Source organism: Diceros bicornis, chromosome 20, assembly GCF_020826845.1.
Source record: "Diceros bicornis minor isolate mBicDic1 chromosome 20, mDicBic1.mat.cur, whole genome shotgun sequence".
In the NCBI taxonomy this organism is placed as follows: domain Eukaryota; kingdom Metazoa; phylum Chordata; class Mammalia; order Perissodactyla; family Rhinocerotidae; genus Diceros; species Diceros bicornis.
Genome location: NC_080759.1, coordinates 4,344,675 through 4,484,176, shown reverse-complemented (window position 1 = coordinate 4,484,176; position 139,502 = coordinate 4,344,675). Strand labels below are relative to the sequence as shown.

General features: G+C 52.4%; 6 protein-coding genes across 12 annotated transcripts in view; 1 reads left to right on the top strand and 5 right to left on the bottom strand.

The window, feature by feature from the left end:
• Positions 1–40,785: 40,785 nt before the first annotated feature.
• On the bottom strand, positions 40,786–69,380 carry AP1M1 (adaptor related protein complex 1 subunit mu 1). Its single transcript, XM_058563607.1, has 12 exons — positions 69,262–69,380; positions 62,392–62,548; positions 60,212–60,279; positions 58,496–58,626; positions 57,640–57,787; positions 49,414–49,540; positions 48,254–48,396; positions 47,724–47,795; positions 46,911–47,069; positions 42,051–42,176; positions 41,356–41,431; positions 40,786–41,235 (listed from the first exon to the last, which is right to left on the bottom strand). The coding sequence occupies exons 1-12, from the start codon at positions 69,301–69,303 to the stop codon at positions 41,213–41,215; spliced, it is 1,272 nt and encodes a 423-aa protein (XP_058419590.1). The 5' UTR covers positions 69,304–69,380; the 3' UTR covers positions 40,786–41,212.
• Positions 69,381–71,577: 2,197 nt separating this feature from the next.
• FAM32A (family with sequence similarity 32 member A) lies at positions 71,578–77,099 on the bottom strand. The gene is made up of 4 exons (XM_058563608.1): positions 76,996–77,099; positions 76,747–76,888; positions 73,054–73,107; positions 71,578–72,750 (listed from the first exon to the last, which is right to left on the bottom strand). Exons 1-4 carry the CDS (start codon positions 77,067–77,069, stop codon positions 72,682–72,684), a joined length of 339 nt encoding a protein of 112 aa, XP_058419591.1. The 5' UTR covers positions 77,070–77,099; the 3' UTR covers positions 71,578–72,681.
• A 13,029-nt stretch (positions 77,100–90,128) lies between these two features.
• On the top strand, positions 90,129–96,228 carry CIB3 (calcium and integrin binding family member 3). 2 transcript variants are annotated; one of them, XM_058563458.1, is made up of 6 exons: positions 90,129–90,179; positions 90,391–90,425; positions 92,110–92,221; positions 93,210–93,357; positions 94,825–95,020; positions 96,207–96,228. In XM_058563458.1, exons 1-6 carry the CDS (start codon positions 90,129–90,131, stop codon positions 96,226–96,228), a joined length of 564 nt encoding a protein of 187 aa, XP_058419441.1. The 2 variants fall into 2 exon arrangements, with proteins under 2 accessions (XP_058419441.1, XP_058419442.1); XM_058563459.1 differs by lacking the exons at positions 90,391–90,425; positions 92,110–92,221.
• Positions 96,229–97,787: 1,559 nt separating this feature from the next.
• HSH2D (hematopoietic SH2 domain containing) lies at positions 97,788–106,124 on the bottom strand. Of its 4 annotated transcripts, none has more exons than XM_058563602.1 (7): positions 106,036–106,124; positions 104,777–104,967; positions 103,942–104,086; positions 102,410–102,499; positions 101,205–101,370; positions 100,690–100,824; positions 97,788–98,453 (listed from the first exon to the last, which is right to left on the bottom strand). In XM_058563602.1, the coding sequence occupies exons 3-7, from the start codon at positions 104,064–104,066 to the stop codon at positions 97,914–97,916; spliced, it is 1,056 nt and encodes a 351-aa protein (XP_058419585.1). In that variant the 5' UTR covers positions 104,067–104,086; positions 104,777–104,967; positions 106,036–106,124; the 3' UTR covers positions 97,788–97,913. The 4 variants fall into 4 exon arrangements, with proteins under 4 accessions (XP_058419585.1, XP_058419588.1, XP_058419586.1 ...); XM_058563605.1 differs by having other exon boundaries at positions 100,690–100,821; XM_058563603.1 differs by having other exon boundaries at positions 104,858–104,967.
• Positions 106,125–111,668: 5,544 nt separating this feature from the next.
• RAB8A (RAB8A, member RAS oncogene family) lies at positions 111,669–129,364 on the bottom strand. 2 transcript variants are annotated; one of them, XM_058563601.1, is made up of 9 exons: positions 129,206–129,364; positions 124,652–124,712; positions 122,713–122,773; positions 120,425–120,502; positions 118,835–118,924; positions 118,158–118,223; positions 116,568–116,618; positions 115,601–115,622; positions 113,438–114,276 (listed from the first exon to the last, which is right to left on the bottom strand). In XM_058563601.1, exons 1-9 carry the CDS (start codon positions 129,327–129,329, stop codon positions 114,080–114,082), a joined length of 750 nt encoding a protein of 249 aa, XP_058419584.1. In that variant the 5' UTR covers positions 129,330–129,364; the 3' UTR covers positions 113,438–114,079. The 2 variants fall into 2 exon arrangements, with proteins under 2 accessions (XP_058419583.1, XP_058419584.1); XM_058563600.1 differs by lacking the exons at positions 113,438–114,276; positions 115,601–115,622 and adding an exon at positions 111,669–113,109 and having other exon boundaries at positions 129,206–129,354.
• A 2,869-nt stretch (positions 129,365–132,233) lies between these two features.
• The window catches only part of TPM4 (tropomyosin 4), a 21,913-nt gene continuing 14,644 nt past the window's right edge, over positions 132,234–139,502 (bottom strand). For both annotated transcript variants that reach the window (XM_058563599.1, XM_058563598.1), the window contains 3 exons: positions 138,148–138,210; positions 137,993–138,062; positions 132,234–133,653 (listed from right to left, as the gene is read on the bottom strand). In XM_058563599.1, coding sequence (XP_058419582.1) covers positions 133,571–133,653; positions 137,993–138,062; positions 138,148–138,210 — 216 coding nt within the window. In that variant the 3' untranslated portion in view covers positions 132,234–133,570. The remainder of the gene's footprint in view (positions 133,654–137,992; positions 138,063–138,147; positions 138,211–139,502) is intronic.

Below are 139,502 nucleotides of genomic sequence, written 5' to 3'. Positions count from 1 at the left end.
CATTTTTCAAAATAAAATGTCAAAAAACACAACACAGAGGTTTTCGGGCCCCACTGAGCCCAGTTAAGTCGGATCCTTGGGTGTGGGGCAGGCACCAGAATTTTTCAGAGCGGCACCCCGGCTTCAGAATAGGGTTGAGGAGACATGGAAGCACCCACAGTTGCAGCAGGGGGACAGGGCAGGGGTCCCTGGGCTGCCCTTCCTCCTCCCTGCCGGCCCCCTCGCCCGTCTGGGAGAGCTCACGTCCACTTGGCTGTCTGGTCTCCAGGGCCGCCCTGGTGAGAGCGCGGCCGGCTCCATTTTGCAGAAGTGGAAGGTGACAGGTCTGGTTGCCATACCCAGCGGTGCCGCGTGTGCCCGAGTGCGGAGCGACGCCGTGAGCAGTCACTCCCCATGCCTCTCCCCAGCCGCTGGCAGCCACCAATCTGCCTTCCGTCTCTAAAGATTTGCCTCTTCTGGGCATTTCACACAAATGCAATCATACCACAGCCGGCCTTTCAGGTCTGGCTGCTTTCACTCAGCATGACGTTTTCGAGGCTCATCGCGTTGTAGCATATGTCGGTGCTTCATTACTTTTTATAGCTGACCAAGCACATTATTTTTTAAAATCAGGGCTTTGCTTATAGAAATGCAAAATGCTATATTTGGGAAACATCAAATGATGTTTGGTTTTATTTTTTTTTATCCATTCCACAAATAGCTCAAAATTGATTCAAGCTGCCAAACACCACATAGTCGCAATGCTTAGCCGCCAGCCCTGAGTCTCCTGCTGACGGGGCCCTGGGCTGGGGCAGCCTCGGATGGCCCCCTCGGGAATAACGTTTTAATTAAAAAGTCGTCCAATGACAGACTTGAAATGTAAACTCCAGGCAGCGAAGGCCCGGGCCTGGTAGGGCGAGGACCATGCCTAACATTCCGGGCCGGCCTCCTGGAGCCCCGGCAGCCGCAGAAGTCCCCACGCCGAGCCAGGAATAGTTCTGCCTTTTATTTGGAAAGAGAATTACAGGGCACTCAGCCCAGCCCCGGCTTGCTGCTTCGAAGCCGTATTTTTGAACACGACCGTAACCACACACTTGTTTTCGATTGTCCGTGCCAGGCTAAATGCTGCCAGCTGCTTAGATGCTCAGCTTGCAGCTCTAAACACAGGTTCTTTTTTATTCCTGTTTTAAGGTCTATCCGACTATTTCTGTGCAAAAACAGATTTTTTTTTTAATTTATTTTTTTGTGAGGAAGATCAGCCCTGAGCTAACATCCGTGCTAATCCTCCTCTTTTTGCTGAGGAAGACCGGCTCTGAGCTAACATCTATTGCCAATCCTCCTCCTCCTTTTTTTTCCCCCCAAAGCCCCCGTAGATAGTTGTACGTCATAGTTGCATGTCCTTCTAGTTGCTGTATGTGGGACGCGGCCTCAGCATGGCCGGAGAAGCGGTGCGTCGGTGCGCGCCCGGGATCCGAACCCGGGCTGCCAGCAGCGGAGCGCACGCACTTAACCACTAAGCCATGGGGCCGGCCCGCAAAAACAGATTTAAAACCTTGCTGCCTCAAGAGTCCCCAGCAGCCACCAAGGCCGCCCTCTTTTCTCCACTCCCCCCAATCAGGTCTCAGGTCTGCCTGTCTGTGGAGATTTTCCTAGCTGGAGGAGGAGCTGTCTCTGGTTCCCTAAATCTCCCCTCACCCCAGCCCGGGCAGTGTGGGACTCTGGGATCAACAGGCCCACTGGCCAGGACGAGATGAGTGATTCCTGGAAGGAGAAGTGGGTGCTGCTACCAGAAAAAGCAGGATGCGTGATGGGAAGGAAAAGGATCATGTGGTCACAGAGGTTGAGCAAAGATTTGAACTTGGGTCCTAGCTGAGTGAAAGTCACAAGGGTTAAAAAATGCTGAGCCCTTGCTGGTGGGACTAACATGGTGAAGTTGCTGAAGTTTGGCAGTTCCTCAAAAACTTAAACAGAATTATGATATGATCCAGCAATTCCATTCCTAGGAATACAGCCAAAAGAATCGAAAACAGGTGTTCAAATAAAAACTTGCACACGCATGTTAATAGCAGCACTAGTCACAATAGCCAAAAGGGGGAAACAACCCAAGTGTCCATCAACAGAAGAATGAATGAACAAAATGTGGTCCATCCACACAATGGACTATTACTCAGCCATGGAAAGGAACGAAGCTCTGACACACGCTACACTGTAGATGAACCACAAAAACATCATGCTGAGAGAGAGAAGCCACATAGCGTACGGTCCCATCTATATGAAACGTCCAGAACAGGCAAATCGATGGAGACAGAAAGTAGATTAGTGGTTTCCAGGGGATGGGGAGTGGCTGCTCATGGGGATGGAGTCTCCCTTGGGGTGATGGGCTCTTCTGGAATTAGGTGGGGAACTAGAGGTGATACCTGCACAACATTGTGAATGCACTAAATGCCACTGAATTGTTTAATTTAAAATAGTAAATTTTATGTTATGTGAATTTCACCACAATTAAAAAAAAAACGTGCAGCTCAGCCCTGCCCTCGGGTTCAAGGAAAGGAAGTGTCCAGGAGCAGGTGGGGAGATAGCGGCGTGTCAGCAGCACCTGTGAGAAAAACGTCAGGGTTCCGTTGGGTTGATATGACTCAGCAGGGGGAGGAGGGCGGGGCCCGGGATGTGGTGAATCTCTGCCACCTCAAGAGACGTGTGGGGTCCAGAGGGAGGGCGGTGGGCGCCCCGGCCAGACCACAGCTGAGGAGTTGGGCTCATATCTGGTGAGGAGGGGCAAGGACAAAGTCGGGGTTTGGGGAGGGGCTCAGCAGGGCTAAGAAAATGTGAAAGGCCATCCCTTCGAGGAAAAACAGTGTAGCGTGAACTCTAGAGCTGGGCTGACTGCATTCAAATCCCAGCCCTGCCACTTACCAGCTGTGTGACCCTGGGCAAGCCACTTAACTTCTCTGAGCCTCAGTTTCCTCATCTGTAAAATAACATAACATAACAATGGTGCCTGTTCCACAGCATGGGTGTGAGAATTCAGTGCCTTGTAGTAAGTGCTACATGGGTAAAAGTATTGTCTCAGAGAAGAGCAGGTTCAGAGGGACCCAGATAATGAATAACAACTTAAGATGATTGGGCTGTGTCAGTGGGAGAGGTGGATCGAGGCAAGACGGTGGGCTGCACGGGGGCAGGGACTGTGTTGTCTCGGTTGATGCATGCCCTGTGTAAATGTGTGTGGGGTGAATGGATAAACGAATGGGAAAAAGCAGGCGTGGCCTCACAGAGGAGGAGGTTTTGAACTGGGTTTTGACAGATGAGTAGGAGTTTTCTGTGTTGACAGTGGAGCAGGTGAAAAGGCGTTCCAGGCAGAAGGAACTACGTATGGAAAGCCATGGAGATGTGAAGCAGTGTGGCAGAGGAATGAATTGTGAGCAGATCTGGAGAGAGCCTGGGCCTCCACCTCAGAGACACCAGCACACAGTAGGTGATCAGATGGCTTCTGAGGCAGCTGCCCACCCTCACCAGAAGAAGCCGGCCACTCCCGTCCTCTGTGCTTTAGAGTGGCCCGCAGGAAATAAAAACACTTTCTAATCCAAAGAAGATATACAAATGGCCAACAAGTGCATGAGAAGACGCTCCACATCACTAGTCATCAGGGAAATGCAAATCAACACACAAGGAGATCCCACCTGTCGGGATGGCTACCACCAAAAACACTGATAATACCAAGTGTTGGTGAGGATGCGGGGAAACTGGGACCCTCGGGCACTGCTGGTGGGGATGCAAACTGGGGCAGCCACTGTGGAAAACAGCGTGGGGGTTCCTCAAAAAAACTGAACATAGAACTACCATATGATCCAGCCGTCCCCCTTCTGAGTGTGCACTCAGAAGAATTGAAAGCAGAGTCTTGAAGAGATGTGTGTGCACCATGTTCACAGCAGCACTATGCACAATGGCCAAAAGGAGGAAGCCGCCCAAGTGTCCATTGACGGATGAATGCATAAACACAATGTGGTCCATCCATACATCGGAATATTATGCAGCCTTAAAAAGGAAGGACATTCTGACACATGCTACCACATGGATGAACCTTGAGCACATTATGCTAAATGAAATAAGTCACACGCAAAATGACAAATACTGTGTGATTTCACTTACGTGAGGTCCCTAGAGGAGTCAGATTCATAGAGACAGAAAGTAGAAGGGTGGTTAGCAGCAGCTGGGGGAGAGGGACGGGGAGTGATTGTTTAATGGGGACAGAGTTTCAGATTTGCAAGATGAACAAATTCTAGAGATGGTTGGTGGTGATTATTGCACAACAATGTGAATATGCTTAATGCCAGTGAACTTAAAAATGGTTAAGATGGTGAATTTTATGTTATGTATATTTTACCACAATTTAAAAAAATAAACAACAAAAAATCATGTTCTGAGGTGTGCCTAGAAGAGAACAGATAATTCATGCATACCTGGGGTAGGGCTCCCTCTGCCAGCCTGCTGGGGGTTGCTGGGCGCACATCTCCCCCTCTCTGTTCCTCAGTTTCCTCCATTGCAGACTGGGGTGTGAGGCTATGCTCTGGCATCATGAGAAGGTCAAGATGCCAGGAGGGGAAGGGGTCCTGGCCCAGCCACCTGTCCTGCTGTGGAAATTACACCCTGTGTGTTCTGTTTGGCTGAGGGAGCACCCAGCCTGCCCTTTACTGCACAGAAAGATGCCGAGGTCTTTGAGTGACCGTAAAACCAGAACCTGCTGGTGTTCGTCAAGTGCCTGCCACGGGCCTGGCTCGTCCTCTCATGCAGCCCGCATTGCATCCGTCCATTTGACAGAAGAGGAACCTGAGGCTTGGAGAGATGAGGTGACTTGTTCCAGGTCACACAATGGATGCAGCCAGGGGGGACTAGAAGCCCTAACCTGCCTCACTCCAGGCTTCTAGTCACACAAGCGTGAGGCTTGGGGCCACGGAGGGCCCAGAGGACCCAAGACGTGCCTTCCGGGAAGGTGTGCTCCTGAGGGTTCAAACCACCGGCGCTGGTTAGGCTCTTAGATCCGCCACACGCGCTGTGCTTGTGCAAGATTTCACCTCCAGGGAAGCTGGGTGAAGGGAATTCAGAACTCTCTGTTTTAGCTTTGCAACTATTCTGTAAATGCAAAATTAATTGATTTTCTTGAATGTGGTGGGGAAGGGGGAGAAAGCGCTGTTTAAAAAACTGCTGCCTAGAGGATCTGAGCAGACATTTTTCCAAAGAAGATATCCAGACGGCAAACAGGCGCAGGAGAAGATGTTCGATATCGCTAATTCTTAGGGAAACGCAAATCAAAACTGCAATGAGACATCACCTTACACCTGTTGAAATGGCTCTGATTAACAAGACAAGAAACAAGTGTTGGAGAGAATGTGGAGAGAAGGGAACTTGCATACACTGCTGGTGGGAGTGCAAACTGGTGCAGCCACTATGGAAAACAGTATGGATATTCCTCAAAAAATTAAGAATACAACTACCATAGGATCCAGCTGTTCCACTGCTGGGTATTTATCCAAAGAACGTGAAAACACGAATGTGTAAAGATATATGCACCCCTATGATCATTGCAGCATTAGTCACAATAGCTGCGACTTCGAAGCAACCCAAGCGCCCATCAACAAATGAATGGATAAGGATGTGGTATACATACACAATGGAATACTAAGCCATACAAAAAGATGAAATCTTTCTGTCTGTGACAACGTGGATGGACCTTGAGGGTATTATGCCAAGCAAAATAAGTCAGATGGAGAAAGACAATTACTGTACGACTTCACTCATATGTGAAAGATAAACACACACACACAGAGAACAGATTGGTGGTTACCAGAGGGGAAGGGAGTGGGAGGGTGAAAGGGATGAAGGGGCACATGTGTATGGTGACAGATGGCAATGAGACTTTTGGTGGTGAACACGATGCAGTATACACATTAGTTAAAATATAATGATGTACACCTGAAACTTATAGACTGTTATAAACCAACGTGACCTCAATTTAAAAAAATTGCCACCTAAATGCAATGGTGTGTCACAGATGGGATCCTGAACAGTAAAGGGAGACCTGGGAAATCTGAATAAGGTCTGGAATTTGGTAAACAGCATTGTCCCAACGTTACTGTCTCCATTTAGACGAATGTACCGTGTAGGAAGTTGGCATCAGGGGACGCTGAGGGACAGGGAGATGGGAGCTCTCTGTGCCATCATGGCAATGTTTCTGAAATCATAATCTCCAGGATCTAAAATTATTCAAAGTGAAAACTTCCTTTTTATAAAATCGCCGTAGTTTAGGCCCAGATGGGGATGTGCCTGTGGGGGAGGCTTCTGCTTCTGGCCGGAGGGGACACAGAGTCTTGTCCCCATCAGAATCGGTGGCATTGGATCAGACTGCCACGTTTCATTGGGACTTGGGTCTGTGGCCACCCTGGGCCAAGAGAATTGGAGAGGAGCAGCCTCATGGAAAGGGGTCTTCCCTGCAGAGACATGAGGGGCAGGCGCCCAACCTCCTTCTTTCCTCAAGCCCGCTAGTCCAGGCCATCAGAGAGCCATATTGGCTCCACCTCCAGAGCGTTTCCTGATTCTCTTCCTTTCCTCCACTGCCCTGCACTACCCGGCCTCCATCACCACTCCTCGCCACCCTTCTGGCCTCCCCACCCTCATCTCCATCTCTCCCTCCATCACTCTGTTCCAGCCACAATGGCCTCCCTGCCCAGGGCTTTCCTGCCTCAGGGCCTTTGCACTGGCTGTTTCCTCTGTGCAAAAACCCTTCCCCGAGGAAGCCCCATGGCTCCTCCCTCACCTTCTTCAGATCTGTGCTCCAGTGTTGCCTGGGTGTGGCCACCCATCCACCCTGGCTTACATAGCCCCTCTCGTTAGAGCTGCCTTGCTCTATGGCCTGCCTGGCCTGCTGGAGCCTCAGTTCCAGGAGGGCAGGGGATGTTGGTTACCACTGGATTGCCATACCATGGATGTGCCGTAAGCTGCACTTATTTAAAGTGTCGATTGGATGGGTTTTGAAAGAACTACACACCCACAGTGGAACTGGTGAACAGATCCAACCCCACAAGCTTCCTGGGTCTCTTGGTAACCCCTGTCCCCCTCCCAACCCCACCCTCAACCCAGGCGTCCGCGGTCTGCCTCTGTTGCTATAGACCACAATTTCTATAGCTCTCTAGAATTTCACCTAAGCGGAATCACCCAGGAGGTGCTCTCCTATCCGGCTTCTTTTGCAGAGCCCCCTCCACGCTGTCCCACGAGTCGGCAGTCGGTCCCTTTCAGGGCTGAAGAGCGTCGTGTGTTTGGGTGGATGCGTTTTCTCTGTTCACTGGTTGATGGGCATCTGGATTGTCACTGGTCTCAAGGATTATGAATAAAGCTGCTGTGAACATTCCTACGGAACGACACATGTTTCTATTTCTCTTGAGTAAATACCCGGGCAGGACGGCTGGGTCAAGTCCAACTGGTGTTTAACTTTTTTTTAGTGGAGGTGAAATTCAAATGACGTGAAATCAACCATTTTCAAGTGAACGGTTCAGTGCACTTGGTACATCCACGTTGTTGTGCAACCATCACCTCCATCTAGTTCCAGAACATTTCCTTCACCCCAAGATGTTTAACTTTTCCAAGCTGCCAGGCTGTTTTCCGAAGTGGTGGTACCTTTTACCTTCCCTCTGAAATGTTTGCGAGTTCCAGCTGATCCGCGCCCTTGAGGCAGGCATTTTTATCTGTCTGTTTCACCCAGAGCCAGCCCTGCTCCACCAGGTGTCCAGTAAATATTTGATAAATGCGTGAGTGAATGAATGAGCACGACGACTCCTTCAGATGGCGGTTTCTGAAGCACACGGACAGAAGGCGGAGATGACCTCTGAAGCTTGGAGATCGCGGAACGTTCGGGTCACAACAGAGCTCCATGTGCTGAGCACCAGACAGTCCTCAGTCCATCGGCAGCATGTGTCCCATCTTACAGAGGGGGAAACTGAGGTTCCGAGAGCACCCGGAGGATGTGGCGTTAGCAAGGACCCTGCAAGGGCCCCGGGGACGAGGCAAGAAGGCTCAGGCCGCAGAGGGGGCGGGCAAGAGCAGTTGGCTTGGTGACAGGGCTCCGGGCTCGAGTCTCAGCTCTGCTGCTGTTGCTGTGAGAGCCTGGGTGGGCCAGCCACCACCCTGAGCTCCTCTCTCCTCTTCCCTGAAGGATTTATGGAGGGTCTCCTGTGTGTAGAAGTCACAGCTGTGACCAGGACACTTGGTCCTGTCAAGTCAAGTTCCAGGAGGTGAGACCAAGGAGGAGTGGTGAACTGGGATACCGACAGGGGCTGGTTTGTCTCTTTCTATTGATTTTTTTTTTTTTTTTTTTTGGTGAGGAAGATCAGCCCTGAGCTAACATCTCTTGCCAATCCTCCTGTTTTTGCTGAGGAAGATCAGCCCTGGGCTAACATCTGTGCCCATCTTCCTCTACTTTATATGGGACACTGCCACAGCATGGCTTATAAGCAGTGCGGACGTCCACACTCGGGATCCCAACCGGTGTGCCCTGGGCCGCGGAGCGGAGCGCACGCACTTAACCACTATGCCGCCAGGCCAACACCTCTTTCTATTGTTTTAACAAACATCCAGGGCTGGCCCCGTGGCTTAGCGGTTAAGTGCACGCGCTCCGCTGCTGGTGGCCTGGGCCCGGATCCTGGGTGCGCACCGTTGCACCGCTTCTCTGGCCATGCTGAGGCCGCCTCCCACATACAGCAACTAGAAGGATGTGCAGCTATGACATACAACTATCTACTGGGGCTTTGGGGGAAAACAAACTAAATAAACAAAATTATAAAAAAAAAAACAAGCATCCAGCATCCCTGACTTTCTTATACATATATTTATCTAAATAAATATATTTTAGTAAATATATATATATATATTTTTTTTTTTGTGAGGAGATCAGCCCTGTGCTAACATCCGCCAATCCTCCTTTTTTTTTGCTGAGGAAGACGGCCCTGGGCTAACATCCGTGCCTATCTTCCTCCACTTTATATGGGACGCCGCCACAGCATGGCTTGCCAAGCAGGGCGTCGGTCCGCGCCCGGGATCCGAACCAGGGAACCCCGGGCCGCCGCAGCGGAGCGCGCACCCAACCGCTTGCGCCACGGGGCCGGCCCCAGTAAATATATATTTATATGAATAAATAGATAAGCAAATATATTTATGTATCAATAGTTTTAATATTTTTATATAATTTTATATATTATATACAAATATATGCAGTCAATCCTCATTATTTGCAGATTCTGTGTTTGCGAATTCTCCCATTCGCTAAAATTTATTTGCAATCTTCCAAGTCAGTCCGCAGAGAGGCGGCGCGGCGGACACGTGGGGCGGCCGCGGGCCCCCCCCGCCGGGCCTTGGCCCCGGCTCTCGCCGGGCGGCGTGCGCCGCGGGTGTGCCCTGCGCTGGTGCCCCGGCTGTGCAGGCAGGCCTCCGAGCGCGGTGCCGCGTGCCGTCTGGGGTCCCCGCGTGTGAGGCGGGGAGAAGGCGCGCGCCAGGTGAGCTCGCCCCGGCGCCGCGGGCCGCCGGGTCCTCGGGAGCGAAGCCGCAACACGCAGCAACAAGGGGTCTCGAAACAGACACTCGCGCAAACGGGCTTGTGCGCTGACCGACGGATGAACATGTGACCAGAGGGTGGTGGGACCCTAACCCCGTATTTCCTTGAGGGGCAATGGTCCAGTATTGGGCGAATAATGAGAATTGGCTGTATATGTATACACATATTTATATATTATACGCAAGTATATGCAAATATATTATATATGCAAACAAAACATGCAAATATGTTATATAGGCAAATATAGTATATATAACTATAGACTTGCACTTATATATGTATATTTATTTATAAATTTTAAAAATGCACGTTACATATACGTTTTTTTGCTGTTGGTTGTTCTGGATCCTGCTCGAAGCCGATGCGGCGCTGGGGTGCAGCATCCCTTACGTGTCTTGAACCTACCTCTCCTGTCTCTTCCTTTTCCCTCCTTGCTCTTCATCCGTTGAGGGACTGGGCTCCCTTGTCCTGCAGCCTCCCGGAGCCCGGATCCGGCGCCTGGCGTCCCCGCGTGCGGCTCACGCCCCGCCGTCGGGCCTGCGCGGTCTCCGCCGGGGCTGGGCGGGGAGCCCCACGGCTGTGCCCCTGCGGCGGCCCCCGGGCGCGGGCGAGGACGGCGAGGCCGAGCCCGCCTGCACAGGGTCGGGCCGTCTTCATTCAGAATGGCGATACTTTGTGCATTATGGATGTTTTTGCGCTCATTTTGATTTTCAAAAATACTGCATTCCGCATTCTTTATCGTGAAGACGGAGTTTTTTGGGGCACTCTGGGCGGCTGACTTTGTCCCTTATCTGCACAAGAGAAAAATAATAATCCCTCCTCGCCGGGTGGGGTCAGGGAGCCCGAGAGAAAGCCCAGCAGGAGAGCATTTTTGGCTCCCTCCCCCAGGATGAGGAGGCCCTGGAAGGGAAGAGGCTCCAGGGGAAACGGAGACAGAGGAGAGTCAGTGAGGTCGCTGGGGCAGCGGGGCGGGAGGGGCAGAGGACCTGGGCACGTGCCTGCGGCCCTGGCTCTGTGGCTGCGTTTGTGGCAAGAGGTGGCAGACATGTTCTTCTGGTCTCTGCCTCAAGACCTCAGGCTCCCAAACCCGACGTCCTCTGGTTCTGAGTCTACTGAGCACCTACTGTGTGTCAGGCTCGGTCCTGGCCTTGGGGACACAGGACCGACCCAGTCCTGCCTCACGAAGCTGCCAGTCCAGGGGGAGCAAGTCTGATGACTTGATTACAAGTCATAATAGAGATGAGCAACTGCATAAACAGGTGTGTGAGAGAGGGGAGAACTGGGGCTACCTTAGTCTCTGGGGGCGTCTGAGGGGCCCTCTCTGAGAAGGTGACATTTCAGCTGACTCCTGAAGGAGAAGAGGGAATGCACTGTGTGAGGATCTGAGGGAAGGGTACTCTGGGCAGAGGGAACAGCACGTGCAAAGGCCCTGGGGTAGGGAACGAGCTGGGCTTCCAAGGAGCAGTGGGGCTGCAGAGTATGTAGCCCAGGCAGAGAGGGTGAGGTGGATGGTGCAGGCGGAGAGGGGGTGGGCAGAGAGGCGGGTGGAGGCTTGCCAGAAACTTAGGGGAACCAGGAGACGGATTCAGAGGAAAAAATGCTAGACTGGCTCCCAGATGTAATTTCTCCTAGCATCTGCCCTTCTGGGGCCCATCGGCCATCTTGTGCCTCTGAGCACCGCCAGCCCCACCAAAAGAAGGGCCAGCCTTCCTCGGAAGAGAGAGCATCTAACAGATAACACTAATAATAGTGGTAATGATGACACAAATGCACAAGCTGGGAGCAGAGGCAGGATTTGCACCGGGGCCTTGTCTGTCAGCTGAGGGCTTGCTCTTGACTGTCCCTCAATCCTGTCCTCTAGCCCAGGCCCCTCTATTCTCTCGGCCTAGATGGGGGAAATGCTCACACCACTGTCCCTCGTGGGGCTGTGTATTGGGAAACAGAATTGTCTCCACTGGCCTTGGAACCAGCTGTAAATGCTCCAGGGTGGGGGCGAGGGAGGCGGGGAGCTCTATGCCACCAAGCCCCCCAGGTTTCAGGTGTTGGGATGTTCGGGAACCAAAGGAGAACTCCAGAGACCCCTAACCTGGCCCAGGATGGGTGTAGGTATCCTGGAGGCCTTCTTGGAAGTGGCCTCCAGACAGAGGCCCGTTCCCAAGCAGCCCTACTGGGCAGGGCCTTGCTAACCGCTCTATCCCAGGCCCTCCCCGGAGCTGCTGTTGGCCCTCCAAGGCCTAGAGTTTCATGTTTCCTCCTCCTCTCCTCCTCATAGCCACTTCTCTGACCAGGCCCAGGGCTCCAGGGATGTCCCTGGACCACCAGGAACAGAGCTCCTGCCGGCAGCGCACAAAGGCCTGGGGGAAGGAGTCCTTTTCCGTGTTTTTTCTTCTGGTTTTGGGACTAGCTGAAGGCAGGAGGCAGTGAGCGAGGGGGATGGGGGCCAGGGCAGGCCTTGGGGTCCCCAGGGTCCTGCTGCTCAAATTTTGCCCTTGGAAGTGGGAGTGGGCTGGACCCAGCCTGACCCCTCCCCAAGCAGAGAATTTCTCGGAGGTTTCAGGGTTTATTCTGAAAATTCACTTGAATTTTTCACTCAACCTCATGACATTTTCTTGTTAACTTTGCTATAAAACCACATGCAGTTTTCCTCTTGTATCTCTGGGCACAATTCTCCCAGACTTAGTTCTCTCATCATTTCAGGAGCAGTCACTGAGCCCCTGTGGGCACTGGGACAGACAGACCACCTCCCTGTGGGGTTCTCGGGACAGTGGGGGACGAGCGGTATCCTGGTAAACAGACACAAAATAGAACTCCCGGTACTGAGGTGCTGGGGAGAAGAATGAAGTCAGGCGAGAGGGAGAGGGTGCCTCTGTGCATGGGGTGGGGGAGTAAGGGAGGGCTTTTCCCAGGGGGGTGAGAGAAGCCAACGGGAACGGTGCACCCGGCAGAAGGAACAGCCAGTGCAAAGGCCCTGCACCTCACAGCCAATGCCCTGTGGTTGGTGATTTTAGCCCCATTGCTCAGGTGAAGAAACTGAGGCTCAGCTATCCTGGAGGCCCCCCAGGGGTCAGTGGCCAAGCGGGCTCTGACTCTGGACCCCTCTTTCTAGGAAGAGCAGCTGACTGGGCCTCCTTCCCAACCCGTCCCAGATTCCTTGTGAGAGGTCCTGCCTCTGTGGACCACTCACAAGGAAGCCGGGGCGGGGAGGATGCGGGTGGGCGAGGGAGGGCTGTGCCGGGCGCTGGGGAAGCCAGGTGCTGGGTGAGCAGACACACAGGCAGGCAGATGGCAGCCTGTGGAGGAAGTGGCTTCGCAGGTAGACAGGTAGCAAATGTGTGGGAACCCCAGGCTGGTGGGGCATCGAGGGAGGGTGGGGGGCCCGGCGCCCAGTGCCACATCTGAGGGGCAGCCCCTGGCACCTGTCACACCAGAGGAGAGGGAGGCACAGCTGGGGTGTCGGGGTTCCTGGCGGAGGCTCACCTGGGCCCAGCTTGGGTGATGGGGAGCTCACTGCCTCCCTCCCTCAGCACCCCCCAATCACCTCCTCCAGGGAGGGAGGCTCTGGGCTGCGTCCTGCACTTTCCAGCTCTGAGGAGGAAGGGCCTCCTCTGCTGTGCAGTTTTATTGGGGTATAAATGCACGTGCCATATAATTCACCCATCGAAAGGGGCCCATTTGGTGATTTTTAGTATCTTCACAGAGTCGTGTGGCCATCACCACAGTCCATTTTAGAACATTTTCATCGCCCCAGGAAGCACCCCACACCTTCATCCATCGCCTCCCCACTCCCTGCCCCAGCCCTAAGCAACCACTGATCTGCTTTCCCTCCCTGTGGGTTCCTCATTTCCCGCCCTCTCACCCGGCCGCGTGGTCTCACTTTATCCTCACCACCCCCAGGGGAGGGCTCCCACCGTGCCCATTGCGCGGATGAGAACACGGAGGTGCAGGGAGCGGCAGCTTCGTGTCCCATCCCAGGGCAGGGGCAGAGCTGGGATTTGAACCTCCCGCCTCTCCAGCTTAAACCCTGCGAAGTCCCCACTGCCCTCAGATAAGCCCCAGCTCGTGAACCTGAAGGTGCCAGGTGGTCCTCACCTCTACGCCTTTGCCCGTGCCGGTCCTTCTGCCTGGAGTGCCCTTCCCGCTTGCTGCCCTTAACCCTCCCTCACTCTCCCAGACCCCCTTCCCATGTCCCTTCCTTCAGGAAGCCTTCCAGAAGCCCCCTGGCACAGCCAGCCCTGCCTCCCCTCTCCCCAGCTCTGACCCCTTGGTTGTGAGACCAGAAGGTATCTGGCCAAAAATCTTAAAAATAAGTCCTGTAAACAAGTCACCGGGTGCGTGAAAGGCTCTCCCCGGCTGGGACCGCGATGAGGGGCCTGATAACCTGGCTGTTTTGTGCCAACCACGCTGTGGTGACATGAGCCGGCTCTTCTGAGAAGCGCATGCACAGAGAGGCCCCGAAACCACCCTCGCCCGCCTGCGGCCGCGGAGAGCAGATAACAGCCCCTGAGCTGTGGTTTCGCAGTGATCAAACTTGTGGCACCAGGTCGACCGAGCAGAGCGCGATCAAAACACTACCTGGCCGGCCTGGTCAGGGGCGCAGGCCCACGCAAGGGGTGAGGGGCGAGGGGCCCAGCTCTTGATGAAAGCGGTGGGTCGGTATTATGCACAGCGGGCTTTTTCCATCCATTTCAACAGATGGGGAAACTGAGGTCCAGTTGGTTTCCACGCCCCATTTCCTGGGTCTGGTTTGGCCAAGTGGGTGTCCACATGGGTCTCAAACACCCTCTGCTTCATGGAAGGAGCAGTGGCATGAGCCCCTGTCAGGCCTGGGGCTGTCCAGGGGAAAGGTGTGGATTGTCTGGGGGGCTGGCAGGAAGTGCTAGCAGCTCAGGGTCCTCTGTCCAGGATCGTGGCGTCTTTTCTGTCACAAAGTCAAGTCTCTGGGAAGGGGCATCTTGTAGGGGGCAGTTCAGCCTTCCTGGGTTCAGGCTTGAGGCTGGCAGGCGTTGATCAATGACTCGGGCCCTGGAGAGGCTGACCTAGCTCTGCCCTGCTGGAGACAGAGCCTTGGTTCCAGAATGCATCCATGCTATTCCATGCAGTTTCACACTGTTCCAGCTTCCTTCCCCAGGCCTGAATTCCCTGCAGAGAGCCTCAGAGAGCAGGTATGAAGGCCCTGAAGCTCCAAAGGCAGGGCTGGGTCTGCTGTATGTCTATCCATTTTTAGCAAATGTTCAAAGCATCTGTACTGGGCCCTGCCCTGGGTATGTTTAGCATAAAATCCAAACCCCTCACTCAGGCCCACAATGCCCTGTGGTCTGGCCCCGGCTACCCTCTGACCCCATCTCCTCCTGTTCCCAACACACCAGGCTCCCTCCTGTTTCATGACCACACTGGGCATGGTCCTGCCTCAGGGCCTTTGCACTGTCTGTTCCTTCTGCCGAGAATGCCGTTCCCTTGGCTCACTCCCTCACTTCCTGCAGGTCTGAGCTCCAGTGAGGAGGCCCTCCTTGACCTTCCCAGGTCAAATCACCATCATAGTCCCACCCACCTCCTTACCCGGATTCATTTTTCTGTATCACAAAGATTTTACCCATGTTATTTTGCATGTTTGTGCGTTTATTGTTCCTCTCCCCATTGGCAGGGGTCTTGTCTATCTTGCTCACTGTGGAACCCACTGCCCCCCAGACTGGGCACCCTGCAGCAGCACGATAAACAGTGTGCACAGATGTATGGGGGCCAGTGGGGGTGTGGGGGGCTCGGGGGCTCGGGGGGCCTCTCTGAGCCGACATGGAAGACAAGCATTGAAGAGCTTGCTCCCGGGAAAGTCGGGGCAGGCGTGACCCAGCCGGCGCAGGGCCGTCAGGAACTGCAGGGTGAGGGTCGCATGTGCTGAGATGATTCTTTTTCTGCCTGCCTGTGGGTTTTTGGGAGTTCACGTCCCACTAACTCTTTAAGTAAACTTTTTATTTTGGAATAATTTTAGGCTTCCTGACCAGTCACGTGGACAGCACAGGGAGCCGCGTGTGCCCTCCCCAGTGGCCCCCATCCACGTTCGACATTTTCCCGGGACTTCTGCCGCATGGAAGGAGCCACCGCTGCTGCGTTCACGTCACTGCAGACAGAACGCCGGACTCATGCACGCCTCCAGCTTCCACTTGTCTTTCTTCTGTCCCAGGATCCCACACTGCACTCAGTCGCTTGGCTGGTTTTAGAATAAGGATTTTATGTATATGGGAGACCTGGTTGTGAAGCTGGAGAAGGCGTGAGTGGGGCTGGGGGTGTCTGGGAGGCCGCCCCTGAGCAGAGTTCCCCAAGGTCCAGGGCAGGCTGGTGGGGCCAAGGGAGAGTTGAGGCTCCATCTGAAAAGGAATCTCCTAACCCTGGGGGCTCTCTGGGGCAAGGGTCCCAACAGGCTGCCTTGTAGGTAGTGAGCTCCCCATCATGGGGCATGCAAGGAGGTTCTGTTTGGGTTCCTGGAGGAGATTCCATGGGGAACTTGGGCCTGCAAAGGAGAGTTAGATGGGACAACCTCTGTCCCAAAACTTGCTGTCCAGGTCTCTGATTCCCGTTTGAGGAGAATTCCTTGGGGCTCGTCTGCCCCATCTCCCAGTGATTCACTCACGTCTGCCTTCGAGTCTGAGGAGCTGAGTTTTCACGTTGGGCAAGCAGGTCCCCCTCTCTGAGCCTCAGTTTTTCTGTGTGTAAAACAGCTTCCACGTCACACCCACTAGGATGGCTGTGATCACAAAGACGAGGAGGAGCGTGTGTTGGCGAGGATGTGGGGAGCTGGGGCATCCTGCACTGCCGGGAAGAATGCAAAATGGTGCAGCTGCTGCAGAAAAGAGTTTAATGGCTCCTCAAAAGATTAAACACAGAGTTACCACGTGATCCAGCAATTCCACTCCTGCGTAGAGACTCAAGAGAAGTGAAAACGTGTGCACAACACAGCCGGTACACAATGTCCACACAGCACTGCTCACAATCGCCCAAACGTGGAAACAACCCGGTGTCTACCAACGGACGAAGGATGAGCAGACTGTGGTCCATCCACACAGTGGACTATTACTTGGCCAAAAACAGGACTGAAGCCCTGACACGTGGTATAACATGGATGAACCTTGAAAACCTCGTGCTGAGAGAGAGAAGCCAGACACAGACGGCCACATAATGCGTGATTCCACTTGTATGAAACGTCCGAACAGGCAAATCCACAGAGACAGAAGCAGATGAGTGGCTGCCAGGGGCTGGGGGAGGGGGATGGGGAGTGACTGCTCATGGGGACAGGGTCTCCATTTGGGGTGATGGAATGTTCTGGAACTAAGTAGAGGTGATGGTTGCACAACATTATGAGTGTGCTACAAACCACTGAAGTGCACACTTTAAAATGGTTAAAATGGTAAATTTTATGTTATGTGAATTTTATCCCAAAAAAACCAGCAGAGCCAGGCTCTGTGATCACCCCCAAAGCAGAGAGACTGGGCGTCCACACATACTGCTCCCTCCCCCTCCCCCGGTCCAGCAGCCAGGGCAGATCTGGGGTCCCAGACACTCAGAGCAGTTCGGAGCCGGGTGGGCGCCGGCAGCCAGGCGGTGGGGTGGCCGGTGTCCCCCAGCCCCCCACCCCGCCCAGGTGGCTGCCGCGCAGGCTGGGGGGTGAAGGGGGAAGTGGGGCCTCTTGTGGTCCCCGGGCCCCTGGATTTGCATCCGCCACTTTTACATAAAAATCTTTCCAGGCTGTGCCCAGCGGGCCCTGAAGCCGGCCGGGGTCGGGCCCCGCCTGGGGGCGCCTCTGCCGGAGGGTTCTGCAACGCCCGGCGCAGCCCGCGGGTTCCTGTTTTGGGGGAATGTTACCGACACCGGCTTCGTAGAAAGAGCCCGGGGCGGGGCCGCCGCCCGCCGCCCGCCCCGCAGCCCCTGCGCGCTCCTCCCGGGGGTGGGGACCCGAGCTGCGGCCCGGGCTCCGCAGACCGGCGGGCCCGGCGGGAGCGGGGCACGGAGGGGCCGTCCGTCCAGCGCCTCGCGCGTCCCTGGTGTCTGGGTGCTGTGGGTCACCTCCGGGGACCCCCGTGAGACTGTCACCCGCAGACCCGCCGCTCAGCTGAGAACACGGGTTCACAGAAGCGTGGAGGCCGGACTGAAGCCGGGCCGGGGCCGGAGGCGCGGCCGCGGGGCTCCCTGCGGGGCTCGAGGGCTCCGGCTCCGCGGGGCTCTGGCCCGCCCCGCCCCGCCCGGCCGGCGTTTGCATGACGGGGCGGGGCTTCTGCTGCCGCCCGCGCCCCCCGCGCAGCCCCCGGCGGCCGGGCGCCGCCCCCGCGGGCAGAGGCCTTCCTCGCGCCTCCGCGCCTCTCGGAAAAGCCGCCTCTGAGGTCCGGGTTATGAGATGCGCCGGGCGCGTGGGCCGCGGCCTGGATGGGAGGAGGCCCGGGGGGAGCCCGCTCAGCTCCTGCTGCACCTCCCCGCCTGACGGAGAGCCAAGCGGCCTGGCCTTGCCAGGCCTCAGTTTCCCCCAGTGGCAAATGGCTGAGCCTCCCGCACTCTCCATCAGAAACACTCCTGTCTGTGCTGGTGGTGGCCTTTGACCGTGTCCCCCCACCTCGTCAGCCTCCACTCAGGCCTCTTGGTGGCATCACCTCGGTCTCAGGTCACGTCCACGCTCTTGGCAGTGGCTCCTGAGGCTCTGTGTGGCCAGGCCTTGCCCTCTACCCTGGCCACACGGGCCTCTCCAGAGCCTCACGTGCACCAGGCTCCCTCAGGGCCCAGCTCCTCGCGCTGCTGTGCCTTCTCCTGGAACACCCTTCCTGGTCTATCTGCGCTTTCTACTCCTTTCTCACCCCTCATTTTTCTCGGCCTGATGTCAAACTTGCTTTCTTTCCTTTTCTTCTTTTTAAGTGTTTTATTCAAGAATAACATACAGACATAGAAATGCCTAAATCCTAAGTATACAGCTTGATACATTTTCACAAAGTTAACACACTCATGTAACCAGCACCGAGATCAAGAAACAGAACATTCCAGCCTCACCCTCTCCGAACAGAGCTCCCTTGCAGGCTCAATATATTGAACTGATGATTAATGATTACATGAGAGGCCCTCTGCCCAACAAGCTGCAGGGTCCATGGGTCACATTAATGGAGGTAAACACTCCAGGATGAGGGAGGTGATTTCCCTCCTCATTCTGGGCTGGTCAGAGCAGGCAGGCAGCTGCCCCTGCCACTTTGAAATAGGGCAGGCAGATGGCAGAGGGTTCAGGGATGACCACCCTGGTATGTGTGTGTGTGTGTTTGTGTGTATGTGTATACACTTCTGAGTGGTGCCCTGGGAGAAGGCACTGGAGGCTTTAAGGCGTTTAACCTAGAGAAGGACAGACCCAGGTCCCTGTCATCTGCTCCAGATGGCAGAGCAGGGTGAGGTTGAGGGAGGCACCAGCTCTCAGCAGCCAGCTTCTAGTCTCCCGACCAGGCTGCTTTGAGCGGTCACGAGCAGCCCGTCAGGAGAGAGATGCCAGCCCAGTGCCTCCTTGGCCGCAAAATGAGCAGGAGCCCAGGACTGCAGGCTGACCGGGGCAGGGAGTCCTGCCTTTGACCTCCCACCAGGCCTTGCAGGGAGGTGAGTGACAGGGAGAACTGTGGGGACATGTGGCCACGCTGAGACCTTTCTCAGGGGGACGTCGAAGCCCAGAACTGGACAGTGACCTGCCCACGGTCATTTGGCCAAAACTGGCTTTCCAGGCACAGGCCTGGCTTGGAGCTCCGGCTTTGGGTGGAGTTCAGGTCGGGTTATATCTGGCGCGGCCGTTCCCTCTCGCCGGCTGCAGCTGCCCGGGGTGGGGACCGCGGGGCATGCTCCACCAGCCGCACTGGCAAGCAGCCCCCAGGTGCCGGGCCGGCCATTTACATAGCCACGCTTGGTCTCCCCCGCCTGGCTTGCTGGCCTGCCCCCTGGCCTCTCACCAGGAAAGGGCCGGGGGTTCTGAGAGCAGGAGCCGGCTCCAGGCCCCGTAAGCTCGGCGTATTTTTATTTCACTTCTGCGTTTCACTTTTACTGGTCCCGGATCAGCCCCTGAGAGTGGTTACCGGGCCTAGGATGGCTGCGTCCTGTGCCAACCGTGGTGGGGGCGGGGGAGCAGGCAGACCCTGGTGTGAATCCCAAGCCGCTGGCTGGCCGTGTGACCCCCGGAGCCACTCGACCCCTCTGAGCCTCCTGTGGGGTGCGGGGTGTGGGAGGAGACCCCAGGCCTGAGTTTTGATGCGGCCCTGCCTCTGGCCTGCTGTGTGGCCTCAGGCAAGTCCCTTCCCCTTTATGGGCCTCAGTTGTCTCCTCTGTAACATGGGAATAACCACAGTCACATCCCGATACTGCTGTCTCTCTGAGCCAGCGCTGGTGCAGGGTCTGGCCCAGTACTTGTCAGGGCATGCTTTCTGGGGCTGGGGGGGTGAGGAGTCCTGGAGAGGCCTGGGATAGAGGGGCTGCACCAGTTGTTTGTCCTTGAACTTGCGCAACCTCAGCTTGTGTGAGGAGCTCATTATGAGGCTAGTTTAAAATGCAGATTCCCGGGCCCTGCCCAGGAGTCAGCAGGAGCCACGTCAGGCCCAGAAACTTCAGGAAAGGCTCTGGGGCCTGTGGGCGTGCTTGGTGTGAGTCTGTGTTTCTTGGGACAAGACCAGGGGAGGGCTGTGGACGGGGGAAACTGAGGCACGGAGGTGCAACCACTTGCCCAGGGTCGTTCAGCAAGCAAGTGGCTGCACTGGGGTTGAATGGGGGTCAGCTTGATCCAGACCCGGTGCCCCTGGGCGCGTAGTGGCCCTTGGACGGGTCTGCGGCTTGGGCCCAAGTCCCAGCCTCCGCGGGGCTGGCAGGGTCTGCCGAGGAGCGTGAGGCCTCCGGCTTCCCCTAGGAACAACTCGGAGCCGAGTCCGGGTTTATATAGTGGCTCCCAAAATATCTGGTCGCCGATAGGCCGAGGCTGGCGAGGGCGCGGCTGGCCAGTGCCGTGGCTTCCTGTCCTGCCAAGATGTTTCCTGCCGATAGCTGGGCCCAGTGGCCTTATCTGTGACCCAGGGCCGCTGGGAGGACAGCCCCCCCCCACCAGGGGACAGGCTGTTCTGGCCACGGCAGGGGCTGCAGAGACCCAGGAAGGGGTTGGGTGAGCAGCCCCTGGGGGTGGTGGGGCATTTGGTCAATACATGAGTTTTGGGAAGGAGCACTGTACTCAGAGTCCAGCTGCCCCACAGTTGAGTTGTGGTCCTGGGGCCAAATGGCTGTGTGACCGTGGGGGGCAGGGCCCCTCTTGAAATCCCTCTCGTCCATCAAGTGAGGAGAGTGGCATCTCCATTTTCCTTCAACTCTCCCCACCCCTGGTCCCTCAAGAAGCCCCAAGTCTGAGTGAGACAGAGCTGAACACGGGTGCCCCCAGCCCTGCAGCATCAGGTTTGGCTGGAGGGAGGCGGAGGTTGGAGGAATCCGGGTGTCTGTCTGGTGCAGCTGCCTGGAGGAGGGACGTCACAGCTGGGGTTTAGTTGTTATGTAGGAGCTCATTAGGCAGAACTCAGGGAAGGGATGGCTAGGCTGAGGGAACAGTGTGTGCGAATGCCTGGAGTCAAAGTGCCACTCTCATTTCACAGAGGAAGAAAGCGAGATTTTCAGAGGAGGTGATGCTGTGGCTCTGAAACCTGGCTCTTTCTTCCCCTGGACCCACTGACTAAGACCCGAGCTCCCAGAAGGGGGCTATGTTCCCCCTCAGTTGTGACCCTGGGACCTGGAGGATTTTTATAAATTTCAAAATTGATTTTATTGCAGCCCAAACAGTGGAATTAACTCTACGTAATAAACTATATGTGTGTGTGTTATGTACACGCGTATAAATGCCTCTGTATGCACACACACATTTTAAGTTATAGGAAATAACTTAGAGAGAATAAAATTTCTAGGAAATAAGGTTGTTTTGGCAGATGGTATTAAAATTAAAGTTGCTTATATTGGGGACTCAGCATCTTTAAGGGGCGCGAGCGTGACAGACTTTCCTGTCTCCCTGCGTCTGCCGAGCCGCCGGCCCAAACCGCCTGGCAGCGACCTGAGACTCCGACACAAGATGCCCTCCTCCCGCGGGCTCTGATCTGAACAGGGGCTTCGCCTCCGTCTCTCCTCAGCTCCACGGCGGGGCTGGGCAGACCCTCGGGCCCTGGGGGCCGGGCTGGGGTCCCACCAGAGCCGCAGGGAGGCGTCTGGAGACCGGGTGGCCGGCCGTGCGGCTTCAGGGGGGCGGGCCACACTCTCCCTGCCCCCGGAGGACCCAGCCCCGCTCACACGCCCCGGCCCGCCCTCACCGGCTCAGGTTTGGGGCTTTGTCCCCAATACAGGGAGGGTCAGTGGGGCAAGAGGTGAAGGAACCCCTGGGGTGGGTCTCCTCTTTAATATTTTTCGAGGGGTGTGAGCAAAACGTGGAACTTGGTTCAGTCAATCAGCACTGCCCCCACGGGGCCTGAGCCACGCAGGTCTCCTGGTCAGAGGACGCATGCACGAGTGGCAGGGGGATGGAGACACACACGCACGTCCACAGCAGCCGGAACGCTGCTGCCAGGCGGCGCATGCACAGAACGTGGTCCACGCACGGAGTGGACTAGCTCCCAGTCCCAACGAGGACTGAAGCCCTGACACACGCTCAACGTGGACGAACCTCGAAACCTCACGCTGAGAGAAGCCAGACGCAGACAGCCACACAGTGTGTGACCCTATTTATACGAAATGTCCAGAACAGGCCAATCCAGAGAGACAGAAAGTGGATGGGTGGTTGTCAGGGGCTGGGGTAGGGGGACGGGACTGCTCATAGGGAGGGGGTTTCCTTTTAGGGTGATGGAATGTTCTGGAATTAGATACTGGTGGTGGTTGCACAACTTTGTGAATGCACTAAATGTCCCTGAATTGTTTACTTTAAGATGGTTCACTTTATGTTATGTGAATTTCACCTCAACTGAAAAAAAAAGATTTCTAAAACGTGGCATTTTCTCAGAGGTGGCTTCTGGGTGGTTTAAAAAATTTTAAATGGTGAACCTCTGTGCTGCCTATTTTCTGACTCTCTTGGCCGAGAGTGGGATTGGCTCCCTCATTAAACACAGTCAGCGCTCAGTAGGAAGACCCATTGCTGGCGCCGCAGGGGGTCCAGCCCCCACCGTAATGAGGGCCCTGCTGACGCCCACGCCTACGAGAGCGTTAGCTCTTCTGGCCTGCTGGACCCTGGCCTGCACACGTCCCAAGTCCCCCACAGAATCCTCCCTGAGAGGCGGGGGCCACTGAGCCCATCTCCCAGATGAGGAACTGAGGCTCAGATGCCCTTGGTCACCCAGCTGGCGCTTGGCCAAGCATGGGCCACACTCAGGTCTGGCTGGCTCCAGCACGCCATGCTCAGCACCTCCCAGGCCTCCTCTGTGGGGTCTGGAACACAGGGCCCCTCTCTTCCCGAGCAGTGGCGTGGTGGGGGCTGCAATGTGACCACACACCCACTCATGTGGCCAGGCTCCTGCTGCCCAGGGCCTTCTGGGAAGTGGTGCCAGGTGCAACCTGTTTCTCTTGGAAGGGAGCAGAGCCAGAAAAGGGATGGGAAATGCTCTCAGTCTGAACTCAGGCAGGGGTGGGGCAGGCTGTGCAGGAACTGCTGAGAGGCTGGGAACATTCTGGGCTTCGGGGGAGGGGGGTTCTTGGGAGCTGGGACATTTGCGTCCCTGCTGGGTGACACTGGGCATGTCACTTCTGCTCTCCAACCTCAGTTTCTTCTATGAAATGGGCTTTATAACAGTCACTGCCTTGCAGACCTGAGGGATGAATGAAACAATTGAGGGGTTCAGCTGAGGCGGAACCCCGCTTGTCAGATGGAAGTGGGGACAGGGAGGGCTGTTTGGGTCCTAGATGGATGATTGAGAAACACTCTGGGTTTAAAAGTAAACAGCCAACAGTATGGCAGTTCCTCAAAAAATTGAAAATAGAATTGCAACAGATGAATGGATAAACGTAATGTGGTGTACACAGACAATGGAATATTATGCAGCCTTAAAAAGGAAGGAAATTCTGACACACGCTACAATGTGGACGAACCATGAGGACATTATACTCAGTGAAATAAGCCAGTCACAAAAGGACAAATACTGTGTGATTCCACTTATATGAGGTCCCTAGAGGAGTCACATTCACAGAGACAGAAAGTAGGATGGAGGGTGCCAGGGGGAGGGGGAGGGGAGTTAGTGTTTAACAGGACAGAGTTTCAGTTTGGGATAAGACGAGAAAGTTCTGGAGGTGGATGGTGGGGATGGCTGCTCACCAACGTGAATGTCCTTAATGCCAGTGAACCATACACTTTAAAATGGTGAAGATGGTGAATTTCATGTTATGTGTATTTTACTACAACTAAAAAAAAAAAAAGGCCAACAGCCCACTGATGATCCCTGCTGTTGGAGCTGCTCTGGGCTCAGACCGCACTAGAGGAAGTTACTCAGTGTGTCCCGAGTAAGCTCCAGCTTATCCTACAAAACCCAGCTCCAATGCCCGTCCTCCAGGCAGCCCTCCCTCATCTCCCAGGTAGGTTCTAGCTCTACCTTTGGCCCCCCAGCCCTTCCTCTGGCTCATCCCTGACCCCTCAGACCTGGGGTGTGAGTGTCGGCTCGGTTGAGGGGTGAGGCAGAACTGGGACGAGGGGTCGGGGAGGGGGAGGGCAGCAGCAGGGGAGGGGACACTCGGGGGCCCAAGACCCCTTTGCTCACTGGGCATTGTTGACTCCCACCCACACGGCCCAGCGCCCTGAGGAGCCCCCAGTGGGAGACAGAGCGGGACACACGTCTTGTGGGCAGGGCTGAGCAGGGGCTGAGGGACATGTGACCCTTGCTCGGGGACACCGGACCCGGCTCGGCCCTTCAGGGGGACTGGGGGCCCCGGGGGGAGAACCAGGAGAGGTAGAAGGAATCGTCCCTTCAAAGGCCGGCTGCGAGGCAGCGTGTGTGTCTGTGTGCTGTGGGCGTCTGCATGTTGTGTGTCTCTGTCGTGTTGTGCGTGCGTCTGTGTGAGGGCTGCACCCGTGTGTGTGCACGAGAGTGTGCGGCTGTTTTGAGGAACTGAACCCCCGGGTCGGATGTGTCTGCCGCCCCCCCCCCGCCCCCCCAGCTGTCCCCAAGCCTTCCAGGCTCTCTCTGGCCACAGCCCAAATCCCACCTCTTCTTTCCGTCGCCCACCCGCGGCCCCCAACCTCCCTCCTGCCGACGCTCCCCTCTCCCGACAGCCACGCGGGAGCCAGGAGAGCCCGGAGCCCTCCAGGGGTCTCCAGGGTTCGCCCGCCCGCCCCAGGCCTGGCCTCCGGGTGCGCGCTCCGGGACGTCCCCCCGAGTGGGGATGGGGCCTGCCCGCTCAGCCCCACAGGCCACGGCCGACCATCTGCCGCCGCCATCCCCCGCGCCCACGGGTGGGCTCTCGACCGTCTGGTCGCGTCGCCTCCCCGCAGAGAGCAGGGCGCGCGCGGCAGGCGCTCAGGCGACACCGCGCGGGCGCGGGGCGCGGGGCGGGCCGGGGGCGTCAGACACCGCGGGCTGGGCACCGCGTGCTCTCAGCGGCGCCCCTTCCCTTGGGTGTGAGCGGGACGGAGGGCAGGCGCCCCACGCGGGGGTCGTGGGGAGAGGGGCGGGGGAGCCTCGGCTCCCCCCCCCGGGCCGCGCTCGCCGGCAGAAGGGCCCCCGCCCGGGTGAGGAGGAGCGCAGTGCCCGGTTCCCCGGGGCCCTCGACTCTCCGGCCATTTCCCAGGAGGCAGGAGGGCCTGGGGACATCCTCGCTCCAAGAAGAAGCCGAGAGAGGGGAGCCGGCCGAGGGGCCGGCGCAGAGCAGCGCGGGGCGCAGAGGGGCACGGACGCCGGGCCGGGCCGGGCGGGGCGGAGGGGCGGCTCCGGAAGGGGGCGTGGTCCGCCCCCGCTGGCCGCCGGCGTGCGGCCTGGCGGCGGCGCTGCGGCCCCGCTGCAGCGGGGCTGGGCCGTGCGCGGACCAGCAGGGCTGAAGCGGAGAAGTCGTACGACACCAGGGGCTGGTGAGCATGTGGAGCGGCTGGAACTCGCGCTCGCTGCTGTGGGAGGCCCAATGCGACAGCCACCTTGGAAGACTGTTTGGCACTGTCCACTGAAGCCAAACACAGGTCTTCTCTTTCCTATGACCCAGATGTCATACCCCTGGGTATTTATCCACGAAAGACAAAAACGTGCCTTGGCCACGAGACCTGGACATGAGTGCTCGGGCAGCTTTGTTCCTAACAGCTCTGGACATAACCCAAACGCCCCTCAGCTGGAGAAGTGGGCAAACAAATTTCATTACAGTCACACTGTGGAATAGTATACAGCAAGGAAAAAGGATGAAGACCGTGGGTGAATTTTTAAGGGCATGATGCTGATCAAAAGCTGCCAGCTCCCAAACGGGGCACCCTGTGTGATTCTGTTTATGTGAAGTTCAGGGGCAGGCAAAACGAACCAACAGTGTTAGCCGGCAGGACGGTGGTTCTCTCTGCGAGGCGGCAGGAGGGGTGGAGGGGTGTTATGTGTTCATCTGAGCACACACATAGGGAAAAATGCATTAGGCTACACACGTCGGCTCTGGGTGTTCGGCACATTGTGCTGGGTGTTAAATCTCAGTTCAAGAGTGAACACAGTCAGCCTTGCTTAACAATGAGGACACGTTCCAAGAGGAGTGTTCTTAGGTGGTTCCATCGTTGTGCGGACATCATGGTGTGCACGGACACAAGCCTGGATGGTCTGGCCCGCTCCACACCGAGGCTCTATGGCACTGATCTCACGGGATCACCATCGTCTACGAGGTCCGTTGTTGACTGAAACGTCCTTGTGTGGTGCATGGCTATATTGTACTCATTAAAGCAAAAGAATCTGGGCAGCACTTTAATCCACGAGCTACCAGTAGCATTAAAAATGTGTGGGTGAGGAGGATGTAAGCAGAGTGTAGACGCTCTCTGGGGTTTGGGGGGCAGGAAGGCTAGACCGCTGGGGTCTCTTGTAGGGAGGGCCGTGGTCAGTCAGGGTGGAGGAGCCGCTGGTGGGAGGGGCAGCTTGGCACAGAGGAAAGTGCTCATCGAAAAGAACTTGCCAGAAATTTCCAGGCATGGTACTCTCAGTTTGGCCAGGAGCCAAGGCCTTTTAGCCTTATTAAAAACAGTGAAATTCCTTAAAAAGTTAAACATGGAACTACCATATGATCCAGCAATTCCTCTCCTAGGTACAGCCTCAAAAGAAGTGAAAGCAGGGACTGAAAACAGATAATTGTACACCATGTTCACAGCGGCGCTGCTCACAACCCCCAAAAGGTGGGAGAGCCCTGTGTCCATCAGCTGATGCCAGAGGAGCAGAACGTGGGCTGTGCACACAGTGGAGACCACTCAGCCACAGAAAGGATGACGCTCTGACACACGCTCAGTGTGGACGAACCAAGAAAACACCATGCTGAGTGAGAGAAGCCAGACACAGAAGGCCACCTACTAGATGATCCCAATTATATGAAACGCCCAGAACAGGCAAATCCACAGAGACAGAAAGTGGATTAGTGTTGCCAGGGGCTGGGGGGGGTGGGGCAGGGGGAGTGACTGCTCATGGGGACAGGTTTCCTCTTGGGGTGATGGGAATGTTCTAGAATTAGATTGTGGTGATGGTTGCACAATATTGTGAATGCCCTAAATGTCATGAAATTGCTCACTTTAAAATAGTTAACTATATATGTTATGTGAATTTCACCTCAAATTAAAAAACCAATGGGCCGGCCCCGTGGCTTAGTGGTTGGGTGCGCGTGCTCCACTGCTGGTGGCCCGGGTTTGGATCCGGGCGCGCACCGACGCACTGCTTCTCCGGCCATGCTGAGGCCACGTCCCACATACAGCAACTAGAAGGATGTGCAGCTATGACATACAACTATCTACTGCGGCTTTGGGGAAAAAAAGGAGGAGGATTAGCAACAGATGTTAGCTCAGAGCCGGTCTTCCTCAGCAAAAAGAGGAGGATTAGCATGGATGTTAGCTCAGGGCTGATCTTCCTCACAAAAAAAAAAAAAATAAAAAATAGAAAATAAATAAAAATAAAACCCAAAAACAGTGAATTGGCGACCCCAGGGTCTTTGCACCTTCTAAAAGGATCTTGGCTCCTAGAGAGGGCAACTGAATAGTTCCCAATTGGTGGACAACAACCTAAAACTTCCTTCTTCAAGAGACACTTTCTTCCAACAAAGTGGCATGTGGAAGCCCCATGTGGACATGGAAACAGGCCCAGAGAGGGTAAGGAGCCTGCTCAAGGTCACACAGCAAAGGGAACTAGTGTGTGGGGCTCAGCTTTGGGCTGGGGCTCCTGGGTGAGCCTGGGTGGGGGACAGAGCCATTTCCCCGTCTGTTGAATAGGGAGCTGGGAGGAAGTGGGTGAAGGGCACCCTGTCTGCTCTCCCCACTAGGACCCCAGTCCCACCCCAGAGGGCAGCTGCAGGGGCTGCAGTGGGGAGTGCTGGGTGTGGGGGACCTGCCGGGTCCTGGTGCCCTGAGGACTGCTCCGCCTGTCTTTGGGCCTCAGTTTCGTTGTGTGTACAGTGAGGGCTGTGGGCTTAGTCAGGGAGAGGGCAACCTACTGTGAGCTGAGGTCCCTGGAGTTTGAGGGGTCAGCCTGACCCCTAGCTGGCCAGTGGGCACCACCTCGAGAGCAGGGCCCCAGCACCCCTGCCCGCCCTCATCTGTAGCTTCCCTAGTGGTGGCGAGGGCTGAGAGGGCACAGCTGGGCAATCAGGGGGGTTCAGAGCCTCGGTTTCCACATCTGTCAAGGTCTGGCTGTAGAGAACCCCCAGGAGGGACAGCAGGGGTCTGGAGCCTCCCCTGGCCAGGCCTGTCCCACCCACCTCTCCCTGTGGCCTGGTCCTGGCCCAGCCCTGGGTCCCCAAGTGTTGATTTCTGACCCGTGGGCGCCCCCTGGTGGCCATGACGGGCAGAGGCTCGTGTTTGTGTCCACAGATCCAGTCCCAGCCCAGCACTGCCCTGGACCCTGGGGACACAGCAATGACAAACGAGACAGGGGACTCTGCCCTTGGGGGGATTCTAGGAAAACAGGGACACAGGAAAATGTGGAACAAATGACAATTGCATGTAGGGACAAGCTGGAGTGGCCAGCGGGAGATGACATGTGAGTTGAGCCGTGGGTGTCAAGGCGGCAGTGCAGAGAAGGCTGAGTGCAGAGGCTCCGAGGCAAGGACGAGCGGGGCAGGGCGGTGACAGGGCAGAGGGGCAGGCGAGAGTGGAGGCCAGGGAGGGGACGGGCCGGACCCACAGTCGAGGAGTGGGGGTTTTCCTCTGGGGCACTGGGGAGCCATGGTAGGATTCTGAGCAGGGAGGAGACATGATCTGAATTTCAATCTTTATTAAGAGTGATCTCAGGCCGTCGCAAAACCACTGGTGATAATCTAACACATATCCATGTACGCACCACTGACCAGAAGAAATAAAAGTTGAAAGAAGCAATTGAGGCCCACGGTTCCCAGCGAAGCATTGTCCATCCCCAGCCCTGGAGGGTTGTCCGTCCCTGGCCCCGGAGGGCACCTTGTGTACAACTTGGAGCCAGTCTTTCCTTCAGATGATTTCATATTTTATTACATACTGCGAGGCCACAAACAATCCGGAGTGTTCCATGTGGTTTTAAACTTTGTATCAATTACGGGGACAACACCCACCTGCAGTTTGCTCATTTCACTGACGTTGTTTATATACTTTTAGCTATTAGTATTTTTATTTTATTTTTAAGCTTTGAAAATTTGAGGTGTAGTGTACATCCACAAAGTGTGTAAGGTGCACAAGTCTTAAGTGTGTGGCTGGACGCATGTTACCTACATGCACACGTGTGAGCAGCACCCAGACTGCAGTGTGGAACTGTCCCATCACTCGAGAAGGTCCCCTCCAGTCAGCAGCATCCTGCCCCAAGCAGTGCTGCTGCTCTGTGTGTGGGGGCGTGGGGGCGGGTCTTTGTGCTTTTTCATCACTGTGTACTATTCCATGTGTGGCTCGCCCACCACTTGTGTCTCCAGTTTGAGGCCTTCATGAACAAGGCTGCTGTGAGTGTTTGCGTCTGCGTCTTTTTGTGGTCACGCGTGCTCAGTTCCCTTTCAAGGATGCCCGGGGTGGAACTGCAGGGTCTCAGGTCAGGTGAGTGTTCTGCTTTGGTGAAAACCACTGAGCACAGCCGTGAGACATGGCTGCGTCGGCAGTCCAGCCCTGGACCATCCGCTGAGCGAGCAGAACATTCGCCCGGATGAACTGACAGCTGTTCTGCCCTCCTCCACTGGCTGCCCTTGGTGGCTTCCCATTGTGAGCTCCAACAGAGCTGTCGGAACAGTGAGCGTTCCTGATCACGTCTCTCTGTGCGGGGTGCTAGGGGTGAATGGAGGCCTGGGGCTGTGGGAAAACAGTGACATCATTACTTTCATTAGCCTCTCACTGAAATTCAGCATCCCCTGGCCAGGCCTGTGAACTCACAGGGGCGTCAGTCCCTGGCCCTTCCTGCCTGCTGTGCGCCGGCGTCAGAGAATGCCCTTACCAGAACCCTCCTCCGTGCTCGTCTACTAGAACCTCCAAGAGCACCTTCTGATGCTTGTTGAATGGGGATCATTTGTGATGGGGAAGTAGCTTCCTTCTCGCCCTACGCCTGCTCCTATTAGGAACGTCTGCTGCGTCTTAACCATTCCTCTCGCCTTTACTGCCAGGGCTGGGTCTGGTGGTGGGATGGGCTGAGTGGCCTCCGTGGAAGCCATCCATCTTCCTGGAATAACCCACCCCCCTTCGCCACAGCCTATGACAGTCTTGACTCGCTGCTTGATTCTGGTTGCTAATATTTTGTTTAGAAGTGTTGCTTCTTTATTCTAAGATGAACCTTCTAAGTAGGGTTCATCCTGATTTCCTTTTCTCTACCATCTTTAACTTAACGTTTTTATATTCAGGCACGAGCTGCTTAAAAGAATGAATTGGGGAGCTTTCTATTTTTTTGATTGCCTGGAATTGTTAAATGGCATCAGAGTCATCTGATTTTTTTTTTTTTTTTTTTTTTGTGAGGAGATCAGCCCTGAGCTAACATCCGCCAATCCTCCTCTTTTTTTGCTGAGGAAGACGGCCCTGGGCTAACATCGGTGCCTATCTTCCTCCACTTTTTATGGGACGCCGCCACAGCATGGCTTACCAAGCAGTGCGTCGGTGCGCGCCCGGGATCCGAACCAGCGAACCCCGGGCCGCCGCAGCGGAGCGCGCACACTTAACCGCTTGCGCCACCGGGCCGGCCCCGAGTCATCTGATTTTTGATGTATTAAATTTGGGGGAATTATAATATCATACTCTAAAGCACATAAAACATAAATGTACAGTAGTCCCCCCTTATCTGTGGCTTCACTTTCTGTGGTTTGTGTTACGTGTGGTCAACCACAGTCCGAAAACATTAGGAAAATTCCAGAAATAAACATTTCCTAAGTTTTATATTATATGCTGTTCTGACTAGCTTGATGAAATCTTGAGTTGTCCCTCTCTGTCCTGCGTGGGACGTGAATCATCCCTTTGTCCAGCGTATCGACGCTGTATACGCTGTCTGTTAGTCACTTAGCCATTTCGGTTATTGGATCGACTGTCGCAGTATTGCAGTGCTTGTGTTCAAATCACCCTTATTTTACTTAATGGCCCCAAAGCGCAAGAGTAATGATGCCGGCCATTCGGATATGCCAAAGAGAAGCTAGAAATTGATTCCTTTAAGTGAAACGGTGAAAGTTCTCGACTTAATAAGGAAAAAAATCGTATGCTGAGGTTGGTAAGATCTACAGTAACTTTCATTACAGTATATTGTTATACTTGTTCTGTTTTATTATTAGTCATTGTTTTAAATCTCTTACTGTGCTTAATTTATAAATTAAACTTTATTGTAGCTATGTATGTACAAGAAAAAACTCAGTATATAAAGGGTTCAGTACTAGCTGCGGTTTCAGGCATCCACTGGGGGTCTTGGAAGGAGTCCCCCGAGGATGCGAGGGGACAGGAACTACTCCACAGTTTGACAAAATTATGAGGCAAACATCAGTGTCGCCACCACTCGCTCAAGCAATAGGGCTTGGCCGGCACTCTGAAACTCCCCTGCGACTTCCGTCCTCCCCCGAGGTGGCCTGTTCTGACTGTCTTCGTCCCGCTCTTCTTTGGAGTTTCTCCAATGACAGAAGCATCCCTGAAGAATATAGTTGAGTTTAAGTCTGTTTGTGAACTTCATTTCAAAGGAATCCTACTGTACGTGTTATTTTGCCTTAATCACTACCGACTAAGGAGATCTTGATGCCCGGCCAAGTCAGTCATCTCGTCTTATTCTTCCTCAAGATCCTAATTATTCTTGACCCTTTGACCTTCTGTGCAAATTTTAGAATTAGCTAAATTAACTTTTGTCAAGTTTCACAAAAACCTGACTGGGATTTTGATTGCAAATGCATTTCATCTGTAAATCAATTTGAGGAGTGTAGGTACAAAATATAAGTTTTGTATTGCCGTTGCAACAAATAAGCAAGTTAAAACAACGCAAATTTATTAACTTAACTGTTCTGGAGGTCAGGAGAACGAAATGGGTCTCACCAGTCTACACTCAAGGTCTGTAGGGCTGCGCTCCTCGTGGAGGCTCTGGGGCAGTCTGTCTCCTCCCCCTTCCAGTTTCTAGAGGCTACCTGCAGCCTTGGCTCATGGCTCCTTCCTCCACCGTCAAAGTCAGCAACCGTGGGCTGAGTCCTTTACACACTGCCACTTCCTGGTTCTCTCCCACTTTTAAGGACCATTGATTACATCAAGCCCACCTGGTCATTCAGGGTAATCTCCCCATTAAGGGGAGCTGATTAGCAAACCTCAATTCCATCTGCAAACTTAATGCCCCTTGTCATGTGACTAACATGCTCACAGGTTCTGGGGATTAGCATGTGGATGTCCAGGGAGGAGACCGTCGTTCTGCCTCCCACCAGGAGTGCTGGCATCTGCGATCCTGAGACTTTATTCTACGACCACGTCTGTCTCTCCATTAGACGGTCTTCCCTAATGACTCTCTGCAAAGTTCCTAGAGGCTTGGAAATGTTTCTGTTTGATTTAACCCTAGGTACTTTATTTTTTGGATACTATTGTCAATAGTTGCACTTTGCTTAAGGGTTGTTTATTCTTTTGAATCAGGAATGAATGTTAAATTTTATCAAATCTTTACCTGTGCCTATTGAAATGATCATATACTCTTTTTAATGTAGTGGATTAGATGAATTGATTTTCCAGTGTTAAACTGACTTTGCATTCCCAAGATTTAACCTGACAGTTACAATGCTATGTCCTTTTTATATATGCCAACTCTCCCTCCCCCCAGATTTTACTTAGGATTTTCACATCTATGGTCATCACTGAGATTAGTCTGTAATTTTCCTGTCTCATATTTCAATGATACGCTGGGCTCATAAAATGAGTCAGGGAAGGTTTCCTATTTTTCTATTCTTTGGAAGAGTTTGTGAAATTTTTTTTTCCCACTGAATGTTTGGTAGAACTTTCCCAATAAAGCCATCTGGACCTGGAGTTCTGACTAGTTCCATTTCTTTAGTAGTTATAGGACTATTCAGATTTTTAGTTTCTTTTTGAGTCATTTTTTTTTTCCTCTAGGAATTTATCCAAGTTATTTAAAATTTTCAAGCTTGCCAGCATAAAGTTGTTCATAATATCCTTTTATTCAGGGCTCTTCTTGCCCATATGGTGTCTTCAGGTCAACTAGAAAAGGACACCCCTCCTCTGGGTGGATGCAGCTCTGGGCCGGGCACACAGCTTGGTGGGCAGAGCGTGGGCTGAATGCCCTTGGGAAGTGGCGTCTGCCCTGCTGTAATCATTTTAATATTTTAAAAGCTATAGTAATGTTTTTTTCATTTCCAGGAATAGCTATTTGTGCCTTCTTTTCATCTTGGTCAAATTTTCCAGTTTTTCAATTTCATTCATCTTTTAAAATAACCAGCTTGTGGTTTTGTTGATTCTTTTTATTGAGTTGGTTTTCTACTATTATTTCCTTCTTTCTATGCTCTTAGGTTTATTTTGTTGTTCTTTTTCTAACTTCTTGAGACAGATGCTTAGCTCATCATTTTCAGTCTTTCTTTTATATATATATATTACACATTACATATATGCAACATATAGTATATTGCATATGTATAATGTATTGCATATATGTAATATATAATGGATATAAACTTAAGGTTATAAATTTCCTTTCAAATGCTACTTTAGCTGCATTGCACAAGTTCTGAAATGCAGTATTATCTCTCAGTTCAAAATATTTTATAATTTTCCTAGAATTTCTTCTTTGACCAATGGGTTACTTAGAACTGGTTTCCAAACAAATGGAGATTTTTCTTGTTATTGTTTTTAAATTGATTCCTAACTAAACAACATTTTGGTCAAGAAACTATTTCCTTCAGTCTTGCTTTATAACCCAGTGTGTATTTGAAAGGAAAATGTATTCTGTAGTTGATGAATACAATGTTTTACATATACAGATCCATTTGGTCAAATTTATTAATTGTATTGTTCAAATATTCTATATCCTTGCTGATTGTGTTTACTTGTTCTATCAATTGCTGGGAAAGATGAATTTAAATCTCTCATTATGACTGTGGATTTAACTATTTCTACTGGTAATTGTGTCAATTTTTGCTTTATGTATTCTGAGGCCATGTTATTAGGGTCATTTTAAAATTGGTATCTTCCTGGCGAAGTGAATCTTTATCATCATAACACATTCCCCTTTCTCTCCATCAATGATTTTGCCTTAAAGCACGTGTTGTTTGGTGTTAATATAACCACTCCCACTTCCTTTTGGTCTTTGTATGGTTTATTTTCCCCATCCTTTAATTTTTAATCTTTCTGCATATTTATGTTTTTGATGTGTCTCTTATAAATAGCATAAAGTTGGAATGTTAAAAATCCAGCTTGACAAATTTACTCTTAGTTGGAGCATTTAGTCCATTGGCATTTAATGTAATAACTGGCATTACACTTAAATCTAGATTGAAATCTACCTAATCTATGTTCCCTTTTATCTCCCCCCTGGACTCCTTTTAGGTTGTTTGTGGCTTTTTAAAAAAAAATCATTGTTTTCCCTCTGAACATCTGGAAGTTAAAATTCTGCTTTTATTATTTTAGTGATTTCCTTAGAAATTAAACTGCATACTTCTCAAAACGCAGATTGCATTCATGTTTTTCCTCTCCTCCCAGACAGTCATGGACTTGGGACACTTTACTCCATTTACTCCCTGGAGACTTGTTTTTTCTGTTGTATATTTTAATTCTATCACTTTTTTTTTAACTTCAGAAAACGTTATTACTGTTTTATGCAACCTAGCTTTGTTTTGATTTTCCCTGTATTTACTCCTTTGTTCCTTATTCCTGCTCCAAAGTGATTCCATCTGGGGTCACTTTGCTTTTATCTGAAGCACATTGTTTACAATTTTCTTAAGTGTGAGTCTGCTGCTGGCAAACACCTTCGGGTTTTGTCTGAAAACTGTTTTTATTTCAAGCTCCTTCTCGAAATACTTTGTTGGGCTGGCGGTTGTCTTTCAGCGCGCGGGGATGTCGTCCCACTGTCAGCTGGCTTCCTCTGCTGCTGCATAGCCAGCTGTTTGTCCAGCTGTCACACTTTTGACACACTTTTGTCTTTTTTTTTTTTTTCCTGGCTGCTTTAAAGAATTGTTGTCTCTTTTTCCCCTTGTAAATGTTTTATGGATGTGTAACATACATACAGAAGAGTGGCCAAATTGTAAGAGCTTGATGCATTTTCAAAGGTGAGCACATCCATGTGACCTGCATCCAGATAAAATACCAACATTCTCAAATATCTCTAATTTCCCTTATATTTTCTTTGACACAGTAAAAACCTCTTATAGTTGGAAATATTTTAAAGTAATTTCTTTGTTGTTGAATTCTAACTCAGTTCCCTTGAGAACCTTTAGAGAATGTGGACTTTAATACTAAGAATTCTTGGGGATTTGTGGAAACTTTTTGAGGGTCTAGTATACTGATTTTTTTTTTGCCTTAAATTCTATTCTGTCTGATATTAATATAACTACATGAGGTTTATTTTGGTATCATTTAGCATCTCTTTACTTTTAACTGTGTTGTGGACTTATGTTTTAGGTGTGTATTTTATAAACAGGATCTAGCTGGATTTTGTATTTTAGTTCAATCTGACAATATCTTAAACTAGCAGTTTTGCTTCATTTACATTTATTATGATTGCTAATATTTGGTTTTATTTCTACAATCTTAATTTGTGGTTTCTATGGCACAAAATGAAAAGTCTTAGTGCAGTTTTAAGTGCTATTTATTATTAAAAGATTTTTAGGACACTCTGTATTTATCCTGATTTTTCTATGCTTCTCTCTCCTTTCCTGTTGGTTTGTTAAAGTTTTCTTTAAACCCTTTCCCAACCACGAGTTTGGAAGTTATACATGAATATGTAGCTTTTTAAGACTTTATCTTCCAAACAATATGAAGACCTTGGAAGGCATTAATGCCAACCACCATCTCCTACCTTGCAGGATGCTGTCCAGGATTTTAGTGGTTTATCTTATGTTATGCTTCAGACATTGGTCACCACAGTCACTGCTGTCCATGGCAATGCTGGCTCAGATATTCTCCATGGTTCCCGAGGGTTCTCAGCATGCCTTCTCACATCTCTTTCCTTCCCCTGCGTGGAAGCTCCTTCTTCCTGATATACACAAATTCCTTCAATGAGGGTCTGTTATTGCTACTTTTTACTTTGTCCTTCTGTAGTTTAGCTGGGCACAGAATCCTAGATTGGTTATCTTGTCTCACCAATCTGAGGCTGTTTTTCATCTTCTGACTTCTGTTGCAGGTGTGAAGCCTGACCTCAGCCTAATTGTTTTTATTTTTTCCCTGTGTTTTCATCTTCTTTGCATTGCTTTCATGATCTTCCCTGAGTCTTTGATGGTCTGTGTTTTGACTGATATTTTTATAGATTTAAGTTTATTTCTCCTGATTTGGGCTCACTGGTTTCCTGGATCTGAGAATTTCAAGATTTTCATTCATTTTGGAAAATTCTGGCCATTATTTGTCTATCGAGTCTCCATAGTTCTCATTATTTTGATTTGTATCAGGTACTTGTTGGTGTGTTGGGCCTTCTTACTGTCTTGTCTCTTAACCTCTCATATATATGTATATATATTTTTTTTAATTAAATTTTTTTTTGTCTCTGTGCTATATCCTGGGTAAATACTTCAGATAGCTCCTCTGTTTCACCAGTTCTCTTCAGCTGTGTCTCATCTGTATTTTAATGTCCTGCAACCAAGTTGTTAATTTCTATGATAGTTTTCATTTCTAGAAATTATGTTTTTCCCAAGCCTGCCTTGTCTTTTTAAAAATAACGCATTATTTATGAACTACAAAAAGCATAAATGAAAAAACACTGAGCACCATCAATATTAAGAAAATTACCAGTACAGCAGAGGCCCCAGAGATAACCAAGGACTTTGATTTTGGTAATTCTTAAGCACCTCATTAGACTTTTGCTACATATATATATATATATATCTAGGAAGATAGATATATATATATATATCTATCTTCCTAGGCATGGAGCGTTAATATTTTCACACTTTGTATTCATTGTACCATATTGTAGATTTTCTTTTGCAACCTTCTTTTTTCACTCAATGTTGTGCAAGATTCATTATGAATCACACGATTGCTGGAGTTCATTTTCACTGCTATATTCTATTGTATGAGATCACCATGATCTGTTCTCCTATGGAGGGATGTTTGGGTGGTTTCCGATTTTTTTTTTTTTTTGGTGAGGAAGATTTGCCCTGAGCTAACACTTGTGCCAGTCTTCCTCTATTTTGTATGTGGTTCACCGTCACAGCACAGCCACTGAAGAGTGGTGTAGGTCCACACCCAGGATCCAAACCCAGGAACCCGGGCTGCTGAAGCAGAGCGCACTGAACTTAACCGCTAGGCCACAGGGCTAGCCCTGGTTTCCGATTTTTTGCTATGATAAACTACACTGCTATGAGTGTTACCGAACACGTGACATTTCTTCACACACGTGTTGAGGAGGGTTAGGGCTTTCCTCAACTATAATTCTGTGGAAGAAGTCTGCCATACAGAAAATTATTTCAGGGCCTGTTGCTTCAACTTTTCCACAGGTGGTACCTAGGTAGTTCTTTCTGGATGTGTAGGAAAGAAGTTAATTTACCATGAACGAGAGGCCTCAGGACATCACGTCTCCCGCAGAACCCACTTGAAAGGGTGGAGAGTCTCTATCTAGAAATGAGACTGCTCTCTGCAGTAAATGCAACCTTAACTTTGCTGGCTGTGCCCATTTAAGAAAGCGATTCCATTAAGTGATACAACCACTAGCAGCATGGACACGTTCTGTAGCGCTGCTCGTCCACTGACACAGCCACACCTTGTCTCACTGCCTGTTGCTTTACCACACTTCACAGATATTGTGTTTTTACAAGACCCTCACCAGCACAAAGATTACGACTCACTGAAGGCTCAGATGATAGTTGGCATTTTTTAGCAATGAAGTATTCTTTGATTAAGGTGTGTATGTTGTTTTCTAGACATAATGCTATTGCACACTCAGTAGACTACAGGATGGTGTCAACATAACTTTTACGTGCCCTGGGAAATCAGGTTTGTGTGCCTCACTCTATTGCAACATTTGCAGTATTGCAGCGGTCTCTCCGAGGTATGCCTGTAAATGGTGTGTCAGACATTTTAGTTTTTTCTAAACTGCCAGTCTGATGAGCATGAAATAGCACCTAATTGTGGTCTTCACTCATTTCCTTAATTATTACAAGGTTGAACATCTCTTCATGTTTATTGCCATTTGTATTTTCTCTTCTCAGGACTGTTTGTTCACACTTTGCCCATTTTTCTTTTGGGCACTTTCTCTGATTTGTAGTTATTTATATAATTTGTACACAGACTATTTGCCTTGTTAGATGTTGCACGAGTCCATTGGTTGTTCTCTAAACGTGAGTCCTTTGCTTGCCTTTAACCACTCGGAATGTATTTACTGCATATTATATGTCTGATAAGCCTCTTGAATCAAGGTCTTGAGGGTCTGACCCCGCTGACACTCACCTGTGTTTTGTAATTTTGGGTTTCGGGTGGCTCTGAATGCGAGGACCTTGGACTCATGCTCCTCCAGAGAGGTTCTGTTTCATAAGTGTTTCAGTTCGGGTGTCTCCAGACCATGGACATAGTGTACATTTCAGTTCTACACCAGTGGTTGCAAGACTTCAGGGGAGACGTTTTCGCCACCAGATCTCCAGCCAAGAGAGTCAACAGCACTTTCTGGCTCCCAGGGCCAGAGGGCAAACAGCTTTTCTAGTCCCCCTGTCCTCTGTGACTCTGCCTACGACCCTCCTCAGATCGCAGCTTCACGTAGGCGTCTGCTCTGCATTTCAGCAGCCTCCAAGGCCCAAAGGCCCCTCTGCCCCGGCCCTTAAACCCGAACCTCTTGCTCCGGGAGTGAGAGCGGCTCCGGCTCCTGCTATTTCTCCGGTGCCCTGCTTCCTCTGGGGGGGCCTGTGCAGGCCCCCGGCTTTCTCAAGGGCTCAGCTGGGCACATTTACTTCACTTTATGCATTTCTGTGTTTATGGGAGGGCTTGCAGTTAACACTGTCCCCAACCTTGCTGGGAAGAGAGGCCCTGCTCTGCACTGTGGGTGACCACTCTGTCCCGTGGGGCTCTGGAGGCTGGAGCTTGGCCTCCAGGGGTGGCAGTGAGGATGGAGAATGGGGCGGGCTCCAGGGTCTTTTGGAGGGAGGCCATCAGGACTTGCTGTGGATGTAGGTGTGGGCGGTGAGGGGTGGGGCATCAAAGGGCCCCCACAGGCTTTGGCCTTAGCCCTGGGCTGGGGCAGCATCCCTTACTCCATGCCAGTGGAAGGTCAAGATTCCACTAGGGCCGATGCCCACTAGACCTCCAAGGGGGAGCCTGGTGATACAGGAGAGGGAGGAGAGGCCCTTAGAGGCAAGAGGGGGTGGGCCGGGCAGGGCCATCAGTGTTGGAGGGGCAAGGGTGGGAGTACAGCTGCCTGCGGTGGGAAGACCACGTACCTCCTGCCCATGTGCCCACCATGACGAGGTGCCCACCCGACAGCTATGGACCAGGCAGTGGTTCTCATACTCCAGCGTGCGTATGGTGCCTTCGAGGTGCCTCCCTCAAAGCCCATGGGTCCAGGCCAGGAACCTCCAAGCAGCAGCCAGAAGCTGCAGCTGCCGATGAAAATTAGCTGCAGAGCCTATAACCAGTCTTCTGGGCCCCATCCCCAGAGACTCTGCCTCGGCAGGTGGGCCTGTGAACCTGCATTTCTAGTGAGCTCAAAGCGGCTGCTAAGGCCGCTGGCATGAGGACGACTCTGAGGAAGGCACCGGGTTGGGAGGGACGGGGCCACGCTGCTGGTGATTTTAAGGTTGGGGTCGCGACAGTCACCTCAGGTGAGAGGGAAGGAACTGGCCTGCATGGCCCTCAGGAGGGCGGCCCTGACGGTCCAGTGCAATGGCTCCGTCATCCCACTGACTCCTTGTTCCCATCTTCACCTGGGGAGGCAGAGGTGCCAGAAGCCAGTGACACCGTGTGGGCCACACGGCAGGTTGGTGATGAAGCCACGTGAGCCCCGCACCTGTCGCTGGTCACCCAGGAAGAGTTGGCACCGCGGTGCACCAGAGGGAGGGCAGGCCTCACGTTTAATTAATGGAATTTAATGTAACCATGACACGAACACAGACAGGGTGGGGGGACCAAGCACAGTTGTGGATGGCCCGTGCCCCGCACCCTCCAAGGCCAGCGGCCTCCATGGACCCCACTTCCCCTGTGGGACAAATACCAATGTGGCTGAGTGACAGTAGCGCATGGCACTGGCTGCCCTGGGAAGGTGCCTCCCTCGAAGCCCGTGGGTCCAGGCCAGGAACCTCCAAGAAGCAGCCAGAAGCTGCAGCTGCCGATGAAAATGCCAGGTTCTGGCCCGATGTGGGAGGGTGACCCAATGTTGGCCTCAGCAGGGAGGAGGGTGAGGAGGCAAGAGGCCCTGTCCTCGCTAAGTGTCGCCTGAGGGCTTCAGGATGAAGGGCCAAAGGGTGCGGACAGAGAGATACACGTAAACATCAACGAATGAACAAGACAAAACCTAGAAACATCTAAGAACCTACAACACTCAACAGAACAGGAACAAGACGGTGGCCCCAAGAGCCCAGCCAGATGCCGCGTGCAGCCAGCGGCCTGGGGAGTGTTTCCCCATCTTTCTAGTGCCCGGGAGCTAGACAGCACAGAGGCTGCGTTTGATCTCTGGAGGGAAAGATTTTGTTTCCTTCCCCACAAACTGACTCAGGGAGAGACAAGAGACAAGACAAGCCTCTTCTGGGAGAAGGGACTTCAGAGATGAGAGTGACGACGGCAGAGCAGGTGCGCCTGGAGAAGGAGGGTCCCTGGGCGTTGCTGGGAGGGTGGCCAGTGACCAGGGGCCCCTCCTTCTGGCAGGCTTGGCAGGTGCTTCCACCAGGAGCCCCAGCGCTGGGGCGGGGGCGTGGCCGTCGCAGCCCTCACTGGGTCCGGAGCTGGTAATCTAGGGGAGGGAGGGAGGCCACGCTGTCTGCTCTGCACCCTGGGGCCGCTCTGTGAGCACCACCCTGACCCTCTCAGAACCTCCCCACTGCCCACCCTAACGCAGGGTAGGCCAACGCACCTCCGTTCTGAGTGATGTAACGGACCCACGGCAGGGCCTGGTAGCCACTCTTCTCGATGATCTTCAGGTAGCGCACCTGGGACAGAGGGACCAGGGCCCTGAACATGCATATGCTCCCCTCCTGGTCCCCCCTTAATGCCTCCTCCCAGGACCGTGACAAGGAGCAAGTGAGCACGGGCCGCAGGGGCGAGGGAGGACAAAGGGCCCTGATCTGTCTGCACAATGCCAAGGCTGTGGGAGGGTGGAGCCACTGCTGCGAGATGTGCCCAGAGGGAGGATGTGCACTCCAGGCACGGCCCTCTAGCAGAGTCCTGGAGAAGGGGTCCAGGATTCTCTCGCCTTGCAGATTTTCCTCACACCCAGGTGCCCAGGAAAACAGGCCCCGTATTGGCAAGTGTGTGGATTTTAGAGGCTCAAACTCTGGTTTCAGGGACTGAGTCTCCAAGCTTAGAGTGGAAGCACAGGGTCAGGTCTGAGGAGGTAATGTGGATCTCCTTCCTCAGGGCCCAGGCCAGGCGTGGAGACAGGCAGAGCCAGGGCAGCACTGCAGGGCCCAGGCAGAAGCCAACTAGCACCCTTTTCTGGCTGCGTTGATGTCTGTCACCTGCAACCCTCTGAGCCTGGACTGACCCTGTGAGGTCCCGCGGGGCCTGTCCACGTCTGCTCCGGGGCCCCGCAGTCCTGGCTGCACGCACCTGGATGCCAGAGGTAGTGAAGTAGGGGATCTCGAACTTGACGCTGATCGGTGGCTTGCCCTCCTTGTCCTCTGCCTCCACACTGGGCAGGCCGAAGTGGGCCCGCATCAGGTACTCCTTGCCACCCTGGGATTGCAGACGAGGGTGCAGACAGTCAGGCCAAGGCCGCGGCCCAGCTCGGCCAACAGCTGCCCCTGAAGAATGCTGGGCTACTAGCCCAGCCACCAAGCCCCTTCTCGTGTGGCCTGCAGCTGCCCAGCGCTTGGCTCCCCTAACACACTTATCCTCCAGGCCTCATGGACTCCCCCACCAGCCCCGCTGGGCAGACTGGAGGCCCTGCTGGGGAAATCGGTGGATTCTAAGGATCAAGAGAAAGTTTCATAAGCTGCCACGGAGATAAGACTAGTTGCTTCAGGGAAAGGGAGATCTATGGGCCTTGGGAAGGAAGAAGAGGGAGGGAGGGCGTGTACAGACAGGTGCAGGCTGCCGTGGGACAAGGCCCACCTGCCAGGCCAGAGTCCGAGTGAACAACCCACGTGCCCAGTGTCAGGATGCTATGTGAAGGGAAGAGGGAAATGTCACAATGCAGGATGGCGGCCGGGAGAGGTAACTAAAGTAAGAGACCGCGGCTGGGGCTGACCAAGTTGGCCCCGTGTTCTGCTCCCGAAGGGTACGTAAGGTGGTGGTCTGGCCCCAGAAGCTGAGCAGTGACGCTAGAGATGGGGTCAGAGCAGGGCCAGGGACGACAGGAACCCGAGTCCTGGCCATGAGGAGGTGAGGGGGCTTGGCCTAGTTCCCCGAGTGCCCAGTGCATCTCACGTGGAGGATGGGAGCACAGCCCTCATCACCCCTGGGACACCGTGGTCTCTGACCCCCAGGGCCCTAGCAGCAGGAGTGGCTGCCGACCAGGGCTGCTTCTACCCCAGAGCAAGGGCTGTCCTTGCCAGGGCTCAGAGCTGCACTCAAGCTCCCCTCCCTGGGCTGGAGTGAGTGGTCAGTCTCTGCTCATCGCTGCCAGGGCCAGTGCGAGAGTGGAGACTCTGCCTGAGTGAGTGACAGGTGCTGAGTAAAGACTATGGGACAATGAGGGGAGAATAATGTGGTCTCAGCAGCAGAAAGAGCGGCACCAAAGGAACAGACCAGCTCCACCAGCCCGTGTACAGAACAAGGACCTGAGCCCTGCAAGCAGAGGGGAAACGGAAGCCAAAGACACGCTGAGCCGAGGCCTACCAGGGGAAGTCGGCACGCTCACCTGGTGTTGGTCAGGTCAATGGAAATGGGTTTAATCCTCTTGCTAATGAGAGAGACTTACAGGTGGGCTCACAGACCAAACCCCAACTCTATGCTGCAAAAGCAGAGTGAGAAAGCCTAGACCAGTAGGAAGAACGGGTGAAGGGGTGTCAGCCAACGGCAAACAAAACAGAGCAGGGGGCTGCTGCCACAGGGGAGGATGCAGGGCAAGAATTACAGGTGCACAGAGGACATGCCACAACCCTATGGTCCACAGGGACAATATAATAGTACGAGTCTCTACACACCAAATAACATGGCAGCAACTTTTATTACACAGATGCTATAAGAGATGTGAAGGGAATCAGAGGAAGGCAGAGCTGGCCCAGCTCTCTGTCTGGCGATATGGTCACAGCATTATGGCAGACCTCGTCATGGCAGACCTCGTGGGCACATGTGTCAAATTCTCTGCCCCAATGACAGAGGCCTTATCTTCTTCTCAAGCGCTCATGGGATATTTACAAACTCTGACCTTATATCAGCACATGACAAACAGTTCAATAAATTCTAAAAGCAGAAACAGTATGAATAACCTTCTCTGGCCCCACTGCACCAAATCTATAGTGAGGAAAAAAAGGAAAACAAAAGGCCTTTCCATCAGGAAGTTTAAAAAAAATCCAACCAACTCTCTATTTGATTACAGAATTTCTAGATAATAATGATATCAAATATTACATGTCAGAATCTATGGGTTATATAGTTCAGACAGGGCTCAGAGGAACATTTGTGGCTTAAATATTTATATCAATACAAATTTAAAAACCAAATAATTGAATTAAAATATCTAACGAAAAATTAGAATTAGAACAAAGAAAGGACTAAGAAATTAAAATTAAAGACTTAGAAAATGGGAAAATAATACAGCAAATAAACTAAAAGCAAATCTGGAAAAAAAATAGGCAAACCACTAGGTAACCTTATCAAGGAAAAAAGAAGGCACAAACATGCAAAATAAGAAATAACAAGGGAGAAGTAACTGTCATAAGAGAAAGGAAAAAAAAGAACACTTTTTACAACTTTGTGTAGACAAATCTGAAAACCTGGTTAGGATGGATAACTTTAGGAAAATGTAATTTACCCAAACTGACTCCAACAGAAACAGAAATCTAAATGGCCTAATTTCCACAGAAGAGCGAGAGAAAGTGGCAGAGATCCAGGTGACCACACAGCCGGATCCTATCACTCCTCTCAAGACCAGGTGATCTCAAGGCTACGTCAACTGTTCTGCAGCACAGAAGAGGGAGACAAAAAAAACTATGAAACAGGTATAACATTGATACTTGATAGAGACTGTGCCAAAAAAAAACCTAACCTCAGTTATGAATATCAATGTAAAAATCCTACATCCAGTGTTAACCAACAGAATCTGATGGCCCATGACAAAGAAAATACAGCATGATCAGGTGGAGCTTACCAGAATGCAGGGGTGGTTCAAGACCCACCCCATTAACAGATCTGAACTGACAGAGACACTGAAGAGGTGCTTGGCTAAATGTGTCACCCATTTGTGCTAAAACACAGTGGAGTGGGACTGCAGCGAGCCCACGGCCCAGCAGCACTGCACTTGGAGGGAAACCCTGGCAGGCCCAGTCACGGGCAAGGCCGGGAGCCACCCCCACCACCCGTACAGGCCCTGCAGACAGCAGCCAAAGCAAGGAGAGGCCAGAAGCCATTGGATGCCCAAGAACAGGAGAAGAAAAGGGAAAACTGCATCTGTCTGCAAATGATACGAAAGAATATCGAAAAATCCATGAGAATCAAAAGAAAAACTACCACAAACAAAAAATTCAGTAAGGTACCAGGACATAAAACTACCACACAAACATTAGCGACCTGGTGGAAGATATAACGGGAGAGAAGACCCCATTTCCCAAAACATTGACCTAAAAATTGAATGAGAAACGTGCAAAATTGGCGATGGGCCTTGGGAGCTCCTGGGGGTGGGAAGCGTTCTGTGGTTTTATCTGAGTCCAGACATACGGGTGTGATCACTCTGAGGAAACTCATCGAGTTGTTCACATTTCATTTGTGTACTTTTCTGCACATTATACTTCAATAGAAGTACTTTTTAAACTATAGGAAAGCCCATGTGAGGTATACAAGGTTAACAGCAAAACATTCCCAAAAGGCACAAAGGTGAGTCTGGGACAAAGCTACTGGAGAGGATAACTCAGCCTCATAAAAGTGTAAATTCTTCCCAGCTAACTTATACATTTAGTGCAGACAAACTGATTCGAAAATTCATAATGAAAATGAAACAAGCTGGAATCACTAGGAAACAGACAAACTGGGGTTGGGGCGAGTTCAGGAGCGGGGGGGTGCTGGCCCCAGCAGACGCTGAAACACAGACTAAAGCACTGAGTTAAAATGTGGCCTTGTTGCAAGGACAGACAGACAGGAGGCCATTCAGAAAGAGACCTAATGCCACATGAAAATTTGATGATTGATCCACGTGGCATTTCAAACCACTGGGGGAAAGGTGGACTTTTTAGTAAATGAGGTTACGAAACTGGATAGCCATTTGGAAAAAGATAAAATTCGATCTGTACTTCACCCCATTTACCAGACTGTGCTCTGAAAGGACCTGAACTCTAAGGTGGAAAACCCCGTTGTACAGGTCCTAGAAGCAAACATGGGCGAATTCCTTTATAGCTGGTGATGGGGAAGCCTTTCAAAGCATGACTTATAATCCAGACACAATAAAAGAAAAAGACAGTGAAATCTGACTACGTTAAACAACAATAAAACAGAGAAGCACTCAAAAAAGGTCACACAGCAAACAACACCAGAAGCAAAGTCACAAGACAAACACCAAACTCAAGAAAACGATTTCCCACTTATATCAAAGAAAAAGTACTAATCTTGCCCATATGTAAAGAGCTCTGGGAAACTAAGAGGAAAACAACCAACCCCGACAGAAAATGAGCAAGGGACAGTGACTATGGTCTCCAGAGAAAGAAACGCAAATGGCCCTCAGACGTCAGAAAAGGAGTCCCACCTTGTTTACAACGAGAGGACGGCAGCGGGTGTGCGCACCCGCCTTCCTGCCTCTCCGGGCACTGCTCCCGCAGGCCCAGACTCAAGCACTCGAAATCTGAACACAAGCCAGGCAGCCACACCAGGGGCCAAGTGGCACAGGGCACACAGTGCGCTCCATCCCGGAGCTGGGGCTGGACTCCTGAAGCCCCTGGTGCTCCACCTTGAGGCAGGGAGGGAAGCTGAGTTCTGGACCAGAGCGTGAGAGAGGGAAAGCAGGAGGGTGGGAGGGAAGGAGGGAGGGGCGCTGCCCTGACACCGAAGACAGGCAGGTTCACAAAGAAGAGGGAGGTAGAGGGCCCTTGAGGCTGGAGCCCGCCTCTGCTCTCCCAGAAGGCTCCAGTTGTCCCTCCATGCCTGGCCAGCTCCTTGGCTCTCCATCCACCCTCCCTCCTGACCCTCCCAGAAGCCCCAGGTGGGGATCCTGGTCCTGTGCCCCGTCTCGAGGCTCAGCTGCATTGTGACGGGCACAGGGAGTGGGTGGGGTATGGGCGGGAGTCTGGAGGGGGGCTCCCCACCGAGAAGGGTGCTCACCGGGAAGGACTTAATGGACCACACGATCTCACTGTTCTCAGGTACCCACTTGACGCTCCCCACCGTCGTCTTGAACTTGGGCGAGTCGGCGTCATTGGGCACAGGGATGTGGATCTCCACGTTGTTGGCCGTTGACCGCCTCTTGAACTGGCTCTTGGCCTGGAGACGAGGCCAATGCAGCCAAGATTGTGGATGGCGAGGGTAATACAGCCCAGCCTCACCCAGCCTGCCCCCACAGGACCATGCACCCCTTGGCCTGGCCTATGGGACCCCCAGCTCTCCAGGCACTGCCCGTGCCCTCTCTTGCCCTCCGAGATTCTCCCTGCGCCCAACTCTGAAAGTTCAGTCTCTGCCCTCCTGTCCCCTCAGCCTTTGGGGCTCCCATCCCTCCCTCTGGCCTGGCCCTGGCCTCCTGGGACCATGCCTGTGTCACCAGGGCTGGCCTGGGATAGATAGGGTGGCTGAGTGGCAGGACTGCTCCACCTGGCAGGCAGCAGCCTTCCTGGATGCCTGGCCACAGGCTGCTGTCACGTGGCCGCATCCAGGACCTGGGCAGCACGTCTCCTCTCTGTGCCCCGGGCCTACTCTTGCATCTGAGCTCACAGTGAGCAGCATGGATGGCAGCCACGGCCCTCATCCCTCAGGACAAGGGTCTCAGAGCCCATGGCAGCCCCAGCCTGGGTTAGGACTCTGCACTAAAGGTCTGGACAGGCCAGAGACACGGGAACGCCCTCACCCGGCAGGGCCGCCCAACACTCCCATCCGCCCGCCCCACGCCTGCAGGCTGACACCACGTGCAGGACGTGCACATACCTTGATCATGTACTCGATGCGGCTGTGGGAATGCTTCTCGATCACGGACTCGATCCATATCAAGGGCTTGACCTGTGGGGAGAGCGCAGGTGGCTCACATGTCTGTTTCACAAAGCCCTGCTTCACAGAGGAGAAACCTGGGGCATGAGCCCATGTGCTGAGCTGTGAGCCCAGCCCACCGCTGCGGGGGGCTCTCGGAGGAGTCCACAGCTGGCGCCAGGACAGGTCAGAGCAGAGAGACCGAGGGCCTCTATGAAAATGCAGAAAACATCACCGGGTTGCTCTGCTGGGGCTGCCTGGAAAGTGGCAGGGGTGCCCAAGGGGGTCTGGCCCCTCAGCAAATTCGGAGCCTCCGCGTTGTCAAACACAGGCTCCTGGGAGCCCGGGCAGCCCATGGGAGCTGCGCCCGCCCTGGCGTCACCTCGTGGACATGACCCCCTGTGCAGGACCGCTCCACCAGGGGGAGCCTCCCGGCCACCTGCTGGGTGAGACCCACCCAGGGCCCTCTCGGCTGTGGCTGGCACACTCACGTGGGTGTTGAGGCGGTAGGACATGAGCTCGAACTCGCCGTCGGGCGGGATGAAGGAGATGGTGCGGTCGTTCTCGAAGCGCGAGAGCCGCACGCACTGGTGGAACTTCACGTCCTCCAGCTCCACTGACTTGCTTTTGCCACCTGAGGGGAGGGGAGAGGGACAGGCCACAGGCCCTCTGGTGACTTTCTCAGCAACACTCCACTGCCCGGGGCCCATCCCTGGCAGAGCAGAGCTGCCCCCCAAATCTGCGAGAGCAACTTGGACCACGAACACCAGGGGGGCTGGTGGCAAGACAACCTCCCCCATCCCTCCTCGCCCCCTGGAGGGCCCATCACTGACTCTGGGCATGTGCTGAGGGCAGGGCTAGTCAGCCTGGTTCACTCTGAGTCCCCAGCAGCCAGCCCAGGGCCCAGCTAGGGTTGCTGCTTGGGACACGTTTGCTGAATGACTCCCGGCTAGGGATGTATGGTGATGGCTCGGGACTCCCTGAAGGTCCTGTCTTGGTTTCCCACCCCACAGAGGGGCCATGCAGGACGGGCCCAGCCCTGGGAGGTGAGCCACCCTGCAGGCTAATGCCTGCGAAGCCCTCACTACCGCCCTTGCAGATATAACTATGACAACAGAGGCCATGGCTCCCCACTGCGGGGCCTGTGGTGGGCCGGGAGGCAGGTGGTCCAGTTTGCGAACACGGAGCCCCACCAACTCTGGGCCCGAGGCCACTCTCTCCTTGTCCCAGTATGGGCAGTGCAACACCCAGGCCAGTGGTGAGAGCTCCAACCACTGCATGTGGCCTTCCAACAGCCCAGACCCAGCTGTTTGCCCGAGGCAAGGGCAGCAAGTGGCCCAGAAGGGAGAGGGTGAGGCCTGACCCCGAGGCCTGCAGTGACGTCACCACATGCAGGGGGCTGGAGGACCCGCTGTGTGACCCTCCAAGTGCTTGGCCCGGGGGCGACGAGGGGACTTGACCTCAGGGTCTTCATTCTCCTGGGTCTTCTGCGCCCAGGGGTGCATTTATTCATCTTCACGGTGTCTTATAAACAATGTGACAATGTTTCTAAACCAAGTGCCTGAGCTCAGCCTGCTCACCGCACAGGCAGACACGCCCTCCGCTCTAATCCAGCGCGGAGGAGACAGCCTCCAGCAGGCGGGGTACTCACGGCCAGTGTTGTCGAAGAGGACCTTGTCGTTGAGGCCCAGGCGCAGCTCAGGCATGCCCGAGAGGAACACCCGCATCTTGATGGAGCCCACGATCTCACTGCGTAGCACGTTGCCGTTGGCACTGACCTGGGGGCGGCAGGGCGGGTGTGAGGGGAGGCCCTGCTCACCAGCCGCTGTCCCCCACCATGCTGCGAGACCCTCCTGCCACCCCCACCCTCGATGCCCTTCTCCCTGGCCCCTGAGCTGAGAAGGCAGAGCCGGGCCAGTGGGGCAGACACTCACGGGCGCCCCTCCAGGCCTCCGGCCACACGGCTCCTCCCTCATGGATGGGCTTGCTGACCTATGCCTGGAATCCCACCTGAGGGCTCTCTCCCAGGCTCCGCTTCCTCCGAGGAGACCCTAATGCCTGGGGCAGACCTCGTGGCTCAGCCATGTGACGAGTCTGCCCCCCAGGCCACGTGCTCACTCACTGGGCCCTTTTCTCAAGATCTGTTTCTCCATACCCTACAGCTTGTTCCAGACAAGTCTCCTGGGCCCTCACCACTCCCTGCTCCTCAGGGCTGCCCTGAAGTCTGATGACCACTGACCCCAAACAACAAGACACTTGAACAGACACAGCCCAGCAGTGAGCACCAACTGAGCAGCTCCTCTGTGCTAGGTGCTGCTCTCGGTGCTCCTCAACAGCCTGAGGAGGGACTGTGCCTGGGGAGACCCCGTGACCCATGTGCAAACCAGGAGGCATGTGGGAGTGTGGTTACAAATCACAGCAGGCCAACAGGCAACCCTGAGACTGTCCTGAGGGAGCCAGGCTGCTGGAACACCTCTCCTCGGGTCCATTTCAGAGATGAGGACACTGAGGCATAGAGGGAAGACCACGCACTGAGGGCACACAGTGGCTAGCAGAGGCGCTGGGGTCACAGCTCTGACCACCACCCTATGGTGCCACTCTGCACGAGGCCACGTCCACACCAGCAAGCGAGACTGAGGGCTGCAAACTCAGAGGCCCTGGGGCCACACACGCCACTTCTCGGAGGCGCCAGCCATGCTCATGTGGGGAAGGGCCTAAGCTTCCTATTTCCGCAGAGAAGCAAAAACATCTTTTTTGTCCCGTCTTTAACTGGAGTGTCTAGAAAGCACCCCGTGCATACACAAAAGCCCTTTGCCTCTGCGGACAGCTGAGAACTGACGTACCAAGTGGATGATGACCCCCAGAAAGGCATGAAACAGGAGAGAGGGTCCTGCAGGGTCTGGCTCCGTCACCTCCCAGTGCTCACTACACGCACTCTGGCCACACTGGCTTCTTGTTGTCCTTACCCCAGCAGGCAGCTCCCTGACCCCACAGCGCACAGCAGCTGCCTCCTCTTCTGCCTCTCGTCAGTCCTGTCTGCCTGTCTGTCCGTCTCCATCCCCCTCTGGTGGGCGCTGTGCCAAGCTGCCCGCTGCAGGTCCAGCACAGGGACAGTGCCTAGGGCAGCAGGCACTGAGCGAGCTCTGCAGACATGGGCCCCTGCTGGCTGTCACTCCCACCCACCTTACTCTGTGGGGCACTCTGCACTTCCCCTGACTGTGACTGCCCCTAGATCCCCTCTCTGGCGAGCTGCCCCCCCTTGGGCAGTTGGGACTGCACAGACCTCTGTAACTAACACATGAGGTCAAGAACGCTGGGAAGGAAGGCCCAGGAAGTAGGGCAGAAAAGCCAAGCAGCCCGCAGGCTAATCTGGGCCCTGTGGCAGCAACCAGGATGGGGTTGGCTTCTCAGCTGAGGTGTGAACGATGGCCCAAAGCCAGTGCCTTCCTCCAGTCGGGGGTGGAAGAGATATTTGCGGAGGGAGGGATCAGCCGCTTAAGTACACCACTACATCGGGACTTGCAGAATCTGGAGGCCGATGTTGACTCTGGAGGCTGCCAGCTCTGCCATCAGACTTAGCAAGGTGGTGTTCTAACATGCCTGGGACGTCCACACCCACCTTGTGCTGCCCCGTGCATAGAGGAACACGGGTCCTTGGGCAGAGCCACGTGCAGGGATGCACTGAAGCTGGGACACCCCTGCACGCCCAGCGCTTTCCTGTGCAGCTGTTTATAAGCTGCTCCCCAGGATTTGCTTTTCCACCCAGGACACCTGGAAGCTGTGTTCTGGGCTCAGCAAACAATTCAGACAAAGGTCCTCAGGCAGGAGGGGAATGCAATTAGTGAGGCCACTGTCTTGCCCCATGGCTTAAAAAGTAAGAAGGCAAATCCATTTTCATTAAGTCCACTGGGAGACTCTTTTTGGAAAACATTGCTACTCAGCAATTCCATGCCTGCAAACCCAGCCTTCCAGAAATCCTGCCCAAGTAAGGGAGATACCCAAATGCACATGTGAGGATGAACGAGCACACTCATTTCTGCACCGTCCACAACGGTCAGAAACAGGCACACCTCAGCGACCCACACCACGGGACTGGCTGCGTCAGCCAGGGTCTGCCCGACAGCAGGAGGCGGCTCCCCCTGCGGAGACAGGCAGGCCGCAGGGAGATGGGGCTGCCTTGCACCACCCTTTCTCTGTCACTGACCATGGGCAACTATCAGAAGACTGTGAAAAGCGCAGCAGGTGGGTCCGGGAAGAGCCCACCGAACGAGCAGCATCCCCATGCCACATGAAAGTGCACAGGAAGCCTGTAAGTGGAAGTGACGCAGGGTGCGGTCAGAGCCCGGACGCCTCTAGCTGTGGCTCCAGGGCCAGAAGGGGAGCTCCCGCGGCTCAGAAGGAGTACAGAAATCCCCCTTTTCCCCCCTTTTCTGTTCTCTCATGTCCCAGGCCCCAGGCCATTTAGCTACTGTTCTGAGAGGGTGGGGCAAACCCAGGATTCGGGCCCAACTACAGACAAGTACAGCAGAGTGGGGATGTAGAGCCCCAAGTTTTTGGCTGCAGAACCAAAAAGGGAAGCCCCAGGCAGCTGGAAAGTACTAGGCAGATAGCAGAGAGTGAGGAGTTCAGGAAAGCAACGCCATTAAGTTTTTATGTCTCCACAGCTCTCTAGAACTGCACATGCATGAGTATGATCCTAATTAGCATGCCAAAGACCTTGAGGACCAAACTGCCCCATCCCAGACAGCACGTACTCAGGACAGACTCAAATAGCAAATGACAGGAAGGCTTTGAAAACTGAACTGATACTCATGGCCCACTGATTGGAGGCTGGAACTGTGGCCAGAGCCTAACTAGGTCAACTGACAGCTCAAACAAAAATATCAACATTTTCCATATAATTTAAATAAGACCTAGAATCTTATATCTTAATGTTCAAAAAGTCCAGGATGTAATCTAAAATTATTCAGCATACAGAGAACCACGAAAATTTCAGCTCCCATGGAAAATACAATCAACAGACACCAACACTGACACAGGTGTTGGGATTATCTGACAAAGACTTTAAACAACTATGATAAAAATTGCAAACACTCCTGCAACAAATGTTAAAATAGAAAGTCTCAGCAAAGAAACAGATGATAGGAAGAAAATCAAATGGAAAATTTTAGAACTGAGAAATACAATAAAAACTTAAAAACTTGAATTAAAAACTAAACTAAAAACTTGCTGGATGGGCTCAACAGCAGAATGGCAACAACGTAGGAAAAGTGCAGTGAACTTGAAGATAGATCAATGGAAATTATCCAATCTAAACAACAGAGAGAAAAAATGGAATAAAATAAACAGAGCCTCAGGAACCCGTGGGGCAATAACAAAAGGTCTAATATCCACATCACTGGAGTCCAGAAGGAAAAGAGAAAGAGTGAAATAATGAACTATATTTGAGGAAATAATGGCTGAAAACATCCCAAGTTTGGTGAAAGACATAAATCTACAGATTCAAGAAACCCTAAACAGTAGAAATCCAAAAATATTCATACCTAGACAAATCATAATCTATCTGCTGAAAACTAAAGACAAGAAGAAGTCTGGAAAGCAGCCAGAGAAAACAATGTGCTACCTACAGGGGAAAACGGATTTGAGTGACTGTGGATTTCTCATCAGAAACTGTGGAGCTAGAAGGAAGTGGCACATTTTTAAGGTGCTAAAAGAGAACTGTCAACTCAGAATTGGATATCCAGTGTAAATATCCTTCAGGAATGAAGGCAAAATAAAGACATTCTCAGATGAAAAAAAACCAAGGGAATTTGTAGCCAGTAGACCTGTTCTGCAAGAACTGCTGAAACAAAGCTTTTTAGATGGAAGGGAAATGATTCCAGAAGGAAACCTGGAAAATCAAGAATGAAGGGAAAGCAACAGAAATGGCAAATATCCGGGTAAATATGGTAGACTATTCTTTTCCTCTTGAGTTCTTCAAAGTATGTTAGACAATTGAAAGCAAAAACTTGAACACTGTATGATGGGGTTTTCAAAATATGTAGGTGAAGATATAAAACAACTCTAGCACAAAGGGGTAGTAAAGTTTCTAAATTTCAAATGAAATGGCAAAATACTGATTCTAAGTAGACGAAGAAAAGATAAGTATGTGTTTTACAGCAACCACTAAAAAAACTATACAAAAAGATATAGTAAAAATCACAGTGAAGAAACAAAATGGAATATTAAAAATGTTCAAACAGCCCACAGACAGACAGGAAAAGGAAACAAAGGAATGAAAAACTGCAGAAACAAACAGAAAACAAATAATAAAATGGCAGACTTTAATCCAAATAAGTTAATAGTTACAGTAAGTATAAATGCTCTAAACATACCAATTGAAAGACAGAGACGGTCAGAATGGATTTAAAAAAAATGACCCAACTATACGTTGTCTACAAGATATCTGATACAGGTAAGCTAAAAGTAAAAGGATTTAAAAAAGGATAGAAAGACACATACTGGGCAAATAGTAACCAAAAGAATTCTGGAGTGACAATATTAATAGCAAAATAGACTTCAGAGCACAAAAACTACCAAGGATAAAGAGAGACATTATATAATGATAAAAGGGTCAGTTCACCAAGAAAACATAAGAATCCTAAATGTGCTTGTGCCTAAGAGCAGAGCTTCAAAATACATGAAGCAATGACATAGACAAATTCACAATTACAGGTGAAGATTTTAACCTCTGTCAGTAACAGGTAGAACTAGTAGACAAAAATTAGCAAGAATTGCTAGAAGAATTGAGCAATTCCATCAATCAACTGGATTTAACTGGCATTTATAGAACACTCCACCCAAGAACAGCAGAATACACATTATTTTCAGGTGCACATGGGACATTCACCAAGACAGATCACATTCTGGGTCATTCAAAAAAAAACCTTAACAAATTTTAAAGAATTGACATTATACAAAGTATATTCTCAGATATTAATGGAATCAAATTAAAAATCAATGACAACAAGACAACACAAAAATCTGCAAACATTTACAAATTAATCAACACACTTTTATTAAATAATCCATGAGTCAAAAAGGAAGTCTCAAGTGAAATTTGAAAATATTTTGAACAAAAATGAAAATTCAACATACCAATTGTGGGACATAGCTAAAGCAGTGCTTACAGAGAAATTTATAGCATTAAATGTTTATACTAGAAAAGAAGAATGGTTTCAAATCATATCTTCAGTTTCCACCTTAAGAAACTAGGAAAAGAAGAGAAAAATAAACCCAAATCATGGAGAAGGAAATACTAGAGATAAGAGCGGAAATCAATGAAACTGAAAACAGGAAAACAACAGAGAAAATCAATGAAATCAAAAGCTGATTCTCTGTAAAGACCAATAAAATAGATGAACTTCTCACAAGACTGACCAAGAAAAAAGAGAGACAACATAAATGACCAATATCCGGAGTGAAAGAACAGGTGTCAGGCAGACTCCGCAGACACTAAAAAGATAACAAGGGAATACTAAAAACAACACTATGTACATAAATGCAATGACTTAGATGAAATGGGTCAACTTCCTCAAAACAATAAACTACCAAAACTCACCCAAGATGAAATAGAAAACCTGAATAATCCTATAACCATTAAAGAATTGAAATTTGTACTTCGAAATATTCTGAAAAAGAAATCTCCATGCTCAGATAGTTTCACTGGTGAATTCTACCAAATAAAATTAAAAATATACAATTTACAATAGCTTCAAAAAAAAATGAAATGCTTAGTTATAAATCTAAAAAAATATGTACATGGTAAAAACTATAAAATGCAGAAAGAAATCAAAGACGACCTAAATATATAGAGATATACTGTATTCAGAGATTGTGAGACTTAATATACTAAAGATATCAATTCTCCCTCAAATTGATTAATAGAGTTATTTAACACAATATCAATCAAAATCCCAGCAGAATTTTTTGTAGATATAGACAAGCTAATTTAAAAATTCTGTACAAAGGAACTAAATAGCTAAAAAAATTTTGAAAAAGAAGAACGTTGAGAGAATCACATTATCTGATTTTCAGACTTACTATAAAGTTAGTTATCAAGACAGTGTTGTACTGGTGAAGGAAATGGATATATAGATCAATGGAACAGAACAGAGAGTCCAGAAAGACTCGCACCAAGATGGCCAATTGATTTTTGACAAAATTGCAAAAGCAATTCAATGGAGAAAGGACAGTCTTTTCAAAAAATGATTTAGAACTGCAAAAAAATGGATATATACCTCATAACATATAAAACAACTCAAAACTGATCATAGGTCTAAATGTAAATCTATTAAACTTTTAGAAGAAAATTTAGGAGAAAATCTATATGACCTTGGGTTTGACAATGAGTCCTCAGACATGGCACCAAAAGCATAATCAATTAAAAAAAAAATCGACAATTGGACTTTCTCAAAATTAAAAACTTTTGCTCTGTCATAGACACTGCCAAGAGAATGAAGACAAGTAACAGACTGGGAGAAAATATTTGCAAATCACATAGCTGACAAAAGACTTATATCCAGAATATATAAAGAACTTTTCAAAACTCAACAATTAGAAAACAAACAACCCAATTTAAAAATGCTCGTCATGACATGAAGAGACACTTCTCCAAAGAGGACACATGGATGACCAAGAAGCACATAAAAAGATATTCAACATCATTAGCCATCAGGGAAATGCAAATTAAAGGCAGGATGAGATACCACAACACACCTAATAGGATGGCCACAGAGAAAATACTGACCAAGGACGTGGAGCAGCCAGAACGCTCACCCACTGCTGGTGAAAATGCAAAGATGGTGCAGCCACTCTGGAAAACGGTTTGGCAGTTTCTTATCAAGTTAACATCCACTTCCCATCTGACCCAGCAATCCCACTCCTGGGTATTTGCCCTAAAGGAAAACTTCTGTCCACACGTAAACCTGTACATGAAACGTCCACAGCAACTCTATTCACAGCTGCCAAACACCGAAAACAACCCCAATGTCCTCCAGTGGGTGAATGGATAAACAAACTGTGGTTCAGAATATAAAATAAATACAAATAAATAGAACAAACAAACTTGATAAACAACTCGGAGGAATCTCAAAGACATCACGCTGACTGAAAGAAGCCAGACTCAAAAGGTCACTTACTGTATGGTCTTCAAACGATGATCTCACAAAGACAAAACTATAGTGACAGAGAGCAGAGCAGCAGCTGCCAGGGGCTGGGGCGGGTGGGAGGTGCGACTACAAAGGGGCAGCCCAAGGGAGGTGTTTGAGGAGACGGAACTGTTCTGTATCCTGATTATGATAATGGAGCACAGAAATCTGGAAATGTGCTAAAATTCATAGAAAAAGGGTCAATTGTACTTAATGATAATTTAAAAGATAAAATTAAAGGAAAAACCAGACATACACAAAACAGTAAAAACAAACAAACAAAACCCAAAAAAGAAAAAAACAAGTTGCAGGAGCACCACATCTTACACACTCAGTTTTACAGAAAAATGACATACGTTTGTAAATCTAGAGAATGAGGTCCAGAAGGATGACAATGAATTCTTAAGTGAGGTGGTCTTTCCAAACACGGAGCCCTTCGCTCACTGTTTTTTTTTAAAACACTGTGCACGTATTGATTCGAAATAAGAACAAAAGCTAATGCAGATAAAACAAGATGGCGTCGCAATGAGTGGCCCAAACTGAATCCTGCTGATCTGCTGGCACCTAATGGAACCTGAGCATTTCTCAGCGGGTTACTAGTTTTCAAAGTCTACTTGCTTTGATTTCTATCATGGAGAAGACAAAATTAGAAAAAAAAAGAAAAAGAGCAGAAAAGAAAGGAAGCCTACCAGGAGGTTGACGGACTCGATGACATCCAGGAACACCTCGTTCTTCCGGTACTTGATGCCCTCGGAGCGCCAGGACACTGCGTTGGTGACGGTGGCGGGGGGCCGCGGCGCCCCCGTTTCCAGCTTGTGGCCTTCCTGAGTGATGTACCTGTGGAGCACGCTCAGAGTTAAGGCACTCAGGGGCTGACATTCCTGAAAACCGCCCCTCACCGCAGCGGGCTCCAGAAAAGGCAGGCTCTGGCTTCACCTGGGGCTGTCCAATACAAGAATCTCCTATGCTGCCCAAAACCCAACAAATTCAAGTCACAATGAGTGCAGAGTGTCCATTGTTGGGGGCCAAGGAGACAGTGCTGGTGAGGAAAACAAGAAGTGGGCATGAACTCCTCTCCTGGTGGGTGTGCAGGGGGGCCTGAGCCCCGGGAGAGTACCCAGGTGACCCCAACCCCACTTGGAGAACCACAGGCGCCAGAGGTGGGCAAGTTACACGCTTCTCTTTGCTGCCCTTTGCTCCCATGTGAAATGGGAGACAGCACCTCAAACTGTGACTGGAGCGAAGGTAAGGTGAGCGCCCAGGGCCTGATCCACAGGAAGGGTTAACCCACACTGGCCGTCTCTGAAGGACAGGAGTCTAGAGAAAGAAAGTGTTTTCCTCACAGCCTCATTTATGACAATAGAAACAAAGGCAGGTGACTCTCTAAATTTTGAGTAGGAAAAGGATCTAAAACTGCCCAAAAGCAACGTCGTCAACTCCTGTGTGCGGCTGGAGACGGGGCGGGGGCTGGTGACCTGACACGCGTGTGCTTCTTCCACTCCCACATCTGGCAACCTCATGTGTGACGCCACCCTGTCCACTCACTCCTGCAGGATCTTGCTGTCTGTGGTCTGCGGGTAGCCGAAGTCCATGAGCTCATCCAGCAGCTCGTAGATGATGACGAAGTTGTCCCGGATGCTCTCCTCCTCCAGCTCCTTAAAGTACTCGGAAAACACCTGTGGTGTTGGCGGTAGGGCAGGTGGACGGTTGAGAGGAAGGGATGAGCACTTGCACAAATTCATGTGCCCTTCGTGCCCGGAGGCCCAGAGCCAACGGCTCTCTTGCCCACAAGGCTGGGGGCGGCGCAGGTGTCCTCTGAGGCCTGCTCAGAAGCCCTGCACCCCCACCCTGCAGGCTGCTCTCCTCTCCTCCCTGACAGATACCCCAGGCCTGGGCCCCTTGTGAGCCTCTCTTTAATCCCCACTTAACTGTCACCTTTTGCCACTGCGTCAAGAGTGACTCAGGTGAGGGGCAAGAGCCACTGCGGACAGGACAAGTGGCTCTTCCGGCCTCTTCCAGCCTCCCTGAGCTGCCAGTCTGTATGGCTCTGCATGCAGACGCATCTTCCCCATTTCAACAGAAAACTAAGAGGATCAAAGAAGGGACTCGAAGGGAGGGAAGTTCCTTTAGCACTAACACCGAAGCAGAAAGGAAATGCCAACACTCCAGGGAGGAGAGCCCTCCCCACTCTTTGGTCTACTGACGTCCCTCCCCCGTGCTCAGGACCAGACCGCTTGGCCTCCACTCTGGGCTGGTGGGCCGCACCGCCAGGCCCGGCCCTGCCTGCGACCACGCCGCAGCTCCGGAAAGAAGGCCTGTGCCTCAGCCCACACTGGGGCCTTCCCCAGGTGGAGGGACTGCTCTCCTGCCCAACGTCCTCACTGCCCAGGCCAGCCGGTGCCCTGGTGCATGGCACAGGTGGCTCCTGAGCTAGCTGCATGTGGCACCACCTGAGGGACAAAAGCTTTCCTGGGCCCATCATGGGCCTCCTCGGTCCAATTCGCCACTTTCCTCAACCCCGCGGCCTCTGCCTCAGCCAGGCTCCTCCGTTTCTCTTCTGGAAGGCTGCAGCAACCTCCACACTGGCCTCCCTCCTACCATCGAGTTCTTTCTCTATTCAGCAGCCAGAGAGATTATCTGAACTCAAATCACGTCTTGTCAGGCCCCCACTTAAAGCCCCTACCATCTCTCACCAGACTTAGATCCCAATCTACACTCCTCACTAGGCCCTTCACGGCCCCCGACCCTGCAGTCCAGCCCCTCCCACCTTGCAGACATCAGCCCCACACTCTGTCCCTCGCACACTGGCCTGCCTGATGTTCCCTGACTGAACCATGTGCTCTCTCTCAGGCTCCCCAGCTTGCTGTCAGCCTGCGCCTGGCGTGTCAGCTCTCTCCATGGTGCGTCTCGGGCCTTGGGCCTCTGTCCCTTAGAGCCCCCAAGGAGATTCTGAGCAGAGCTGGGCTCTGCCCTCCTTCTGGTTATCCCACCTCCCTAACCCATGGCTCTCAGCTAGCCACCCTCCACCCTTCCACAGCCAGCTGGGGGGCGAACCTTCCCTCGGGCACACTCCTGCACTTTCCTCTCCTCACTAGGCTGTAGAATCCCATACACGGGGCAGCTGGAGCTCCCCCAGCCCTCTTCCTGGGCTTCCAGCCCCAGAACTCCCTGGGGACATGGCAGCCCTCAGGTGGCCGGTACGGGTGACAGAGTAGGACCAGGGTGACGGACAGCCGTCTGTGCGCCCTGCGGCCGACTCACCTGCACGACCTTGTACAGGAAGGAGAACACCAGCGACACGCACGCATTCTTTTTGGAGGTGGCGACCACTGCGTGGCGGCCGCAGTTAAGGAGCATTCAGAGGCCTGGGCCACTGCCTCGCAGATTCCGGTTCACTGCATGTCTTAGGGGACCCCACCCCGGGCTCAGAGCCTCCCCCAGCCTAACCCCCAGCCGTTCACTTGGCCTCGGTGAATAACCAAGCTCCCGGTCCAAGCCAGGCCTGGGACACAGCAGTTACCAGCCGGGTGTGGTCCCGGCCCCAGGGAGCGCTCAGCCGACAGAGGGGCAGCAGGGGCCACAGGGAAGCCCCCCGGCTGCTGAGTTGGGGGGCTGCCTAACGAAGTGATGCCTGACCTGAGAGCTGAAGGGTGGTGTGAGGGCCCTTCAGGTGGGGTGAACAGCCCAGGGGGGAGGTAGCGCAGTTTGTTCTGAGTGGAACGCAGGACCACAGCTGGCCCTTCTCCAAGGTGATCGCTCACGTCGCCCTCCCAAGGTCAGGGCTCCCCGGCAGCCTCGTGGGAAGCAGCTGGGGCCAGTGCTGGCTCTAGCCCTTCCTGCCAGCCTGGGCCCCTAGAACAAACCTTTTAACGAAGTCCCACTTTCTCACCTGTTCAACGGGGTCCTGCGAGCGGATCCACGGAGGTGACGTGTGGCCAAGTGCCTGGCACACGGACTCCTTCCAGCGTGGGGATGGGTCCCCGCCTCACAGGGTCAGCATGTGCTGGGTATTTCCTGTTCCTCTTTCCCCGAGGGGCCTCAAACCACCCGGGGAGGCCAGTTCCTCCACTGCAGACCCACGTGCTGTGCCCTGGACTTCCCTGTTCACGACAGGCCTGTGCCACCTGGCTCCAGGGCTGAGCTGTGAGCTGCAGGAGGGACTGGGAGGGCAGCGGCCACATTCACCTCACTTCCTGCCTCACCCTGGCCCAGTGCAGGAGCCCAGGAGATGGATGCTGCTCCTCCCTCCTCCAGCCTGGCCACATTCCTCCCAGAGCTTTCTGAGGGTGGGAGGTGGGCATCTCTGACCCTCACAGCCAGGCCTTACTGGCCTGTCACCCGACAATGGAACTAGGGACCAGGCTGGGGGGGAGAGGATGTCCATTCAGGCAGGGTGTGCTGGGCAGTGGCACCCAGACAAGCCGTCCCTGGCTTCCCATGTGTGAAACGTTGGGCCCAACTGGAAACTGATCCGATGGCTCCCGTGAGCTCACATACAGCCCCCTCCTTGCACCTGGGCAACCAGTGCCCAGACCCAGGGTGGCTTCTGAGCGGCCACCTCCTTGGTCACAGGCCACCTGTAGCACTCTGCAGAGCTGCCCTGAGGCCTTCCAGAGAGAGATGAAGGATAAAAAGAAGCGTGCGATGGGAGCCAGATCTCAGGGCCCCGGATCTCAGGGCGCTGGGTGTGGGTCCTGGGCCAGCACCTCCCACGCTGTAATGTGCACACAAGTCACGAGGGACGGGACAGAAACGTGGGCCTGCGGGCAGGGGCTCCGAGATCTGGGCAGGTTGTGATGAGTCTCTCCCCTTCACTGTACTACACTCCCCTCATGGTCCAGGCCACCGCCCCTCCCACCGGGACGCCAACCCCAACCTCCTTGCCACCTCCCCATGTCCACTTCTGTTCCCTGCAGTGTGGTCCTCTCAGCAGCTAGAGACCTTCAGAAAACACAAATCTGACTGTATCTCCCCTCCACCTAAAATGTCCCAAAGACTTCCCATCACACTCAGGGTGATGTCCTATGAGAGCCCGCAGCGTGCGCCCTGCTGACCACTCGGGCCTCGCTCCCACCACGCACCCCCTCTCTAGTGCTCCAGCCACCACTGCAGCCTCCGGAAGGAGGCTCGCCTTCCCCGTGGAGAGCCTTCGCCCGGGCCTAGTACTCCTCGTGCCTGCCCACTCCTCTGGCCTAGTGGACACTGGCTTTCCTGTAGGTCTCCTCCGGGATGTCCCCTCCTCAGGGAAGCCTTCCTGGATCCCTGGACCAGAGGTCCCGCTGACATATTTGTCATTGTGTGTTCTCTGCACATCTCCTCTGGCAGCAGGGCACTCCGGGAGGGCAGGGCTGGGTCTGATGGCCCCCACTGGTGTATATGTGTGCACACACGTGCACGTGCACACCCACAGAGTCCCCTGGGAGCTCCCCACAAAAGGATACGATACAGGTTGTTGTGTTTGATCCACATGAAGCGGACGCCGCCGTGGGCCAGGATGGGTGATAGCATGCCTTCCTCCTCCTTCTCCATCAGGATGGGCATGAAGTGCTCCACCTCTGACATGTCCACGTCGCCGCGGTAGTTCCGGCAGATGAGCACCTGGGCGGGGCGGAGGAGAGGAAAGATGCTTTCATTTGGAGGCCCACAAGCCAGGTGCCTGGGGCACAGGGTGAGACTTGGCAGCTCCCTCCCTCTGGGGACCCTGATCACACCCCTGTCCATCAGAGGGTGTAGACTCGAGGCCATCTGATCTCCATCTCCCAGGGAATTCCTCAAGGAGAGCATTTTCCAAAGTGAACTTCCACAGGGGCTAGCAGGGTTCTCTGCAGGGGAAGGCAGGAGGGAGCTACGCGCCAAGAGTCCAGGGCTGAATCGTCTGGGAGACACCAGGTTAAGCAACGCCCCACAGGCTCTCACTGAAGACCTTCTCAGAGCCTTTCCTGTGCTAATTCATCCTGCTCTTCTGCCTGTGTCAGGGCACCCATTCAGGGGATGCTGCTCAGTGTTCACATCCGCCGGAACTCGCCTGTCGCCTGAAGGGGAGAAGCCCTTCTCCTCATTTCTCTCTCTCACAGCCTGGGGGTTGGGCTGCACAGCATCCGGAACCCTCACTGACTGCCAAGGGGAACCCAAAATGGAACCACCACTTGGGTAAAGTTTGGCAGGTTCTCAGAAAGTTGAATCTGGCTTATGACCCAGCCATTCTTCCCTTAGGTATTTACCCAAGAGGAAACGGAACCGTACGTCCACATGAAGAGTCGCATACAAATGTCCACAGCAGCTTTACTTTATTTATTTTTTAATTATGTTATTGAGGTCATAATGGTTTATAACATTGTGTAATTTCAGATGTACATTATTATAGATATTTCCTTACAGACTGCATCGTGCTCACCACCAGCAGTCTAGTTTTTATTCGTCACCATACACATGTGCCCCTTTACCCCTTTCACCCACCCCTCAACCCCTTCCTCCCCGGTAACCACTAACCTGTTCTCTCTGTCCACGTGTTTGTTTATCTTCCACATATGAGTGAAATCATGCGGTGTTTGTCTGTCTGGCTTGTTTCGCTTCACATCATACCCTCAAGGTCCATCCATGTTGTCGCAAATGGGACGATTTTGTCTTTTTTATGGCTGAGTAGTATTCCATTGTACATATACACCACATCTTCTTTCTCATTCATCAGTTGATGGGTGCTTGGGTTGCTTCCACGTCTTGGCTATTGTAAATAATGCCGCGATGGACATAGGGATGCATCCATCTCGTTGAATTGTTGATTTCACGTTCTTTGGATAAATTCCCAGCAACAGAATAGCTAGATCATATAGTATTATTTTTATTTTTTTGAGAAATCTCTATACTGGTTTCCATAGTGGCTTCAGCAGTTTGCATTCCTATCAGGAGTGTATGAGGGTTCCCTTTTCTCCACATCCTCTCCAACATTTGTTATTTCTTGTCTTATTAATTACAGCCATTCTGACAGGTGTGAAGTGATATCTCACTACAGTTTTGATTTGCATTTCCCTAATAGTTAATGATATTGAACATCTTTTCATGTGCCTGTTGCCCATCTGTATATCTTCTTTGGGAAAATGTTCATATCCTCTGCCCATTTTTTGATCAGGTTGTTTGTCCTTTTCTTGTTGAGCTGTATGAGTTCTTTATATGTTTTGGAGATTAACCCCTTGTCGGATATATGATTTGCAAATATTTTTCTCCCAGCTGGTGGGTTATCTTTTCATTTTGTTTATGGTTTCCTTTGCCTTGCAGAAGCTCTTTAGTCTGATAAAGTCCCACTAGTTTATTTTCTCTTTTGTTTCCCACGCCTGAGTAGACATGGTATTTGAAAAGATACTGCTAAGACTGAAGTCAAAGAGTGTACTGCCTCTATTTTCCTCCAGGAGTTTCATGATTTCAGGTCTTACTTCAAGTCTTTAATCCACTTTGAGTTAATTTTTGTGTATGGTGAAAGATGATGCCCTACTTTCATTCTTTTGCATGTGGCTGTCCAGTTTTCCCAACACCATCTATTGAAGAGACTTTCCTTTCTCCACTGTATGTTCTTGGCTCCTTTGTTGAAGATTAGCTGTCCAGAGATGTGCGGTTTTATTTCTGGGCTTTCAATTCCACAGCAGCTTTATTTTAAATAGATTCAGGCTGGAGAGAATGTCAATGTCCTTCAACAGGTAAAGAGAGACACAAACAATGTCCACCCATACCACGGAACACTCCTCAGCCATGAAAAGGAATGACTAGTACTCGCGACGGCATGAAGGAAGCTCAGGATCACTGGCTGAGTGAGAGAAACCAGACAACGGACTGCATATCCCACACAATTCCACTTACATCAAATCCTGGGAAATGGTGACAGAAAACACAGCACCAGCTGGCTGGGGACAGGCTGGACACAAGGAGGGGGGTGAGGACGGCTTAAGGGTGACAGAAGGTGTGCTGATGGCTTCCTGGGCACCTGTACTGAGCAACTCATCAACTACAGGCTTTAAGGAAGCACGGTTTGTTACATGTGAGTTGCAGCTCCCTGAAGGAATAAAAGGAGGTCTGAAGCTTTGCCAGCCGAGCAAGGCTGTGTGTGGAGACGCCGCCTGGGGCTGCTGCCGCTCTCGTGGTTCTGTGAGCACAGCCAGCTGCCAGACTCAGCAACGCGTTGAGAACGACATCACTGAGCTGACCAACCTGGGACCGCCCACCTCGGAGCCCACAGCTTCATGAAATACAGTCTTTACTGCTTCCAGCCGGGAGAGACAAAGAGAACGAGACAGAGAGAGAGACAGAGACAGAGAGAGACCTTTCCTTTCCTGGTTTGTCTTCCGTGGCCTGTGGCAAGGATCCCTCTGGGGTTCAGACAGCCTCTTAAGGACCCAGCACCCAGTGCTGAGCTCGTGGGTACCTGGACCAGGCCCCGGCCGAGGGACTCCCATGTACCCCTCACATACTCCTTGTCAGGAGCATATCCTGCCTCATATACTGACCCACCACGAGGTAGGACTGATTTTTTAGCAGAGATGGACTGTGATGTCCAGAGAGGTGGCGCCACCTGCCTAAGGTCACACAGCAAGCAAAGGTGAGTCAGGATTCTAACCCCACTTCTCACTCCCTGCAGGGCCATTTCTGCTCCATAAACACTGCTTTCCTGGCTTCCCAAGGCCCAGCTTCTTCCCCAGGTAACCAGTTTTGGGGGCTGCCACTGGCCAGAGCCCCCGGGCCCCCAGAGTGCTCAAAGGAAAGGGCAAGGAGCAATTTATTTGCTTTCTCTCACCAGGGCTGCACAGAAGTCCACTCATGTAACAAGCATGCACTGCGTGCCCCTCTACCATTGACCGTGCTGGGCCTGGGGACACAGAGGTGACCAAGACAAACAGGGTCCCTACACTGGGACACTTGTTTAAGGGGAACTGAGAGCCTCCCCCAGGGCGTGACCTTCAAACTGAGGCCTGAGGAGTCAGGTGGGATAGAGGCAGAGGGACCAGGGTGGCTAAAGCTGTGGGGAGGGGCAGGGGGCAAAGGCCATGGGGGGACCTGGGAGCACGGGTCAGGTGGAGTGAGGACAGCCTCGGAGCTGGGCTGCAGGTCCTAGAGGAGAGGACAAAGGCAGGAGACAGGACAGACTCCTGGAAGGAGCAGGCAGCGCTGCGGTGATAACCCTACCCCTGCTGTAACTTGTGACCCCACAGCTCCTTCTCCACAGAGAGCAAGAGGATCTTCTTCAACAGAGGTCAGATCGGGTCTCTCCCCTGCTGAAACCACTGTCTATCCCAGCCTCCCCCATGCTGGGAACAAGCTGCAAGGCCATCCCCAGGCCGTCTGGCTCTGCACAGCCCCTCCAAGCCTCCAATGTCTACACTCCCCGGGCTCACTCCACTCCAGCCATTCTGGCCTCCTAGCTGGCCTCTGAGCAATCCACACCTGTTCCTGCCTCAGGGCCTTTGCACTTGCAGTTCCCTCTGCTCAGAATGCCCTGGGCTGGCTCTTCTCATTTCTCAAGCCTCAGCTCAGACAGCACCTCCTCCCTGCTTGCCCTGGCTGAGAGATCATATCCCATCCCTCTCGACCCCCAACTCCACTTTACCTTCACTGCCCACATCACCACTGCATCATATGTTTATCTGTGTCCTCATTTACTGTCTGTCACTTCTACCAGAGTCTACTACTCCCAGAGAACAGTGACCACTTCCGTCTGGTTCGCAGCTGTGTGCCAGCACTGACAACAGAGCCCAGCCCACAGCAGGTGCTCAGTCAACGTCTGGGGAGTGAGCATGCAGGTGAGGAGACAAAGGAGGCAGGAATAACGCCCAGGGCTCCAACGTGGGCAGCTGCATGGATGGCAGTGTCACTCGCCGAGATGGAGAGAGAGCAGATGGAGGGAGAGTCTGCAGTGGCTGTGGGACTTCCAAGGTGTCTCCGAGGCCAGCAGATCTCCAGATAAGTCCCCTGGACTGCGGTATAAATTTGAGAGTCACCGGCACACTGACGTGAATCAAAGCCTGCCCCGGGAGAGGGACAGTATGCCTGAGGGGCCAGCATCCAAAGGGAGGGCAGCAGCGGAGGGGCCAGCAGACAGTGAGGGAAACAGGGGGCCGAAGGAAGCCTGCTGAGAAGTGTGCTAGTGGCCTCAGCAGCTGCAGAGAAACAAGAAAGACAGGGCGGAGGAGTGTCCACGGAGGGCTTTCTGTCAGCTGAACGTGGCCACGCTGGTTTCCTTGGTAATCAGAGGCTCTGGCTGGCAGAGAGCTGTGTGGTAGTGAATTTCCTGATGTGCCATTACCTTACTTCTGATTAAACGCAGTCTGCGCATGAGGCAAACTTCCAAAACATGAGGTCCGTGGGGAGTGGAATAATAAATGGCATGACGGTTGCTGAGGCCGGGAAGGGAGCCCCCGGCTGCCTCGGGAGCCTCCCGAAAGGCAGGTTGATCCTGCTTCTCCCGGGCTACAATCCCCCTGCGGTGGCTCCTCCTTCCTGGGATCAAAGTGGTCCCCTCTGGCCCTTTCTCCTGTCCGGACACCTTTAACACCCATGGCCCTCCTGGTGCCATCCACCAGGCTCCAGCCTTACGTAGGACTTCCTGCTTGCCAGCCCCAGTGGGCTGCCCCTCACCCCTCGGGCCCACTGAGATGCTTCCTTGTCCACCTGTCTGCCACTTGGTCACCTTTCCAGCTCCCCCATCTCCCTCCTCCAGGAAGCCTTCCGTAACCACTTCTCCTTCTGCCAGCCAAAACTGAGGTTAGGCAACTGCATTCCCTGGGGCCTTGTCCATGCCCTGTGGCTAACCGGATCTGACCGTCTGGATCCATGCGGCTGCTTCCACACGTCTCCCCTGCCAGAACGTGAGGCCCACAGGGTCTAACGCGGACTGTGGGCCCTGGGTGCTGCTGAGCCTCTCTCATGCGCGGCTCAGCGAGTTCACACAATAATGCCACGGAAGCCTCCTCTGACTAATGAGGAAAGTGAGGCTCAGAGAGGAGCAGGCACTTGCCTGAGGTCACACAGCTGAGCAGCAAAGCTGGGTTTTGAGCTCAGCCCTGACTCCACAGTCACCGCGAGATGGTCAGCATGCGGCTCAGTGCACGTAGGAGCTCGTGAAATCTTTGCTGAAGGAACGAGTGATTGGAGACAGGCAGCCTTTGGGACCTCTAAGGACACGGTGGCTGGGGTGGAAGCAAGAACACGTGCTACAAGGACTCAGGGAACACTGCACCCACCCCGCCCCTGGCCTGCCCTGTGTCTTTCCTTGCCTCTAAGAAGGTGGGGGGAAGGAAGCCCAGCACTGGGCCTCACTGGATGTTGACTTTGGGTGCCATCCAAGGCAGGCAACCCACTCAGGGGACTCCAGGGAAGTGCTGGGGGTGGGGAGTGGGGCAGGAAGGGGCAGCCACTTCTCCTCACACCCCACTGCTTCTGAGCTAACTCCTCCCTGCCCCACCTGGGCCTGACACCCACGTCTCCTCCCAGATTGATGTGGGACGCGTTGAACATTGTTGAACCTGTACTTGTTGCTCCCAGGTGCAAGAGGCCAGATCCTCACTTGCTTCCAGCCAGGATGGACTTGGGGAAGGGCGGCAGCCCACTTCTGAGAGGCGTCAAGATCCCTCCTCTCAGACTTAGAGACCTGCCTGGCATTTAGTAGGTCCTCCTCAGACACCAGCTGAATGAACAAATGATTCTGGGTTCGACGCCTAGACCTGTCACTTCTCTGTGACCGGTGTGACCTTGGGCACGCTGCGTCACCTCTCTGTGCCTCACTTTCTCCCTCTGTAAAGTGTCGCTGCCACCACCTACCGCACCTAATCCTTGTCACTCAATGTCACAACGAAGGAACGCTAAGACATACCTACAGGGACCGGCACAGAGAACTCGCCAGAGAAGCAGAAGCTACGTCCCTGAGAGGGCGGGACTGGCCCGAGGGCACACTGTCCTCGTCACGCCTCGCGACGTCGGGCCAAGGGTCGCGCAGCTTCGACGCCGGCTGCAGCCCGCCCTCGCCGCGGCCTCGGTCTTCCGGGGGCCCCCACCGAGACTGGAGCCCCCAGCCCACGGGGGTCAGGGGTGTCGTGCAGCCGGTTACCTAGCAACAGCGGCAGCCCACCGCGTTACCCAGCAACAGGGTGCGGACAGACGACCCTGCCTGGTTACCTAGCAACAGGGTGCGGCCCTCAGGCGAGGCCGACTGGCTTCCTTGCCCAAGACCAGGCTGGGTCCCATTGGCCGTCCCTAAGCAACAGGGTGGGTCCCCACGGGGCGCGGCCCCCGCCGGTTGCCTGGCAACGGGGAGGGTGGGGAGCCCTCCGTACCTTGCCCTTCAGGTCCAGCACGTAAACGGCGCTGGCGGACATGGCGGTGCGGGAAGCCTCGGCAGCGGCCGAGGGCGGCGGCGACGGCGGCAACCGCCAGGCGTTGAGCAAGGCCGGGCGCGAGCCGCCACTGTTCGCCTCCACTTCCGGTCCGGGGAGCCGCGCGCGGACCGTTAGGTCCGGTCGGGGAGGAGGGGCCAGGAGTGCGCGGGCGCAGGGCGGAGTATGCGCAGGCGCAGTGCGCTCTACGTGCTCTTATTTCCCGCTTCCGCCTCAAGCATCCCGGAAGTAAGGTCCAGAGGGACGAGGTCGGGCGGGGCCGAGTGAAGCAGGGCATCCTCCAGCTTCCCGCCTGGGCCCCGAAGCCATGGCAGCTGGAAACCCCGCTGTGGGCCAAATTAGGTGAGAGATCCCGGTGGTGGAACCCACCTAGGGCCCAGCCCTATGGTACTCATAGTCTGGTGGGGGAGTCTAGGAAACAATCATATACAGTCGCCATTGCGAAATGCTGTATGGGGAGAAGTAAGGAGGTAGTTACTTGGAAAGAGGTCAGACTCTCTGAATGGCAGTCAAGGCTTATCAACAGTCACTATCTGTCACCTGTCAGTGTCAACATTCGTCAGTGAACAGGCGTGCCTGTTTATTGCTTGGAATGATCTCCTAAAAACCTCCCCCCACTGAACCTAGGCGAAAAGCACGTGTTTCATTTCTGTAGTTAGTGCCCACGGTGGGTAATGCAAATCGTGACCTCTCATTAATCAATTGAATATCTCATTTGGTTTTATGAACACTCAGGCTGTGGAGAAATGTCTGCATTCTGTCCCAATGAACCATCACACTGCTTTGGGGATCCCAACCGTGCAGTATCAGAACCATTTACTCAGGCTGCCTGCCTTTCACTCATCTCTGTTTGGGGGCTCTGAAAGATGGCATTTGCAATAGATCCTCCACTTAGGATAAATGTAAGTGCAGGAAAATCCAGAGAAGAAAACTAATATCTGAAGACTACCAAGTAAATCCTGGGCTGGAAGCATTCTTGCACAAAGCAGCCAATGGAGGCCTTTTGACAATTATTGGGTAAGAAACCCTATTGTACCTAGCCTCATACTTTGCCCAGTTTGTTGCAATGTTTTAGAAAAACATGTCTTTTTTAAATTACAAAACTGTACATCTCACTGAAGAAAAAGTGAGTAAATGCCAAAAATTATAAGGCAAAAAGAAAAGCCACCCAGGAAAGGTGACTCTTCTCATTACAGAGCATCTCCTTTCAGCCTTGCTCTGTGCCTCTGTCAAGGAGGCTGGGGGGAAGACATTGTACAAGTCTTTTGAGGAAACAAAGATTCCCAAGTGCCAAGAGTACCACCACGGTAAACACTCTTCACACTTAAATTACTTGTAACTTCCTTTTCTCCATAAGTGGGGGAATTCGAGTCACATCTGAATTTCATCCTTGGCATTTATGTGTAATGTATAAGCCAGATTTGACCTCTGCAACATCTCAGAAAAGACCATACCTGTTGTGGTAGACCAGGGTTTCTCAAACTTTGCTGCATATTAAGGTCACCTGGAGAGCTCTGAAAACTCGCAATGACCGAACCCCACCCCAGGCAGCATCAGTGGTTCCTAATGCTCTCAGGAGAGTCTAACATACAGCATAAATTGAGAACCACTGTGGTAGATTGTAACAGTGATGGCCCCCAATAAACCACACCTCCTGGTCTTCATGCCCTTGTGTAGTTCCGAGACTCTGGGTTTGACAACGTGACTTGTGTTGGCCAATGGAACAGGCTATGTGGAGAGCAGTCTTGGGGGATGAGATGCCATCTTGGACTTTCTGGCCCCAAGGAAGCCAATGCAGCTACACATGTGTACTAAGCTACACCTCAGGGAGCAGACCCACCCAGATGAGCACTGTCAACCCCCAGAATCGGGAGAGAGAACTCCTGTTGTAAGCCACTCTGTTCTGGAGTGGTGTGTTAGGCAGAATTAGGATGTCTATCTTCCACTGTACTGACACAGGCTTTTCCAGCACCACATCACGCTCACAGACCTGCACCGCTGGCTCAGGGATAGAAAAGCCCTGACCCCAATGCTGGGGCACGCTGGGGGAATCTGCCCAAAGGAGCCACTGCTAATGAGAGGATGTCACCTCTCTCAAGTGGGCCACGAACCACAAGTAGAAACACATCATCCAAATTTTTCCAAATTGAGGGTGAAGAGTCGTTTCGCAGTATGCACATTCTTCATATGGGATAAACCCTTAAAAGGCAGCGTGTCTAGTGATAATCTAACAGCCTATAAGTAAGACACTCAGACTTACATTTCATAACTGGTTTTTGCTTTATTCTGCAGTTCACTTGTGACAGCCCCAGACCCAACACCCGATGTTTCTATTCTGACTGGTCCTCTTGCACTGTGTGCGTCAGTTCTCACAGTAGCATAAGCAGTTCCATCCTCAGCCGGTGGGTGCACGCAGGCCCTCCAAGATCCTCGCTCTCCAGCACCAGAACCTGGGTCCTCCCGTTTGACTGCACCCCTACCCGTCTGTCTGTGCGGGGCTCTGCCCTGCTCCTGTCACCCCTGAGGTGTCCTTAGGCCAGGAATGCCCAATAGGTTCCATGTTATGTGCCAACTCTGAATAAATACGGGGGGTCAGCTTGGAGCCCAGGGTTGAGGGTAGTGAGGCAGGCTGTGTCTGGGTTCCAATACAAAGAATGCTGTGCTTGATTAGTAATATCCATGGCAACACTCACTAGACATGTCTGAAATAGGGTTACTGGGGAAGAGGAATGCTGGCCACCAGCTCAGCTCAGAAAGGGACGAGGCATGTGTTCTATCCTTAGACAGTTGTTCTGCTTCCCAGGCTGCATTGTCTCACTGGCCAGGTGGCTGAGGAGGCAGTCTGCAGGCCACGAAGCTGCCAGTGGCTTCCCCAGGCCCTGGATGGAACAGCATAAGCCCCAAGCTAGAGGGAGCTTGGAAGGGCAGGCAATGCAGGGCCCCACAAGGGGCTGCATTGCAGGCCTGCTGGCATTAACTCCTTATCCTATGGAGTCAGTTTCATCCAGGCAAAGAGAGCTGGCCAGCTGTCAGAGAGAGTGACATGCAACTCAGGGGCAAAAACGCTTTTCCACAGCACTTACATAGAAATAACCTTTATCTCTGGGTAAACTCTTAAAAATTTCCAGTCCAAACTGAAAACGTTTATCTTCTACTGAGAAACCAAAATAGGGTAAAAGGGCAATCTTACTTTCATTGAGGTCTAGAATGAGGGCACACTGCTTTGAAAAGCACTGTCTCAACAGAGGACGCAAAGTGTGTGTAAAAGAATGTTTCTAAAAAATACCAAAGGCACCAAACATAACCCCAACTTCGCCTTCTGCTTCCCCTTGATGCCACTCCACCTCCCGGGCCAGGAGGCTACTTGGTCCAGCTGACTTTGGGAATGTCATAGTGCTCCGTCAGCGTATCCAGGTGTCTGTTGAAGTCCTGGGAAAGCAAAGGAGAAAGCCCACGTCAGCACAGCCCCACGCAGGGCATCAGGGATGTGTGGTGCTGCCCACCGCACTTCTCCACGTCCTGTCTCTCCTCAGAGCACCCCTCCTCTCAAGGCCACTCTGCCAGGCCTTAGAAACTCCTGAACCCTGGGCTCTCCCTTCAGTGACCCCCGGGTAGCCGTCACTTCTGTTGGGTACACTCTCCTCCCCGCCAACACTCCAGTGGCTCTTCTGCCAGGCTCCTAGCCTCTGGGGCCCTAGATGGCTCCATCTCCCCACTGGGCACATGACTTACCTCCACTCTCTGCTTGTGGGTTTTGGATGCTTTCTTCAGGATCCTTTCCATTTGCTGGAGAGAAGAGAAACAGGTGAGTTCACATGCCTGACGCAGCCCAGGCCAACACGGGATGGAAGATGGGAGCCCCAGTCAGCCTGGCTCTCACACCTAGAAAGGCCAGAGGTCTCAGGGTGTGCACCTTGCCCTTGCCTCAGCTCCACTCAGACTGCTCTGACAGGGAGGCCTGGCCGCAACATATCCCACCAGGAGCCCGGGTCAGCTGCGCTCCGGTCTGAGGGGCAGGAAATGAACCAGCACCAACTGAGCACATACCCACAAGCAGACTGATGGGAGCTCTACATGTGCTTCCTGCTTCCTTGGGCAATTATACGCATTCCCAGTTTGCAGAAAAAGAAAGGCATGGGGGGTTTAAGAAAGGCTGAGGAAGGAGGAAGGTAAAGGGCCCGCTGCAGAGTAGGTGCTCAAGTGACAGGACACAGTGCCAGGAGGGCTACGAGGTCCTTGATGAGTGTGATTCTGGAATACGCCTCTTGCAGCACCAGGACCTGCTCCACTCCTCATTCCCAACACCCGATGGTCCCTGGTAAGAGGTAAGAGCGCAGGATGCAGAGGCAGACAGATCTGGAGCCACACCTGGCTTGACACTTACTAGCTGGGTGACTGTGGCCAACTCACTTTGGTGCCCCCTCCCCACTCCTGGGACTGGACTGCCCAGTATTGATGCTCTTGTGTAGTCCTCTGCTTCAATGCACAAGACTCTGGGCTGGCCCTGTGACTCAGTTTACTTAACAGAATGTAAGGCCAACACTGGGGGAAGAGATAAGGAGACACGGCAGCTTTTGCTTTGTGCTCTTAGAGGCTAGCTGCCATGTAGGAAGTCTGATGACCTTGTTGAAGAGGACCTGGAGGAAGAGATGACTGATGGGGAGAGAGGCCACCGAAGGAGCACCAAGGCACTGGACATGTGATGACAAAGCCATCCTGGACGTTCCAGCCCCGTTGCACTCCAGAGGACCCCAGCCCCAGCTGCCATCTGATGGCACCAGATTCTAAGCAAGGCCAGCAGAAGAAGCACCCAGCTGAGCCCAGTCAAACCACAGAAGCATGAGAGAATACTGTCAGCTGCCACCTGGCTGCTCCTCCCTGTCTCTCTTCTCCTTTGCTGCCTCCTCATCTCCCTCTACATCCAGCTGGCTCACACCTGGCTGAACCTCCCTCTGAGTGTCTGTGTTGTCCATCCCTGCCTCTCTTCCTGCTTCCGTGAGCCCACGGGAGGCCTGGGTCTCCTCACATGGGGTCACACCAACTTGACCAGCTGTCACCAATGCCAAGGAACTGCCTGGGCTCTACCCGCCCTCTCCCCACTCCATGCACCAAGCTCACAGGGTGTGCTGGGTGCTGTCACCATCCCCACTTCACAGAGAAAATGAGAACCAGAGTGCACAGTGGGTGGGGCTGGAGATGCCAAGCCCTGATCCCTTCTACCAGGCCAGGCCCCAACCCCTGGGCCCTGCTCCCAGGAGCCAGGAGCTGTCCAGCCTTTGTGCTCACTGCGCTCAATTCAACACTCTCCCACGAGGGAATCTGCATTTCCCAATTGTACCTAGCTTTGCCCGCACCTCCTTCCTCTCCCATACACCTCACCTCTCTCTCCTGGATCAAGTAAAACCCGCAGCAGTACTTCCAGTTTTGAATGCCAACAACAACAATTTCCCTTTGACCTTCCACCACCCTCCAGCTACAGGCCCGTTTCTCTGTTCAACTTGACAGCACATCTCCCAAGAGTTATTGCTACTCCTCGTCTCCACCTCTGCTTTTCCCCACCCTCTCTTGGATCCACTCTAAACAGCCTCTCTTCCTCCTCATTCCAAACACCAACCTAGGGCTCTCAGTGCTCAACCCACGAGGCCTCCTGGCAGCATATGACATGGCTGGTCACTTCCTCCTCCTTAAAACACTTTCTCCACTTGGCTCCTAAGGACATGCTCTCCTGGTATTCCTCCTTCCCGTGCTCCTTTGCAAATTCCTCTCTGCCACCCTCTAGTCACCGGAGGTCAGATCCTAGACCTGTTCTCTGTCACTGTCCCTCCTCAGAGGATCTCATCCAGTCCCATGGCAATTCCAAGACGTTCATCTAGGGCCCAGACCTCTCCTCCAAACTGCAGATTCAGATCTCAAACTGTCCATGAGGATTCTCCACTTGGCTTTCAAACAGGCACCTCGACCTTAACTTCTCTAACACCAAGGCCTTGGTCCCTCCCTTCAGAACCTGCTTTACCTGCAGTTCTTCCCATCTCAGTAAACGGCACCTTCACTCACCCACCCAAAAGTCTCGTTCATCCCTGACTCTTCTTTCCCAACCCATACCGAACCATCAGCTAACCCTGCTGTTCTTCCTTCAAAATCTAGCCCAAACCTGACCCCTTCCATTGTTCCCACTATTACTACCCTACTCTGAGCCACTGTTATTAGTTACCTTATGCTTGCATTAGCCTCTCTGCCACCCCCCACTGCTCCGGAGTAACATTCCAGCCCTGCCTCTGACTATAACCGGGACTTAAGTGCATTCACTTGTTAAGTCCTCACTACAAACCTATGAGGTAGGGACCTTCACCCCAACTTACAGATGAAGAAACTGAGGTGTGGGAGGTTAGCCAATGTGCCGAGAGTTACACCACCAACAAGAGGCAGAGACAGAACGGAAGCAGCTCTGTCTTGCCAAAGCCGGTGAGTCCCACTTTTTTGTATGACTCAACAAGTTACCTTTTCCTCAGGTTCCTGGACCAGATCGCCCAGACCAGGGTTAGGGGTTCTCAGCCTGGGCGCTACTGACATTTTGGACCAGATCATTCTTTGCTGTAGGGGGTGCTGTCTCCAGCATTGTAGGATGTTGAGCAGCATCCTTGGCCTTGACCCACTAGATGCCATAGCAGCCCCACCCCAAGCCCTGAGCTGTGACAAAAAAGTCTCCAAACATTGCCCAATGTCTTCTTGGAGGTGGAGGTGGGGGACGAACCGTCCCCAGTTAAGAACCACTGACCTAGACTGATTATTCCCTCTCCCCAGCATCTGAGGCTGAGCTTCTCCATCCCACGCTGACCTCTCCTATCCCTACCGCCGAAATTTATTAAGTAATTAAGAGAAATAATTTCTCAGAGCCTCAAGATACGACCTGTTTGAATCTGTGAAACAAAGGCATGGTGGAAACACACTGTGCTGAGTGACAGCAGGGAACGTGGCACTTAACACGAACGACTGACCTCATCTGCGCACTAACTTTATGCCAGACCGAATGTCAAATGCTTTATCTGCCTCACTGCATCCAAAGTTCCCATCCTGTCAGGAGGAGCACTACCCTGCCCCCTACAGATGAGTAAACTGAGGCAGAGAAACGATGGGTCACCGGCCCAGGGCTACTGGGCAAATGAGAGACAGCGCTGGAACCCAAACCCGGGGCTCCAGCTCCGGCCTCCTTTTGACGCCAGATCCAGCTCTCCCCTGCGCCGACCCCTCGGCCAGAGGGGCTTCCCGTCCTCGGAGCCCCCCGGCGTGGGCGCCTCCTCTCCCGCTCACGCAGCATCTTCGCCCAGAGTTGAGGTCCCCTCTGACCGCTCGCCCTCCTCGAGCGTCCCGGGCTGAGCCCGTTTCAAGTCTCTTGCATCCACCCCGGAGACCCAGCCCCGGCCTCACCCGCTTCTCCTGCATCTTCTCGAAGGCCGCCTGTGCCGGGGTCCGCTTGTCTAGGCCGCGCCGTTTCTCCTCCTCGTTCTTTTTGCTCGTTCCCATCGCTTCCAGAAGTTTCGCCTTATCCTTATCCTTCTTTTTCTTTTTCCTGAGAGGGGAGGGGGGATGACGGCGGGTCAGAGGGCGAAAACCCGCGGTCTCGGGAGGAGGTTTAAGGGGGCAGAAGACAAGCCCCGGAGGGCCCTCGGGACTCACCGCTTGGTCACGCCGACCTCTGCGACGCCCTTCAGCTTCAGGGGCCCCTTTTGCACCTGCTCGTAGGCGGCCATGGCGCGCGCCTGCAGTTCGTAGGTAAACTGCCACACTTCCTGTTTGAGAAGGCTATTTCCGCCCGAACGCCCGCTTCGCTCCGTCATGATTGGCCGAGCCAGGCGGTGCGCGCGCGCCCTTGGCAGCTGGAGCCGGCCCCACTTCCGGGTTGCGGGCTGGGCCTGGGCAGGCCTCATCGTTGCATCCCGTGTGCATCCCGGGCAGGAAGGCACGGCCGCATCTTTGCATCCCGTCTGCTGCTACACTTCCGGCTTTGGCGCCCACTCCCGGTTCTCCGTCGTTGGGCCCCCTAGACCTGTGAAGCGCGCTTGAGTAAACCCCCACTTCATAAAACCTGACGTCTTTTTGAGTGTTTTGTGTACATTTGGATGTCCTGTTCTCATTTATTGCTATATTTTGAGAGTTCAGTGGATACCTAGCCCTAATTTTGTAAGCCTAATCAGTACTCGTTAGTTTTTCAGCTTTTGGTAAATGACGTTGTGTGAAATATGTCAGTGGTATTTAAGAAAATTTTTTAAAATCGATTTTGCCAAGCTATAATTTATAAACAGTGAAATGTACTTATTTTAACTGTACTCTTTGATGAGTATTGTTGACATTTACACACCTATGTAATCACCTCCACGATGAAGATCTAGAACATTCCATCACCCAAAGTTCCCTTGTTCACCTTCTCAGTTAATCCCCTCATCCCTCTCCCCAGGCAACTCCAAATCTTTTTTCTCCCACTATAGATTAGTCTTTTTGAAAAGTTTCTTATACATGGAATCATACCATATGTATTCTTTTGAGCTGGAATTCTTTCACTGAGCATGATGTATTTGAGAGTCTTCCTGTTGTTGAGTGTCACAGCACCCAAAAACCTGATCTACTGGCGCCATAACACTTGGGGCTCCAATGAGTTGGGTTTTTTTATTCCCCAATATCATGAGTAATTTGCTGAACAAGCAGAAATATCCTCATAAACACACAAAACCAAACACAGTTCTATTTTTGTTTACTTCCATCCTTTTAAACAGTATATTTTTCAAGGTAGGTCATCTTCCTCTGGCCCTGGATGAAAACGCTGTCAGGCCCCATGGCTCTCCTCTCATTTTTTTCATGTGACATACAGTAGTATCGACAGTGGAAATAGTAAATGTCTCAGTTCAATAAGTGTAATGTCCAGAACTTAATTTGGAGAGGACAGTTCCCTCTCTCCCTCCGCTGGGACCTATGATACAGTAGGGAAGGGGGACAGCATGGGCCTCCTACTGTCCCCTCTTGTCCATTACCAGCTGTTGTTTGTGCCCCCACCAAGTGGTTTAAGGAGGGGTGGAGGAGGGAGGTGAGGTAAGGGAATAGAACAGTTCTTGATCTTGTGGAAATTAATAAAAGAACCTTAACTAAATTGGAGTGAGGAAGGCCTGTAGGGGGCGCTCTCACCCCCATCACACCATCAATTACATCAAACAGGAAGAGAGTTCGCTTGCATCTTGGACAGGAAGCAAAACTACTTCACTACTGAAGGAAGATTTCTCTCCCCACCCAGCAACAGCCCAGCCAATGGGAAACATAACAGCTCAGCCAATGAGAAGCAGATGCTGCCCTGAACTGTCACTTTCCCCCAAGGGACTTTCCTTTAGAATAGCCCCTCCGTACTCCCCCTTTTTCTCTATAAAAGCAGATCCCCTCATTTGTATTCCAGATTTGCATACGGATTTGCCACAGCACGCACATCCTGAATTGTGATTCTTTTGGTTATTCCCGAATAAACTCATTTTGAGGCTTTTCAAGCCAACAATCTTCACTGACTCCTTAACTCTTCATGTGCCCTCCAGCAGTTTCCAGCAGGCTCCCTCTTCCCTGCAGTTCCCTTGATCCTGGAATGTGCATCTCTGCTTCTGGTGATAGCTCACAACACCTTCCTCAACCCCTGGGCTGCCAGCAGGGCTCTGCCAGCTTCCTTCTCCTGAGGTCTCTGCACCCTGCCAGTTAGCCATGTTGGATTATACCCAGGATGGCCCACACCAAGTCTGTCTCATGTGATTCCCATCTGGTGCTCAGGAAACTCTCACACAGGCAGGTCCCAACACACCTGCAGGCACCTGGCTCTGCATTTACGCAGTCAGCCCATATCTTATCCTCTAGATGTCCCCTTTAAGTGCTCTCAAGCCTGGGTTAATTGCCGTCCAAAAGCAGGGAACACATCTCAAAGCTCTCCATGGGTTCCATTGAAATCTACCTTGCTAGACTTGGTGGTGAAATGTAACATTCTGTCCCCTGCCCCCTAAAAGGAGAGAGGAACTTACAGCATGGTCTCCTCAGCTATCACATTTCCACCAGTGTCCTCAACAAAGCTTCTCTTCCCCTCTCTGACTTCCATTTAGATCGTTGACCTGGCTGAGGGGACCAAGAATTGGAGGCAGGTTCGGGGTGTGTGTGTGTGTGTGTGTGTGTGTGTGTGTGTGTGTCATGTCTCATTCATACTTTATCATCCTGTGGCAGAAAAAGTCTGTTACACCTTTGCTTTCTTTTCTCACACTAGTCTTTTTGTGGTAAAATACACATAACATAAAATTTACCATTGTAACAACCTGAAATTGTACAACTCATTGGCATTAAACACATTCGCAAAGTTGGGCATCTATTTATTTTTATTTGATTACAAAAGATGTACAAACATTAACTGTGGAATATGTAATCAGAAAAATACAGAGAAACCCAAAGAAGACAGCAGAAATCACTTCCACTCAGAAAAAAAATCTCTGTTAGTATTTTGATTTATTTCAGTTTCTTATTATCTCCAATTTTAAAAATAAAAATGGGATCTTACTCTATACCTGCTTTGTCACTGACCTTTTCCCCCATCAGAATGTTGTGACTGCTTTTGTGTGTCGAGTAAAAAAATGTGTCACTGGTTTTTAATACTGAGAGAAGAAACCTAAAATCTCCCATAATCGTCTGCCAACATTAAAAACATGTATACATGCACATGCACTGTGTAAGAAAACCACACAGTACAGAAAAGGTTAAAAGAAAGAGAAAAGAAAACAACAAAAAAATTGGAAATTTCCCACCTCCTTCCAAAAAGACGAACAGTTTCGTTTCGGTTCTTTGCAGCACAAGTGTATATGGCAACATCTATATGTGAGATGATCTTTTATTTCTGCCCACACCTTTCATTTAGCGAACGTCTTGAAGCTCTTTACATGGCAGAAGCTACAGCACCGCCTCCCCTTCCTCGGAGGCTGGACGTCGTGCGGCTGAGTGAAGCCCTCCCCAGCGGGTGACCACCTACGCGCCCACACATCTTGGCCAACTTTCTCAAGAGGCCAGAATGCGTAGCAGTGGAAACGCTGGGTCCAAAGGTTTGTACACTTGTGCGTTTTAATTTGGACTGCTGTTGCCCAAATTGTCCTGAGGACTTTTTTGAGGGGAAGAGGGGGTCAAGGGAGTGAGGAGGGAGAGAAAGCGAGCGTTGCCAGGTGAGAGGAGGCTGGACAAAGCAGAGCACAGCGCCTGCCTTCTCCAGTTCTGCTTGCAGGGGCAGCAAGCGACTGCCCAGTTCTGCAGCCACAGCACACCTCCTGCGTTCCGGAATTGGGTGGGAGTGCCAAGAGAGAACCCGCTTCCGGGTGCTGGCGGATGAGGGCTGCCAGCAGAGGTAGCCTACTCGTGGGGCCGTCCAGGACAGAATCAACTCCTCAGGGAGGGACAAGGCAGACTCGGCAGGGGAATGCTGTTCTCCCCCAGCCAACTCAGCAGCCTCGGAGCTCCTCTCTGGCACTTCCAAGGCTGTGTGCCCCGGAGCAATTGGCTTGCCCTCTCTGACCTTCCTTTGCTTCTTTTATAAAATGGGGATGATGATGATAACAACAGCTAATACTTTATATGGATTTATATGGATCATCTCATTTACTCTCACAACCACCCTATTACGTAAACCATCCTGATTTTATAAGGAAGGAAACTGAGGCACAAACTGTCATCCCAACTATGCTGAGTGTTCTATCCTTGCTTCTGTCATCACTCTATAAGCCATCCACTGTCAGATGTGTCCCTATTTTATAACCCTCTAAGGTAGTGTTTCTCAACCATTTTTTTCATTATCACCCCCTAAAGAGAACTTTTTTTTTTTTTAATTTTGGTGAGGAAGATTGGCCCTGAGCTAACATCTGTGCTCATTTTCCTCTACTTTGTATATGGGATGCTGCCACAGCATGGCTTGATGAGTGATACATTGGTCCGCACCAGGGATCCGAACCTGCAAACCCTGGGCCACTGAAGTGGAGTGCACAAACTTAACCACTATGCCGCTGGGCCGGCCCCAAGAGAACATTTTAACTTAATTTAATTTAATTTAATTTAATGAGAGAAGTTAAATACTGATGAATAAGATTTTGTCAGGGAGGGTGAAATTTGGAGAGCCACAAACCATTGAAATATCTAAGAATTTTTTGCCCCCCCCAACCAGTTTTTGCCCCCTTGGGGATAATATTGCCCCCATTGAGCATTTGTTCTAAGGGGGAAAGTACCAAATCAACTATGACATGATGCTTTTGCTCACTTAAAGTTTTTATTTTATATCCATTGAAAGAGTCTTGAGATTTAAATGCACTGAGATTTTTGCTAGATACTACTCTTAAACACGGCAAACACTGCCTTACCCAAGCAATCAAGGTCAACTTTGTTGGTGACATCATGTAGCTATTAAGTAACCCTTGGTATGATGTGATGAGGAGGGCACCTCATCTCTGAGGTCTTCCCCCCAAAAAACCCAACAAATCCAGTCCAATCACGAGAAAACATCAGACAAATGAAAATAAGGGACATTCTACAAAGTACCTGACTGGTACTCCTTAAGACTATCAAGGTCATGGGAAAAAAAGAGACTAAAGGAGTCAGCCTGGTGGCATGGTGGGGTGGTTAGGTTCAGTGCACTCTGCTTCAGTGGCCCATGTTTGCGGGTTGGATCCTGGGCTTGGACTTGCACCACTCGTCAGCCATGCTGTGGAAGCGACCCACATGTAAAATGAAGGAAGATGGGCACAGATGTTAGCTCAAGGCCACTCTTCCTCAAGCAAAAAGAGGACGATTGGCAACAGGTGTTAGCCTAGGGCCAATCTTCCTCACCAGAAAAAAAAAAAGAGACAAAAAAAAAAAAAAACCCCTGAAGATCAGGAGCCTAAGGAGACATGACGACTAAATGCACTATGGGATCCTGGCAGAGAAAGAAGAACCTTACTGCACATTACACTCGTGTTCACTGCAGCGTTCTTCACAATCACCAAAAGGTGGAAGCAGCCCAAGTGTCCATCAGTGGGTGAATGGATGGAAAAACATGAAATGGATGAAAAACACCGTGGAATATTACTCAGCATTAAAAAGGAGTGAAGCCCTGATACATACCACAATGTGGATGAACCTCAAGGACATCATGCTCAGAGAAATAAGCCAGATACAAACGGACAAACATTGCATGATTCCATTTATATGAGGTACCTAAAATAGGCAAATTCTTAGAGGCAGAAAGTAGAATGGTGGTTGATGGGGGCTGGGGGGAGGGGAAATGGGGAGTTGTTTAATGGGTGTGGAGTTTCAGTTTTGCGAAATGAAAAGAGTTCTGGAGGTGGATGGTGGTGATGGTTGTACAATAATGTGAATGTACTTAATGCCACTAAACTGTACTCTTAAAAATGGTTAAAATGGTAAATTTTATGTTGTGTATATTTTACCACAATAATAAAAAAAAGATTACCTGGGATAAATTTGGTTATTAAAACCAATGCTTGGACACAGGTAAAAATTTGCTTGTACTCATGAAAATAAAGGAATCAAGAATTTAAAAAGAGGGAAGACATTACGGGGAAAAGTGATGAAATATTCCAGAATATTCCTGAATAAAGTCTGGAGTTTAGTTACTAGTAATGTACCAACTTAACTTCTTAGTTGTGATATTTGTGCTGGGTTATGTAAGATGTTAATGTTAGGGGAAGCTGGGCGGAGAGTCTATGGAAACTCTCCACATCATCTTTGCAACTTTTCTGTAAATTCAAAATTATTTCAAAATTAAATGTTTATTAGGAAAAAAAAGAATCTGTAAAAGAATGAAATATGGCTGGAGCTGGGCTTTTCAGTCAGCTTTCAATGACATCAAGCTGGCTGACTGTGGACTACTACTTCAGGAATGTGGCTAAGCCGGTGGGATTCCACACCCCCATTCCCTACAGCCTAGAGGATTTTCTTCCCAGCCACTGTGAGTCTTTTTTTTGGTGAGGAATTTGGCCCTAAGCTAACATCTGTGCCCAGCTTCATCTACTTTGTATATGGGACACAACCACAGCATGGCTTGATGAGTGGTGTAAGTCCGTGCCCAGGATCCGAACCTGCGAACCTCAGGCTGCAGCAGAATCAGAGTGCTCGAACTTAACCACTTTGGCACCAGGCCAGGCCTCACTGTGAGTCTTGAAGCTGGTGCTTTTAATGCGTGTGCATGTGTAGGCAATGAGAACATGCCAAGAGCACTTGTGAGATTCATCTTGATTTTAGAGATATTAAAACGTGGAACAAAATGTGTATCTTTTTGGAAATTAATAAAAGAAACCTTAACTAAACTGGCTCCGGAGGGCCTGTAGGGGGCGCTCTCACCCCCATCACACCATCAATTACACCAAACAGGAAGCGAGGACGCTTGCATCTTGGACAGGAAGTAAAACTACTTCACTACTGAAGGAAGATTTCTCTCCCCACCCAGCAACAGCCCAGCCAATGGGAAACATCACAGCTCAGCCAATGAGAAACACCACAGCTCAGCCAATGAGAAACACTGCAACCCAGCCAATGAGAAACACCACAACTCAGCCAATGAGAAATGCTGCAGCCCAGCCAATGAGAAACACCACAGCTCTGCCAGTGAGAAGCCAAGTTCCCAATGAGAACTGTCACTTTCTCCCAATGGACTTTCCTTTAGAAGAGCCCCTCCCTACTCCCCCTTTTCCTCTGTGAAACAAGTTCCCCTCCATTCTTTCAGAATTTGCCTATGGTTTGCCATAACATGCACGCCGGAATTGCAATTCTTTTGGCTATTCCTGAATAAACTAATTTTGAGATAAAATAACAGGCGAATTTGCTTTTTAAGTTGACACTTTGAATGAATGAGAAGCATACATTAAACTTTTACTTTGAGATAATTGGAGGTTCACATGTAGTTTTAAGAACTAATACAGAAAGATTCCATATACCCATTACCTAGTTTCCCTCAATGGCGATATCTTGCAAAACTCTAGTACAGTATCACAATCAGGATATTGACATTGCTACACGAAGGATACAGAACAGTTCGTCCTCACCAAGATCCCTCTTGTTGCACTTTTATAGCCCAAACCCCATCTTGTCCCAGCACACAGGCAACCAGCAATCTGGTCTCCATTTCTATAATTTGGTTGTTTCAAGAATGTTGTATAAATGGAATCATACAGTATATAACCTCTTAATATTGGCTTTTTCTTTTTCACTCAACATATTTCCCCAGAGATTCATCCGACTTGTCAGGTGTATCCCTTTTTACTGCTAAATAGCGTTCCGTGGTACGGTTGTGCCATTCTCTTGGACCAATCATCTGCTGAAGGCCGTGTGGGTTGTCCCCATTTGGGGCCATTATGGATAAAACATCCATTACAGGATTTTGTGTGAACATAAATTTTCATTTCTCTGGGATTGCCCAAGAATGCAAGTGCTGGGTCATATGATAGTTGCATATTTCATTTTTATTTTATTTTATTGTGGTAAGAACACTTAATGTGAGAGCTACCCACTTAACAAATTTTTAAGTGAACAATACATTATCATTGGCTATAGATACAATATTATCCAACAGATCTCAAGATCTTATTCGTCTTGCTTGACTGAAACTTTACACGCCTTGACTAATAAATCCCCATTTCCTCCTCCCCCAAGCCCCTGCCAACTACCATTCTGCTCTCTGCTTCTAAGAATTTGACTATTTTAGATATTTCACATAAATGGAATCATGCAGTATTTGTCTTTCTGTGACTGGCTTAGTTCACTTAGCGAGTGTCCTCAATGGTTACCATTGTTGCATGTTGCAGAATTTCCTTCTTTTTTTATGGTGAGGAAGATAGGCTCTGAGCTAACATCTGTTACCAATCTTCCTTCACTTTGTATGTGGGCTGTCACCAGAGCATGGCTTGATGAGCGATGTGTAGGTCTGTGCCTGGGATCCAAACCCACAAACCCTAGGCCAATGAAGCGGAGTGCGTGAACTTAACCACTAGACCACTGGGCCAACCCCCCTGGAATTTCCTTCTTTTTAAAGGCTGAATAATATTCCATAGTATGCATATACCACATTTTCTTTATCCATTTTTCCACCGATGGACATTTAGGTTGTTTCCGTATCTTGACTATTGTGAAAAATGCTGCAATGGACATAGGAACGCTAACATTTTTTCAATGTCCTGATTTCAATTCTTTTGGGTATACACCCAGAAGTGGAATTGCTGGATCCTATGGTAGTTCTTTGTTTAACGTCTTGTGGAACCTCTATTCTGTTTTCCACAGTGGCTGCATCATTTTGCATCTCCACCAACAGTGCACAAGTGTTCCAACTTCTCCACATCCTCGCCAACACTTGTTGTCTTTTGTGTTTTTAATAATAGCCATGCTGATGAGTGTGAGGGGGTTTCTCATTGTTGCTTTGGTTTGCATTTCCCTGATGATTAGTGATGTGCGGTATTGTTATTATTATGGTTCTAAGTTCTAGATGTTACAAGAAGTATTGTTGCATATTGTTCATCAAAATAAGGTGGAATTGATCCATACAAAGACAAAATTAGTTTATATATACCATGAAAAATTTCTTGGAAATACAAAAGAAACCATCATTGAAGCTGGGGTGTCAAAGAAGCAGCCTCTGGTGGCAGCTTAATAATTGTAATTAGGGCTTGTTGAGCCCCAACACAGCACCAGGCCACCTTGCATTCCCTCAACCATGTCAAGCTTACTCTGGCCTCAGGGCCTTTGCACTTGCTGTTCCCACTGCCCGCGACTCTCTTCCTGTCAGCTATTCCCTCATTTCCTTCCAGTCACTACTCAAATGTCACCCTGTCAGAGGTGCCTTCCTTTCTCAATCTATATAGCCCACCCTCATCTCTCTCTATCCCTGCCCTGTTTTATGTTTCTTCCTAGAACTTAGCACTCCTGACTAATTATGTATTTATATGGTTGCTTGTGCACTGGAGTGTGAGCTCCATGAGAACAGGGACTTGGTTTTGTTCACTTATGTATCCAGGACCTGGGCTGGTGCCTGGCACACAGTAGGGCTGCAAAATTAATTGTTGATGGAGAGAGACACCATGAAATCACGAAGTGTCTGATGGGGTCGGGCACAGGAACCTGGACTTCAACCGTGAGGCAATGGAGAGCAAGGAGTTCTTTTTAATTAGTTTCATTGTTGCCTTCATTTAAAATATGTATTTATGTGCAATAAAATTAGTCCTTTTTGGTGCACAGTATTACGACTTTTGACAAATGAATACAGCCATGTAACCAACCTGACAGTCAACATATAGAACAGTTCTATCATCACCCCCAAATTCCCTTGTTACCCCACTCCCAGCCCCTGGCAACACTTGATCTGTTTTCTCTTCTTATAGTTTCACCTTTTTGAGAATCATCCAGAAGGTGGCCTCTTGGGTCTGGCTTCTCTTACTCAGCACAGTGGATTCGAGATTCATTCACGGTGGGATATCAATAGCTCATTCCATTTTTGTGTGTGCGTGTGTGAAGAAGATCAGCCCTGAGCTAACATCCATGCTAATCCTCCTCTTTTTGCTGAGGAAGACCAGCTCTGAGCTAACATCTATTGCCAATCCTCCTCCTTTTTTCCCCAAAGCCCCAGTAGATAGTTGTGTGTCATAGCTGCACATCCTTCTAGTTGCTGTATGTGGGACGCCGCCTCAGCATGGCTGGAGAAGCGGTGCGTCGCTACGCGCCTGGGATCTGAACCTGGGCGGCCAGTAGCAGAGCGTGCGCACTTAACCACTAAGCCACGGGGCCGGCCCCCTCATTCCTTTTTATGGCTATGTGGTATTCTGTTGTATGGACAGACCATGGTATGTTTATCCATTCCCCAGGTGAAGCACATTTCGGTTGTTTCCAGTTTTTGGTGATTATGAATAAATCTGCTATAAATGTTCATGTACAATTTTTTGTTAAAAAGTTGAGATATAGTTCTCGTACTATAAAACTCACCCTTTAAAGTGCATGATTCAGTGGCATCTAGTACATTCACAGAATTGTGCAACCATCACCACTATCTCGTTCCACAACATTCCATCACCCCAAAGAAACCCCCTCCTCGGCAGCAGCCGCTCCCCCTCCCCCTCTCCCCTGCTTTCTGTCTCTCTGGATTTGCCTATGCTGGACACTTCATATAAATGGAATCATACAATATGTGGTCTTTTGTGTTTGGCTTCTTTCACTCAGCATGATGTTTTCAAGGTTCATCCATATTGTGGCATGTGTCAGAGCTTCATTGCTTTTTATGGTTGAGTAATATTCCATTATATTAACATACTACAATTTCATTATCCATTCATCCACTGATGGATATTTGGGTTATTTCTACTTTTTGGCTATTATGGATAATGCTACTATGAACATTTATGCATAAGTTTTAATGTGGACATATATTTTCAATTCTCTTGGGTATATACATAGGCGTGAAAATTACTGAGTCATGTGGTAACGCTATGTTTAGCTTTTTAAAGAACTGCCAAATTGTTTTCCAAAGAGCTGCACCATTTTTCATTCCCACAAGTAACGTATGAGGATTCTAATTTCTCCACATCCTCATCAACATTTGTTATTTTTTCTTTTTATTATAGCTACCCTAGTGGGTGTGAGGTGGTATCTTATTGCGGTTTTGATTTGCATTTCCCTAATGACTAATGATGTTGAGCATCTTTTCATGTGCTTATTGGCCATTTGTATATCTTCTTGGAGACATGTCTACTCAAATCCTTTACCTGCGTTGTTTTGTTTTAATAGACTTTATTTTTTGAGCAGTTTTAGGTTCACAGCAAAATCGAGGAAGGTACAGAGATTTCCCATCTATTCCCCTGCCGCCACACATGCACAGCCTCTCCCCTTATCAACATCCCCCACAGAGCGGTGCATTCATTATAGCTGATGAACCTATGCTGACACAGCATCATCATCCCAAGTCCACAGTTTACATTACTCTTTAGTCTTGGTGTTGTACATTCTGTGGGTTTGACAAATGTATAATGGCATATACCCATCATTATAGTCTCATACAGAGTAGTTTCACTGCCCTAGACATCCTCGTTGCTCCAACGATGCATCCCACTCTCCCTTAAGCTTCACCCATTTTTTACTTGGATTATTTATCTTTTTATTGTAGACTTGTAAGAGTTCTTTATAGATTCTGGAGACTAGCATCTTATCAGAAATCCATTCTGTGGGCATGTACAGGGTTTGGGTGCACATAGGTTTTCATTTCCCTGGGGTAAATATGCAGGAGTGGGACTGCTGAGTCATGTATGTTTAACTTTAAAAGAAACTGCCAACCCGTTTTCCAGAGCGGCTGTGCCATTCTGCAACACCACCAGCAATAGGAACAGTTCCAGTTGGTCCACGTCTTCGCCAACACTCTGTATCGTCAGTTCTTAAAGAAATCATCCTCAGGAACCCTTTAAAGCCTGATCATAGTCACATTTTACAGATGGCTTCACACACTTGGGCAGAGGATGGCAGCTGAGGCAGAGTCCAGAGGAGCCTGCTGAGAGGAACTGTGATGGTCCAGGCCAGGGAGAGGGAGAAGGGAAAGGGGAAGACAGAAGCGTAGTTCAAGGAGTTTGGAGTGTGGGGCTGGGAAAGTCTGAGCAGGAGAGGAAAGTGGAAAGAGGTGAGACTTGGAACAAGAAGGGCATGGTGGGCCGGCCTGGTGGCACAGCAGTTAAGTGCGTGCACTCTGCTGCGGTGGCCCAGAGTTCGGATTCTGGGCGCGCACCGACGCACCGCTTGTCAAGCCATGCTGTGATGGAGTCCCATATAAATTAGAGGAAGATGGGCGTGGATGTCAGCCCAGGGCCAGTCTTCCTCAACAAAAAGAGGAGGATTGGCAGATGTTAGCTCAGGGCTGATCTTCCTCCCTACCCCCCCCCCCCCAAAAAAAAAGAAGGGCATGGAACGCCAGGCTCAGGGTTTTTGAAACCAAGATGTTCTACCCAAGAGGATTCTGGGTCTCAATAAGGTTGCCACTTGCTATGTTGTATCTATGCCTTGAGGATGCATGGTGCACACTAGCATGTTAAAGGCTCTGACAAGTCCTGCAATAAAGAACTCTGGTGTTATTCAACCCACTGTTTCTCAAACTAAGCCCATGGCTCTCTTTTCTCCAGCCGTAACATCCTCCTCCTCCTCCTCCTCATCTCCAACGCACACCTCATCTAGCTTGTTCCTTATTATGCTCCCACAGCCTAGAATGGGCTTATAGCCAATGGCCAGTTTTTTTTTAATTGTATTAATTATCTCTTTAGATCTTGAGAACAACTCTATGAGATAGGTACTAATACAATTTCTGTCTCACAAATGAGGCTCAGAGAGGTCAGATGACTTGGCCACACAGCTAAGGCCACACAGCCTGTGGGTAGAGAACTGGAATTTGAGCTGGGACATGCTTGCAGCCTCTCCACCATCCTGCCCATCTCTGGAAGGCACCTCACATCCCCAGCGCCACACCCCCGGCCCCTATCTTAGTGGCAGATGTGGTCTCCCCACTGAGGGCTGCCCTGTGACCTCCTGCGGTCCTTTGTGCCCTGGTGGCTGTGGACATACTCGGGCTGTTGCTCAGAGAGCTCGGCTGTAACTTGAATCTCGCCTAGGCTGGGGGTGACCAGGTGGGTGGGCGGGTGACAGCCAGGGCAGAGAGGTTTGCCCAGACACTGGTGCGTGGCAGCCTGGCAACCCGTGTGGCCCTGATGCGACTGGGGGCTTCCAAAGCGTGTTCCAGGGCTGGCGGTGGTCCCCACATGGGCAACAAGCAGACAGTTTTCACTCAAGAGCAGCTGGAAGCATATCAGGTAGGGGTGAGGAGCCGGGCTCTTGTGGGTTTGGCAGCCTCGGTTTCCTGGCCTGAGAAATGGGGACAGCATCCCTTCCTCCGGGCGTGCAGTCAGGACGGTTCCCTGCGCAGCTCTGAGTGTGGCGTCAGGCGGAGGCGGGCGTGGGGCTGAGGGAGAGGACGGAGGCCCCCGAGGCAGGGCCGGGCCAAGCCAGCGTCTCTCTCCGCAGGACTGCACTTTCTTCACAAGGAAGGAGGTCATGAGGTCAGTCTGGAGGGGAGGGAAGAAGGTCTGGAAACAACTTTCCACACTAGCGGATTTGCAGTTTGACGGGGCCCGGCACCTCACAGCGGTTACAGCAGTACTGGGGGATTGCAGGCCGGGTCAGCGGACGGAGGCAGCGCCGGGGAGGCTGAGTCGTCCCTCTCACCATATTGCCGCACCCCCAGGCTGGGCTTGGGCTTTCCCTGGGGTGGCGGGGAGCCACGGAGAGTGTGAGAGCTGGGCAGAGACAGGTCAGCGTGTTAGAAAGGTGCCCCTGAGGCCAGTGTGAAGAGGTGGGAACTGGAGGCTGGGAGCCCGGGGCAGGGCCGGGAGCCAGCTCTGGGCTGTGGGGTCGGCATCAGGTGAGGGCGCCGGGAGGCGGCCTGAAGCTGCTGCAGTCCCTGGCGTGAGTGAGACAGGCATAGGTGGGTGTCCCACGTCATCGCTCGGCCCATGGAGCCATTGTCCGGAGGCCCCGACCCATGAACTTGGAGCCGTGAAACCCAAGCTGGCAGGGTTCGGCTGCAGAGTGATCGGGGCCAAGGCCCCAGTTGTGTGGGCATGGGACATCCATTATTGATGGGCACAGCTCTTAGCAGTGAGCCCCATTGTGTGGGGAGGACAGCTCACAGGGTCAGCCTGGCCCTCACGATCGGATTACTGATGGGGAAACTGAGGCTTGGACAGGGGCGGCTGCTTCCGGCTCTGCAGGCCGGCAGAGCCCCAAGAAGTTTCAGGGCTGACATTTCATCTGTCCCAAGCTTCTTACTGGTCAGGTCAACTAATTGAGGCTCGGAGGGGACGAGGGACATGTTCAAGGCCACGCAGAAACCCAAGCCCAGGCTGGGCCCTGAGGAGATGCTGACAGGGACTGGGTGAGCAGGACTGAAACTCCTGACACCTCTCCTCAAGTTCCTCGCCATCAAATGACCCAGGGACGCCCGACTCCTTCAGAGATGGTCCCTAGCAGCTTGGGGACCTCTGATTTCTCAAGATGATCTCTATAAGGCTGCTGCTCCGCGTGCCCCCAGTGAAGATAGGATGTCACCAGGTGAGGGCATTACAGTGGAGAGCTGGCCTCACAATCTAGGTAGTGTAGGTGGTATTTGGTGTTTTGCAAAATGTCTTTCGTTTGCCCTTAAAAAATCCCTGAATATTAGCCTTTGTCTCTGCTCTGCCCATTGAGGAAACCCTGCCTCCCACTATGGAGGGAGAGAAGGGAAGTGTGAAGATGGGTGTCTTTAGAAGCAGGGTCTTGCTGACAATGTGATGATGTCCAGAGATTCATAGATCAGCTCAGATTCTCTGAATGCTCCATGTGAAATGACCTCGCCTTAAGCACCCTCCCTTCTGTCATCCCCATCTGCCTGGTAAGCTCCTACCCAGGCTTCAAAGCCCAGCATTAATGCCCCTTCCTTCAGGAAGTCCTTCCTCCTCCCTGGCTTGCTTTCCCTAATCTAGTCTCCCCTAGCTCTGGGTCCCTCTCTCCACCTTGACCCTGTCCCTAGGGGGGTAGAAGTGCCTGTGTCTGGGTCTGTGCCTTTGAAAGCTGGGCCCAGGGCTGATGGCCCTTGGGGACCCAGCATCCTTCAGTATAGAGTGAGCTGCTGCGAGAGTGAGAGAGGAGGGACAAGTCCCCCGCTCCCGTCTCCCAGCTCTTCCTGCATTTCCCTCCCTATACCAGGCTCTTCTATCGCTACCAGGACCTGGCCCCCCAGCTTGTCCCTCTGGACTATACCAGCTGCCCCAATGTGAAGGTGCCCTACGAGCTCATCGGCAGCATGCCTGAGCTGAAGGTATGCCTGGGCCATGGGGCAGGCAGAGAAAAAATAGTAGGGATGCCCCTGCTGCATTCCTATGAGGTGGGTGCTGCAATTATTCCCATTTTACAGATGAAGAAACCGAGGTTCAGAGAGGTTGAGACACTTGTTCATGGCCACACAGCCAGGATAACAGAGATAGGATTCAAACCCTGGGTTGTCGGGAAGATGAGATGAGATAAAGCAGGTGAAGGGCTCAGCACAGGGCCTGTCGTTTTGCAAGTACTCAAGTAACGTTAGTTCTTCTTTTCATAGTAGGAGCTACTAAATACGGTTTCTCCTCAGCTGGATGTTTGACACATGGTTCGTGCCTTTGAAGGGAACTTGTGGGATGAGTGACTGTGAGTAGAGATTATTTTATCACAAGGGACAGAAGCCTCGTTCAAGAGGGACAGAATGGGTTGGATCACATGAGCAAAAAGTCCAGGGGCAGGTCTGGCTAACGTCAGGTACGGCTGGAACCGGGGTCTCTGAGGACGTGCTGTGAAATTTCCCTCTGTCGCTCAGCTCCTCCCAGGGAGAGGCTTCAGCCTTAGGCAGCCTGTCCTCTTGAGGTAGTGAAGGGGGGCCCCAGCACCCCAGCTTTCCTCCTGTCAGCTCTGCATTCAGAAGAAAGCAGGTCCTTCCACCTCAGTTTTGCAGAAAACATCCCAGGGCAGCCTCTGATTGGCCAGTTTGAGTCATACGCCCACCCCAGAGCCAATCACAGTTGCCAGGTGAACGGAAATCTCTGATTGGCCTCACCTGGGTCAAGTGGCTGCCTCTGGAGCTGGAAGCAAGGTCAACGCCCCCAGACCACGGGGGCAGAGTGTGGAGTTGCATGACATCCTCTCTAGGGTCCAGGGGAGCGAGGGGGTCTTGGCAGGGGTGCTTGGAGGTTCCCAGGGAGTAGGTGCTGAGAGTGAGACCATGTGGAGCCTGTGGGACCCTGCTCAGGGGTGGCTTCCATGCTTCCCGGCCCCAGGACAACCCCTTCCGCCAGAGGATCGCACAGGTCTTCTCTGAGGACGGGGACGGCCACATGACCTTGGACAACTTCCTGGACATGTTTTCCGTGATGAGCGAAATGGCTCCCCGAGACCTCAAAGCCTACTATGCTTTTAAAATTTATGGTGTGTGTGGGGCCCTGGGGTGGGGGCGTGGGGGTGGGAGGTGGGAACAAGTCCAGGCCTTGGACCAGGGGCTTGCACTGCCATCACAAACGTGTCCCAAAAGCCTTCGAGGCCCTGCATGGCCCTGTCTTCCACCCCGCCCCGTACCGCCCAACCTCGTCCCCCTGCTCCCTCCATCCAGCCGCGCTGGCCTGGCTCCTCCTCCAGCACACGAACAGGGTTCAGGGCAGGCCGCCCCAAGATGTGCCACTCTGGTATGTGGATTATTTGGAGCTGAAGACAATAAAGGCTCAGAAGACTCTGAAAGAAACTTTGACCCCACCCCCACCCCACTAACTAAAATAATTTAAGATAAAAGGCCTGTACCCAGGACAGGCCATCACCGTAGATAACTCTGGGTATCGATAGACTGGGAGGGTCCTTGCTAAGCCCATTCTTATCAAAGTTCTGTTTACCAAGCATTTACATTTATAAGGGAAATCTCCATTTGTAAAGGTATCTCCCTCTCTGTACTGGGAAGAGGGGGCAAGACCTCATCTCTAGAAACTGGTCAATGCAGAGGGCAAGGCCTTAAATCTGCATATTAACCTTACTCTTGTTTACTGTGCTTTTCTGGTCATGTCCCATAGCTGACTCTCCCCACCCCCACATCTTCCTTTGTCTTTAGGTGAAGAGGGTATTTAAGATGAGAACCTCCACCATTTTGTTAAGTTACTCAGTTTCCCTGGTCTCTCCCACATATACATGTTATAAAGCTTCGTTTGATTTTCTCCTGCTATTCGGTCTCATGTCAATTTAATTTGTAGCCAGGCAGAAAGGACCCAGAGTGGGTAGAGGAGACTATTCCTCCCCTACAACACCAAACTCTTTCTGCCTCCGGGCCTTTTCTCTGCTGTACCCTCTGCCTGGAACACCTTTCCTCTGGCTCCTTACCCTGAAGTTGAGGTCAAAAGTAGTCCCCACCCGGGGTCTCTCTCCAGTCCACATCCTATGTCTCTCCTGGCATGAAGCAGTGCTGCTGAATTTCCTCTTCAGTCGTCTGTTCCCTTCTTATCAACTTTCTCACTGAGGAGGCCACGGGCAGTGACAGCGTCTGTTTTGTTCATCATCTGTCTCCCGTGCCTGGCACACAGTAGGTGCTCAATGAATACTTGTTGAACGAAAATGTATCCTGGTGCCTGGAACACAGTAACCACACCATAAACACTTGTTGAGTGAATGAATGAAAAACAGTTACACATGCCTGACATATAGTAGGTGCTCCATTAATGCTTGTTGAGTGAATGAATGACCTCCCAGGAGGTCCCTGCCCAATTCTAAAGCAAGACCCAGCTTTCCCCCCAAGGTCTTGGTTTCCCTCCAGTGCCTCAGTTTCCTCCCCTCTGACATGGGGACAAGTGTGCTGGCCCAGCCTGCCTGCCACCTGCTGTCTCCCCACCCTACGTCCCAACCTGTCCTGCTCTGCAGACTTTAACGATGACAACTACATCTGTGCGTGGGACCTGGAGCAGACGGTGACCAGGCTGACACGGGGGGAGCTGAGCGCTGAGGAGGTGAGCCTGGTGTGCGAGAAGGTGCTGGACGAGGCTGATGGGGACCACGACGGGCGGCTGACCCTGGAGGACTTCCAGAACATGATCCTGCGGGCGCCTGACTTCCTTAGGTGACACTGCTTGCCGCCCCGTGCAACCTGGTTCCTCAAGTGAAAGGGGAGCTTACGGAGACAGTTCACAGGCTCCATTTGTGAAAGTTCCTCCATTCATTCATTTGTGACCTTGGAGAACTTTCCCAGCCTCCCTGGCCTCAGTCCCTGCATCCTTAAAGTGGGGATACTTAGGGACCCCACGGAGACCTCCTGTGAGTGGATGCAGCTCTTTGGGCAAGTGGAACACGGCTGGACTTCAGCTCTCACTTGCCTGAACATTGTGCAGTGAACAGACTGTACAACTGTACTTGGCAGTCCTGGGGAGAATCAGAGCCCTCACTGTAGGGCTGATAGTGAAGGTTAAGTGAGTAAATACAAGGAGCAGTCTGCCACCTGTTTTTGTACCTCCCATGAGCTAGGAATGATTTTACATTTTTAAATGGTTGGGGAAAAAAATCAAAGAATAATATCACTCCACGACACAGGAAAGTGACATGAAATTCAAATTTCTGTGTCCATCAGTAGTTTTCTTGGCACACAGCGACGCCCATTTGTGTACGTATTGTCTGTGGCTGCTCTCGAGCTACAAGGCAAAGTTGGAAATATCAACGATTTGCCTCTTGACAGAACGGAGTTGGCTGGCCCCTGAGTTAGCACGTGGAAAGAATGTAGAGCAATGCATGCACACAGTAGGTGCTCAGTAACTGTGTGCTATGGTTGCTGCTGTGGTTATTACCATTGGTGGGGGCCTGGCGTGCACAGGGGCCTCCTTGCTCTCCCCAGAGAAGTGTGGCTGTCTCCTGGCAGGTGTGACAACAGGATGGCTTCCGAACCGCTGACAGCACCCTCTGTGCGTCTGCCCTGCACGGTCGCCTCCTTGGCCCTCAGTACAGCCCCATGAAGGAGGGACAGCTGTTACCCCCATTTTACTGGGGAGTAAACCGAGGCACAGAGGGGGGCAGCCACCCACTTGGAGTCCCACAGCAGGGCTGGGGTGGAGCTGGGGTGCAAGCTCCAATTCAGAGGGATGTGCTCTCAAGCCCTGTGGGAGCAGGAGGGCCCGGGCCCGGGCTCTCTTGAGGGGCCCATGTCCCCACATGGCTCCCCGACTGCCCTGGGCCTCCAGGCCGAAGTGTTGGGGAGGGGGACAAAGGAAAGTTGCCCTCTGCCTGATGTCACTGACTGCGTTGCTCTCTGCACACAGCACCTTCCACATCCGCATCTGAGGGCACGGCGGAGGAGAAGCCAGGCCACAGGAGGGCGGGGTGACACTCGCCCTACTGTGAAATCCAGTCTTCCTGGGCTCTGGGAATAAACACATCACTGAGTCACACCTGCTGGGAGGACTTGTTTTCCACCTTAAACCTGGTGGATGGGAGGAGGGATGCCTGAGATCTCACCTCTGTCCTTGCTGTGTGACCCTGGGGGTGGCTACATCTTCTCTGGGCCACATTTGTACAAGAAAGGGGCTGACTTCTAGATCTCTCTCCACTGCAAGGTCTGAAAGTGCCTTGCTGTGGGTGTCAGTGGGCAGAGATGAGGTGCAGAGATCACGCACACGCTGCCCCACCCCAGGACCCCTCAAAGCCAAACCCTACTCCCAACTGCCCGAGTCCCCTCTTTTCCCTCCATCCCTGAATTCCTCAAGGGGACTGAAGCTTTAACTCCTTGTTGATTCATTACAACTGCCAGAGGAGGCCTTTGGGGAGGGGGGTGGCAGGAATGTCATTCACTGAGGCCGGCACAGTACTTTACAGTTGATGAAGCAACCGCCTCTCTGCCATTGCATTGGCTACCAATGACATCCCAGCAGGCTGGCCGAGGAGCAGTCACACTTCATTCCGAGGGAACAGAAGTGACTTCCTGAGGCCACACCTCAAGTCGTCTGCAGGGGCAGAACTGAGCCCGGGCCCACCTCACTCCAGAGCCCCCACAGCTGGCAGATTTGGGAAGCCCCGCACCCACTCTACCTGCGGTCATCCTGGGGGCCCGGTCTGCGGCCCCGGTCAACGCAAGGAGTGGTCATCCCTGCAGCCAAGACCAGCTCCCAGGGACCTCCCCACACACCTCCACTGTGCATCATTTCTAGGGCACCACTCCCACCCTAACCACCATTTATTAAGCACCTACTGTGCACCAAAGCGCTGGGTTTTACACGCAGCCTGCCGGGTCATCCCGAGAAACAGGGAGTGCTCTCCTCCCCGTTTGCCAGATGAGGAGACAGGCCCAGAGATGTGTAGTGACTCACCACAGTCACACAGCCCTGCGACCTAGGACTCCCTCCAGAGCCCGGCCCAACTCCAGCCCAGGGCCACCTCTCCCTTTGTGAAAGGCAGGGGCTCCTGTGCTGCTCCTAAAGCTGACGTCGGGGTTGGGGGTGCTTCCTGTGCGCCAAGCCCTCCCTACGTCTGCCTCCTCTCTTTCCTCTCTGTCATTTGCACGAGTACCTGGGGAGGCGTGAGTGAGCACGCACTTGGAGTTGAGCCTGGGAGCAGGGGATGGGGGAAGGGCTGGAAGTGAGCGGGCTTCAAATCCTGGCGCTGACACCCCATCGCCCTGTGACCTCAGCCACGCCTCTCCTCCTCTCCGAACCTGTCTCTCCTTTAACATGTGCAGAATGAGCCTACCTAACGGGCCCACTCAGAGGCGTAAAAGAAATAATGAACGTGGAGGGTCTGGTGCGGGGCCTGGCATACAGCAGGCGTTCCAGACCATTGCTGTAACTGGTTATTATTATTGTTATTCAAATAACCAGGTCACGCCACTGACCACTGCAGGGACCAGACTCAAGCAATGTCTTTATTGCATTTCTCAGGTTCCTGAGGGCTGGTGGGCAGTGGTGGAGAGCAAGGGGTCTGGGTGTAAGCAGCCCCTGGCAGCGAGGGTCCCTGGGCCAGGGCAAACCTTGTCTCTAGCAGTACCCGGGGGCGAAGGGCGGCGGTGGGCAGTACTCCTCGGGGAGCCAGTCCTTCTGGGCTTCTGCCAAGTCCCTCGGCTCTGGTTTGGACACCTGTGAGGACAGGGTCCTCAGGACCACTTGGTGCCAGCCCCCGACACTTGGGGTCACCTCGCTCCAGCTAGCCGACCTTGAGGCCTTCCTGGAGGAGTCACCTCTGTCTCTCAGAGCCTGGGGCACAAATGGGTCCATGTGGGCGTTAACCTCCCAGGCCGCGTCACCCGCTGGGGCCCGCGTGCTGTGGGTCCCTGGGGACCGCCTGGGGTCCCAGAGCGACGAGAAGCTCGCGGCCTCCAGGTGGGATTTCAGCTGCTGCTGGACCCTCTTGCCTGTCTGGGGGACGGTCTTGAGGTTCTTCCAGAGTTTCCGGCAGGCCTTCTCAAGAGGAGCCTTCCGGGGACAGGAGGAAGTGGCTTCCTCGGTGGGCGCTCTGTGCATCTCTGCCGACGGTGTCCTTTCCTTTGGCCGATGGAGCAGGACGGGCTTTGCGGAGGCCTGAAACAGAGAGCAAGTGAGCGGGGGCAAGCTTGCCCACCACAGCTCGGAATCTGCCCCGGAAATCGGGACCCGGGTCCTACCCAGATGCCCTGGGGCCCAGAATTGTCCCCGAGTGACCCTCCAAAGCTGACCCCCCGCCCCCTCCTTGCCATCTCAGTAGATGGCTTTCCTATCTCCCCAGGGGTCAGCAAATGCTTTCTGTAAAGGGCCAGAGAGCAAATATTCTCAGCTTGGGGGCCCGTCTCTGCTGCTGTAGGGCAACAGCGGCCAGGGGTCGCAGGCCCGTGAACGAGCGAGCCCGCGTCCCAATAACACTGCGTGGACACGGCAATGTGCGTTTCAGCTGATGTTCATGGGTCATGAAATAGCATTTTTCTTTGTTTTTTTCAACTATTCAAAAACGTAAACACCATGCTTAGCTCGACGGCCACACAGGAACAGGTAGTGGGCCGCAGGTGGCCCTTGGGCTATAGTTTGCTGACCCCTGATCCGCCCAGGTGTTCAGGCCGAACACGTCGTGTCGTTTGTGCCAGGTGCTGCCGGCACCTCACCTGCACCCTCTCCCTGAGCACGGCAGCACCCCGGCCCCCTCCCCAACGTCACACGTCGCAGACCAGAAGGGCCAGAGAACTACAGTCTCCCAGGAGCAGCGCTTGACCAATGACCGAAGGGAGCTGGAGGGTGAACACCCTGGCTCCCTCACCTGAGGAGGGATAACCGATGAGCACGCTCCGCGCAGTCCCAGCCTTCCAGGGGGACTAAGGACCGCAGGCCCCCAGGCCTAGCGCTTACTAACACAGACTTCACAGGCTTCCGCTCTCTCCTGTCGCGCTTCCCTGCTCTCCCAGCGGCCCCTCCTGGGATCATCTCCCCAGTAACGGAGGACAGGGGCTCAGACCATGACAACATCCCTCTGCCTCTCATTTACCGTCTCCAAGCCATCAGCAGGCTCCCTTCTAAAATGTCCCAAATATCCACTTCTTTCTCTATCCCCAGGGACCCCCTTCTGGGCCCTCCCATCCGGACACTGCCTCTGCCTCCTTCCCGCCACCTCGACCACTGCCCCCAGACAGCCTCTTCTGCAGCCAGCAGCCACAGGCAACATTTAAGCCCCTCAGTCTGATCACGCTCACACTCCCATGGCTCCGTGGCACACCTGGAACAGAGCCCCATCTCCTCTCCCTGGCCCTGAGGCCCTGCATGACTGGCCCCTGCTGACCCTGACCCTCACCTCCCAACAATCACCCTTTTGCTCACTCCACTCCGTCCACACACTGGCTTTTGTTGTTCTTCTGTTTTTCAAGCACACTGAGCCTCAGGACCTTTGCACATGCCGTTTCCTCTGCCTCGAATGCTCTCCCTGCACCTGTGTGTGTGTCTGGCTGCTCTTCACCCTGCATGGCCCAGGTCTATGCCACCTCCTCTAGGAGGCCTTCCCAGACTGTCCCCCCCAAAACTAGACACCCACCGATGTCCATCACATCAGCCCGTTTCATTTCCTTTACTGTCAGAACTTCTCTGCCATGTGGAGGGCCTGGAGGGCACTTAGGCCCCGACCCAGGGGCCCCTGAAGGTCCCATCAGCCCTGAGAAGCTGGGTCCATTCATTTACTCTTTCCTCTACTCCACAGATTCATTAGTTGAGCACCTTCTGAGAACGTACCAGGTCCTCCCTGAGGGGCAGGAAAGCAGAGGTGAACAAGCCAGATAGACTCCCAGGCCTCCCAAAGCTCACAGCCTGATGGGGGAGGCAGACAGGAAACATGGAAACCCATAAATAAACAAGACTTCAAATTGTGAAAAGTGCTCTGCAGTGAATAAATAGGGGGATGTGATGGAGAATGTAGGGGCGCTACTTTAGGTGTGGAGATTGGGGAGGAAGACACTTGAAGAACTGAAGAAGCCAGGCATGAGAAATCTAGGGACAGAGCACACAGCATGTACAAAGGCCCTGGGATGGCACCAGCACGTGCAAAGGTCCTGAGGTTAGCTTGATGTGGCCAAACAACAGAAGGAATGGCAGAGAGGGTGGAATTGGGCTAGAGATGGGCAGAAGGAGGAGCTGAGGTCGCAGCTGGGATTTCAATCTCCGTGCCTTGGGAAATCACTGGAAGGTTTTAAGCTCAGAGCTACAGAATCCAATCTTCATTCTAGAAAGTCTCCTCTGGCAGCTGTTGGCCACCTCTGCTCCTCCCCCTCTCCCAGGTTAGAGGTGCCAGCTTTCTGTCACATACCTCCCCAGGTGAGGCCACGGGACAGGAGGGGGCATTCTGATGTTTGCCGGGGCCGTGGGCGGGGCTGGCGGCTTCTTCAACCAATGCGTTGGAGTAAAGGAAGAGATCCTCGTAATCCACGTTTGCTGGATCCTTCTGTGGGGCAGAGGGGATCTGCAGCTCACCCCCAAGGAGGGGAACAGGGATGGGGCTGGGGTCCCGGACCCTGGAAGTCGGGGCTCAGGGGCTGCCCCACCCACACACCTTGTAAGGAAGCATGCCCGCCCACAGCAGCTTACATGGGCTAGACCCTTGCCCTGAGCCTTATGAAGAAACTCCTATTCCTGTAGATCAGCCAAGTTACACTGGCACCTGAAGCGCTCGTTGTAAAAGAACATCAGCCAGGGGAGGGACTAGGGCAGGGCCGTGGGGGCACAGGGCCCCCGAGAGTGACAGAATCACAAGAGGCTGAAGGGGGCGGTGGGCGGCTTGGCCCCTGGGAGGGCGGCTGCTGCTCACCCGGGGCCAACACTCACCTGCCCACAGGGCTGTGTCAGCCACTCCCCGTGAAGCCGCCCTGGCTGCTGCTGGTGGAAGGCGACCAGGGCGTCCAGCGAGGCATGGGCCCTCTCCTCCCCGGGGATCACGAAGCTCCCGTCATCCAAGAGCTTCACCATGACGTGATGGCAGCAGCTCCGGGCTCTGCGGAGACACCGCCGGGGCTGGGACATCCCATTTCCCCTCATTCTGTCCCCTTCCAGCCCTTGAGCTGGCAGCATCAGGGCGGCAGCCTCACAGCCCAGGTTCTCACATAGGCTTCTCCACTCATTAGCCACAGGGTACTTGGTAGGTGACTAGCAGCCCCATGCCTCAGTTTCCCCGTCTATAACATGGGGCTACTAAGGCTGACCTCTTGTGAAGATGAAACAAGCTATTGCAGGTAAAAGCTTAGCTCGGTGCCTGGCGAGGGGAAAATGACCAATAAAAATGATGACAATGAAAATCTGAGTCGGGTCCCAGTCTAAGGCTGTGTGCCTGGCACACAGCCGGCGCTCAATAAATGTTCTCTTAATGAATGGACGCACTTATGAATGGCTCGTTGTGTGTGCTTACTCTATCTTATTTAATTCTCACATCAAGACTCGGAATTAATTTTAGCATCCTAAGTTAGAGATGAGGGCTTTGAGGGAGGCACACAGAGGTTGAGGACCTTGTCCAGGGTCACACAGCATGTAAGTGGCAGAGCCAAGCCTTGGACTGTGCGACTCAAGGCCTAAGATTTCCCCACTGGAGGTAACTTTGTAATGGAGCCATTGGGTTGTTTTACTCCTTTGGCCTGCAGGCCTTTTGAAAAGCAGTTTGTGGTGCTGAATCCTCTGAGATGCCAGATCATGCTTTGAGGCCTCAAGGTGCTGGACTGCTGTGAGTGCCCTAATCCATCCCCCTGGGTGGATGCAGAGAGTTGCCAAGTAGATGGTGGAAGGGACAGGGGATTAGGGGAAGGGCGGTAGCCACTCTCGGGCCCCCAGCAGTCCCTGTTCTCAGACACACGATCTCAGGTACCACCAGCCCCATGTCTGCTGTTTACAGCTGGACCTGCAGCCACTCACTCTTCAGCAAGACTCTGCCAGACCCTCACATGAGTTGCTCTCTGAGAAGCTGTGGTGTGAAGCACCCCTTGCCCCTCCCAGGAAGCGCCCGAGCCCTCCTGCCCCTGCCCTGGCCGCAGCCCAGGCCTTACTTGTAGGAGAGCGTGTAGCCCACGTGGCTGTGGCTCACTCTGATGAGGAAGCATCCCAGTGGCTGTGCCTCCAGCAACTTCTCGGCGTCCCTGGACGGACACACACAGGCGGGGATGGCTGAGGTCCAGCCGCCAGCGTCCTGGCCAGACTCCTGGTGCGCCAGGCGTCCCAGGACTGAACGTGCCACCTACGGCCTTGCTGACCCTGGGCTGTTTCAGACCTTGGGACAGCCAGGGACAGGGACGTCCCCCCAGAGGGGCACACAGCCTCTGACGACCTGACCGCAGGAGGCCTGCTCCCGTCCCCAGTGCCTGGAACCCCCCTGGCACCTCTGCGGGGGTCAAGGCGCCAGCGGTAACAGGGCAGGAGCTGTCTCGGACGCATGAGAGCTCCAAAGCCAGCTGTGCTCCTCATTAGCTGTGTGGCCCCTGGCGGGGCTGGTCCCTTTCTGACCTGCAGCTTCCTCGAGGGGAAAGCAGCCCCTCGTGCCCAGGGCTGACATGCGAACAGATGAAATGTGGGCGCCGGGCGCGTGGGAGCAGCTCCCTGGCGAGTGCTCACAAAGCATCCCTATTGTCACTACGGTTCTTCACTGTGATTGTTACTACTGCTATCTGGGGCTCAGAGAGAGGAAGGTGGCCTGCGTGGGACAAGGTGGGAGCCTGTGGCCCACGTCGCCCGATGCGGAGGCCGCCGACCACGTGTGTCTGCTGAGCACTTGAAGCGTGGCGGGTCCGAGTCAAGCTGTGCTCTCAGCCTACAAGCCCACCAGAGATTGAAGACTTCGTACAAATAAAGGGACTATATCGTCTCGTGAATGACTTCTGAGTACTGATTACACATGGGAATGACAAGACCTTGGATACACTGTACTGGGTTAAATAGAAGACATGATTAAAATGAATTCCACCTGTTTCTTTTCACTCCTTTTACCATAGCTACTAAAAAATTTAAGATTGCAATGTGTGGCTCACACGATATTTCCATCGGTGTGCCCCAGAACTCAGAAACGTGCCCAGTTCGTCCTCTTTGCGGCTGTCACAATGTTCTCTCAATTTCCCACATGCAGAAGGTGGCAATAAGTGTTCTTTTTCCCTTTCATTTAGAGCCAGGCCCTTGGGGTGACCAAGCAGGTGAGTTTGTGCATGTCCTCAGAGCTCGGTCTGATGTAGCAAGTGCATGTTGGCTATCTTCTCGCTGCACAGAGGGCAGCTGTTAGGGACTGTACTAAGAGGGGTTCTGAGGCTGCACGCTGCCATCATTGACTGGTGATGCCCAGTGTGGATGAGTGGGGTAAGGGCCTGCCAGATCACTATGACAGACAAAGCTGAGGTGCAGAGAGGGGAAATAACTTGCCCAAGGTCACACAGCAAGGAGGCAGGATTCAAGCCCAGGACTCCATAGCTCTTTTCACTCTCTTCACCCACTGAGCTGAGCTGAGCCCAGAATTCTGCAGTGAAAACCTGCCGAGGGCAGGGGGATAGACAAGGAAAGAGGGGAAGGGCAGGGTGGAGGATGTGGGTGTCCTCACTCTCTCGAGATGGCACCGTGGAACCAGGCAGGGACCCCTCCTTGGGCCAGCTGGCCCATCTGTGTCTGCACGAACCAGTCGAGTCGTGGGGGCAGCGGCGGGGGCAGCTTTCCGGCCTCTGTCATGGCTTCCTGGGGATGGTGACCTGGGGCAGGACGGAGGAGAGAGAGTCAAGCCTAGTCTACCTCCCATCTTTGCTCTATTCTTGCAGCTCATGGTGCCTCCTCCTCTGAGAAGCCCTCCAGGCTGCTCAGGGCAACAGACTTGAAACTGGCTTGCGTTTCGTGAGCAGCTACTACGTGCTGGCACTGATGTGCATTCATTCATTGACTCCTCCTGAAAATCCTCCGAGGATTTTTCCTTTTCCTTTTATTCTTGTTATGCCATTACTACAAGTGTTAGGAAGCTCCCTTTGTAAATATATGTATTTAAGTTTAGGAACTGAGTTTAAGTGTTAAGTAAATATCAACCTCTCTGGAGGGTGTGGAGATGGCACCATGGTAGGTGAATGAATGAAATAGCTGACACACGGTGGCACCACAAATGGCTGCCATGGTTAGTTCAACACTAGGGAGAGGTGGCCCCAAATGGTCACCTCTGCTAACAACGTTGCCACACGTGATGGCCACTGATGGCACATCTGTAACGTGTCAGGTGCAACATTAATTAACACGCGTTCTTGACAATCTTAAGCTGAAGATGCCACTGGACTTTGTGAGCCAATGACAGGGAGGCAGAAAACAGCACCAATTTGCAAAACAGTGTCAGGTCGGGGTAAAACCAGCACGAGGGTCATGCCCTGCTCGATTGTCCACTCATGACCTCTCACTCTCACCCTTAATTCTCTCTCCAAATCAGAGCTCCGGCCCCCTGCTGGCCCGTCTAATACTTCAATATCGCAGAAGGTCGTTGTTACCAGGCTGTTTCCACAGGGAGGGGGCGGGTGGACAAACCCAGTCAATATTGACTCTCTCCTGCTAGAAGACAGATGCGAGCACGCCCTCTGGGAAGTGGCCCACAGGAATTCTGCAGCAAGTGACATTAAATACATCTATTAAGAAATGTTTAATAAAGCAGGGTGACAAAGCAATTAAGAGCCTGGAATCAGAGCCAGACAGCCTAGGTTCAAACCCCAGCTCCCCCACTTCGCCACTGTGTGTGACCTTGGGCAAGTCACTTAACCTCTCTGTGCCTGTATTTTCATCTGCAATTTGGGGATAATGATGATATTTAACCTGGGAAGGCATAGCTGGTACAGAGCTAAGCATTGTATAAGTATATAATAAATATTCATGAATCCAGTTGTGACTAAGCATGGGATAATGTTTCCAGGCTTGTTCTTTTTTTCTACTTGCGAGACTTCCTACTTATCCTTCAAGACTCAACAAAAGTATCCCCTCCTCCAGGCAACTTTCCTGCCTCTTCCCCTAGACAAAGCTCTGGCACCCTTCTCTGTCCCCCACCTTCCCCACCGTCCCTGCCTCTGGTCTCGCCTCGCTTCATGCAGCTGGAGTGTCTATGTCTGGTTCTGTCTGCTCCAGATCAGAGGCTTCTGGGGACAGGGCCCAGGGCTAGGTTCTTTTGGATTTTTCTGAGTCCCCAGCATCATCTGGCACTGGGCAGGCCCAGAGAACGGTGCAGGGCTGTTGGCTGATAAATAACTAGCTATTCTTGAATAGATATGAATAACTACTCTATTTGCTGATGAATGAACCCACACTAAGTTTCAAACTCCTGACCCTGGCACTGGGACTTCCCTGGCCTCCTCTTCCCCCACATTCCAGCCCTAAGGACATCCTTGCTCTCTACCCAAAACAGATCAAGCTCTCTCTCCCCTCCTCACCTTTGCACACGCTGTTGCCCTGCCAGGAATGTCCTTTCCCCAAATCCAGCTCCACCTCCTAATGGTCACCTGCCAGTGCCCCCCAAAAATTCCTCCTGCCTCTCTGGTCCCCGCCAGCCCCATCCCTCCTTCTGGCCCAGCCGGGCCCCCATGCTCTGTCTCCTAGAGGGCCAGGATGGGGTTCAGTGAGCATGGGGCGGGCACAGAGGTGGGCATGTGGCTGGCTGAGGGGCCCCCGCTGGCGCACGTACCTGGGAGACCCCTGGGCCCCGAGGCCCTGGCTCTGGCTGTGCTCGCTGCCTGCAGGAGCTTGGGTTTCGGTTCAAGGTCTGCACGTCAGCAGGGCGGGGCCACTGCCCCTGGGAGGTTCCTGTTTTCTTAAGCAGGTGGGCCCCGGGGGCGCGACCAGGACAACCCCAGTCCCCCTCTGTCTTCAGTCCAACAAAGCTGCTGAGCTGCAGGTGGAGGGACACTCTTGCTCCCCCAAGACCTTAACAAGCCTTTAGGGAGCACCTGTTGTATGCCAGATCCTCAGAACACAGAGGTGACCTCAAGACAGGTGCTCCCGGCATCTATAGTCTAGCGGGCAACGGAGAGGAGGGAGAAATTATTAATGTCGCTGTTTCAAAGAGGACAGCCCATCAGGAACGCGGGACTGGAGTTCAAGAACCCTCAGAGGGGCCTAACTGATCTGGAGGAAGGGGCACCGGTGTGGGTGGGAGTCAACTCGATCTATGGGGGGTGCACAGAGTGCTCTAGGTGGAGAGAACAGCACGGGCAAAGGCCCTGAGGCAGGATGGAGCCTGGACAGGCTGGGGCCTCACTGTGTGCACAGGACCACGTTATGACTTACTTTGTTAAAGAAAAAAAAATCACATTTAAAAGGATAGTTTATGACTGCATTGGCACCAAGACCAGTGTAGCCTGGGCTGGATTCATTATTATATATTCATTTTTATTGGATTCAGTTTTTTCCTCTGATTTTAAAAAACTAAAGCGTTTTGGGGGCCCCTACACACGGCGTGGGCCCGGCGCCTAGGGGATCCGCCGCCCCGGATGTGTGCTGGCTGACCTCCGCAGCACACGAGGAAACCACTTCCTCCTTCCCTCTCAGGCGGATGCGCCCAGATCCTCCGCGGAGCGGGGCCTTCCCGCGGGCTTATCGCCCTGGCCAGGGGGGCCTGAGAGCCTCCACTGTAGGCTCCCGCTGGGCCCCTCACGGCCCCGCTCTTGGGAGGGGGCCCTTATCTGGAGCCTGCAGGTCAACCAGGCCTGAGCAGGAGGCACATGGGGCTCGCCTTCTCACTCCCCCACTGTGTGACCTTGGGTGAGTCGCTCCACCTCTCTGGGCCTCAGTTTCCTCATCTGTGAAGTGGGCACCTAATGGCACTCCCTAGTCACGGGAGGATGGCGGGAGGGACAACCTTCAAGCAGGCAGCACGGGCTCGTCAGGAGTAACAACACCAGGACTCTTCACCGTGACTGAACCTGACGCCTTTGTGCCTGGCGGGGCGACGCGGGCTGGGGCTGCAGACCTCACCGGCCCGGCAGCCTTGGGCACTCACTTCACCTCTCTGACCCTCCATGCCCTCCGCTGCCCAGTGGGCTGGCGTCCAGCCTCGACGATGAGGAGCAACGTGCTGGGGAGGGGATCAGAAGTGCCCAAGAGACCTTGTCACTTAGAAAGCCTGGCCATCGGGGGTCTCATGTACGTGGAGCTCAGTCTCCAGAAACATGGGGCGCTTCAGCCCACCCCCCACCGGGCCCCGGAGGCTCCACCAGAGGGCTCCGCCCTGATTGCCCTGACCTGCTTGGGGGATGTGGTCTCCCACAGACTAACGTCCCCGCTGAGAAGGTCACAACAGAATCACCCCCACCCCGCGGTGACCACAGTCCTCCAACCGACAGGTCCCCCGACCCAGGAAGTTCCAGAAGAGGACCAGCAGGGACAATAAGGGCTGGGACTCGAAGGTCCCAGCCCAACCCCGACGTCAGCCCCGCCCCTCCGATCTCAGCCCCTCCCCTCTGGCGTCAGCCCCTCCCCCTCCGACGTCCGGCCCCCCTCCGACGTCAGCCCCTCCCTCTCGGATGCCAGCCCCTCCCCCTCCGACGCCGGCCCCTCCTCCCCGGCGTCAGCCCCTGCCCTCTATATCAGCTCTGGGCTTCTAACTGGAGGCCTCGGCTAGTTAGTAGGACTTTTAGGGCCCCATGTGGGGTGGCTTTTGGGGTAGGCCACCACAATGCCATCTCAGCCCTGGGGATATGCTGGGGCTGTAGATGTCAGGGGTGGGGAAGTCAAGCTCTGCCAACGCTGGGCTTTATGCAGTTTTACGGTTCTGTGGTCCACGCTGCCTCCATTCTATTCATTCACTCATTCATTCCACAAACATTGATTGAGCTCCAACTGTGGGCACCATGCTAGATGCTGCGGATGAAGCAGAAGACAGGCACTGTCCCTGCCCTGCTGGAGCCCACAGTCGGTGGGGAGACATGATGCCAAGTCTACATGCAGGAAAGGCTGGCAGAAGAGGTGACGGCAAGGGCAAAGGCTCTGGGGTGGGAATGAACTTGGCACGCTTGAGCAGCAGACAACGGCCAAGGTGTTCAAAAGGTGGAAATAACCCAAGTGTCCATCAACAAATGAATGGATAAAAAATGTGGTTCTTCCATACAATGGAATGTCAGCCGTAAAAAGGAGTGAAGCACTGACACAGTATAATATGATGGACCTCGAAAACTATGTGGCGTGAGAAAAGCCAGACACAAAAGGCCACGTAGTGTACGAGTCCATGTGTATGAAACGTCCAGAACAGGCAAATCCACAGAGACAGCAGATGGCTGGTTGCCAGGGGCTGGGGGAGGTGGGTGGGGAGTGACTGCTCATGGGGACAGGGTGATGAAAATGTTCTAAAACTGACTGTGGTGATGGTTGCACAACGCTGCAAATATAGTAAAGTCCACTGAATTGCACTTTGGTGGGTAATGTTATGGTGTATGAATTATATCTCAATAAAGCTATTATAGAAAAAAAAGCCGAGATGTCATCTCTCTCAGTACAAGAGGACAATGGCTGAGAAGCCACTTCCCTGCCTGCCACCCCATCAAAGTCCTTAGAAATAAGAAAAATCAGTGACTCTGAGGAAGAGGTTGAGTGTAAGGTGGGACTGAAGAGTTCAAGGACTCCACTTGACCTGGTTGGGGGCAGCTGGTGGAAATTTGGAGCATTATGGAGCAATACTTACAGCTCAAAGCTGTAAGCTTTTTGGAAGACTTGTTCCCCACTAGAGACAAGATATGAAAAGAGAAGCGAGTTTTTCCCTTGGGGCACAAGACGAATAATGATGCTAACAATGATGATGGTGATGATGATATGATGATATTAACGAGGAGGAGGAGGATGACGATGTTGACAGCAGCTCACCTCCTGGTGCTCGACTGTCTCTCCCAGTAGGGGCGTGCCACCTCACTGGCTCTTCATAGCCGTCCTATGAGGTGGGAACTATGATTATGCCTGTTTTGCAGACGAGGGAACTGAGGCTTAGGCCTCCGTTGTGCCGTGGGTCTGAGGCTGTGCTGGGATCCAAGCCCAGGCTGCTGCCTCTTACCCATGACCTGTGAAGGGCTCAGAAGCAAGCCAGGCACGGGGCGGGGCGGGGCGGGGCGGGGCGGGGGAGGATCTCCCAGCATTTGCTCTTAATTGCCATTAGCCATCCCTTTCTCCAAATTTTGCGGCTTTGGGGAAGAGTGGAAAAAAAGCAAAGGTTTCCCAAGTGGCCATTTCTCAGGCACCATTGGGGGACTGTGAGTTTTAGAAGCAGGATTCGGGGCCCTCCTGGAGTGGTGGCTCAGAGGGCTTGGGGAGGGGAACCTTGACAAAGTTCCAGAGAGATGTTGATGGAGCCCTGCCGGGGACTCCCAGGACAGGCCCCTAATCCCATCTGGGGGAAAGAATTGCATGGCGGGAGCTCCAAACCCACCCCCGAGTTTGCACTGCCTTCTCCTCAGTGAGCTTCCGGGGCAGTGTGGGGGCCCAGAGGAGGGAAGTCTGGGACAAGGAGCTGCCGTCCAGGTTGCAGAGAAGACAGGATATCAGCTCCTCCCTGCTCACTCCTGGAGGCCATGTGCATGTCCATTAACTTATGGGTGCAGGCCACACATGAACATGCCACGAGGCCCCTGTCCTCGTTCGTGGAGCTTACATGCTGAGGGGTGATGAGAGTTGGCCGTGAGAACAAGTGACTTCTGATAAATGCCACGAAGATGGGGTGGGAGGAGAGAGGGTCGTGGTTGGCGAAGGTCTCTGCAGAAGTGGCCCTGGATGGCCATGACCTGATGGATGAGTGGGCTGTGCAGACTCAGAGTACTCCCAGACAGAGGGCACAGCAAGTGCAAAGGCCCTGGGGAAGTGAAAAGCATGGGGTAAAGCAGTAAGACAGAAGAGGGGCCAGAGTGGGGTGAGCCAGGGGAGAATGGCCAGAGAGAAGGGAGAAGGTGGGCGGCTGCCCAGCACGCAGGGGCCCCTGGTGAGGAGTGTGAGTTGTACCTAGGTACAAGAGGGAGCTGGGGGTGACACCATCTGATTTCTCTTTCCTAAAGATACCCTGAACATAGCCCGAAGGACAAAAGGGAGGCTGGGACGGAGGTCCAGGGGTGGTGGCTCAAATGCGGGAGGGGGAGGAGGATGGAACCCCAGGTAGGAGCTCTCTCGGCTGTGTTCCAGGTATGGTGCTGAGGAGACATCTAAATTGGAACAGACAGCAGGCAGGTGGCCGTGGGGGCCTGGAGCTCAGCTGGACCTGCAGGCTGGAGTCCCTGGTATGTCTAAGGCCTGCTGGCAGGGCTGACCCTTGGCTGGCCTGAGAACCTGGCTGGTAAACAGTTCCCTGTGCTGACACAGAACTTTCCCTACATGATGTGTGGCTCACAACTGTGCCTAAATGGTTTATACAAACGATACGGTTTATGCTCAACACCTGCTTTCTTTCTAGGAGGCTGAAATCCTGGTACATCCAGACAGAGGGTGCCACGTGGCCAGCCCCAGTAAAAACGCTGGGCGCTGGGTCTCTCAGGAGTGTGCCTGGTAGACCACACTGCACACGTGCGCTCACAGCTTGGGGACGGGGAAATTAAGCACGTCCTGGGGGACCCCACGGGGACGGGACTCCTGGAAGCTTGTGCCTGGTGCTTCCAGACATGGCCCCATTTGCCTTTTCTCTGTGCCCATTTCCCTTTGTACCCTCTGCTGTAATACATCAGCTATATGCCAAGTCCTAGTGAACCAGTGAACCTGGGGGTGGTCTTGGGGACACCCAACAGAATGGAAGGAACCCTCTGGGAAGCCAGTCTGGAGAAGGGGGCCCTGAAAAGAGCCACGGGGGAGGTGGGAGGCAAGTGGTGGCCGAGCCGCATGCCAGAAGCCAGGGGAGGAGGGATCCCGGGCGGATGGATACTCTCCAGAGGTGAGGATACGAACTCGGAACCAGGCGCGGAACCAAGTGCTCAACTTGGCACAAGGCGGCCAGCAGGGACCAAGACAAGAGGATCCTGGTGGCATGCTGGGGACTGATGTTGCCCGACAGGTCCAGCAGAGGACATGGTGTACTCAAGTGGAGCTGTGAGTAGGGACACCCCTCCGTCTTCCAGCAACGTGGGGGCAGGGATGTGGGGGAAGGGTGGGAAGCTAATTTTCCCAAGTCAATCTTTTGATAATGGTGTCACCTCCTCAGAGCCTGGGGTAACCCACTGCCTGTACTTGGACCTAGTCCAGACGTGAGGCCCCACCCACCTGGGCTGCGTTTCAAATAACGGGCATCCTGTGAAACCCCCATCCAACACCAGGCCAATCCGTGTACCTACAGGGAAAATGTGGACGTACAAATCTGGGAACTTTCAAACGAGCTTTAATTTGTTTTCCTCAAGTGCATTTATTGATGTAAACAGAGCATGTTAAGAGATCCCAGGAAGAGCAGACTATGGCTGGTATGTTGGTTTTAATTCCAAAAAGAAGAAACTATGATGCCAACGGCCTGGATTGACAGCAGCTTGGGGGTAGAGGGAAGAGAAAGAAACATAAAGGCTCCCTGGTGACACCCCTCCAAACTGGTTACCTGGTTGGTCCCAACAGCACAGTCTCTATGGGAAGGCAGAGCTGTCAAAACAGAACCGGGTGACGGCAGTTAAAAACTAACCCAGACAGCTTTGCGGTCAGTCTGTCGCGTGGGCCACCCTGCGCCTTGGCCCATGCCAGGCGCTGCCTCACGCTCTCAGTCATGTCCAGCCACGGTGTGCACACGTTCCCGACCACCTGGGTCTGCCATTAGAAAGCAAAGACGGAATCACTTCACGGCACTACGGATCTGAAAAAATAAAAATCTTAGCTAGAAAGAACGTCCGATTTGGAGAGGGTGGGGGGACGAAGAGCAGGGGGGTATCTGGGGTCTGAGAGGCAGGTGCCCCAATTGCAGGTGGACCGTGTGTGGTTGCGTTTTCGGGGTCACCTGTGGCGTGTACGGTGTCCTCTCGGTGCTCAGATGGGGACTGTCGAGAGGCCTGCTGACCATGCCCGAGGCCTGGCTGGACTACAGACCAAAACCTGGCGGTGAACAGGAAAAACGACCCTGTGCTTCTTTCCTCAGAATTTCCTTAATTTGTGCTTCCCTTTGGTTTGACACTTAAAAAGGAAAGAGAGAGGGAAAAAAAATAACGGTTTTTGTCACTTGTCCAAAACTGAAAGAAGAGGTGAAGCGGGCGTTTGGCCTGCTGGGCAGATGCTTCCTGGGCCTGATGTGAGTCGCCCGGCACAGGGTGCAGAGCCCGGCACTCCCGGAACCATCGCTGGCCTCTGGGGGCCTCGCTTCTGTGGCGGGGGACATGGATGGGCTTTCCGGTGGGGGTTCGCTGTGTCCAGGCCCAGCGACGGAGGCTGCTACGCTGGCTGCTGCTGGCAGTCACGCCTTGACTCAATCTCTCTCTAGTTACACGATGCATGGGCCCGTTCAGTGGACGTTGCAGGAAAAATAGCAAATTCTTAACTTACTCCATCTCCAGAGTTGAAAAAGATCAGACAGTTACTAAAATAAACAATTTCTCAATTGTGTTCTGGTGGCCGTGGGGCCCGGTGACCGCAGCACGGCAGGGGGCATCGCAGCGGGAGGGCCCTGGCTGAGTGAGGGGCTCACTCAGGACAGGCACAGTCAGCTCGGTGAGCGGGGCTCAGAATAAGGCAGCGTTCCTCACAGAAGAACACATCGGAAAAAGCTGCTCCTCTTCTGCTGGTCTGGTGTGATTTTGACTCCCTGGTTGCTCCCCTGGGGGCTGTTGCCTTCCTGAAATGACAAGGTTTTCTGAGGTTATGGCTGAGCATCATCAGCATTACATCTCTTAACCAACTAGCTTGCTAACGAATGATCCATCTACCAGTCTATCTATCCATCCATCGCCTCCCAACTATCATCCATCCGTCACCTTCCAACCAACCATCCACCTGTCTATTCCCTTCCATCCAACCTACTATCCATCCCACCATCCCCTTCCATCATCTATCCATCCAAGTGTCCCTTCCCACTGACAATTCACCTTTCACAAGCCTGCAGACCTGCTTTCCATCTGCTACCCACCCACCACCCCTTCCAACCATTCCTCCTTCCAATCACTTGTTCACCTCCCCACCCTTTCATTATCCTCTCAACATCTCTCTAACCATCTGCTTGTTCATCTTCTTCCTCTCTGCTTTCCCCACTTCCTTCTCAGCATTCACCTGCCCCTCCATCCTTCTTTCCATCTTTCTCCCCTTCTGTGCTGAGCACCTAACAGTGAGGCAGCCGAGGGGCAGCAGAAAGACTCTGTCCCTTGGGATCTGGTGGGTTCGAGGTCCCAAAGCCACTCACACTCAGCTGGTCTGTGTGTCCCTGTGCTGGGGCTCTGGCTCAGCACCTCCCCATGGTTCCCCTTCTGCCCTGCTGCAGGTGATGTAAGCCCTAAGCTCTGATCTCGTCCACTCAAGCCTTACTGAAAACCCATCAGTGCTGTCGCCCGGCATTGAAAGCCTCTGTGATCCGGCCCCTGCCGAACCCGGGAACTTAAAACCTTGTTTGGAAGGTTTGGTCCCCTTTTCTTTGACTAATTCCTCCTCATTTTTCAGCTTAGGTAAAACCTGAATTTATTCAACAATAACTATCACATGCCTGTGCTGTGCCACGCGCTTCTGTGGGCACTGACACGCAGTGGTGAACAAGAGCCCCCTGCGTTGGGGAGCTCACACTGGACCAGGGGACGGAGATCCCATGGGGAAACAAGTCAGCAGTGATGTCCCACAGTGGGGAGTAACGAGAGGAAAGCAGAGCAGTGCAGAGGTGTGTTTTGATGGCTATGTCTGAAAAGAGACCTCATGGAGGGAGGGAGTGAGGCCAGGGACGGTCCAGGGGCATGGTCAGCAGAGTAACTGCCCTCAACGATGTCCACGCCCTCATCCCTGGAACCTGTGAGTGTGCTACCTGACATGGCAGGAGGGACTCTGCAGATGTGACTGAGGTGAGGGAGAAGAGCATCCTGCATCATCCATGTGGGCCCAATCTAACTTATTCCAAGAACCCTTAAAGCAGAGGAACTTTCCCAGCCATGGTCCAAGAAGGTGATGATGGAAGCAGGGTCAGAGAGATGCTGAGTGGCTGGCCTGGAAGATGGAGGAAGGGGTCACTCGGGAAGCAATGCAGTGGCCTCTAGCAGCTGGACAAGGCAATGAAATGGATTCTTCCCTGAATCCTCCAGACACGAATGCAGCCCCACTGACACCTCGACCTTACCCGGTGAGACCTGTTTCAGACTCCTGACCTCCAGAACATTGAGATAATAAACGTGTGCTGTTTAAGCTGCTAAGTTTGTCACAAGAATTTGTTACAGCAGCCCTAGGACCCTAATGCAAGGGGGGAGCACTGGGTGGAGGGGAAAGAAAGTCCAAATGAACACGAGGTGCTCCCAGAACCAGAAAAGGCCAGCGTGACCAGAGCAGAGGGAGCGATGCAGTGACAGGGTGGAGTCGGGGGCAGCAGCCAGAGCCTGAGCCCAGGGGGCCTGGCGTGCGGTGTGCAGTCTGCCCTCAGCGCAGTGGGGAGGACAGGGTTGTGCTGACGGGGAGAGCGCCAGAGGTCGGGGAGTGGGGTGGGCGTTGGCAAAGCCCAGCTTTCTGTGACACTCTCAAGAGAGAAGGGTGTGGGGCATGCACAGAGCTGGCTGTATCAGTGATGTAAAAGACAGATACGAACTTCCAACTAGCAGACAAACAAGTTCTGGAGAATGAATGCACAGCGTAGTGATGATAGTCAACAATACTGCATTATAAAGTTCAAAGTTATTACAAGACTAGATCTTAACTGTTCTCAACCCAAAGAAGTGATAATTATGTGATGTGGTAAAGGTGTTAGCTAACGCTACTGTAGTAATTATATTGAAACGTGTAATGTATCAACTCAACACGTTGCACACCCCTAACTTACACAACACTATCCGTCAATTATATTTCAACAAAAATAGACAGATATGAAGTGGGGTAGGGCTGCAACCCTGGATTTAAACAAAGTGGTAGAAAATGAGTAGAATTTAACTGCTGTTGATTTCCAATTCAGTTAAGAAAAAGAGAAATCACAAGGATTATGGCTGTGCATCAGCGCTTTATAATCTATGTCTAGGAAGGATATGGCACATTGTGGTGGCAATCAGCAGGCCAGTACCAAAAGCCGGGCAGAGTCTCACCGTGATGCTCAGTGTAACTGCCGGTGGGCAAAAGTGAGTCAGAAGGATCATCAACAATCAAAATTTTACCGTCAGATTGAAGGGAAAAGAACTGTAAGAAAATTACAATTGTAAGAAAGTTTTTGTAAGAAAAGTACATTGGTTTACATAGGCTGTTTCCCATTTTGGCCAAAGAGCTGCTATTAAATTGATCATGTGCCTTAAAATTCAATCATGGCATCTTAGAATTACGAAAATTTATTTGTTTTAAATCAGACGTGACCTACTTGAACGGCGTTTTGTATCATATCTGCAAGCTTGTATGACTAGACATAAGATGAGCCACAAACAGAGAGTTTATGCTCTTATTTCAGACAATGGGGAGAGTCACCTGGCCGGGAAAGAGCGGCCGCCAGAACCGAGGCTCTGGAGAGACTCCCAATAGCGCTTAGGCACTAAACACGCCTGAAGTACAGTCAAGGGTTTAGACTCGACCAAGAATGCACTAGTTATGTTGAGTGCTGGGGACCATGAAACTGTTCATGTGGTAAACAAAAAGCTGGAAATGAATGGAAGGGTGGATGGGGAAGGATTTAGGCAGGACCTCCTGGAGGCCTCAGGGCCCTGGGACCCACTGAAGGTCGTAGAGCCGTCACAACCTGCAGACTTGAGGGTTGGAGGGGAGAAAAAGGCTATGGAGCTGCCAGACTTGTCAGGATGGAAAGCCAGCAACTGTCAGACACAGAGTTGCTGGGGGCCACCATCTCCCGAGCAGGATGGAAAAGGCCATGTAGCCTCTGCTAGCCCATGTGCTCAGTGGGCAGCACCTGGTGCAGAGGAGCTCCAGGCCACGGAGGAAGGACGGAACTGATGAACATGTCTGGGCAATGCCCCAACCACACCTGCTAACCCCTCCCTCTTTCCCAGCCACGCCCTCCCAGGTCCGGCAGGGCCCAAAAAAGCAGGACCTGCCGGAGGACGCGACATACCACTGAGGCCGAGGCTGGCCGGCTCCAACAGGGACCTGTGCGGGGATCTGGGAAGGAGACACACTCACCAATTTTTTGTCCATTTTTGCTTTGATGTCTCTGGCGAGAGTGAAAAATGCCTGTGGAAGAAACACACTGTTAGTACCCCTGGAGCGGGGAGCAGACTGCGCTTGGTGGTTCCCGGCTGCCCCTGTGGGGTGGGCGTGGTGGGACAGCGGGGCGGGTGGGGGAACAACGTTAGGGCGGCTTCCTGGGTGTAGGTCTCACCTGTCCAGCCCGATCTCCTGCCCCTACCAGGCTACCCCTGCCCACCTGGACCACCATGTCCCCTGACCCTGGGAGGTGGGATCACCCTCAATTGGTCAAAGAGGAAACTGAGGCTCAGAGGGGCCAAGTGACTTGTCTGAAGGCACCCAGTGGTTAACTGACCAATCGGCAAGGATCCAGGAGGAGGACCCAGCTCTCCCTCCCTGACTCCTGTGCTCAGTCTGTCCGCTTTGCCTCCCTTCTGACGGGCAGGGCAGAGAGAAAGACAGGCGGCTCTTTGGCCAAATAAGCTTCATTTTGGGTCCTGGCCCGGCAGGGAAGCCTGGAAGGGCGGGGACGGGTGACAGGTTCATCTTCCCATGGAGGCGACAGATCCAGCTGGCTGGCCCTAGGCTGCCGCCTGCATCGCAGCCTCCTGACCACTTCCTCCCCGCCCTCATCCACTCTGCTGCAAATACCTACACACCCCACTCTGGCACGACCCTGCCCCTGGGCCTCACACAGAGATGACTCAGCCTCAGCATTTGCCCCCGAGGGCTCCTGGTTTGGTGGGAGAGGCAGTCTTAGCAAACAACACTGTGACATGAGAAGTTCTGTCATGGAGAGTGGCTCGGGGAGAGGGGATGCCTAGAAGGGTGGGTCTAAGGGTCTGGCGGACAGCAGAGTCTTCCCTGGGGAGGGGCCACTTGGGATGGGCCCTGATGGAAAAGGGGCTGTGAGGGAAGGGACAGCAGCAAAGGCTCAGAGGAGGATGTGGCACAAGCAGCCCGGGATGGAGAACAGTGGGTGAGGCCCGAGCCGTGGCAGTACACACAGGCTGGGGTCAGCCAGGGAGAGCCTCCTGTGTCACGCACAGGGTTCGGGGTGGGGAGTGACATGGAAGATCCACTTTGGAAGGATCACTGGGACGGTGAGATGGAGGGAAGGCAGGTCAGCTGCAAGGCTGGTGTCATCTGTGGAGAGGAAAGAGCAGCCTGGGCCCAGGCTTGGTCACGGCCCCTATTCTATCTGGGCTTGTGACGGGGCCTGTCCGTGTGGGTGGTGTGGCTGAGGGCACAGACCTGGAGCCAGGCCTGGGCGCCAGCCAGCTGGGACTCTCTAAGCCTCAGTTTCCCCATCTGCAAAAGTGTGCCTGTTCCCCAGGGCTGTCCAAGAGCTCGTATGATAATGCTGTAGGTGCCCTGCTGGGGCCTGCACCTGCTGATGTCAGAACACGGGGGCGATTCCCCTGGGCCTCTAAGGGGCCTGGCACATGGCAGTGCCCAGGAAGTGGCAGGCTGGAGCCTGTGGCCAGTCCCTCTGGCAGAGCCTCCCCACAGGGTGCAGCCGTCTCTCAGCCTCAAAGGGCCAGCGCTTTAGGCCTGTGTCTCCCAACAGGGCGCAGCACTCACGTTCTCCACGTTGATGTTGGCCTTGGCGCTGGTCTCCATGAACTTGATTCCATAGTCCAGGGCCAACTGTGAGGGAGGAGACACAAACATGCACGTCAGTCACCAGGTACCCCTCACCCCCACGCAGCACCCTGAGTGGGGAGCACAAAGTGGGAGGTCCAGGGCCACTGATTTGACCTCCTGGACTGCTCCCTCGAGTCACCAGTGGAGTGCAGGTGGTGAATGTCCCTGGCAGGAGGGTGGAGGAGGCCCGGCTCAGACCACGGCTACGTCCTCTACTCCCTGTGCCTCAACGGGTCCCACACAATGCCGTACGGGAGCATGCAGAAAGCACCCTGAAAGCCCTCACAGCTTGCAGTCTTTAGCTGGGAGCCCAGCCAGGAGTGTTTTTTCCATCCGCTCTTCCCACAGCACGTGCCCTGCTGCGACTCATCCCGGTGTGCCCGGCAAAGTTCTCTGTCCTGGGACCCCCTGGGGTCTTGGACAAGCCAGGTGGTGGGTCACCTTATGCTCATAAAGATTGTGAGGGATTCTCCCCCAAAGCCTGGCTTTTCGTCAGGGAGCAATTGGCGGGCGCTCCAGGGCAGGGCTGGCCTCCATGCGGGAAACCCTAAAACCCCAAGGTCTCTGCCCCCAGGTGCTGGCAGTGCCAGGCCCAAGCTGGCCACCATGCCCACCTTTTCTCCCCGTTCCTTGGAAACTTGTCTCTTGTTGTTCACATCGCACTTGTTGCCGAGGATCATCTTTTCGACGTCTGCAGAGGCGTGCTGAGGGCGAGAGGGGCAGACAGGGAGGTGAGAGGCACCGTCAGACTGGACTACGGGCCAACCCCCAGCCCGTCTCCTGAAATGAGAGTGGTGGGGTCGGGATTGCTAGGCACATCCCTGCGCAGATGACAAGCTGAAGCTCAGAGAGGCTGAGTGGCCTGTCCCATGCCACACAGCCAAAGCCAGGACTGAGTCCAGGGTTCTGGCTGCTACTCTGACCAAGCGCACGCTTTCTGGCCGCTGAGGACAGCTTCTCTACAGCCTGTGTCAACCAGGCTCCCGTGCCCATCCTTGGGCTCACGGCAGGGTCTGTGGGTGGTACCCTCTGCACCTGCCTCCCTCCCTGGTTCCTCTGCTGGAGGCCCTAGTTGTTGTCCTGGGACCTTCTGCCCAGCTCCAGCCCACTCTCTTTGGGCTCCGAAACTGGCCATGCCTGGAGTGGTCATAGCCCCCAACGAATGCCAACCCCAGTGTCCCCTTAACTCTGCCCTCACGCCTGAAAACGGCTCCTTCCTCCAACCCTCCCCCAGTGAAGGGGTGTGCACTTCCTGAAGGATAGGGGTATTGGAAAAGACCTACTTCTTTCTGGTGTCAGTGAACGCACTGCACCGCTCCCTGCCTAACTTACTGCTAACCCACGACCCTCTTGCCTACTGGCCAGAAACAGAGCTTCCACAAAGACCAAGGGGAGCAGTTCCTCCTCCTCAGCCAGAGTGCAGCCTCCGCCAGCAAAAGTGGGGTCGTCGGGGAGGCGGCCTGGTGCAGCTGCTCATAAATGTCAGGCCGGCAGTGACCAGACCGTTCCCTGGGGCTTTATGGATGGGTCAAGTTCTCTGGCCGTGCCTCAGACCCGAGGCCCCACCTGGCAGGGGTGAAAGCTGCAAGTGCTGTCACCCAAGGCCTTGGGGCGAAGGTCAGCTCTCTGAGGAGCGGGCAGGTGATGACACTGGCTTTGGCCCAGGGAGGTGGGGCCGGCCACCTCCTCCTCCCTCCACCGTGCCAGGTCTCCTTTCACAGGCAGCAGCAGTGCCATGCTGCTGGCCTGGACACAGGAAGCTCACACCAGCCAGCTCACACCCTGCTCTGCTGTAGCTCAAAGTACAACCTGACACGTCTTCTCACCACACCCACCGAATACAAGGGTCATGGTGGTTCTGGAACCTTCCTTCTCCAGAAAGCACCAAATGCGCGTGGTAACCGACAACTCGGATGCCCCTTCTCTCATGGTGGTGACACTGCCAAAGCCGACAGCCCAGGTGGGGAAACAGGCTCTTGGGGCTAGTCTGTGATGAGGCCAGGCCAGCATGTGGTCTCTGGGGTGGACTGCCTGGGTTCCAGTTCCTGCTCTGACTACACCCTCAGCTGTGGGGCTTGTGGCAGGTCCCTTCTAGGTGTCTGTGTGCCTCAGTGACCTCATCTATAAACCAAGGGCTCTGGGGTGAGGAGCAAGAAGAGGATGTGGGGGAAGTTCCTGTGCATGTGAGGAGCCATGAGCCTTACCTCCTCAATGTTCCGAATCCAGTTCCGGATGTTGTCGAAGGACTTCTCGTTGGTGATGTCGTAGACCAGCATGATGCCCTGAGCGGGGGAGACAGACACACGCTCTGGACAAGCTGCAAGCCCTCTGAGGGGGAGGCCCCAACAATGTGGGGCAGCAGGGACCCCACAGGACACCCTCCCCGCCAGCTCCCTCTTCTCCCTCCCTGGTCTCCGAGGCTCCAGTCTTGCCCCCTTGGCTACTGAGGTGCCCCTCTGCCCCTAGACCAGACCCCACCACACCTGCTCTTACAAATGAGCCCTGGTGGCCCCCCACTGCCAGCAGAATGAGTATGGCCCACATGCCCCACAGCCCTCGAGGTCCCACTGACCTCCCGGCCTCCCCTCCCTCAGCTCCCTGTCCTGCACACTATGTTCCACAACCCTGTCGCCCACTGTGCTCCCCCTTCTTGCTGACCCTCTGCTGTGCTCAGCCTCCTGCACATCCTCACTCACCCCCTGCCCTGCCCAAGGCACCTCCCGGGCTCAGCCAGCGCCGCTTCCTCTGGACACCCCAGGATCACCCCTCGTCTGACGCCTATCAGGTGCCAGGCACTGCAGTGGGATGTCTATAAGCTCACAATGTGACATGGGACACCTAATTTGGGACCCAAGGGTCTACTGCCATGAGGACTGAGGTGATGATGGGGCTGCAGCGGTGGCTATGTTCTCTGCACTGTCCCACATGGTTGCTGCTGGCCACATGTGGCTCTGGGACACCTGAAATGTGGCTGGTGTGACCCAAGGGCAGGATTTCCTATTTTAACCGATTTAAATTCAAACTGCCGCATCTGGCTGGTGGCTTCCATATGGGTTAGCACAGGTCTAGAAGCACTGCCAGCCACAATCATCTTGGGACTGGACAGGGTCTTACAGATGGCTCAGTCTAGCCTCATCAGGGGCTGGCTGAGGATGTGGATACTGGGGACAGCCAGCTGGTACTGGCCCATCCATCTGCCCTCTGCATGGAACCCCACCTAGCCTCAGATTCCCCGTCTGTAAAACGAGGATGACCATGGTGCCCCAAATCAGGGGTTTATGGCCAAGACCTGGACCCAGTGCCTGGGACAGGGAAGGGCTCTGTGAACGGGGCGGTGGGGGCTATCTCAGCCTAGAGAGGGCCAGGACCTACCTGAGGCCACAGAGAAGCTCCCCAAGACCCCAGCGCCCCAAGGCCCCTGCTCCCCCAGAGCACAGCCAGGTGAGGCGAAATTAGTAAATTAATTTTAATGAGGCGTGCGTGCTAAGGTTACAACCCACGTGACTGAGTGTCTATTGTGTTTCAGACGCTGTGTGGAATGCTCTAAATACTTAACGCTGCCACGCATTTCTGCCATCCATCAGTACCTCCCAAGCCCTGGCTGCAAACCCAGCAAGGTCCCAGGCACAGAGCATGTGGCAGTGACCCAGACGTGGCCCTCCCCTCATGGAGCTCACGACCTAGCAGAGAACACAGGGGTCTCCGCAGTTAAATGACAGGGTGCACCATGGAAAGGCGAGGCACAGTGGGAGCTGGGAGTGGGGAGATGGCCATCTACCCTCACTGCTGCCAGGACACAGGCCTGTCCTCCACCCCCGAGGTCAGGACACGGAGCTCAGAGGTGACCCCGGGCAACCTTGGGTGCCAACCTTGGATCCTGGGGCTCTGCCCTCTGCTCCCTCTGGCCCCAAGTGCCCCTTTTTGTGCACAGCTGCCAGGTGCATGAGCTGCTCAGGGCCTCGAGGGCAGGACCCTGGCCCGTTCCAGGTCTCCCTCTGCATCTAGCTCAGGCCTGGCCTGGAGAAGGGCCTCGGTGAAAATACTTGAGGGATGACAAACAAGTCTTATCAAGTCATCCCGCCTCAGGCCCAGGCACCAAATATAACGGCCAACAGCCCAGAACAAGTCAGCTCCTGGACAAGCTTCAAGTTTTCGGTAGCAAATTCCATAGAGACTGACGCGGGCCTAAGTGTCAGGGCATGCCATCTCTGATTTCACTGACCTCACCTGGAAGAACTGGCTTCCTGTGTCTTCCTTCATTCCCAAAGAATCAGGTTTCCTTAAACCCTGCATTGTCTCTGAAGCCAGAAGGCATGTATGTGCCTGGGGGCAAGGGTGGGGCGCACAGCCTTTTCCTAACACTAACCAGGGACCAAGGACTTCTGAGGAGCCAGAGCGTGGGCTCCCCAGAGACATCCAGGTTTCAGTATCCAAGGCAATGATGTTCATTTTGACTTAAAAAAAGACAAAAACAAAAAAACCCAACCCATACCATTGCGCCCCTGTAGTAGGCTGTTGTGATGGTCCGAAATCGCTCCTGACCAGCTGTGTCCCTAAAAAGGAGAAGATAGGATGTTAGCGACGCCAAATGCTAATCATCATCACAGTGGCAAGGAGGGGCATTGACCTGGGATGGATGCCTGGCCTTCTCACGATCATCTCCTGACTGATCGTCCTGCTGTGGGGCAGCACCCCCATTCTCCCTCTTCTTAGAGGAAACTGTGGCTCGGGTGGGTTAACATCTCCCAACTGGGGACGTGGCAGAGCCCCCACTTAGTCACTGCCCGCATGCGATCTCGTCTTCTGCACCTTGGCTGCCTGGGGATTCTCCCTGTGGTTTCTGCATCACAGAAGAGCCAAGGTCGGGCATGGACCCTGCATGTGGAAGGGGCTGCTCATGTGGCATGAAAACACAGCCCTCGCTCATGGGCTGAGCCAGGCCAGCTCGGTGGGGCTCAGGAAGCACTTCCACACTCACCACCTTGGTGGAGGCCAGGGGGAAAGTCCTTCCTCATCGGTACAGAGGCGACAGCCGGGGGAGACACGCCCATGCCCAGCCCGGCTTCTGGCAGAGGGTATTCAGCCTGTGGTGTAAAGGTGACCTCACTGATCAGCTGCAGAGCCAGACCCATGTCTTTTGTCTCGGGGCCCAAGGCTCCTCCCGCGCCCCTGCAGGGCTCTGCACGTCTGGACGGCAGAGAAGCACCTCATTTGGGGCTAAGCGGACTCTCTGCTCCCAACAGCAGGCAACATTAGTGGTTACAATCATTTTATTCTCAACTGTGGGCCTGGTCCAGAAGAGTTTTAAGAAAGTCACTAACCCCATTGAGACTGCTAAGAGCAGAAGCAGGAAAACGGGAGGATGGGAAAGCGAAGCTTCCGCTTGCTAACACAGTGCCACTCTGGACTTGGGCACTGAGGCTACAACATATTTGGAGGCGAGGAACTTCCATGGCTCGTAACTTACAACGCAGACAGACTGACTACTGAGCTGTGTAGGACTGACAAGGCGTCAGGCCTCATTCACATTTCAATTCTGAAGTCAGATTCAGAGGTGAACACCACTGAAGTGGAGGGGACCCACGCGGCAAGTGGGGTGACGGTCACGCCGAGACTTGAGGAGGCCAGTGGGCTGCAGGGAGGACAGCCATCTCACAGCGCATCTCACGGGCTCCCTCCCACCCACCAGCACCTGCCTGGAATGGAGGGACCGTGCCGCCCTCCCAAATGTGGCTTCTCTTTATTTTGCACGGGCCTTGTGCTTCCCTGCAAGTGATGTGGCTACAGGGCGGGACTCCCTGACACCTGACCATCTGAGCTCAGTGTTCCTAGTGCAGTGGTCAGCAGCCCACAGTCAGCGTCAGTGACGGGAACTCACAGCTTCTCTAACTCTACATGGCACGGGAAGTCAGCCCCAGGTGAGCGGAATGGAAACAGGCCTCATTACCAGGCGTGGTCTCAGCTTATTTTTGGTTATGGGGTTTCAGGGCTGCGCACTAGGAAGTGAGGCCTGGGCTTCCCCGGGAGAGAAAAGAGGAAGCGATATCAGGCCTTCTTCAGCAAGCTGACAGTCTCAGAAACAAAGCCCGGCTGGGGCATCTCATCATCCTGGCAGCCTTCACCTCCGCCAGCCACAGAGGGCTCTCTCCGAGTTCAATGGAGGCAGGCTGCTCTGAAGCCCAGGCTGTGCCCACATCAGAATGCTGAGCTAAGCGGGATTGTAGCTATGTCCCCAGAAGGTGCTGGAACAGACTCTGGGCCCCAGCAACCAGAAGAGTACAGCTCCTGGGGCTTCTGAAGAAAGCCTGATGTGTCTGGCTGGGCACAAAGAGATGGAGGCCATGGTCACAGGGCAGGGGGAGGGGGCACCAGGGGCTTCTGACTTGAAGTGCTTGCCAGGCGAAGGGGCTGATGAAGACAGCGACTCTTACCATATCTGCAGTTTAATTCTCTTGCCATCGAGCTCTATGGTCCTAATTTTAAAGTCAATTCCTTAAAGAAAAGAAAAAAGAGGCACATTACTGTCAGCCCATTTCCCAAGCTGCCTCTGAGGCAGGCACTGCCAACCTGTGCAGGGAACAGCAGCCACGGCTTAGGGAGCACCTACCCGGTGATGTGCGCGTGGAATCTCGGAATCCCCACAACGAATGTGGAGGCAGCTGCAGAACTTGCTCCCCTCATGGAAGGGGAAGCTGAGGCTCCAAGGGGGACAGGAGCTTCTCAGAGCGAAGCTGGCAGCTGGCAGAGCTGCTGGGCAAACCTGAGCAGCTCAGGTGCCAAAGCCTTGCTCTCTTCCCTCCCCCACAGGTAGCTTGCCGAGTGGGCCCAACAGAGCCCTTGGCAGGTCACAGACCCACGATTCCCGCCACCCTGCACCTGGCCCTCCAAGCACACGGTGCACTGGGCCCCTCAATGCACTATGATACACATGGGTCTCCAGTTTTCACACATGCTGGTCCTTCTCTGCCAGGGGCCCCACTCCACCCGCCCATCAGCCTGGCAAACTTCCCCTTCTCCTTTAAGATCTGCTAGAAGGTCAGCCCCCAAGAAGCCTTCCTGATCCTGCCCTCCTTCTCTCCCACCCACGGGCTTTAGTTCCCTTTCCTCAGGATGAGGGCGACCTCTTGGCCTCCTTGGCTGCTCTCCAGGCTCCCACTGTTGCCCCCTCAGTCACCTCCCCAGCTTTCAAAAACACAAATTCAACCATGTTACAAAGCTAACCCCTGCTCCAAACCTTCCAGTGTGTTCACCAACAGACCAATAGATAAACAAAATGTGGTTAAACAAAATGTGGTATATCCATACAAGGGAATATTACTCAGCCATAAAACGGAATGAAGCTCTGACACACGCTACAACATGGATGAACCTCAAAAACATTGTGCTCAGTGAGAGAAACCAGACACAAAAGACCACATACTGTATGATTCCACTCATATGAAATGTCTAGAACAGGCAAATCCAGAGAGACAGAAAGGAGATTAGTGGTTGCCAGGGGCTGTGGAGGGAATGGGGAGATTGGCAGGCGGGGTGACTACAGAGTTTGGGGTTTCTTTTTGGAATAATGAAAATGTTCTAGAATTGACTGTGGTGATAATTGTACAACTCTGTGAATATACCAAATTGTACACTTTAAGTAGGTGAGTTGTATGGTAGGTGAATTATATCTCAATATAACTATCAAAAAACCCCAAAACACCTTCCAGTGGCTTCCCACTGCCTCCTCGGCCCCCAAATACAGTGAAAATAGTTGCCAGTGTGCTCCAAGGTCCTGCCTAACCTGGTCACCTCTCAGCACCCATGGCTCATGCCCCCCTCATAGCTGATTCCTAAAGATCCCAAACCCATTCTGGCCTCAGGGCTTTTACGCTTGCTCTCTCTTCTCTCTTGGAATGTTCTTTCTTTCCATGGCCACCTGGCTCCCCACTCCCTTCACTCAGGTCTCTGTTCAAGTTGCCTCCTCAGGGGAGCCTTCCTGACCATCTGCATTCTCTCTCCCCTCACTTGCTTTTTCTTCTTCATGCACTTATCCCCGACATCGTATATTTGTTTCTTTGCTCCATGAACCCAAGAGTAAAACTTGCTGATGCGAATGGCCTGCGTGGAGGGGAATGATGCGAATGGCCTGCGTGGAGGGGAAATAGCCAAACCTAGCCTTTGGCATGGGGAGTTTGTTCTCAATCTCTGACTTGAGGCTCAGGCCATGATGGAGATGCTAATTCCAGCCCTGCCCACCTAGGAGCTGTCCTGGGGACCACAGGGAACATAAGCCTGCACTTGGATTCTGCCCACTAGAAATAAGCTCCTCGAGGGCAGGGACTCCCACTTCTTACTCTGGGCAGCATCTCCAATGACTAAGCATGGGCAGGGGCTGAATACACATTTGCTAGAAGCCAATCGCCCTGCACACACACCTTGAGCACAGACCTCATTACATTTCTGCTTCCCTCTGATTTATCCGAGTCATCTCTGCAACCCCCGCACGGAGGCGGATGCCTGGTTCGCAGGAGGCGTTGGGGAAAGACAGCTGAATGAAAGAATTAAGTGCATCGGGGTCTTCGTGGTGCCGCACAGTTTACATCATCCATCTCCTTAAGGAATGAATAAATGAGGCCCTGAGGGGCAGTGGGGGCAGAGCCAGGCTAGGCAGAACCAATTCCAGGGAGCCACAGGGCCAAGTTCACACCACTAATGATCAATGCAGCTTATGAGAACAGGCTTTGGCAAAATGAAACCTGGGCAGAAAATGAACAGGCACTTAATCCCAAATCTATAAAGAAAACCTGGAGGTACACTCAGTGCCAACAGAGAATCGCCTTTATGCATTAAGTTGTATTTCAGGACTAAGCGGCCCAGTGTGGTCTCTTTACCCACCTCCTGTCACAGATGCACAGAGACATACGAAATCAAGAAGTACTGTTCAATTGGCAGAGCTCCACGGCATCACTCTGCCCTATCCTCCTCCTGGGTTATATTAACACACCAAATTTAATTAGGAAGTATAAATTTTATGGGGCCTAAGAATTATGAGGCCATAACTTCAAGGTCTGAGTGATTTAAACTTTCCTAGAAGACAGAGGCCTGCAGGAAGCTACATATCTAATGAGAAGAATCCTGGGTCAAGTTCACCTTCACCTCCCTATGCGACCTCGCCCAAGTCACGTCTTCGCCTGCAAATGGAAGCCAGCTTCCTTGGAGCCCTAAAGCGCTAGACTGGGTTTTCTGGTCAAGAATTTGAAACCAAAGAAAAACCCCAACTCCCAAATTGATCTCACTAATGCTCTTGCTGAGCAAGAAATTTCCGACGCCGGGAAACTGAGGTCTGGGTTGGGAGAGAGCCACAACCTGCCAGGAGTTAACATCTTCTTGACTGGTGGGGATGCAAAGGTTATCCCAAAGTTTGACCTTGGAGTGGGGGAAGGGGAGGAATTTGAAACACCTGTGCCCAGGGGAGGGCTGCTGTCATTACAGGAGCCATTCTGCTTCCTCTAGACAGCCTCTGGCAGTGGTGACAAAGCCCCTAGTCATTGTACAGTTCTGATCCTCAACCATCCAGAGCACTGGTCAAGGCAGAAAGCACCACACTTAAACCAAAGAAACAGGGCTCAGAGAAGTCAAGTGCTTGTTCAACGGCAAGTGGTGGCTGGAAATCAGGCATGATGATTTCCAGTCTAATTTTCTCAGCATTTGGCACCTAAGTGTTTTGCAAAGTGCGCTTCCGGAGGAGAGCAAAGACGGAATCAGCAGCTCATCGTGGGGTTCAGGGAGATAAGGCGATTGGGTTCAAGTTACACGGGGGTAAAGCAAAGCCCCTTCCCTAGGTTTTCTCCATTTGAGATCAACTCCTGAGCTTGGCGACCATTGTCTCACTTCCCCACTCCAGAGTGAGGCTCACAGGCCACTCTGTGACTGATGTTACCCCCAGATCAAACCTTTCCAAGTAGGCAGTGGCAGTTTTTGTGGCAGGGGGCGAAGTCAGCTCCACTTTTGTGGACGTCAGAACCAAGGAGTGGTAAGCCAATTCTGTTCAACCACAATGTGGGCTGGCCCTGCGGGAAAGGCTGTTCTGCAAAGTGACAACCGGTGTCCTGGGCCTCGAGATAGGGAAGTCAGGGTTGTCTGTGGCACTGGCTGATTTTAGTTTCTCCCTGAAGCTTTAATCCGGCATCTCCTTGGGGATGACGGGCAGGCAGCTGTCACTTGCCATTGCTGTCACCTTGACTGGGTCAGAAGGCTGGGCAGGAAAAGGGTCAGGACTCCCTCTCACCATTCCTTCTAGAGGAAATTCAGCCACAGGGGAAACAGAGTCAGGGGGAGGGGCTCAACTCCTGAATATTCCAGAGGAAAGAGCAGGGGAAGTCTAGGTTGGAGTCCTGGCTCCGAGGGGGATCAGCTGTGCTTGACCTGGGGGTGAGTGCTCGCATCTCTCTGGGATGGTTGAACCTTGAGTTTTGGGGTCAGACACACCTGGGTTCAAATCTCATCCTTGTCACCTGCACACTGTGTGACCTTGGGCGAGTCCCGTGCCCTCCCCGAGCCTCAAACTCCTCCTCCGTGAGATGGGCTCCTAACAGCAGCTAACACAGAGGCCTGGAGAGTGTGATATGCAGACAATAAATGCTCGACAAAGTCAGATGTCACGGTCCTTTTCCCATGGCCAACTCTCCGCGCCTCAGTTTCCACTTCTGTTAAGACCCCAAAGAACCGCTTCGAGGGCCTCTGCGACGACAGGAGATGACGGGCGCCAAGACCCCAGCCCAGGACATACGCTCCCAGACAAGCGGGCTGGGGGTCGAGGCCTCAGCCTCTCTAAATGGACACCCGGCCCTCCCCATGGCCCGGGAACCCCCGAACGGCGGTGGAGGCGCCACTCTTCTCCCCGCCGGCCCCCTCGACCCTCTCAGAGCCCTCAGTCAGTCCGGCCCGGCCGCTCCCTCAACCCCAGCCCGTCAGGGGCGCGCCCGGCCGCTCGCCGGCCCCGCTACCTATGGTGGAGATGAAGGTGGAGTTGAAGGCGTCCTCGGAGAAGCGGAACAGGACACAGGTCTTCCCCACCCCCGAGTCCCCGATCAGCAGCAGCTTGAAGAGGTAATCGTAGGTCTTCGCCATATTACACTCTCTCCCCAACGGGAAGTGCGGCCAGTGCCTGGCCACTGGCCGCTGGCCCCGTCCATCAGCGCGGAGCCCGCCCCCCATTGGCTCCCGGCCCGTCGCGCGTCACTGCGGCTGACGCCCGCCCCCGCGCCCCGCCCGTCGCCAGCAGAGCTGGGGAAGGGGCGACTGGGGCGCGGGGCCGGAAGCGGCCCGAGCACGCCGCTCATTGGCTGGCGCTCGGTACAGGGCGGGCTGCGATTGGCCAGCGGTGACGAGTCGAGGGGCTTCAAATGGGGATCAGGGCGGGGCCGTGGCACCCCCGTGTCCCCGCCTCCCGGACTCTGGGCGGCCCCGCCCCGTCCCCTGACGGGAGGGGTGGGGGGTGCGTCGCCAACGGCTCCGCGCGCTCGCAGCCCACGGGCGGGGCCTGGGGCGCGTGCGCACGCGCGCTGAGGAGATCGTTAGGCGCCAGCAGAGGGCGCACGCGCATGGGTCTCTGGCTCCCGCCCTCACGGCCCGCGCAGTCTCAGTAGGCGACGGGACGAGCGCGGGAAGAGACGGCGGCTGTAATCTGTGCTTTGCGGCCCTCCGCGTCAGGCCGCTGGGAGCCAAAGAGCAGAGGAACGTACGGACGCTCGTCAGAGTCGAAGCGAGGACTCCCCGAGACGTGCTCTGCCATTTCGGCGCTGGCCAGGCGACCTACTCCGAGATAGCCGGGCCTCCACCGCCTGAGCGGCCTCACCGCCGCGAGCTGCGCCCGGAGGTGCGCAGGGCTCCTAAGGACGCGCCTTGACTGCATTAGCGGCTGTCCGGGCCTCTCTCGGCCTCCTGTCTCCCGGGCCTCGCCCGCCGCCGCCCGGTCAGCCGCCTGAGGGCCGGGGCTGGGAGCCCGCGAGGGAGTCAGGTCGCGCTTGTGAGCGTCGGCTCCGGGCCGCCGGCGCTGTCGCCCTCACAGCGCACGCGCGGGCGTTTCCTCCGCGCCCGGCCCCGAGGCGGGAGGTGCCGCCCGGGTGTGTGGGGAGAAAGCCGGGCCGGCAGGCGCGGGCCTTCCCCGGCCCCGCAAGGGGGAAGCCGGCTTCTGAACTCAGGCCGACGAGCCGGCGGCCGCGGGCTCGACCACCACGGCTTCCCGCTTCTCGGGGATGGGCTGTGGCCGCGCCGCCGTGGGTCACGGGGGTGTCCGCAGGACGGCCCGGCCGCCGCCGTGCCCCTTGCGCCCCTCCGGCTCCGGTGGTCCTCGGACTGCGGGCCGCGCGGCCGGCACCCTCTCTGCTGGTGCCCTCGCGTCTTACCGGCCGGCTTCCCCGCCCCCTGGCCTGGGGCTGCTCCTCAGGTGCCGCCGAGGCGGTCGGGCTCTCCGCTCGTGCCTAGCTGGCGGCCCTCCTCTGCTGGGCTGTGCGGACGTGCGTGCCCGCTCTCGGCGTGGCTTCGGCGTCTCGCTGTGAGTGCCGGTCCCCGGAGGACGCGACGCAGCCTCGTCACCCCCTGCCCTCTGGGCGTCTGCCTTTGGGTTTGTCAGCATGTCCGCGACGGAACTTGTCCTCTCCTGCGCGCTCCAGCTTGTCCTGAGGTAGCTTCGGAGCGAATCCTGAGTCGTCCTGGACGCTTCCTTTCGTCCCTCACATCCTGGGTCTGAAGGAGGTTCTGAATAGCTCTCGAATCCGGGTCTTGTATTTCCGTTTCCCATCAGTGGTCGCCTCTCTCCACTGGTCTCCCTAATCCGGATCATTCTTTAATCCAGATTCCACCCTGCAGTGTGGCCGTTCTAAAACACGCACCCAGGACCCATCCGCGGCCTGGTGGCAGCACCAAGTCCGCACCACCGGGCGCTCGCCGCCCGCTGCGCTCCACCTCACCTCACGGCGTTGCGAACGCCGCAAGAGCCGAGGCCAGGTCAACAGGCACGGAGCACACGTTAAGGAGTGAGGCACGAGGGTGACAAACGGTATCCTGAGATTAGACTACCGTCCGGGGGGTGCGGAGGAGGGAGAGAAGGAACTTCAATCTAGTCATGGTAGGGCACTCGGGAGGGGTTACACCTTATTCATTGACGTTCCCTGCATCTGCCAGCTCAACAGTGTCAGCCAAGTGTTGAGTATGAAGGAAATATGAAGGAAATGTTTTTAATTGTAGTTGGTAACAAAAAATTGCTTGCATACTACACTAATGTTTTAAAGGCTTTCGTTTCTTTTTGATTCCCTGTCCCCCTTCCCCAAGATCAGATCCTGAGGCAAATATCAAAGCAATTCAGGTAGTGAAACTGCAGTCCGCTTTGACACTTGCTTCTTTAAGTTCCCTGCCATCCAGTCAGCTAAGTTTTAAGATTACTTCCTTCAGATCACTTCTTCCTTCTTATTCTATGGCAAGCACTATCCTGATTAATTGAAACATCTTCCTAACTGGTCTTCCAACCTCTAGTCTGCCCCTACTCTAGTCCTTCCTGAAAATGCTAAGTGGATTTTCCTAATGTATTTCTTTGATTTATTGATTAGTCTTCAGTGGCTCTCCACTTCTAACGCAGTCAAGTTCAGGCCCGCATCATTATAGATGCAGCCTACCTTTCAGCTTTCCTACTGCTTTCCTTTTTATATGCAACATACAGAAGACCTTACCCAGGCAGGCCTTGTGCTTTATGGACTCAACAGGGACCATCTTTCCTGCCCCTGTCTCATCTATTAAAATCTTACTCTGCACAGCCTGGCCCAGGCAAGATTGGGGATAACAGGAGCTTTTGAGTTACTGAGACAAAGTGCTCTCACCTGTAACATAGAGATCATAATCCTTATATCTTGAAGTCATGGTATAAAGCAAATAAATAACATTTGCTAAGTTCTTGGCAGTTATCTGTCCTTTCCATCCCATTAACATTCATTGAACCAAAATGGTGTGTATGTCCCCACACTCCAAAATTCACACAAATTGTAGTTTATGTAAAAATTTATTTGACCAAAATGTAGAAAAAGTGATACTATTACATATGATACAGTTGCAAGAATCTAAATGAAAAGTGTGGGTTTTATTCAGTTGCACAGTTTGCTAGTGTACCTCCTGGGTAGTGTGATGCTTAATAAATAGGAGTGAGGGGCAGAGGATTTGGATAAGCTAGAAGCAGGGTGATTTTTAGTCAGAATTGTAAACTTGAGTTGGCCCCCACATTGCTGGGGAATGTGGAATGTTTCAGCTCTGAGATGTTAACTGAGAAAGCAGAAATATAACAAAGCCAAAATGTGCACCCCTGTCTACAAAATACTCCATATCCAGTTTAATCAGGAGCTTCTTGGTCTTTTATTAACTTGGTCCTAAAGAAGGAATTAAAGTCCTAGATAAGTAAATCTTCAATTTGTCATTCCCTTAAGTATAGAGGAGATGAAGTTAGGCCAGTTTTTTTTTATTCTCTACTTCTGCCCAGTATTTGTTAACAGAAAAACACTCTTGCTCAATTATTGATGGCTAGCAGTCTTTTTGATATGGCTTCTCTGAATAGGACTGAATTCTACCATATTCATTCCTGCTGAGTGGATGGCCTCATATCAGAGCAGACAAGCATGGGTCATTATTGGAGTTAGACATCTGCTCCTCAGAACAACTTTAGAATAAAACACATAAAACAGCATAACATCAAAGATCTATCCAGAAAATACTGGGGTAATTATGACCATTTCCTGAGCATTCTCGTGCTGACTGCTCAGAGGATGTTTGTTCTGCACAGTGGAGTGTGGAAAAGAAGATGATTAGGTTAATCTATCTGTGCTTTATGACTTCCCACAATAGCCCCCCCCCGGTTTTTTTGTTTTTGCTCTGGATGGAAACTCCCCACCCATTTTAATGTGATGGTCCCTTGCTTCCTGTAGTGTGACCAATGCTGGTACAGAAGGTTACATCCTTCAGCCTTTTAAATTGACCCATGACTAGATATTGGAGTCTGTGTTCTGAAAGTGTGGGGTTGTCTATTCTCCCAGGAACCAAATGCCCTCAGTCTTAAGAGTATGCTCAATACGAAATACCCTGCCTACCTTAGGAATAAATGCAACTTAAGGATAAAAATGGAGCTGAAAAAGCTGGTGCCATTTGAAAAAAAGGAAGGAATTAGATTTAAGTGGTGCTCAAAGCTTCTCTGATACAAAATATTTGGTCATGTATTCATAATTTGCTTGACATTTCCAGCAAAGCAAAGATGCAATAACAAACTTTTTACAAGAGAAGAGAAAGACACGGAGCTCTGGAGTTTCTGTTGGAATAAGACTCTTCTGTCTTGGTTATATACAGTTAAGTTCATTTAGTGTCTGATCCAGTGTCTGATGTAAGCCCACGTTCTCTTCTTTGGCCTGGGCAAGTTTTTCTGGTGAGGATTAAGAGTGGGGAAAAATAAATTAATAAGCATCTTTATTAAAAAAAAAAAAAAAGGTTTCTAAACTCCCAACTGTCAGAATTAAAGTCATAGCAGAGAAGGTACTTTGCATTTTAATTATAGCAGAGTACCATAGAATAATAGAGATCAAGTACCAAATCAGGGATTTGGATAGGGTTGCAAGATAAAATACAAATTTGAATTTCAGATAAACAAGAGAGAAGTTTTTAGCATAAGTATTTCCCAAAATATTGCATGATATATCAAAAATTTATTCATTCCCTTTCAGATTTAACTGGGTGTTCTGTATTTTAATTTGCTAAATTTAATTTTAATTTGCTAATAAATCTGACAATCCTAGAGTCAGAACACCTGGATTTAAGCCCCAGTTTTGCCACCAAAGTAAGCCATTTAACCTTTCTAGGCCTCAGTTTCCCCATCTGTCAAATGGGGATAACAATACCAATGTGTGGTATAGGGGTTATTATGAGGAACAAATGGGAAGTGCTTTAGAACTTATGAAGTGCTACACAAACATAAGATATTAATCCTAGTTATGGGTGACTTAATACATTTTCCTCCTAGTGCCAGTCAATTAGCCTTTGGTAGAAAAATATAATCCTGTAACCCATCTTTCCTTTAGAGTTTCTGGGAATGGCTGTTTAAATTCCAGGCATTACTGTGTTATTGTGTTTGTGTGTCCATAGCAATGTAGTCAAACCCAAGTAAATGCAACGTGGCTGAAATTTACATACGGGTATGTTATTAAGTGATTGAGCTGCTGAAATAGATTAAAAAAAAAAGTAAGATGCCATTTAGAGCTATGCATGACAGAGCACGAGAGAGAACTGGTTTGCAATGAGCAATGGCCGATAAGGGACTAGGCCAAGACTCATTAAAATACTGGAGGAAAGCAAAAATGCCTCATAAAATGTGATAGGATCAGCTTGGAAATTTTCAGAAAGAAAAAAAAGAGACTGCAAAAATGGCAGCCTTTCAACTACAACTAGTGAACCTTTCATTTGATGAGGCACTTAAAAATCAGGTGACTATGATCTGGGAGGGTTCCTTCGGAGAGAGAACAGTGACCTGGGCCTGTCCCGTCTGGATGAACACGTGGTAACTGAGTGTCTACTATACGTGAGCCAATTTCTCAATTATCTCTTTTAATCCTTGCAGTCGCTGAAGTATCACCTTTATTTTGCAGAAAAGCTAGGTAGCTTGTTCAAGGCTGCACAGCTAAAGTGGCAGAGCTAGAATCCAAACCCAGATCTTCCGACTTCAAATCCTGACCTCCTTTCACCTTGCCACTTGGATTCCCTGGCATCTACTTTGTTATTAGGTCTGAGATAAAATAAATTTCCCTTAAAGCAATAATTGCCCTTGAGAACTGTGACAGGCCCATAGACTATCAACAGGTAGCAGTAGGTCTCCAAGCCCTAATCTCTGTAAATGAAGTTCCACTTCGATGCTTAGTTAGGCAGAATGACTGGATAGACAGGGCTGTAGTTATTTCAAAGGATGGAGGCTACATACGTCTGGAAAAATCCCAGGAACAAATACGCAGAGAGAGCAAACCAAAAATACTTGCCCTTACACAGTCTGTAATCTTTCCAAGGACATATGTATAGCAATGTGTGAGGAAGGTAGTTTATGCAAAGTTCAGTGTGGATGGCAGTTAGGAACCGGGGGGGCTGGGGGGGGGGTTGGTGGTGGAAGGGTGTGGGTAGTTTAGGGGAGATGTATTTTGGAGGAATGAATATAAAGAAGAATTGTGTTACCATCTGAATAAAAAATTACAGGATGAGGTCTAACAAGCTATAGTGACCAAAAATTGATGATGCTAATTGGAGATTTTCATGCCATTTTTCAGGCTCAAGGGCCAGCCTGGAAAATGTGGCTTGGACATCAAAATGTCAGCGTTTCTGGGACAATCTGAGGTCGTGGTGGTGGGGTGCAGGGGAGAACTGGATAGACTATTTGAAATTTGGATTCTCTTGGAAAAATCCATGAGCTTTTGGTCACTATAAGCATGACGTTTTAACACCTAGAGGCCAACTTTATCAGTTCTTACTAAATCAGAGCAGGGTTCCTGGTTATAGTTAACTCAAGTATGAGGGGAGACAGATGTTAGCATCTCAGGCAACTCTAGAACTGAGGACGGAATCACCTCACTTTCTTTGGCATTCTAGCAATTTCCACTCCCTTTCCCTGCTAATGGGATGCTCTTTCATTCCTTGTATCGTTGTTTTCTAAGGGCAGGGTATACAAGTGATCTTCACTGGTGAACTTCCTCCCAGGACTGGGAGCAGGAGAGATGTTCCACAAACAGTGAAGACATAGGGAACCCCAGGCACCATCCTCAGAGCATAGTAACAGAGAAAACAAACGCAAAAGGAGGAATAAGAAGACCAAAATGCCACTGCCACTGTTTGAATCTGTAGATCATGCCCCATTCAAGTGTAGCCTCTTTTTAGACACAAGCCAGTTTTTTGCAAGTTTTGCTGACTCTATTAAGCTGCTTAAGAGGTTGGATGAGTCTCCATTCGAAACAATTTGTATTTAAGGAAAAACCGCTGTTGGTGTGTAGACAGAGTTGGCTATCACTGTGTTTGAGAGCTCATGCCAAACTGGCTTTTGTTTTCATGTTGTCAGAAACGAATCGTGTGGGCATAATTTTCTTTTTGAAATCAGCTCTTCATCTGAACCACCCACTTTCTGTTGCAGTCATGGTCAAGGGCATCACAGCTGTGGCTCAAAAGTGGCAAGTGGAGAAAATGAATATGAGAGGGCATGAAGAAGAGGACTGCCTGTCTTTATTTCCGTCACACAGTCACAGACACGGCAGAAGGCGGCTTGAAAGATCAAACCAGGAAGCAGGAAACTGGAGCTTCTAGAAGCCCACAGGAGTATAGGCACCACAGTGAGAAGGCAGACTTCAGTAGTGCTAGGACAGAGGGTGGCACCCAGCTGCCTCTTAGAGAGAGGTCATGTCGTTGAGAGTATGGTCCAGTTCTTTGCTGATAGCCTTGTACTTGAGCTTCTGAGCGTATGGCTCGTCTAGAGGGCGGAGGTCCCCAGGGAGAGAGTTCAGAAGAAGAGGTACAAGGGACAGAACTTGAGGGTCGGAATGGAGTGCCACAGATGAGCAATGAGAGGAAGAAAAAAAAAGTGAGAAAACAAAGCATGAACTAGGAGAAAGTTGTGTCCTATGTAAAACAAATGAGAAAACAAAGGATCTATGGAGTGATTTCTAAGTGGCTTGAGGTTCTGCAGGAGATTAGCCATAATGAACCTTTAAAAGAGTGGTGATGAGGGGCCGGCCCGGTGGCACAAGTAGTTAAGGGCCAGCGCTCCGCTGCGGCGGCCCGGGGTTCGCTGGTTCGGATCCCGGGTGCGCACTGACACACCGCTTGGCAAGCCATGCTGTGGCAGCATCCCATATAAAGTGGAGGAAGATGGGCATGGATGTTAGCCCAGGGCCAGTCTTCCTCAGCAAAAAAAAGGAGGATTGGCAGATGTTAGCTCAGGGCCAATCTTCCTCACACACACACACACAAAAAAAGTGACGAGAAATGCCTAGAGCTGCTCCCCACCAACCCTCCACCCGAGGTTATTTCTGACTTTCAGTGATGTCACCCAGTCCAAAGGTTATACTTTGGAATGGGGCATTTTCCCTTATATGGAAACCTCACTTCCCAAACCAAACACTGGGACACACTGTCTGAGGAATGAGTTTTGCACCCTTTCTGGGTGGAATAGGCAGCCTGGGAGATTTTGTTTGAACCCCAAGATCTGGAATTTCCAAGTTATTTCATGAACACAGGACAGAATTTTTTTTAAAGTTGGAACTCTTCAAGAAATTCTGGGATATGTGGGCACCAGACTTGCAGACTGGAGTCTTTATTCAGGTCTTTACATTTCTCTGTATTTCCATTTTCTCATACTGTGATAAGCTTGGAGCTCTCTCGGAGAAAGCTTCCATAAAAATGCAAGGCATTTAAATAATGCAAGGCGTCTCTCAGAAATGAGCAAATTGAAGGAAATTCTCAAGACATTTTTTTAAGTCAGCCATATTTGGTCTCTGTACTTACATGTGGACCTAATAAAGCAGATATTTTACTTCTTCAAAAATGGCAACTCAAGTCTGAATTTGATTTGCACTATCCTGTTCCAGTGCTCCAGACTTCCAGATGTGACATCACCCTGCACTTTACTTTCCTAAGCAAACAAAGCCCAACACAGCCCCGCCACAGACTCCCTCCAGTCGTCTGTGGATGTGTCATGTAGGGGGAGGCAGAGCAAACATAATTAGATGGTAACATCATACCTTCCAGGTCATCAATTGTCTTTTCCAGTTTTGCCACTGTTCTCTCCGCAAATTCGGCACGAGTCTCAGCCTAGAGAATAAGAAAGGAGTCACTATGATTGCTTCAAGACCAGCCCCAGGAGAACCCTGGACTAGCTGGGCGTGATCACACTCACCTCTTTCAGTTTGTCAGACAGAAGTTTAATTTCTTCTTCATATTTATCCTCCTTTTCAGAATACTATGGGAGAAACCAAAACATTGCTTTAAAAAAAGGAGGAAAAAAAGAGCATAAAAGAATGCAGGTTCCCTGTTCCTTGGAGGAAAGTATGTGCTTGAAGCCCTATGAACATGCCTAAGAAGCAAAGTGGAGGCATGCACCTTTCTATGCAGAAATGTGTGTGTGACTCAGAGAACCTGTGGGCGGTGGATCCCTCTGGGATGGTTCTGATCTGAAGGCCTGAGCTGATAACTTGAGATGAAAGTATGATGAAGACAGGGCAGATGACTGAATGGAAATGCACGCTACTCAAGGCCCTTCACAGTAGTTGGCCTAATCTGTTTCCAACCCCACTTCCCCCAACCTCCTCATTGTGCTGGCCATTTTCTCAACATATTTTGTGTACTTTCCAGTTTCCCAGCCCTTGACTGTGAGTGAGTCCCCCAGCGTGGAATGTTCCTTTCCCCATTACTACCTTTCAGAAATTATATTTGTCCTTCAAGGCTTAACTCAGATTAATATAAGCTAACTTTTATTAACTTCTTACTGTTGCTAGATATTCTTAATCCCACTTTACAGTTGAGTAAAGAGCCACAGAGAAGTTAAGTAATTTGTCTAGGCTCACATGGCTATGAAGTGACTAAGCCATGACTGGAACCGCATTCTGGAATTTGAGCTCCTGATCATCATCGTGCTCTACAGCCTATGTAGATAACACCTCCTTGTTGTACCTTTCTCAACTTCCCAAAGTCCCTCTGTTGAGGTACCAAAGCACTTCGTTACTTTGTCAGTCTCTTCCCCTCACCTAGACTCTCAGCTCTCACAAGAGCAGAAGCCATACTCTCACTGTAACACCTATCCCTGTGGCCCAGGGCAGCATTTGCATGCACACGTGGACTGTATTTATTCATCAAATATCCTGTATCAAAGACCTACCAGCAGGATGCTAGTACTAATGACACAGCTCTAACCAAGAGAGATACAGTCCCTGTCCTTAAAGTTTACAGTCTTGCAAGGAAGGCATGTATTAATTGTGTAATTATGATAAATGTGATCAGCCATCATGATAGGAAAAGAGTAGGTACAGCAGAGAAGCACCTAACCTAGATGAGAAATCAGGTTAGGCCTCAGAAAGAGTGCTGTTTAAGCAGAGGCCTGAAGGATGAATAGGAGGTTATCAAAGAGAAAAGGGAAGGCCACTCCAGGCTTGATTGGACAGCAGGTTCAAAGAACCGGAGGTGACTAGAGAACATGGAATGTTTGTGAAACTTAAGTTCAATGCAACTGGAGGGTAGCAGGAGGAGGGAGAGTGA

Coding starts and splice junctions, on each gene's coding strand:
- AP1M1 (XM_058563607.1), bottom strand. CDS start 69,303: ATGTCCGCCAGCGCCGTTTACGTGCTGGACCTGAAGGGCAAG. Junction 47,070..47,723: donor GCATCGAGTACATGATCAAG/GTATGTGCACGT, acceptor CCTCGTCTCCAG/GCCAAGAGCCAGTTCAAGAG. Junction 41,432..42,050: donor TCACTACCTCTGGCATCCAG/GTGCGTGCAGCC, acceptor CCTCTGTCCCAG/GTGCGCTACCTGAAGATCAT.
- FAM32A (XM_058563608.1), bottom strand. CDS start 77,069: ATGGCCGCCTACGAGCAGGTGCAAAAGGGGCCCCTGAAGCTGAAGGGC. Junction 76,889..76,995: donor GAGGTCGGCGTGACCAAGCG/GTGAGTCCCGAG, acceptor CTCCCCTCTCAG/GAAAAAGAAAAAGAAGGATA. Junction 72,751..73,053: donor CCCACAAGCAGAGAGTGGAG/GTAAGTCATGTG, acceptor TTGCTTTCCCAG/GACTTCAACAGACACCTGGA.
- CIB3 (XM_058563458.1), top strand. CDS start 90,129: ATGGGCAACAAGCAGACAGTTTTCACTCAAGAGCAGCTGGAAGCATAT. Junction 90,180..90,390: donor AGCAGCTGGAAGCATATCAG/GTAGGGGTGAGG, acceptor CTCTCTCCGCAG/GACTGCACTTTCTTCACAAG. Junction 92,222..93,209: donor GCAGCATGCCTGAGCTGAAG/GTATGCCTGGGC, acceptor TCCCGGCCCCAG/GACAACCCCTTCCGCCAGAG.
- HSH2D (XM_058563602.1), bottom strand. CDS start 104,066: ATGACAGAGGCCGGAAAGCTGCCCCCGCCGCTGCCCCCACGACTCGAC. Junction 102,500..103,941: donor CACGGTGCCATCTCGAGAGA/GTGAGGACACCC, acceptor GTGTCCGTCCAG/GGACGCCGAGAAGTTGCTGG. Junction 101,371..102,409: donor GGCTACACGCTCTCCTACAA/GTAAGGCCTGGG, acceptor GTGTCTCCGCAG/AGCCCGGAGCTGCTGCCATC.
- RAB8A (XM_058563601.1), bottom strand. CDS start 129,329: ATGGCGAAGACCTACGATTACCTCTTCAAGCTGCTGCTGATCGGGGAC. Junction 124,713..129,205: donor CACCTTCATCTCCACCATAG/GTAGCGGGGCCG, acceptor CTTTTCTTTAAG/GAATTGACTTTAAAATTAGG. Junction 116,619..118,157: donor CCAACATCAACGTGGAGAAC/GTGAGTGCTGCG, acceptor TTTCTTCCACAG/GCATTTTTCACTCTCGCCAG.